We start from the raw sequence: 144179 nt of genomic DNA, 5'->3' as shown, positions 1-144179 counted from the left end.
CGGCCTCCTCCTTACTATCCTCTTCGTCTTGCAGAGCCATGTCTATCATCCAGGAAAAGTCCTCTTTGGGATAACGCTTCTTGAGCTCGGCCAAGAGATCCCCATGAGCCTTCACATAAGCACCGGCCTCCCTTGTCACTGCCTCTTCTTCTTTTGCATTGAGTTCGTCAGTGAGGCGAGCAACATCGGCGGCTCGGAGCACTCGAACCTCTTCAAGAACATGGGCTTGCTTGGTCAGCTTATCCTCGTAGAACTTCATCCGGCCCTCAATTTTAGCTATATAGTTTTGGGCGAATGAAAGTTAGGATCGGAGGGAAGCTGCTTCATGACCCACCTTCTCGATCTCTTGCCTCATACGGTGAGCCTTCTCCTGGACAATATGTTGGTTCACTAAACTCTCCACACTTAGGCTCATAGCCTGGGTCAGGATATCATCGAGATAGTTCGGGGTTAGCCTATCCCGATCCTCCCGAAGGCAGATGGAAGACCCCAAGACCTTAGCAAAGCCCGGATTCTCTCGAACCGTCCGGTTCTTCTCCAGCGAGTGGATCAGGATTTGAGCGCCGCGGGAAAGGGTCCTCACAGGTGGTTGGGAAGGACCCCCTTCCGCACTTGAAGCAATCGGAGGAGGTGGTGGCGGCTCTTCTTGACGAGGAGGGGACCAAACCACTTCGATTTCAGGGATCGGTGGTCCTGAAGGTTGGGACGAACCTCCCTGTACCTCACTCGGATCGTGCCTCGGTGTCTGAGAGGCCTTGGCATACTTCATTTCCCGCACTTTTCTGGAGATCTCTCTCTTGCGCTTTCGGCTTTCCTTGGAAGCCTCGTCGCTTGCCATACCTGCACAAAGAAAAGGTCAGTGAGATCGCTAAGGCCCAAAGATCAGAGATATAGAAAGTACTGAGGCCGAGGTCAGAGAGCTGAAGCCCGCATTCTTCCTTAGTAATCAACTCCATTGTCCAATGATGCAGTTCAGCCGTCACTGCATCTAAACAAGAGTACTTCTGTCCGGCTGCTTGATCTTTCAGTTCCATCACCATTAGGCCTTCTTTCCTATTCAGGGTGATGCGCTTCGGAATTAACAGGCCCTGATACAGCCAGCTACGCGGGAAACCCTCAAAGCCGTTGGGAATTTTGCTCCTCAGAATAAAGAAGCGATTTTTCCAATTCTTCAAGGAGGAGGGCAGATCGGTAAAAAGCCCACAATGAGGCTTTGCCTGAAAGAACCAATACTCGTCGTCCTTTCGACGAGTTAACCTATGTAGTTCGGTGAACACCTTAGCTGTAGGACTGAGTCCTTTGGCTCGACAAAGGCCTCTGAAGGCTACTAGGATCTGCCATGAGTTCGGGTGAACTTGGGCTATGCATACTTGGTGAAATTTTAGAACTTCCTTGAAGAAATCATCAAGAGGGAATCGTAGCCCGGCTTTTAATTGCTCTTCGTATACCATGATCATATCATTCTCTTCGAAGAAGTGATCGGCTCGAAGATCGCCGTGACACTTAATGAGTTCGTATGAATCGGGCTGAATGTTATACTCTTAGTTGAACGACTGCAGGTTGGTTTCCTGAAGGATTGATGGTAGCTTGTCCATGGGGAGGTTTTCTCTCCCTGAAGAATGCGTTCGTCTTGAGGGTCCCGCTTGACCGCGGGCTGGAATAGAGGATGTAGGAGGTTCAGAGTGCCCGCTCAGTCCGACCACCTCAACTTCATCTGACGACCACGAGACATGGACGGAAGGGGGGCTCGCCGCTCTCTGACCCTCGGCACCGCTCACTTTCAAAGAAAAGAGAGAATTTAAACTGAAAGAAAGATCAAAATACTTACCGGAGTGTGATCGGTGTCGGAAGAACTTGAAAAAACGAGAGGATTTTGGAATCGCTCGCGAGAGGCTGAAAATAACATAAGGGAGCAACTGGCGGACCCATGCCCTATTTATACACATCTGAGCATTTAATGCTCACGATGTCGCAAGCGGCGCATCGGTTAGCGGGATTCGCCAGCTTTTTCTGACATGTCTCACGAATGTTCTAGAATCTCCATAATTAAATAAGGGGAGATCGGCTTGTTAAAGATTGGTGAATTAAGGCAAATGTTTAGAATTGCGGATCGATTAAGGGTTGTTCAGCTAGGAATCGGATCGGATGAACACATCACAGATCGAAAAATAATCAATGCAATAATAACAAAATAATAATTTTCAAAATAAAATTTCATTTCCAAAAGGGCAGATTACATCATTTGGGTGATCTTTAGAGATCGGATTACATTAAAGGGGAGATTACATCATTTGGGCAATCTCTAGGGATCGGGTTACATTAAAGGAGAGATTACATCATTTGGGCAATCTCTAGAGATCAGCAGTACATCCTATCTAGCGAAGGCCTATGTCAAAGCCTAGTCTCGTGGCTGAATCAAAAGATGTGTTTGATCAGGAGACCGGCCATCGACATCGGATAAATGTACAGCTTAGATGGGGTGACTATGACTCTCATGAGGATAAGAGAGATCACCATCAATATTATCGCTCGGAACCGAGCCGTTGTCGGGACACCCAATGTGGTGAGAAGCCAAATGAACTTCGAAGGGCAGTCACCAAAGATCAGAGAGAAATTAGCAGTCTTCTCGCCTGAAATCGGTTCGCCGATTGCATCGGTCGATCGATTCAGGGTCAACGCTATCGATATTCTCGATCTGGATCGATGAATTGGTCTGGTTCTCTCACTGTCATCAAATATGGCTATAATGATTTTTTGATCACCGGGGTCGAAAATTGTCGGTCGGTGAACAAGGTGAATAGCCGGGAAAAGATCAAAAGCAGCTATCATGGCCGGGATTGTTACCGGAGTAGTTAGAACAGGAAAAGTGAGAAAGAGGAGAAAATGAAATGCGGGAGGATTTTCTGACGAGGGTATATATATAGAGAAGGCCTGAGCATTTATGGCTAGCAGAAAACGAAGCGGACGCCTCAGAAATTGAAAGAATAAATGCCTTGACTAAACTGACCCAGACAAAGGAGAAGACTATGGAATGAGAGAGATCGGGAGAGCGGCCCGTCATGAGAGTTCGGAAAAAGAGCATATGGGAAAGATCGGAAGGGAGGGGAGATCAGAATGCAAAGAGAATAAGTCAACTTCCCGTGACTGTCGTCATAATCAGAGCCGAGGTAGTTAAAGCGTTGCAGACGAGATCAAATCTCCTCCGCACACCTCATTTGCAGAATCGCCCACATTGCTGACAGGTGCCAGAGTATGTCATGACAGTCTTGTACATCTCAATCTCTACTGTTGATCTTACTTGTAAGGACAAGTCCGGAGCCCTTGGATCAAAGAAGAAGACGACAAGACCGGCGCCTTTTATTCCCAGCCCTTGGATCGCCCTTGATAAGAAAATTTTGGGCCGTTAGATTAGAAGAGAGAAAGGACAATTATTCTGAAAAGGATCTCAGCCGTTCATTTTGATTCTCTTTGATTCTCAAGCATCAGATCATGTCCTTTAAGATCCAAACCTTCCATCTCCTTCAAGGGGAATCCTGACCCTTCATTGGGAGCACACGTTCCCTATAAATACCTGCATGAAAACTGTTGATAGGGGGAGGATGAAGAAAAAGGGCGGTGATTATAGTGGAAAGGCTCTGAAAATTAATTCAGTTTTGCTACTCTGCTATTTTTAAGCTAGAAAGACTTTAGAAACCAGTTTTCTAAAGTATTTTCTTTGAAGAAGTATTGGACACTGGAACTCTTGATTTTCAGTTTGTTCATTGCTCTGTGATGCCCTTTCTTAAGTTTCAGTTCAGTTTTCATAACCTTTATATCCACTTTTATTTTCTGAGCTCAATCTCATTCATTATCATTCCGGTTCGATTACATGCTAACTAGGCATTCGTCATTTCAAGGCAAGCATTAGTCCCTGTCACACCTTACCCCTCTGTAAGGCATAACATGATCCCATAGAATACTTGATGAACTATCGAACTTCACCTACCAATAATTCATTAAGTACACTACAAGGGATTTTGAAACTATTTTCTTACATTTTGGAACTGGTGAGCATTTTGGTAAGAATTAAAAATCATTTATTCAAGATTTAAATACTAATAAAAATTTTGTCCATTTAAATTTTGCCGCAAATTTTATAAAAATTTTGACAGAGTTCCGTTTAAAATTGGAGAAAACAGTTCTTCAAATACCTAAAAAAACACTTCCAAAAGTTTTTAACAAATCCCAACCTTCAATAAATCTCAATCAACTCAATTCAACGCACTTTAAAATAATTTCACAATACAAATCAAGATTTATCATCTCAAAATATTTAATATCTCCAATCACAAAGCATAAAGTAAGAAATTCATAAGTACAAATATTAATTTACCGAAGGAAATCCAGAAAAAATAATATTATTACAATTTATTTACAACTGCTCAACTTACATTGATACATACAACATTTCTATATTTACATCAAAATTATCTATAAGGGTATGAAATAATACCCGTACAAAATGATCGATGTGGTCCACAATTCGATAGCAGCTCACTCTGCTGCTTTCTCCTTGCTTTTATCTGCGACAGCAAAATAAGCTATCGCTGAGTATAAAAATACTCAGTGGTACACAATAAAAATTTAAAACACAATAAATAAATCATTCATTGGTGAAACACAATTTAAATATTTCTCAAATTAACAAAGCTCATAATAACACAATTTAGTCAAACAATTTCATAAACACAGTGTTGCCAAAGTCATACACAACTTAAGCCATAAAACAAAATTTCCGATCAATGCCGTGTTGTACACCACGACAAGGCAATCTCAACCCCATTAATCGAAAATCAATGAGGGAGGTGGCTAGCTAGCTAATGAGTACTCATTCGATCTCAACCTCAACTGGCAAGCCAGAGAGGGAGGAAAATAAACGATCTCAACCCCATAAATGGAGGAGGAATAATGTGATACTGTCATGCTAAGTGTGAACATAAAATCAATTCAAAACAATTTATTCAAACAATTTATGAGAAATCTGATTAATTTCCAAAGTCACATTTACGATTATAAAATGGCAACATAGTACATAATTAATTAAAGAAGTCAAATTTTTGAGATTAAAATATTTAAATAATTATTATTGTGCAAAAACCTGACGTAAGTCGCCTTTAGGCCTTGACTCAGTCTCTTCGAGTTTCCAAGTCCTTTTTAGCTGAAACACACAATTTCACAGTGTTTCAGTGCCATAACTTAGCATAAATCCAAAAATAAATTTCACTTCATTTTTACCTAGCTTTAATGTACTAATTTCGACGTTCTCGAAGTTTTTGTGTTTCGAGTTACTATTCGCTACACTATTCAAGTCAAATTGTTGACTTTTTAAGGCTTAATAGGTATGGGAACAACTTCACCCACATACCACATTTTGGTCATTAAATTTGTTGGTTTTGGTCCTTTTCTCAAAGCTTAAATCCTTTTGGCCAAATTGTCAAATTTTCAGTTTTGGTGCTCCAAGTTGTACTGTTCCATTGGTTAATCTACTGTTGAAATTTGGCAAACCTTTCTTCATAGAAAATGTTCCTTATTGTCTTAAGTTTATTCTCATTTTTGGATCACCTCAATTGGAGTTTTTTAGCTCAAGTTATGGCCATTTGAACTAGGGCTGCCGGATTGGACACAACCCAGATTTTCTGGGCAATTCTGGTGCTGGCAGATTTGAATCACCAATTTGGGGTGGCCAAATGGCTTGGTTGCTGGCAGAATTTGGACTTGTGTTCTCCATGAAAATTTTAGGTCTATATCTCATCTAACCTCTGGTAAAATTTCAGGTCATTTTGACCTGCCTAGCTTGAGTTATGACCAAATGAACAAACACTGTTCATTTGGTCAGTTTATCTGATGTGACTGCTCTTATTCAACTTTGGTCAATTGGTTCACTAAGTTTTGGTCACTTTTTGGGCATGGTTCCTAAATGAAAATTGTGTAATTTTATGTCTATTTTCATCCCCAATTAGTACCATATCAATTGTACTTGTAAAATTTCAGTTTTGGTCCTTCAAAGTTAACTTGGTCATGTTGCCAGCAGTATGACCATTCAACCTCCGAATTCGGCTTCACTTCCAACAATTCAAACACAACTCATTTGGTCACAATTGACCATTTTTCACTTCACAATAGGTCAAACATGCCATTTACTCATTTCTTGCATTTTTGGTTCATAAACCCTAAGTCCCAAAACCCTAACTCACTTAATTGTTACAATTAATCACATTTATGCATTTTCATCTTACTACCATACTCATGTAAGTTTACTAACACCTTTAATTCATTCTAAACACATCAAACCATACAAAATCATACTCCCCTTCAACAGGCCAAAATTTCAGTTTGGTCCTCCCCCCCCCCCCCCCCCCATATTTGTTTTCATTTCATTAGTTCCAAGCTCATTTCAACAGCCAATTAGGCATTTAAAATGGAAAAATGACAAGTTAACATACTAACCTCAACTTAAACACCAAATCTTCAATTGTTCTCCTTCTTTCTTCTTTCTTTCTTGTTCTTAAGTTGAGATTGCAAGCTCTAGTGAAGTTTTTAGGGGATCTGTTAAGGTTGAGTGGAGGAATCAAAGCTTAAGTGCAAGCTTTAATGGAGGATTAACAATGGTGAAATGAAGGAGAGAGTGAGGCGGCACCAAGGAGAAGAAGAAGAGATTTTTCTATTTTTTTTTCTTTTGTTTTCTTTTATCAATTTTGCTTATGGAAGACCACAAAATCTAATTTAATAAATATTTAATTAATTTAGTTATGGCATCATGCATGAGATCATGCATGATGTTATCACCTTTTTACTTTTTGATTTTCTTCTTTTTTTTTCTATTAGTTCTTTAATTTAATTCTTGATCCCGAAATTTTCTTTTCTCCGATTTTATTTGATAGTTAGGTTAGGAGTCAGCTCTCGGGGTCAATTGACCAAATTGCCCCTCGCCGGTTCATCCCGGTTTACAAATAATTCCTTAATTCTTCTGGCTCCCTGACCTAATTATTTGGTAGCTTATGATTCTTTTCGTGATTTTCTCTTGTCCACTTTGTGTTCATAAGGGTCCTAAGGACATGACATCACATTTACGGTTCGAAATTAGAGTTTAAAACGTCTTGTGATCATTCCGAGGAGGTCACCCATCATTTGTGACTCTCGGCTCGTTTAACTTCTTATGTTACATTTTCTTATTTATACTTAACTAATTGAACATTACTAATTATTTGTGTTTATGGCTTCTCTAGTTGTCTTAAGTATGGTTCTAATCCCTTAATTGTCCGGGACCGACAGGTCAGGAGCGATGAAATATACCAGGCTATACAAATAGGGGTGTTACAATTCTCCCCCCCTTAAAATAAATTTCGTCTCAAAATTTTACCTGGTATCAATCTCTGAACAGCTGTGGGTGTTGTTTCCTCATGTCCTCCTCTCGTTCCCAAGTAGCTTCTTGGCCGGAATGATGGTTCCACAGCACTTTTACCAATGGTATCTGCTTGTTCTGTAGCTGTTTCACCTCATAAGCCAGAATCTCTATGGGTTCTTCTTCATATGTGAGGTCTGGATTCACTTTAATTTCCTCTACTGGTAGTACATGAGATGGGTCTGATCGATACCTCCTCAACATAGACACATGGAAGACGTTATGTATCTTCTCAAACTCTGGAGGTAGTGCCAAACGATAAGCCAAAGGACCCACTCTTTCCAATACCTCATATGGCCCGATAAAACGAGGACTTAGTTTTCCCTTCCTGCATTATCTCATAATCCTCTTCCAAGGAGAAACCTTGAGGAAAACTTTCTCACCCACTTCATACTCAATATCCCTTCTTTTCAAATCAATATAGGACTTCTGACGGTCTAATGCAGCTTTAAGTCGATCTTTGATCACCCTAATTTTCTCTTCAGTCTGTTGAACAATTTCGGGTCCAATCATTTTTCTTTTACCCATGTCATCCCAACACAACGGGGTTTTACATTTTCTACCATACAATACTTCATATGGAGGCATCCCAATGCTTGATTGGTAGCTGTTGTTGTAAGCAAACTCAATCAAAGGCAAGTGTGTATCCCAACTACTCTCAAACTCAATCACACAAGCCTGTAGCATGTCCTCCAAGATCTGAATTACCCTCTCGGGTGGCCATGCATGCGTGGGTGGAATGCAGTACTGAAGTTCAATCTAGTTCCTAGGGCTCTCTGAAGACTACCCCTGAATCTAGAAGTGAACCTAAGATCTCTGTCTGATACAATGGATACTGGCACTCCATGAAGTCTCACAATCTCATCAATGTACAATCTGGCCAATCTGTCTAGACTGTAGTCCATTCGGACTGGCAGAAAATGAGCAGACTTAGTTAGTCTGTCGACAATGACCCATACTGCATCATGACTCTTCTGTGTCCTCGAAAGTCCCATTACAAAATCCATAGTTATTCTTTCCCATTTTCATTCTGGCATTGATAGTGGATGTAATAACCCAGTTAGTACTTGATGCTCTGTCTTTACTTGCTGACAAGTTAGGCATTTGGATATAAACTCTGCCACATCCCTTTTTAAACCCATCCACCAGTAATGCTCCTTTAGCCCTCTATACATTTTTGTACCACCAGGGTGCATGGCAAAAGGAGACTCGTGTGCTTCCTTCAAAATGATCTGCCTCAAATCAACATCATTAGAAACACATATTCTACCCTGGTGTAGCAGTAGACCACCATTTCTGATTGAGAACTCTGGTTTCTTGCCCTACTGGACTTCTTCCAACAGCTTATGATTACCTTTCATCATTCTGAGCAGCCATTCTGATTTGATCAATCAACACTGGCTGTACATGCCATGCAACTGTTGTCTGCCCCTCATCATTAATCTCTAAACTGGCATGTAATGATCTCAACTCATGTACTAAAGATAAAGGAGTAACCTGTAGACTTGCCATAGTCTTGCGACTTAGGGCGTCAGCCACAACATTAGCTTTTCCTGGCTGATAGTCTATCAGACAATCATAGTCTTTTATCAATTCTAACCATCTCCTCTGTCTCAGATTCAACTCTTTCTGGGTGCCCAAATACTTCAAACTCTTATGATCTGTGTAGATATAGCACTTCTCCCCATACAAATAATGTCTCTAGATCTTAAGAGCAAACACAATAGCTGCAAGCTCCAAATTATGTGTTGGATAATTCCTCTCATGCGGTTTTAGTTGGCGTGATGCATAGGCAATAACATTTCGATCTTGCATCAACACACAACCTAACCCATTGCGAGAAGCATCGCTGTAAACTGTATATTCTTTACCCGGTGTAGGTAAAGTCAAGACTGGAGCCTCTGTCAAACATCTCTTCAATTCATCAAAACTTTGCTGGCATTTGTCCGTCCACTGAAATTTCACATCCTTTCTAAGTAGCTTGGTCAATGGAGATGCCAACATGGAGAATCCCTTCACAAATCGACGGTAGTATCCAGCTAACCCCAGGAAACTGCGAATCTCTGTGACATTTCTGGGTGGCTTCCAATTAAGGACAGCTTTAATCTTACTTGGATCTACCTTGATGCCCTCTTCTCATACTATATGCCCCAAAAAGGATATCTCCTTCAGCCAAAATTCACATTTCGATAATTTGGCGTATAGCTGTTTCTCTCTCAAAGTCTGCAGTACAATCTGCAGATGTCTATCATGCTCTTCTGCATTCCTCGAATAGACCAATATATCATCAATAAATACCACAACAAACTGGTCGAGGTATGGTCTGAAGATAGTGTTCATCAGATCCATAAAGCGTAGGAGCATTAGTTAACCCGAATGGCATGACCAAGAACTCATAATGGCCATAGCGGGTTCTGAAGGCAGTTTTAGGTATACTCTGCTCTTGTACTTTCAGCTGATAATAACCTGATCTCAGGTCAATTTTGGAGAACACAGCTGCACCCCTCAATTGATCAAATAGGTCATCAATGCGGGGCAATGGGTATCTGTTCTTTATTATCACCTTATTCAACTGCCGATAATCAATGCATAATTGGAGAGTGCCATCCTTCTTCTTTACAAACAACACTGGCGCTCCCCAAGGTGACACACTAGGGCGAATGAAACCCTTATCAAGCAGTTCTTGCAACTGCACTTTCAATTCTTTTAGTTCTGCTGGTGCCATTCTGTATGGTGTTATGGAGATTGGGTCCACACCAGGCATAACATCAATTTCAAACTGCACCTCTCTTTCTGGAGGTAATCCTGGCAATTCATCAGGAAATACATCCGGAAAGTCACATACAGTAGGAATGTCCTTCAGTGCTGGACTCCCCACTTAGGTGTCTATCACATGTGCCAAGTACGCCTCACACCCTTTTCTAATCATCTTCCTGGCCAGTGCAGCTAAAATGATGTTTGAAGGCAATAACTGCCTCTCCCCATGTATTACTACATCACCATACTGAGGAAGACCAAAAGTGACTGTCTTCAATCTACAGTCAATCATGGCGTGATGCCTGGATAACCAATCCATGCCCAAAATAATATCATAATATCTGAAGGGCATTTCAATTAAATCAGACAAAAAGGTGTGTCCTTGGATCACCAAAGGACAGTCCCTATATAGCCTATTTACCCTGACCTCCTGGCCTAATGGACTAGTTACTAGCACATCATAGTCCATTAGTACACACTGAATAGTAGTAGAACACATCACCCTAGCACTAACATACGAATGTGTGGAGCCAGGATCAAATAACACATACACATCTTGGTCAAGGATGGAGAAAATACCAGCTACTACGTCTGATGTTTCAGCTTCCTCCCTCTGACGCATAGTATACACTCGATCGTGCGCCACGGTCTTTGGCTGGTTAACGGTGCTCGACTTCGGGAGTACTACCAGGACCCCTACCTCTGCCTCTACCTCTAGCAGCTGACGGTGACCCTCTAGGTGCAGAGACTTGGGCTGATCCTTCCGATGTAGCAAAAGATCCAGACCGGCGCGGACTAGTACAATCTTTAGCGAAATGTCTGCTTCCTCCACGGTTAAAACATGTTCCGGTGGCCTTGAAGCATACCCCACTATGAGTTTTACCACAAGTTTCACACTGCCAGACTGATAGAACTCCTCGAGAAGCTTGTTGGGTCGGCTGACCAGATCGGGGTGGTCTTTGGCCAGAAAATCTGCCTCTGCCGGATATACGGGAGCTGGATCCCCCAAACTGTTTTCTCTTTCCAGAACCACTTTCAAATGCTTGTCTAGTAGTCTTTTCAGTCTTATCTTTCTCTTGTGAACCCTTCTTCACTGCCCCTTCAGATTCTATCATTTCTAGTTCCAAGGCCTGTGAGATCAATTCAGCAAAATTTTGATGTCGAAAACCCACGACTTGCATTCTCAAATTCGGCCTTAATCTGGACTCAAACCTCTTGCATCTATCTCTGGGGGTGGAGACTAAGCTTCCAGCATAGTGGCTTAGCCTTGAGAAGTCTCTCTCATACTCTGCTATGGTTCGGTCCCCTTATTTCAAACTCAGGAATTCTTGCAATTTCTTATCTACATATGCATCAGGAACTCATTTCTGCCTGCATTCCCTCAGGAAGTCTGTCCATGTCAGCACAGGTGGCTCAACCAGGCTATGGGGGATGGTCTTCCACCATTCATATGCATCCCCTTGTAACAAGGAAACAGAATACTCGAACTTCATCTCTTCCGTACACTGTAGTTTTCTGTAAACTCGTTCCATTCTTTCCAACCACTGTTCTGCCTCCAGTGGATCCACAGTGCCTTTAAACTCGGTGGCCCCAAATTTCATCAATTTTTCATATTGCCGAGCTGAAGGCTGTGGTTGTGCTACAAGTACTGGCATCTGAGCTTAGGGTGGCACATTACCCACCATTTGCTGGAAAAATGCAGCCATCTCTTTGTACAAATCGAGCAAGGCTGCGGTCTTTGGGCGAGGAGTGGAGTGGTGACCCACTCACGTTACGAGTCTTTGGGGCTTCCCCTTGAACCTCAGCCTCAATAGATTGTTCTTCAGAATGATCTCCTCCTTCCATTCTGTTTTCTCAAAATTTCTCCTTCCTGAGATTAAACACAAGGAGGTTGACCTCCGTTAGTGCATATTCATGATGTAAATACGTCATATGTATCAATTTAAAGACACTTGAGCAGTTGTACTTATCAAAGAAATATTCACATACATAGTCAAAATTTATTGCAAAACCATGCTCTGATACCACTAAAACATGTCACACCTTACCCCTCTATAAGGCATAACATGATCCCGTAGAATACTTGATGAACTACCGAACTTCACCTACTGATAATTCATTAAGTACACTACAAGGGATTTTGAAACCATTTTCTTACATTTTGGAAGTGGTGAGCATTTTGGTAAGAATTAAAAATCATTTATTCAAGATTTAAATACTAATAAAAATTTTGTCCATTTAAATTTTGCCGCAAATTTTATAAAAATTTTGACAGAGTTCCGTTTAAAATTGGAGAAAACAGTTCTTCAAAGACCTAAAAAAACACTTCCAAAAGTTTTTCACAAATCCCAACCTTCAATAAATCTCAATCAACTCAATTCAATGCACTTCAAAATAATTTCACAATACAAATCAAGATTTATCATCTCAAAATATTTAATATCTCCAATCACAAAGCATAAAGTAAGAAATTCATAAGTACAAATATTAATTTACCGAAGGAAATCCAGAAAAAATAATATTATTACAATTTATTTACAACTGCTCAACTTACATTGATACATACAACATTTCTATATTTACATCAAAATTATCTACAAGGGTATGAAATAATACCCGTACAAAATGATCGATGTGGTCCACAATTCGATAGCAGCTCATTCTGCTGCTTTCTCCTTGCTCTTATCTGCGATAGCAAAATAAGCTATCGCTGAGTATAAAAATACTCAGTGGTGCACAATAAAAATTTAAAATACAATAAATAAATCATTTATTGGTGAAACACAATTTAAATATTTCTCAAATTAACAAAGCTCATAATAACACAATTTAGTCAAACAATTTCATAAACACAGTGTTGCCAAAGTCATACACAACTTAAGCCATGACACAAAATTTCCGATCAATGCCGTGTTGTACACCACGACAAAGCAATCTCAACCCCATTAATCGAAAATCAATGAGGGAGATGGCTAGCTAGCTAATGAGTACTCATCCGATCTCAACCTCAACTGGCAAGCCGGAGAGGGAGGAAAATAAACGATCTCAACCCCATAAATGGAGGAGGAATAATGTGATACTGTCATGCTAAGTGTGAACATAAAATCAATTCAAAATAATTTATTCAAACAATTTATGAGAAATCTGATCAATTTCCAAAGTCACATTTACGATTATAAAATGGCAACATAGTACATAATTAATCAAAGAAGTCAAATTTTTGAGATTAAAATATTTAAACAATTATTATTGTGCAAAAACCTGACGTGAGTCGCCTTTAGACCTTGACTCAGTCTTTTCGAGTTTCCAAGTCCTTTTTAGCTGAAACACACAATTTCACAGTGTTTCAATACCATAACTTAGCATAAATCCAAAAATAAATTTCACTTCATTTTTACCTAGCTTTAATGTACTAATTTAGACGTTCTCGAAGTTTTTGTGTTTCGGGTTACTATTCACTACACTATTCAAGTCAAATTGTTGACTTTTTAAGGCTTAATAGGTATGGGAACTCCAACTTCACCCACATACCACATTTTGGTCATTAAATTTGTTGGTTTTGGTCCTTTTCTCAAAGCTTAAATCCTTTTGGCCAAATTGTCAAATTTTCAGTTTTGGTGCTCCAAGTTGTACCGTTCCATTGGTCAATCTACTATTGAAATTTGGCAAACCTTTTTTCATAGAAAATGTTCCTTATTGTCTTAAGTTTATTCTCATTTTTGGATCACCTCAATTGGAGTTTTTTAGCTCAAGTTATGGCCATTTGAACTAGGGCTGCCGGATTGGACACAACCTAGATTTTCTGGGCAATTCTTGTGCTGGCAGATTTGAGTCACCAACGTGGGGTGGCTAAATGGCTTGGTTGATGGCAGAATTTGGACTTGTGTTCTTCATGAAATTTTAGGTCTATATCTCATCTAACCTCTGGTAAAATTTCAGGTCATTTTGACCTGCCTAGCTCGAGTTATGACCAAATGAACAAACACTGTTCATTTGGTCGATTTATCTGATGTGATCGCTCTTATTCAACTTTGGTCAATTGGTTTACTAAAGTTTGGTCACTTTTTGGGCATGGTTCCTAAATGAAAATTGTGTCATTTTATATCTATTTTCATCCCCAATTAGTACCATATCAATTGTACTTGTAAAATTTCAGTTTTGGTCCTTCAAAGTTGACTTGGTCATGCTGCCAGCAGCATGACCATTCACCCTCCAAATTTGGCTTCACTTCCAACAATTCAAACACAACTCATTTGGTCACAATTGACCATTTTTCACTTCACAATAGGTCAAACATGCCATTTACTCATTTCTTGCATTTTTGGTTCACAAACCCTAAGTCCCAAAACCCTAAGTCCCAAAACCCTAACTCACTTAATTGTTACAATTAATCACATTTATGCATTTTCATCTTACTACCATACTCATGTAAGTTTACTTACACCTTTAATTCATTCTAAACACATCAAACCATACAAAATCTTACTCCCCTTCAACAGGCCAAAATTTCAGTTTGGTCCTCCCCATATTTGTTTTCATTTCATTAGTTCCAAGCTCATTTCAACAGCCAATTAGGCATTTAAAATGGAAAAATGACAAGTTAACATACTAACCTCAACTTAAACACCAAATTTTCAATTGTTCTCCTTCTTTCTTCTTTCTTTCTTGTTCTTAAGTTGAGATTGCAAGCTCTAGTGAAGTTTTTAGGGGATCTGTTAAGGTTGAGTGGAGGAATCAAAGCTTAAGTGCAAGCTTTAATGGAGGATTAGCAATGGTGAAATGAAGGAGAAAGTGAGGCGGCACCAAGGAGAAGAAGAAGAGATTTTTCTATTTTTTTTTTCTTTTGTTTTCTTTTATCAATTTTGCTTATGGAAGACCACAAAATCTAATTTAATGAATATTTAATTAATTTAGTTATGGCATCATGCATGAGATCATGCATGATGTCATCACCTTTTACTTTTTGATTTTCCTGCTTTTTTTTTTTCTATTAGTTCTTTAATTTAATTCTTGATCCCGAAATTTTCTTTTCTCCGATTTTATTTGATAGTTAGGTCAGGAGTCAGCTCTCAGGGTCAATTGACCAAATTGCCCCTCGCCGGTTCATCCCGGTTTACAAATAATTCCATATTTCTTCCGGCTCCCTGACCTAATTATTTGACTGGCTTAACAGTTCTTTTTCATGATTTTCTCTTGTCCACTGTGTTCATAAGGGTCCTAAGGACCGCAGCTTCACATTTTACGGTTCGAAATTTGAGTTTAAAACGACTTCGTAGTCATTCCCGAGGAGGTCACCCATCGCTGTGACTCTCAGCTCATTTAACTTCTTATGTTCTATTTTTCTTATTTATACTTAACTAATTGAACATTACTAATTATTTGTGTTTATGGCTTCTCTAGTTGTCTTAAGTATGGTTCTAATCCCCTTAATTGTCCGGACCGACACTGGTCACCGGAACAGTGAAATATACCAGGCTATATAAATAGGGGTGTTACAGTCCCCAGACTATTAGCCCGAAACTCTGCAACATTCGTGACTCCATAGTTAGTTCAATAGGTTCAACTTCCTGCAAGTGAGTGTTTGAACCGTTGCCTTATCCAGTATTCGTCTTTATTTTCTTTTTACATTCGTAATTTTCGTTAAAGTTTGTTTTATGTTAGAAGGTCCCACGTGGGTGGTTATTCTCGAGTTTATCTTTGATATCAGTTCATGTTATTTATTTGTTCTTGGTCTTTTATTATCTCCTAATGTAGGTGTTCTGTTTACGGGTAACGTATAGGTAGTTTGATAAAATGTTGGTAGCAGTGTCTTAAGATAAGAGTTTTTTTTTTTAAATAAACGTTCGGATAATAAATCAGAGAGTTATGAAGTCGAACCACTAGACTAGCTCGAGAAGATGACTGGGTAAAGGTAGGGGAGGTCGGAGTAAAATTAAATTTCAGAATAGCAAATGAAATAGAGCAAATGTTGCCTCCCGAAAGGTATTGGTAAGGCGATCACACAGGAGGTCGGTAAAATTTAGTCTGGTATCCCCTATCTAGTCACGAGGTACCAATGAGTTAAAAGAAACCTTATTCGCGTCCCCGGCATCTTTGAATGCCAGAACCCTTAGTCTTAGGCTCTTATGATGTGTAGCTGTAATCAGATTTCAAGAGGTCGGAAAAGTCCTTATCCGACTCCCATTCAAGTAAAAGAGATCAGAGGAGAGTCCTTATCCGATTCTCAACTAAAATTTTAATAAATATTTAAAAGAGATCGGAGGAGAGTTCTTATCCTATTCTCAATAAAAAACTCTAATAAGTATGTAAAAGAGATCGGAGGAGAGTTCTTATCTGATTCTCAATCAAAATTTTTATTGAATATCTAAAAGAGATCGGAGGAGAGTTCTTATCCGATTCTTAATCAAAAACTCTAATAAGTATCTAAAAGAGATCGGAGGAGAGTTCTTATCCGATTCTCAATCAAAATTTTTAATGAATATCTAAAAGAGATCGGAGGAGAGTTCTTATCCGATTCTCAATCAAAATTTCTGAGGAATATCTGAAAGAGATCGGAGGAGAGTTCTTATCCGATCTCCAATCAAAATTTCAATCTAAAAAGAGATCGGAGGAGAGTTCTTATCCGATTCTCAAATCGAATTTTAACAAGTATGCAAAATAACCCCCTAAACAAAACTGATACGCAACACCAACTCACTAAGGGTCGTCTCATTTATTTATGTATCTGGGTAACCTGAATTAGTGAAAAATCAAATATTCCCTTTTATCAAAAGGATTAACATCTCCATTCGAACCCCCTAACTATCGATTTTAATTTATAAAGAGCTTAAAGTTAAATCTGCTCACCCTTATTGAGGGACTAGGTGGGGTGCCTAACACCTTCCCCACCAGTTTACAGACCCCGAACCTAGAATCTCTGTTTTTGAAGTGGTTTCATCTTAATTTATTTTCACAAATGGTTTTCTTTAATTTCCCTCAAAATTAAAGTGGCGACTTCTCACTTTTCCCACTTCGGTGAGTGTTCGTCCAGGCGACCGCAAAATACCTTGCGACAGCTACCCTGTCCGTCTGTCTACCTGCGACAGCAATGAAAAGCTATCACTGAGACAATGCCTCAGTAGTGCACAACATTTACCAAATACAACTTTAAATCACAATTCATAAATCATATAAATAGTGGATACGTAAAACCATAGTTAGATTCAAGACAATAAATGTCATAAGGAATTTAAACTCTATTTTTCAATATCACAATAAATCTCAGAAATCAAAACATAGTTAAATTCAAAAGACAGTGAATGTCAATAAGAATTTAAACTCCATTTCACAATCTTATAATACATATCAATAAATCACACACAGCTTAATTATGTTCCAAAGTTCAATTCGTCCCAAAAGCCGATGGCTAATGAGGTATTCAATTCGTCCCAGAAGCCGATGGCTAATGAGGAATAACATAGCTAGCTAGCAAAAATATGAGTAGTCATTCTATTCATCCTCAACAGGCACGCACCTCAACACTTCAGCCAGAGAGGGAATTCAATTCATCCCACTAGACAAGCTAGCGAGGAATACAATCAATATACATGATAGCTGTGGTTTCAAATCATTTCCAATGCTTTTCAATCAATAAGTATCCATCAATATCATTCAAACAATTTTTCACAGTTTCAAACCATTTACAATGCTTTTCAAGCAATCAATATTCATTCAAACACATTTTCACAATTTAAAACAATAATGTACAAATAGTCATAATTCATTTCAATTGAAAAAATTCAAAAGAATTAGCTGTTGTGCACAAACCTCTGATAACTGTCTCCTGGCCTTGACTCAGTGTTTCCTTCCCTTTCCCTGAGTCTTTGCTAACTGAGAAACACAATTTGAAGTATTTCAATATTCATTTAAACTGTCTCTAACGATAATGCTCGATAATTAATTCACTAAATTCTATTATTTGCTTAGTCAACCTAATATGTTAACCCTAAATGCGTTCTAGGTAAATTAGGTTTTAATGTTACTAATTTGTCACATTCAATAGTCTTTTAGGGTTGGTACATGTTACCAAATTCATTTCCTTGTATATTACATTTTCTTACAATTTGCTGGATTCCGGGATATTAGCTTGACCTAGCCGGACGACCTAGTTCCCTCGGTTTTCGGGTTTCGGTCAAAACTACAAACTTGTAGATCTATGTCTTATTGCACGCGGGGCAAAATTTCAGGTCATTCTGAGTTATGTAGACCAAGTTATGGTCATTTTACTATTGCTGGTCAAAATGCATCAAAATTTGTCACTTTAGTTCGGCCAGTTTTTGGACCCGAACTTGTGCAAGCTGTTTGACTTTCTTATGGTCATTTATGGGTTTTGGTGTCTTCATAAGACTTGTAGATATGGGTCTTAACTATTCATGGTCAAAATTTCAGGTCAATTGGACCTGTTTTGAGGAGGTTATGGCCTAAATACTAACTGCTGCCCAAATGGTAAATTTTCAGGCCTTAATTGCACTAATCCGGATTTGGTCATTTTTTAAGTTACTTTACAAGCAGAATTTTGGCATGCTTCCTTCATGAAAGTTGGCACATTTTGTGCCTAGTTTCACCTCCAATTGGTTTCATACCAATTGGAGCCACACACTTAAGGTTCTATGCCCAAAACACAAACTGCCCTATTGCATTTTGTTTATACTCATCAAAAATCAACTTTAACACTCACCAAACTTCACCTTCATGCCAATTCTGGTTTGTACCCTAACCTAAACATATTTCACAACATATTATTGATCATTTTGGCAGCTTACAATCACTTTCAACATACACCATAAAGTGCAGAATTTGTCAAACTCAATTACCACAATTTAATCACTTAATCATGCTCATTTACATGTCCACTATCATAACATATATCTTCACTACTAATTTACATACATATTTGGCAAACTTTAGGACCACAATTCATTAAACAACTTCATGAATTCCAACATCCTTTAAAGTGTTAACAAGCTGCCATATTTGTCAAGCCTCCAAAATTGCCTTCAAACTCAATTTCCACTTGGTCCACCATTACATATGCATGAAGTTAACTTACCAACACTTTAAATCACATTAGTCAACATTAATTCTTCACAATACATGTAATAATATTTCATTTAGTGTACAATTTCATGGCTGTCCATTTAGGCACTCATGCATAGAATTTTAAATTCAACAAAATTTCCAACTCAAGTGCTCAACTTTAACATACACCAAGAATTAACCTACTAAAACTTTTATTCACTTTTATCAACATCAATACCCTTCAATTGCATGTGAAAATAATTCAAAATATTTAAGTACCATGGCTGCCTAACTAGTGCATAATAACAACTCACCAAAACCTCAAATTTTCTTCATCAATTTGTTCATCTCAAGCTTCCCATAAACTTTACTTAAGAAATAAATCAATTTAAACACTTACCCATTATTGGGGCTTGTTAAATCTTCACCAAACTCCCTTGAATTTAGTATCTACTTCTTCCTTGTGAGGTGGGGATCAAAATTAGTGAAGAAACTTTGGTGTTTAGAGGTGGAAATGATGGAGATAATGAAGCTTTAAGCAAAACGGCCATGGAGGATTTTCAAGCTTTTCATTTCGGCAATGGTGAGTGAATGAAGAAGATGAAGGTGTTAGTGGGGTTTACACCTGCCCACATATTGATTATTTTAACCCCATAGTGCTCCACTCACCAATATTTAATTACATTATAAGTTAAATGTGTTAATTACTCAATTTGAATCCCATTTTTGTTATTTACAATAGGTACCCCTAATTTAATTTTTCATTATATTTTCCAAGTATAATATTATTTATTTTTAATGGACATTTAGGTCAAAAGGCAACTAGGGGTGTCAAATGACCACAATGCCCCTGTTCGGGTTGCATTCTTGATTTTTCGGTAACACCGGGTTTTGTCCGTTTTTTGATTTCTCACTTTTCTTTGTACTAATTAATTAATTTTTTTTGATATTTTTAATGATATTTATACTTCAATTGATGTCTCTTTAAGTCCTAAAAATATTTTTCAGGGTTCCCCGCAGTCCAGGGCTAGTCAACGGTCCACGCCGTGACTTCCCAGTGCGGTCACCCATCGCTAGGGTTCTCGGCTCGCTTAACTTGGTTACATTTCTTTGCTATTATTTTTCCTTTGTTTTTCTTGTATTTTCTTTTCTTGTATTTCATTATTTTATGTCTCTTCACTCATATCGAAGTGTAGTTCTAGGCATTCTAGCTGTCCAGACAACACTGGTCATTGGAACAGTAGAATGCACTACCGAACATAGGGGTGTTACAATTCTCCCCCCCTTAAAATAAATTTTGTCTCGAAATTTTACCTGGCAACAGTCTCTGAATAGCCGTGGGTGTTGTCTCCTCATATCCTCTTCACGTTCCCAAGTAGCTTCCTGGCCTGAATGATGGTTCCACAGCACTTTAACCAGGTGTATCTGTTTGTTCCTCAGCTGCTTCACCTCATATGCCAGAATTTCTATGGGTTCTTCCTCATATGAGAGGTCTGGATTTACCTCAATCTCTTCAACTGATAGTACATGAGATGGGTCAGATCTGTACCTCCTTAACATGGACACATGGAAGACACTGTGTATCCTTGCTAGCTCTAGAGGTAATGCCAACCGATATGCCAAAGGACCCACTCTTTTTAGAACCTCATATAGTCCGATGAAACGAGGACTCAGTTTCCCCTTTCTGCCAAATCTCATAATCCTCTTCCAAGGAGAAACTTTGAGGAATACTTTATCATCCATTGCATATTCAATATCTCTTCTCTTCAGATTAACATAGGACTTCTAACGGTCTGATGCAGTCTTAAGTCTATCTCTAATCAATCTGATCTTTTCCTCTATCTGCTGAACAATTTCTGGCCCAATCATCTTCCTTTCACCTACTTCATCCTAACATAAGGGAGTTCTGCACTTTCTGCCATACAAAGCTTCATATGGAGGCATCCCAATGCTTGATTGGTAGCTGTTGTTATAAGCAAACTCAATTAAAGGCAAGTGTGTATCCCAACTACCTTCAAACTCAATCACACAAGCCCGTAGCATATCCTCCAATATCTGAATTACCCTTTGGTGGCCATGCATGCGTGGGTGGAATCTTTGTCTTTGAAGTTCAATCTAGTTCCTAGGGCTCTCTGAAGACTATCCCAGAATCTAGAAGTGAATCTAGGATTTCTGTCAGACACAATTGATACTGGCACTCCATGCAATTTTACAATCTCATATATGTACAATCTGGCCAATCTTTCCAGGCTATAATCCATCCAAACTGGCAAAAAGTGAGCAGACTTGGTCAATCTGTCAACTATAACCCATACTGCATCATGACTATTCTGTGTCCTTGGAAGTCCTGTAACAAAATCCATAGTTATTCGTTCCCATTTCCACTCTAGTATTGACAAAGGATGTAACAAACCAGCTGGAACTTGATGTTCTGCGTTTACTTGCTGACAAGTTAGGCATTTGGAAACAAACTCAGCTATATCCCTCTTCATACCCATCCACCAGTAATGCTCTTTCAGCCCTCTGTACATTTTAGTTCCACCGGGATGCATAGCAAAAGGAGACTCATGTGCTTCCTTCATAATGATTTGTCTCAATTCCACATCACTAGGAACGCACATTCTGCCCTGATGTAGTAATAACCCATCATCTCTCACAGAGAATTCAGGTTTCTTGCCTTGCTGGACTTCTTTCACTAGCTTCTGATATTTATCATCACTCTGAGCAGCCATTCTGATCTGATCAATCAACACTGGCTGTACATGCCATGCAACTCTTGTCATCCCTCATCATCGATCTCTAAAGCGGCATCTTTGTGCTTTTAATTCATATACCATGGACAAAGGAGAAACTCTGAGACTTGCCATAGTCTTGCGACTTAAGGCGTCAGCCACCACATTTGCTTTCCTTGGCTGATAGTCTATTAAGCAATCATAGTCTTTAATCAGATCTAACCATCTCCTCTGCCTCAAATTTAATTCCTTCTGGGTGCCCAAATACTTCAAGCTCTTGTGATCTGTGTAAATGTAACATTTCTCCCCATACAAATAGTGTCTCCAGATCTTCAGAGCAAAAACAATAGCTGCTAGCTCCAAATCATGTGTTGGTTAGTTCCTCTCATGCGGTTTTAGCTGGCGTGACACATAAGCAATGACATTCCGATCTTGCATCAATACACAGCCTAACCCATTGTGAGAAGCATCACTATAAATTGTGTATTCTTTACCCGGAGTAGGTAAAGTGAGGACTGGAGCTTCAGTCAAACACCTCTTTAACTCATCAAAACTCTGCTGACATTTATCTGTCCACTGAAATTTTACATCTTTCTGAAGCAGTTTGGTCAGTGGAGAAGATAACATAGAAAAACCCTTCACAAACTGACTGTAATATCCAGCTAAACCCAGAAAACTGCGAATTTCTGTGATGTTCCTGGGTGGCTTCCAATTAAGGTTAGCTTCTACCTTGCTGGAATCTACCTTGATCCCTTCAGCTGACACAACATGTCCCAAAAGGAGATTTCTTTCCGCCAAAATTCACACTTCGACAATTTGGCGTATAGTTGTTTCTCCCTTAAAGTCTGCAGTATAATCCGCATATGTCTGTCATGCTATCAAAATGTCATCAATAAACACCACCACAAATTGGTCGAGATATGGTTTGAAGATAGTGTTCATCAGATCCATAAAAGCAGCTAGAGCATTTGTTAACCCGAATGGCATTACTAGAAACTCATAGTGGCCATACTGAGTTCTGAAAGCAGTTTTTGGAATACTCTGCTCTTGCACCTTCAACTGATAATAACCAGATCGCAAATCAATTTTGGAGAATACAGCTGCACCCTTCAACTGATCAAACAGATCATCAATGCGAGGCAATGGATATCTGTTCTTTATTGTCACCTTATTCAACTGTCGGTAATCTATACATAAGCGGAGAGTACCATCCTTCTTCTTAACAAACAACACTGGTGCTCCCCAAGGTGACACACTAGGGCGGATGAAGCCCTTTTCAAGTAATTCTTGCAACTGTATCTTCAACTCCTTCAACTCTGTTGGTGCCATTCTATATGGTGTTATGGAGATTGGATCCACACCAGGCATAACATTAATTTCAAACTGCACTTCTCTTTCCGGAGGTAATCCTGGCAATTCATCAGGAAACACATCTGGAAAGTCATATACTGTAGGGATGTCCTTCAATGCTGGACTCCCCACTTGGGTGTCTACCACATGTGCCAAGTATGCTTCACACCCCTTTCTGATCATTTTTCTGGCTAGTGCAGCCGAAATGATGTTTGATGGCAATAACTGCCTCTCCCCATGTATTACCACATCAGCATCGAGGAGGCTAAAGTGGTATCTTGACCTCTGATCCAATCATGGCATGATGCCTGGCTAACCAATCCATGCCAAAGATAATGTCATAATCTCTGAAGGGCATTTCAATCAAATCAGACAGAAAAGTGTGTTCTTGGATCACCAAAGGACAATCCCTATACATTCTATTAACCCTGACCTCCTGTCCTAACAGACTTGTTACTAGCACCTTAAAGTCCATTTTTGTACATGGAATAGCAATGCAATCAATGATGCTAGCACTCACATAAGAATGGGTAGAACCCAGATCAAATAGCACAAACACATCTTGATTAAAAGTTGAAAAGGTACCAGCCACAACATCAGATGTCTCGGCCTCTTCTCTCTGTCTCATTGCATAGATTCTAACTGGAGCACTATCTTGCTCTGAATGTTTCACTGTGCCTTGGCTGCCTGCTGGGCTACCTCTACCCCTGCTTCTACCTCTGCTAGGTGGTTGTGAACTTCTGGTGACAGGGCTCTGAACTGACCCTTCTACAGTAGTAGAAGGTGGTCCAACTCTGCGACTACTGGTGTAGTCCTTGGCAAAGTGTCCTGTGCTTCCACAGTTATAACGGGCTCTAATAGCCTTATAGCATATCCCACCATGATTTCTTCCACAAGTTTCACATTGGCAGGGAGGGTAAGAACCTCTGGTACTCTGCTGACCAGATAGAGGAGGCTTCTGTCCTGAATATCTTCCCCTACCAGACTTCTTGCCACCTCTGCTGTGTCCCCCATGGTTCTTCCTCTTTCCAGTAGGACCACTGAAACTCTGTTCTATTGATTTTCCCTCTTTCTCTGTCTTTTCCAATTTCTTTTTCTCAGGAGTTGCTTCAGACTCAATTCTTTCCAACTCTAGGGCTTGAGAAACAAGTTCAGAGAAGTTAGTGTGTTTGAATCCGACCACTTGTGTCGATCTCGGGCTTCAAGCCGGTTTCAAACCTCTTGCATCTCTCCCTGCTGGTTGAAAGTAGACTTACTGCATAATGGCTTAGGTGGGAAAATTCTCTTTCATACTCAGCCACTGATCTGCTCCCCTGTTTCAGACTTAGGAACTCTTGCAACTTCTGGTCTACATAAGCATCAGGGACATATTTTTGTCTGAATTCTCTAAGAAAGTCATTCCATGTTAGCACTGCAGGTTCTACCATACTGTGGGGAATGGTTTTCCACCAGTCATAAGCATCCCCCTGTAGCAAAGATACTGAGTATTCAAATCTGAGTTCCTCTGTGCAATGCAGTTTCTTGAATACCCTATCCATCCTCTCTAACCATTGTTCAGCCTCGAGAGGATCTACTGTCCCCTTGAACTCTGTAGCCCCATATTTCATCAATTTGTCATACTGCCTAGCAAGAGACTGTGGTTGTATCACTGGTGTCTGTATTGGGACTTGAGTAGGCACATTACTAGCCATTTGTTGGAACATTGCAGCCATCTGCTGAGTGGTGAGCGAGAAAGCTGCGATGCTGCGGGGCTAGTCTTCTTGAACCACTGACATTGTGTAGGGCTGGGGCATCCCCTTACACCTCAGCCTCTATAGATTGATCGACTGAACGATCACCCTCTTCCATTGTCAATGCAAGGATCTTAGATCTCCTAAACAAATAACACAAGAAGATTTCCTCCCGTTAGTGCATATTTATAATGTAATGTACCGTATGTATCAAACAATGATATTGAGCAGTTGTACTATGAAGAAAGAATATTCAAGTAACAGGTGAAAACAGAATCTAAAAACTAGCTCTGATACCACTAAAACATGTCACACCCTACCTCTCTGTAAGGCATAACATGATCCCGTATTATACCTAATGAATTACCAACTTCGTCTACTGATAACCCATTAAATACACTACAAGGGATTTTAAAACTTTTCTTACTTCTTTTTTATAGTGGTGAGCACTATTTACAGGTGTTAAAAACTTTTTGAACTGAAGTGATAGAACTAACACATTTGAATTATTAGGAATTTCTGTAAAAATTTTGGCAGAGTGCCATCTGTATTTTGGATAAAACAGTTCTTCAGGAAACCTGTAAAAAAACACTTCAATATATTTCTCAATCTCAACTCCAACAGTTAAACAACACAATATTTTCCTCAACTCAATTCCACAATAATTTTTCAAAGACTGAGATTAAAGAGATACAGTACAAATTTTAAAAGTCAAAATAACTCATAATTTATTTTACAACTTCAAGGTACAATTTTATTTTACAACTGCTCAAACCAAGAACAAAATATACATACAGTGAATATACATTACAGTACAAAATGCAAAATGGAGTATACTCAATATACCCGATGCTCTCTCGCTGAATGCTCTAGCAGCCTAGTCTGCTGCCCTGTCCGTCTGTCTACCTGCGACAGCAATGAAAAGCTATCGCTGAGACAATGTCTCAGTGGTGTACAACATTTACCAAATACAACTTTAAATCACAATTCATAAATCATATAAATAGTGGATACGTAAAACCATAGTTAGATTCAAGACAATAAATGTCATAAGGAATTTAAACTCTATTTTTCAATATCACAATAAATCTCAGAAGTCAAAACATAGTTAAATTCAAAAGACAGTGAATGTCAATAAGAATTTAAACTCAATAAGAATTTAAACTCCATTTCACAATCTTACAATACATATCAATAAATCACGCATAGCTTAATCATGTTCCAAAGTTCAATTTGTCCCAAAAGCTGATGGCTAATGAGGTATTCAATTCGTCCCAGAAGTTGATGGCTAATGAGGAATAACATAGTTAGCTAGCAAAAATATGAGTACTCATTCTATTCATCCTCAACAGGCACACACCTCAACACTTCAGCCAGAGAGGGAATTCAATTCGTCCCACTAGACAAGCTAGCGAGGAATACAATCAATATACATGATAGCTGTGGTTTCAAATCATTTCCAATGCTTTTCAATCAATAAGTATCCATCAATATCATTCAAATAATTTTTCACAGTTTCAAACCATTTACAATGCTTTTCAAGCAATCAATATTCATTCAAACACATTTCCACAATTTAAAACAATAATGTACAAATAGTCATAATTCATTTCAATTGAAAAAATTCAAAAGAATTAACTGTTGTGCACAAACCTCTGATAACTGTCTCCTGGCCTTGACTCAATGTTTCCTTCCCTTTCCCTGAGTCTTTGCTAACTGAGAAACACAATTTGAAGTGTTTCAGTATTCATTTAAACTGTCTCTAACAATAATGCTCGATAATTAATTCACTGAATTCTATTATTTGCTTAGTCAACCTAATATGTTGACCCTAAATGCGTTCTAGGTAAATTAGGTTTTAATGTTACTAATTTGTCACATTCAATAGTCTTTTAGGGTTGGTACATGTTACCAAATTCATTTCCTTGTATATTGCATTTTCTTGTAATTTGCTGGATTTCGGGATATTAGTTTGACCTAGCCGGACGACCTAGTTCCCTCGATTTTCGGGTTTTGGTCAAAACTACAAACTTGTAGATTTATGTCTTATTGCACGCGAGGCAAAATTTCAGATCATTCTGAGTTATTTAGACCAAGTTATGGTCATTTTACTATTGCTGGTCAAAATGCATCAAAATTTGTCACTTTAGGTCATTTTAGGTCAATTTTGGTTCGGCCAGTTTTTGGACCCGAACTTGAGCAAGCTTTTTCACTTGCTTATGATCATTTCTGGGTTTTGGTGTCTTCATAAGACTTGTAGATATGGGTCTTAACTATTCATGGTCAAAATTTCAGGTCAATTGGACTTGTTTTGAGTGAGTTATGGCCTAAACACTAACTGCTGCCCAAATGGTAAATTTTCAGGCCTTAATTGCACTAATCCGGATTTGGTCATTTTTCAAGTTACTTTACAAGCAGAATTTTGGCATGCTTCCTTCATGAAAGTTGGCACATTTTGTGCCTAGTTTCACCTCCAATTGGTTTCATACCAATTGGAGCCACACACTTAAGGTTCTATGCCCAAAACACAAACTGCCCTATTGCATTTTGTTTATACTCGTCAAAAATCACCTTTAACACTTACCAAACTTCACCTTCATGCCAATTCTAGTTTGTACCCTAACCTAAACATATTTCACAACATGTTATTGATCATGTTGGTAGCTTACAATCACTTTCAACATACACCATAAAGTGCAGAATTTGTCAAACTCAATTACCATAATTTAATCACTTAATCATGCTCATTTACATGTCCACTATCATAACATATATCTTCACTACTAATTTACATACATATTTGGCAAACTTTAGGACCACAATTCATTAAACAACTTCATGAATTCCAGCATCCTTTAAAGAGTTAACAAGCTACCATATTTGTCAAGCTTCCATAATTGCCTTCAAACTCAATTTCCACTTGGTCCACCATTACATATGCATGAAGTTAACTTACCAACACTTTAAATCACATTAGTCAACATTAATCCTTCACAATACATTTAATAATATTTCATTTAGTGTACAATTTCATGGCTGTCCATTTAGGCACTCACGCATAGAATTTTAAATTCAACAAAATTTCCAACTCAAGTGCTCAACTTTAACATACACTAAGAATTAACCTACTAAAACTTTTATTCACTTTTATCAACATCAATACCCTTCAATTGCATGTGAAAATAATTCAAAATATTTAAGTACCATGGTTGCCTAACTAGTGCATAATAACAACTCACCAAAACCTCAAATTTTCTTCATCAATTTGTTCATCTCAAGCTTCCCATAAACTTTACTTAAGAAATAAATCAATTTAAACACTTACCCATTATTGGGGCTTGTTAAATCTTCACCAAACTCCCTTGAATTTAGTATCTACTTCTTCCTTGTGAGGTGAGGATCAAAATTAGTGAAGAAACTTTGGTGTTTGGAGGTGGAAATGATGGAGATTATGAAGCTTTAAGCAAAACGGCCATGGAGGATTTTCAAGCTTTTCATTTCGACAATGGTGAGTGAATGAAGAAGATGAAGGTGTTAGTGGGGTTTACACCTGCCCACATATTGATTATTTTAACCCCATAGTGCTCCACTCACCAATATTTAATTACATTATAAGTTAAATGTGTTAATTACTCAATTTGAATCCCATTTTTGTTATTTACATTAGGTACCCCTAATTTAATTTCTCATTATATTTTCCAAGTGTAATATTATTTATTTTTAATGGAAATTTAGGTCAAAAGGTAACTCGGGGTGTCAAATGACCACAATGCCCCTGTTCGGGTTGCATTCCCGATTTTTCGGTAACACCGGGTTTTGTCCGTTTTTTGATTTCTCACTTTTCTTTGTACTAATTAATTAATTTTTCTTTAATATTTCTAATGATATTTATACTTCAATTGATGTCTCTTTAAGTCCTAAAAATATTTTTCAGGATTTCCCGCAGTCCAGGGCTAGTCAACGGTCCACGCCGTGACTTCCCGGTGTGGTCATCCATCGCTAGGGTTCTCGGCTCGCTTAACTTGGTTACATTTCTTTGCTATTATTTTTCCTTTGCTTTTCTTGTATTTCATTATTTTATATCTCCTCACTCATATCGAAGTGTAGTTCTAGGCATTCGAGCTGTCCAGACAACACTGGTCATTGGAACAGTCGAACGCACTACTGAACATAGGGGTGTTACATACAAACTTAATTATTTATTTTATTATATATTTGTTACTTTATTAAATTTGTTTGTATTTTTTATTACAATTTATTTAATTTTTGAATTTACATGATAAATTAAAAATTACATTGCTTATAATTATTTTTTAGTAATTTTAGTTAAAATATTAATTAGTTAAAGTTTAAATATCACTTGTTTAATGTTAAATTTTATATTTTATCTATTGCTAAATTTATGCATGACTAAAATTAATTAATGTGTAAATTTTATATAAGATATTATTTTATAAAGATTAAAAGTATTAAATTGTGTCAAAACATATCAAATGAGTCATGTTGAATTGTGTTAAGCATTAAATGGATTGATTCATGTTAAACCATGTTAAATAAGTCATGTCGATTTTTTACATGATTTATTACTCATATCATGTTCATGTCGACTCTAATCATATTCATGTCGTGTTGTGTATACACAAATACAACTTGCTAACTTGAATTGCCACCTTTAGCTACGACACTAACATATGCATACAAGATGGACAAACACCACAAAAAAATGCCTATTATCAATGAGATTATTTGTACATAAAATGGCTAAATCCTTCTATAAACAAAATCAATAACGGAATGTCAACAGAATTTAGCATTAGCGAAGCAGTAATTTCCCCATTGATCTTTTTTTTTTTTTTTTTTATAGTAGGTAACTTAGTGATGACTTAGTCGTCAGTAAAGTTGTTGGCATGTTTACAAATGGCTATCCATCAGTAATGTACATAGGTAATTTGTATGTTCTTGTAATGTAAAACTCATAAGGTGTGTTTAGAAAGTCTAAAAATGAAACATGTCAATTCAATTGAATTTTTTTAGACTAATTCTCATTTTGAAAAGTTTAAAATTGTTGGAATTCAATTCTTTTAATTAAAAAAATAAGGGGAAAAATACACTTTACTTCCTTGTACTATCATACTTTTGTTGTAATAGCCTAAATCTAGGACCATTACTAGCACTAGAATTCAAGTCAATATAAGGCCTCCGAAACTGGTAGCAGGCTTAACTTGCATCAAGATCTCATTTAAAACCCACATAGTTCATATAAATATTTTATTAAATATAGAATATAATTATAATTCCTTTATATTAAAAAATACTATCACGACCCAGGGATGGGGTTGGGACATGCTTGTTCAACCAGCTACGCACTGGGGTGGATTCGTGTCCCACATTGGAAACGGGAAGGAAAGATTTGGGCCATATATGTGGGAGCCTTCCTCACCTGGTCAGTGAGCTTTGGGGAATGAAACCTCCCAAGGGACAAATCCGTGAGCCCCACGGGCCAAAGCGGACAATACTGACTGGAGATGGGTTGGGTTGTTACATTGTGGTATCAGAGCTTTGGTTTTTATACAAGTTTTGAAATTGCATGTTTGAAAAAAAATTTAATAAGTACAACTGCTCAACTGTCATTAATTGATACATATAGTGCATTACATCATAAATATGGACTAATAGAGGGAAATCTCCTTGTCTTGGTTGTCCAGGGAGTAGAATTCTTTGTGATTCAATATGGAAGAGGGGGATCACACAGTAGAGCAATAAGTTGCAGCTGAGGTACAGGGGGAAGCCCCAGCTCCTTAGAATGCCAGTAGATCGGCTGCACCCATCCCACCCATGCAGTTTTCTGCTCAGTTCGCTCAGCAGATGGCTGCACTATTTCAGCAAATGGCTGGCAATACACCAGTCCAAGCTCCTGTACAAGCACCTTTAGTGCAACCACCATCCCCAGCCAAACAATATGACAAGTTAATGAAGTATGGGGCAACAGAGTTCAAGGGTACAGTGGACCCATTGAAAGCTGAGCAATGGTTAGAACAGATAGAGAGGGTCTTCAAGAAATTGCACTGCACAGATGAGTTGAAGTTTGAATATTCAATTTCCCTGCTGCATGGAGATGCATATGAGTGGTGGAAGACCATTTCCCACAGTTTGGCTGAGTCGCTAGTGCTGACATGGGATGACTTTCTAAGGGAGTTTAGATAGAAGTATGTTCTTGATACCTATGTGGATATAAAGCTATAGGAGTTTCTCAATTTGAAGCAAGGGAACATGACTGTAGCCGAGTATGAGAGAGACTTTTCTCGCCTCAGCCACTATGCTAGAAGCCTACTCACTATCAGTAGAGACAAATACAAATGGATTGAGGCTGGTTTGAGGCCTAGTTTAAGATTGCAAGTGGTTGGGTTTCGACATGACAACTTCTCTGGGTTGATATCACAGGCCCTTGAATTGGAAAGGATAAAACTGGAAGGGGCATTTGGGAAGGTAACCACTGAAAAAGAGAAAAGCAGTAAGCCTATAGGTCAGAGTCCTAGTAACAATTCGGGTAAGAGAAAAAGCTTTGGGGGACCAAGTAACAGAGGATCTAGTAGGGGAAGATTCTCAGGGCAGAGGCCACCTAGATTCAGACAGCAGACATCTAGGGGTTCCTTTCCTACTCGTACCTGTGAAACCTGTGGCAGGAATCATGGAGTATGTTATAAGGCCATAGGAGCCTGTTACAACTGTGGTGCTCATTGATGATATTTTGGTGTACTCAAAGAATGCAGAGGAACACGATAAACAGTTGAGGCTAGTATTGCAGACTTTGAGGGAGAAGCAGTTGTATGCCAAACTGTCGAAATGTGAGTTTTGGCTAAAGGAGATTTCATTTTTGGGGCATATTGTATTTATAGAAGGTATCCAGGTGGATCCTAGCAAAGTAAAAGCCATTCTTAATTGGAAGCCACCTAGAAATGTCACGGAAGTTCGGAGTTTCCTTGGTTTAGCAGAGTATTACCGAAGGTTTGTGAAGGGATTCTCCATGCTAGCATCTCCACTGACCAAGCTACTTAGGAAGGATGTAAAATTTCAGTGGACTGATCGATGCTAGGAAAGTTTTGATGAGTTAAAGAGGCGTTTAATTGAAGCTCCAGTCTTAACCTTGCCCACTTTGGGTAAGGAGTATACCATATACAGTGATGCTTCTCATAACGGATTAGGCTGTGTGTTGGTGCAAGATAGAAATGTCATTGCCTATGCTTCATGCCAGCTTAAACTGCATGAGAGGAATTATCCTACACATGACTTGGAGCTAGCAACCATTGTTTTTGCCTTGAAGATCTGGAGACATTACTTGTATGGAGAGAGATATTATATATACACAGATCATAAAAGTTTGAAATACCTGGGCACACAGAAGGAGTTAAATTTGAGGCAGAGGAGATGGTTAGAGCTGATAAAATATTATGATTATTTAATAGACTATCAGCCTGGAAAAGCTAATATTGTAGCTGATGCTTTAAGTCGTAAGACTATGGCTGGTTTGAGGGTTTCTCCATTGTCCATGGTGCATGAGTTAAGGGCATTGCATGCTAATTTGGAGATTAATGAAGATGGTCAAATGGTAGTTACTTGGCAAGTGAAGCCAATGCTGGCAGAACAAATTAAAGCAGTTGCATAGAAGTATGATAAGTATGTGAAGTTGATGGAAGAGGATCGGGATGGCAAGAAACCAGAATTATCAGTAAATGATGAGAGCTTGTTGTTATATAAGGGCAGAATGTGCATTCCTGAGAATGTTGAACTGAGGCAGACCATTTTAAAGGAAGCACAATGTAACAGCCCAATCCATCTCCAATCAGTATTGTCCGCTTTGGCCCGTGGGCCTCACGAATTTGTCCCTTGGGAGGTTTCATTCCCAAAAGCATGCTGACCAGGTGAGGAAGGCTCCCACATATATGGCCTAAATCTTTCCTTCCTGTTTCCGATGTGGGACATGAATCCACCCTAGTGCGTAGTTGGTTGAACAAGCACGTCCCAACCCCATCCCTGGGTCGTGACAAGCCCACCAGCTTTCGCCTGGTGCATCCTCGCACCACACACCATACTAGAGGGAGTCCAGCTCTGATACCACAACAAACTGATCCAAATATGGCCTGAAGATAGTGTTCATCAGGCCCATAAAAGTAGCTGGAGCATTAGTCAACCCAAATGGCATTACTAAGAACTCATAGTGGCCATACCGAGTCCTAAAGGCAGTTTTAGGAATACTTTTCTCCTACACCCTCAACTGGTAGTAGCCCGATCTCAAGTTAATTTTGGAGAATACAGTTGCATCCTTCAACTGATCAAATAAATCATCGATCCATGGCAGAGGATATCTATTCTTTATGGTCACCTTATTCAATTGTCTGTAGTCTATGCATAGGCAGAGAGTACCATCCTTTTTCTTCACAAATAATACTGGTGCTCCCCAAGGTGACATGCTAGGGCGGATGAAACCCTTATCTAATAATTCCTACAATTGCACCTTTAACTCTTTCAACTCAGCAGGTGCCATCCTAAAAGGAGTGATGGACATTGGCTTCACACCAGGCATAGTCTCAATTTCAAACTGCACCTCTCTTTTCGGAGGTAATCCCGGCAATTCTTCCGGAAAGACATCCGAAAAATCCCATACCATAGGAATATCTTTAAGATCTGGACTCCCCACCTGCGTGTCTATCACATGAGCTAGATAAGCTTCACATCCCTTTCTAATCATCTTTCTAGCAAGTGCAGCTGAAATGATGTTGGATGGCAATAATTGCCTCTCCCCGTGTATCACTACGTTTGCATACTCAGGAAGACCAAAAGTGACTGTCTTCAGTCTACAGTCGATCATGACTTGATGCTTGGCTAACCAATCCATGCCCAAGATGATATCATAATCTCGGAAGGGCATGCCAATTAAGTTTGACAGGAATGTATGTCCTTGGATCACCAAAGGACAATCCTTATACAATTTGTTCACCCTAACCTCTTGTCCTAAAGGGCTAGTCACTAGCACATCATAATCCATTTTTAAGCAAGAAGTGGCAACAGAACATGCAATATTGGCACTAGTATAAGAATATGTAGAACCAGGGTCAAACAGTACATATACATCTCTACCAAAGATGGAGAAAGTACCAGCCACAACATCTGATGTCTCAGCTTCATCCCTCTGGAGCATGGTGTACACCCTGACTGGTGCACCACTCTGCTCTGGTTGGCTCACTATGCCCTGGCTGCCAGAAGTGTTACCTCTACCCCTGCCTCTGCCTCTACTAGTTGTCTATTGTCCTCTGGAAGCAGAACCTTAAACAGATCCCTCAATGGTGGTAGGCAGCCCAGACCTGTGAGAACTAGTGCAATCTCTAGCAAAATGCCCACTTCCACCACAGTTGTAACAGGCTCCTATGGCCTTATAACATACTCCTCCATGATTCCAGCCACAGGTTTCACAGGTACGAGTAGGAAAGGAACCCCTAGATGTCTGCTGTCCGAATCTAGGTGGCCTCTGCCCTAAGAATCTTCCCCTACTAGATCCTCTGTTACTTGGTCCCCCAAAGCTCTTTCTCTTACCCGAATTGTTATTGGGACTCTGACCTATAGGCTTACTGCTCTTCTCTTTTTCAATGGTTACCTTCTCAAATGCCCCTTCTAGTTCTATCCTTTCCAATTCAAGGGCCTGTGATATCAACCCAGAGAAGTTGTCATGTCGAAACCCAACCACTTGCAATCTCAAACTAGGCCTCAAACCGGCCTCAAACCGTTTGTATCTGTCTCTACTGGTAGTGAGTAGGCTTCCAGCATAGTGGCTGAGGCGAGAAAAGTCTCTCTCATACTCGGCTACAGTCTTGTTCCCTTGCTTCAAATTGAGAAACTCCTGTAGCTTCATATCCACATAGGTATCAGCAACATACTTTTGTCTAAACTCCCTTAGAAAGTCATCCCATGTCAGCACTGGCGGCTCAGCCAAATTGTGGGGAATGGTTTTCCACCACTCATATGCATCTCCATGCCACAGGGAAATTGAATATTCAAACTTCAACTTATCTGTGCAGTGCAATTTCTTGAAGACCCTCTCCATCCGTTTTAACCATTGCTCAGCTTCCAATGGGTCCACTGTACCCTTGAACTCTGTTGCCCCATACTTCATTAACTTGTCAGGTTGTCTGGCTGGGGATGGTGGTTGCACTGGAGGTGCTTGCACAGGAGCTTGGACTGGTATATTGCCAGCCATTTGCTGAAATAGTTCAGCCATCTACTGAGCGAACTGAGCAGGAAACTGCATTGGTGGGATGGGTGCAGCCGATCCACTGGCATTCTGAGGAGCTGGGGCTTCCCCTTGTACCTCAGCTGCTACTGATTTCTCTACTGTGTGATCCCCCTCTTCCATATTGAATCACAAAGAATTCTACTCCCTGGACAACCAAGACAAGGAGATTTCCCTCCATTAGTCCATATTTATGATGTAATACACTATATGTATCAATTAATGACAGTTGAGCAATTGCACTTATCAAAATTTTTTTCAAACATGCAATTTCAAAACTTGTATAAAAACCAAAGCTCTGATACCATTTAACAATCACATTTATAAACCAATAAACACATTTAAATTCATTATAATATCCATATAAAGGTGGTAACACTCAAATTTCTTAAATGCAAGAGAACAACCATATTTTCAATCAAAGTAAACTTGTTCAAAGCAACTCATTCAATTTAACACATTCCAAGCAATTTACAAGTTTAAAAATGAAGAAAAGGTTAGTTGTGCACAAACCTTCAATGCTATCCTTTCTCTTTACTCACTATTCCTTGTCCGTTTCAAATTATTTTTCTACTGAAAATACACAAATAAAATACCTCAATACCAATCTCAATTGCTGTCAAAAACTCATTACATGCATGTCTAATGCATCCTAAGTTAGCTTTGCAAATTTTAGAAAATTTTGGTTTTGGACAACTTGGTGCCCCAATTTTGAACCCAATTTTTACCTAGTTTCGATCATAATTTGATGAGGTGTTCTTCATGAAAATTGTTCATCTAGGTCTTAACTTTATTTTTCATTTTTTAATCACCTAATTCGGAGCTGTGTAACTCAAGTTATGCCCAAAACACGATTACTATTCACGTCACTGTTCATGCTGCAGATTTAGTTCTAGCAGATTTATCGATCCAACTTCGTTTAGCAATTTGATCAAGTTAAGTCCATAATTTGGTCTAATGTTCTTCATATGAAATGTTCTACTATGTCTTAGGTTTCCATCGGTTTAAGAATCGCCTAAATTGGAATTTTCTAGAGAGAGTTATGGCCATGCAAAGTTTACTGTTCGTATGGTAAATCTGTAATTCTGCAGATTCAGTGATTGAACTTTGCTCAGCAATTTGATTGGGTTAAGTCTATAATTTGGCCTCAAGTTCTTCATATGAAATGTTCTACTATATCTTGGGTTTCCATCGGTTCAAGATTTGCCTAAATTGGAGTTTTCTAGAGAGATTTATGGCCATGCAAAATTTACTGTTCATATAGTCAAATTCTGCAGGTTCCAGATTTCTGTCTCCAAGTTCAAGGCTCATTTCGGATAGTTTAAGGTCATTTTCAGGGCAGAGTATCTTCACGAAAATTATAGCCCTATGTCTTAAGTTTCATTTCCATTTAGTTTCACACCAATTGGAGTTGTGTAGCTCAAGTTATGGGCTTCCAAACACACTGAATTCAGTGTGTAAAATTCTGCCATAAGTTAAATTTTTCATTTCTTAAATTACTTCCACTAACCAACCTCAATTCACATTTAATTCACCCAAAATGACTATAATTTAGCATTGACACATCAATGGCACTTCCTAACACAAAACCTACAATTTTCAAACACCAAAGTTTGCAATTTCTCTAATCCTATCATTTCATTACCTCCATTCATCAACCCAATGTCAATTCAAACTAAATAAACCTCAGATGACCATAATTTAACACTACACACACTAATTTCACTCTTTAGTACTAAAACCCAATTTTCCCATGAACCCTAATCTTCCATAATTTAATTTATATAATCCCATGAAATCTTACTACTCCCAATCATGCATACTACCTCAATCTAACTTAGATTTATCATCAATTTAACTAAAATATATCAAAACTCTAATTTTCCCTAAGTTGGCCAAAACCCTAGTTTAGGTTCCATGCATGTTTCCTTTCAATTTCTCATAAAATTTCATCATAAGTTAACTTCATTCAAAGCTTATACAACTAATCTAATATGAAAAGAAACTTACCTCAAGTGACTACTTCTAATCTTCAATTTCTTCTAACTCTTTTGTTCTCTTAGCTTCTGATCTCTCAATGAAACATAAATTTGATGTTTTCTACCAATTAGATAGAAAACCCATGGAGAAAAAGTGGAGAAAATCAAGGGTTGAGAGAGGTTGTAAGTGGAAGAATGAAGAGAGAAGAAAGAAAATAGAGGGAGAGGAGGTATGTGGGAGGGCAACTAAATGAGGGAGGGAGGAAGATGACTTCCTTTTATACTTATCCCAATTTTTGATTTATTTATTTAATTTTAATTGAGTTTTCCAAAGCCCATTGGTCCTAAAATTTTAATTGGATCAAAATGGACTTAAAATTCTAGATTTTTGTTTCTTTTATTTTCCTTTCACTTTGTACTTGAATTCTTTTCCTAAAAAAAATTATTCCATAATTCAATTCATTAATTTCACTTAAATTAATTAACATTTTGGTCAAAAGTCAACTCTTGAGGTGAATTAACAAAAATGCCCCTCATCGGGTCATAATCCCTCTTTTTCAATATACCTGGTGAGTCCTTATATTTTTGGGTCATTTGAATTTTTATTGTGTCTATCTCTATTAATTTTCTATTTATTTTTGATCCTCAAGTTGTCTTTGAATAGTACTAGTCACATGCCAAAAATGGTACTATTCACAACTCGGAGGTTTGGGGTGTTACAAATACAAAGTGGCAAAACACAATAGTAAAATAGAAAAATTACATGTCATTTGAAAAGAAAAGTTCCACAAAATATATATATACCTTTAAGCAAAATAGAGGCAATAGCCTCTGAAACTCGCCTAAGGAAGCCTAATGATTGCATATTCTATGCTTGTATCTGAAGGGAAAGACAAAGAAGAGGGGTGAGCTGGGGGCTCAGTATGGAAAAGCCTATTTTAAGGAAATAAAACATAATATAAAATATTTAGTTTCAAGCACATGAATATGCAATAATCGCATGGGGTTCACAATACAAAAATTTACATCAAGATAATTCATGTCACCTAGGGATGTGAGTTGCTTATTCTGGTTCGATTCTTTGTAAGAATCGAAATCGAACTTCAGTTCTTGTATTTTTTAGAATCAGAATCAGAACCGGAATCGAAGTTTGGGTTTCAGTTCTAGTTCCAAGTGTTTTTTTATTCTGGTTCGATTCTAACTTTGGTTCCAATTTTATTTTAGTTCTGATTCTGGTTCTTGGTTCCTACACTTAAATTGCAAGATTATTTATTTCTAACGTCAAAATATGAACAAAAATAATAACACTAATATTAAAATAATAAAACCAATATCAAAATAAAATATCAATACAGTAACATCAAATCAAACTAATAATTCTCACATAACAATACAAGAAAACACCAAATATCCATAATAAGTTACATAATATTTCCATATTTCAAATTATAAAATAACAGCAAATCCATAAGTATAATAAAAGTAAAGGCTAGCATTTTAATCCAATGCTTCTAATTTTGGATAAATTGACCAAAATTTAAAATTTTGGTTGACATTTATTCAACTTTGAAATTGAAATTGGGGGAAATGTGCCCCTGTTGATGTGGCATGATGCTTGATATATTTTATTATTTATGGGTGGGTCCCACATGACACTTAAGAAATTAAATACTTAAATTAATAGAGGTAACCACATTTGTCTCTAATTAAGTTATTTTAGCTAACCATAGTTGATAAAGTAATTAAAATAATATTAATATTTCTTAAGTAGGTTAATTAACAAATCTTAATACTAAAGACCCTCACCACTCACCTATAGACCTTGCCTTCTCCATAACTCCTCTCATTAAAATTATTTTCAATTTTAATTTTTTTTTAAAAGAACAACTAAATTCAACACAAATCAAGATTCAAGAACAAGAAGAACATCATAAATGTAATGAGCCAAGATTCAATGCAACTACCCAAAATTCTTGAACTCATAAAAATTAGAATAAAGGAATAGTAAAGTCAAAGCCAACATCAATTTCAAAAAGTTAGAGACAACAATGAGTATTCGAGGTGCTCGCGGTTTCTTCGAAATTGACAAGATGGGTAATTTCATCCCAACGATTCGACATTGATGTTAATAGTGTGGTAGCAATCCTGTGACACCCCTTACCCGACTACAATGTAGCCGAGCAAGTTATGCCACTCAGTGTGCCGGAGCACTCTATTTTATCTGAATTCATTTTTATCATAGTTTTGAAAATAACTTGTGAAATATAATTCATTTATTGAAATTGTAATTTATTTGAGGTTCCGAAAATTTTAAAGAAAATCCGGCAGAATACCGGCTACAAATAGAGAAAACAGTTCTTCGGAACCTGTGAAAAATACTTCCTATGATCATATTCAATCATCTCATCACTCTCAAACTTCAATATCAAAATCTCAACATTTTTCACCATTCATTTAATCATTCATTCATCTCATGTAATAATCATGTACAAGTCACAGTTATGTATTCACTTTTCCTTTCACAAACACAAATTTGCATTATTTACATGAAAATCAAAATACATTACATAAGTTTCATTACATATGAGAAAATCAAAATTTATTACAGAATGCCAAAATGACACCTAGTGTCCTACCAATGCACTGCAGAAGTTGAGGTGACACGGACACTATGCAGAACTGTGAACGGCCTTACCCAACTGCGGGTCTACTGGGCCCTCTATCCAAATCTTGATGCACTCACGCGTTGCAAAAGCGACGCGCTAAGCATAAAGCTTAGTGGTGCCAATAATATAAGAAAATACAATATGCAAATAAAAATAATAATTTTCTTGCTATTGTGTTCATAAGAAATGAATAATTACTCACTTATTGTTTTAGTCGAGGGCTAATCATGTTTTATGATATTAACTTCTTCATGCATTTCGTTAATTATTTTCTTAATGATCTTGAGCTTCTTTGTATTTTTGTAATCATTCCTGATACTTAATTTTCGTATTTTCTTTAATAATCAGTTTAATCATAGTTATACTTTTCCATGCCCAAGTAACCTATACTGGACGACTGGACTGGATAACGGGTCGTTGGCACTGGACACCGCGGTGTCTCGGGCCGTCATACCATGGGACGCAGAACGTCTACCACGTATGCAGTCAGTATGGCTAAAAAGCCATGATATCACATAATCGGGCATAAAAGCCATGAATACGGCATAAAGCCTTTCGCAGTACTGCTAAAACAATACCCTATTGGCATGCCAACCTATCCAAACCAATCACATTAGGCCTACTAGGGCATTTTGCACTTTTAAGTTTCACAATTTTTGAATTTCAAGTTTTCATGTCACTATTCATTTCATTAGTCAACTAAAATGTTGACTTTTGCATATACAATAGGTACATTGGTTTTAGTACTCCCAACATACCACATTTTATATTCAAAACTTGTTGGTTTTGGTCACTTTCTCAAAGCTTAGGTCATTTTGGCAAAATTACCAATTTTTGGTTTTGGTGTCACTATTCACCTCATTGGTCAACAAAAATGTTGACTTTTGGATAGAAAATAGGTGTATTGGTTTTAACACCCCAAACATACCACATTTTGTATTTAAAACTTGTTGGTATTGGTTGCTAATACCATTTCTAAGCTTAATGCTAATTGAACGAAATTTTTAGATTTGGTGCTTCATCTTTTCTGTTCCATTTGTTATTTTTATAGTGGGAATTTGAGGAAACGGTAAACATGAAAGTTGTTCCTTATTCTGTCTAGTTGAATTTCCTTTTTTGAATCACTACATTTTGAGTTTTGTAGCTCATGTTATGGCCAAAATAAGTTTACTGTTCACGTGCACTGTTCATGCTGCACTTTTGGGTTTTGGCAGATTTTGGTCCAACTTTGGTCAGTAATTTGATCAAGTTAAGTTCATAATTTGGCCTAACTTTCTTCATATGAAATGTTCTACTATGCCTTAGGTTTTCATCGGTTCAAGAATCGCCTAAATCCGAGTTTTCTAGAGAGAGTTATAGTCCTCCGAACATTACTGCTCAAATGAAAATCTGCAGAGTTGTAGGTTTGATAACTCAACTTTGCCCAATAATTTGAATGGGTTAATGGCATAATTTGGGGTGATGTTCTTCATGAAAGTTGTTTGTCTATATCCTATCTTGTTTTTGTAAACATTTCAGGTCAATTGACCATATCTACAGTGAGTTATGGCCAAATGAACAGTTACTGTTCATTTGGTCATTCTGCAGGGGCTGTTTGCAGGGTATCCGGATTGGGGCCAACTTTTGGTCCACTTGCTTTGGTCTTTTGGGCTTGGTTTCTTCAGCAAAATTATGTCATTACATGTCTAGTTTCATGTCCAATTAGCCAAATACCAATTGAACCTACACAGCCAAAGTTATGGCAGTCCAATTGGACTGAATTCTTAGCCACCATGCTGCTGTCTTTAGGCAGCCTACCATTCCACTTTGCCATGCCATTTTTCAGTCCAATTTATGGTCAACATACCTCAAATGGTCACTGATTGACCCTTATAATATTCACTTACCACTTCATAAGCCAAAACCAAATTTCACTCTCCAAAACCCTAGTTCCCATTATGAGTTTTCACCCCAAACCTTAATTAACTACTAGTTCATTATCCTTATATTCACATACTTTAAACCTAATCTTTAGTTCACTTCAAGTCCATCAAAAACACTCAATCCTACTCCTTCCTTAAGGCAGCCGAAATCCATGGGCTACATACACTTAGCTTTTATTCATTTGGTTCACAAATTCATACTTATTTTAAGTCATTAACATAGAATAATAGAGATATAAGTGGAATTAGGCACTAACCTTTTTGAAACCAACCTTGAGCTTGTTATTCTTCAAGATTTCCCCTAGAATCATAATAATCATAATCAATTATAACTTCACTTTCCTAAATTAAATATCCAATAAAAATTCAACAGCATTTCTCCTTAAATTGGACTAAACTCCTATCATAAATCTTAAATCCACAACCACCCATTAATACCCAATCTGGCAGCTTGTGCATTCAAATTTATATATAATGATCTAACCGTTAGATAAATCCCAAATTTTAACCATATATTCAAGACATCCCTATACAATATCAGTAAAAATTTTAGCATCAAATAATCTCTATATCATGAGATATCAAAACATTCATTCAACCCTTCAAAATCTGAATTATTGCAGAAATCAGTCTTACTCAGACAGCTCATGCAAAACAATTTATATCTCATAAACCACAAGTCTAAAATTCACCAAATTTTAACCCAGCAGCCTCAACATCCCAAATATCATTTGTACCAAATTTCATAATTTTATAAGCATCCTAACTATTTATTTTTCTCAAATTTCAGTAGCCAAAATTCAGAATTCAACCTACAGACAGCCTGTGTTCAACAATATATTTCTCCAAATCCAACCGTTGAAAAATCACCAAATTTTAACCATAACTTCCACACATACATACCTCAAACATATCCAAAAATCAGCTATACATGTTGAGCCAAACTCACCTGGACGGAAGAGAAACATGCTGCCCTGCTGAACCCCTTTTCTGCTACTGTTCATCTCCTTCTCCTTCTTCCTTTCTTTCTTTCTTTTCCTTTTCTCTCTCTTTCTCTCTTATTCCAGCCCGTATGAAGAAGGAAACTGCTGGTTTCCTTTGTTTTTTTATCTCATTTTAAGTCATTTTTATCTCTTTTTATTGGTTTGTCAAATGGTGATTGGAGGGGGCTTTTAAATGATATCATCATATGTCATAATTAAGCATTTTCCTTCATTTTCTTTTCTTCTTTTCTCTACTCATTTTCAATTCAATTTTTAGCAATATTTATTCATATTTTAGATCATTATAATTATTTACTTAACTGGACAAGTCGGCCAAAAATCACCTCTGAAGGCGAAATGACCAAAATGCCCTCCGTTTGGCTTAACGGGTCAAAATTGTCTGTACCGATTGAAAAATTTTTCTAAATATTTTCTTGGCATTCTAATGCCATAGGAACCTCAATGACCCTTCTCTGGTGTCCCAAAAATTATTTTATGAATTTTTTCCCAGGTCTAGGGCTCCTCGTTGCGAGAACCGCAATTTACCTCTGGTTACCCATCGCTTGGGCACCGGCTCATTTGACTTAGTTGCATTTTATTTCTAAAATTTTTACTAAATTTTTCTTAGTAATATTTGAGTTAATTATGATTCCTGACTTTAGTTTAAATATTTTTCCGGACATTCTAGCTGTCCGGACCGACACTGGTCACCGGAACAGTAGAATGTACTGAGTTGCTACGGTGAGGGTGTTACAAATCCAACGAAACAGATTGTGTTGCTCACTTCGTGTGGTCATTGATGGTAAGATTATCCCCTCCTTGATCAACAAGCAGCAATAATCTTAGTGGAAGGACAAGGACTATGGCACACTCCAATGACTATGGTTAGAGGAAGAGTCATCACAGTATGAGAAAGCTCTTTGACTGAGAGATAGTAGTGCTACTAATTGGGGGTCTTCATCAATGTTGATGAGGGAAAGAGAGATTAAGATTGAGTTATGAAGGAGAGATTGAGATTGACTTATCAAATATGCTATGTTCTTTAACTTAGGGATTTGACAATAAGAGTCTACTATTCTACTGTTCTTTTGTCACACCCTACCCCTCTGTAAGGCATAACATGATCCCGTAGTATACCTAATGAATTACCAACTTCGTCTACTGATAACCCATTAAATACACTATAAGGGATTTTAAAACTTTTCTTACTTCTTTTTACAATGGTGAGCGCTATTTACAGGTGTTAAAATTTTTTTTTTCTTTTTTGAACTGAAGTGAAACAGCTAACACATTTGAATTATTAGTAATTTCTATAAAAATTTTGGCGGAGTGCCATCTGTATTTTGAATAAAACAGTTCTTCAAAAACCTATAAAAAACACTTCAAATATATTTCTCAATCTCAAACTCCAACATTTAGTCAACTCAAATCCACAATAATTTTTCAGTAATTTCAAAGGCTGAGATAAAAGAAATATATCACAATATTTATAAACTAAAATAATTTACAATTTATTTTATAACTTCAATGTATAATTTTAATTTACAACTGCTCAAAACCAAGAACACTATAAACATACAGTGAACATACATTACAATACAAAATGCAAACTATGATATACTTAATATATCCGATGATCTCTCAGTGTAGTACTAGCAGCCTAGTCTGCTGCCCTATCAGTCTGTCTACCTGCGACAGTAATGAAAAGCTATCGTTGAGTAAAATTTACTCAGTGGTGCACAATAACAATTTGAAATGCGATATATAAATCTTTTATTGACAATTTACAAATCAAATAATTTATAATTCCATTTCACAATTTACGAAGTTCATATAACACAAATTTGATCAAACAATTGAATAACACAATTTTGCCAATCAATAACACCATTTGATCAAATAACTGAATAATACAATTTTTTCAATCAATAACACCATTTGATCAAATAACTGAATAATACAGTTTTTCCAATCAATAATACAATTTGATCAAATAACTAAATAATACAGTTTTGTCAATCAGTAACACCATTGATCAAATAACTGAATAATACAGTTTTGCCAACCAATAACACAATTTGATCAAATAACTGAATAATACAGTTTTGCCAATCAATAACACCATTGATCAAATAACTGAATAATGTATTTTTTCCAATCAATAACACAATTTGATCAAATAACTGAATAATACAGTATTGCCAATCAATAATACAATTTAGGCCATGACACAATTTTTTCGCACATGCCGTGTTGTACACCACGAAAAGACACACTCACCCCAATAATCGAAATCAATGAGGGAGGAAGCTAGCTAAATAATGAGTACTCATCCACACTCACCTCAGACTGGCAAGTCAAAGAGGGAGGAACATAATCACACTCACCCTAGACTGATAAGTCAAAGAGGGAGGAATATAATAACAGTGTCATGCCAGGTGTGAATCAAAACAATTTCAAATCACAATATTTTATACAATTTCCAAATCATATTTTATCTCAAAATTTCCATTTGCAAAGTAGGCAACACAATAATTTCCAAATAAAATTCCCAAGTCAAAACAATAAAAAATTATTCATAACTCAATTCTCCAAATAAATTTTCTAGTAAAAGCAGTGAATATAAAAAGTATTATGCATAGACATAATTTAAAACTATAATGTTCAATTAAATTTTTAAGTAGAAAATGAGAAATTAAAATTATTGTGCACAAACACAATTTAAAATAATAACATACAAATAATCATAATTTATTTCAATTGAAAAATACAAAAGAAATAACTATTGTGTACAAACCTCTGATATATGCCTCTTGGCTCTGACTCAGTGTTTCCTTCCCCTTCCCTGAGTCTTTGCTAACTGAAACACACAATTTGAAGTGTTTCAGTACTCATTTAAACCGTCTCTAACAATAAGGCTTAATACTCAATTTATTGAATTCTATCATTTCCTTAGTCAACCTAAGATGTTGACCCTCGATGTAGTCTAGGTGAATTAGGTTTTAATGTTACCAATATGTCACATTTTATAGCATTTTAGTGTTGATACATGTTACCCAATTCATTTCCATGTATAGTGCATTTTATTGCAATTTGTCCGATTCCGGTATACTAATTTAACCTAACCGGATGACCTAGTTCCCTCGATTTTCGGGTTTCAGTCAAAACTACAAACTTGTAGGTCTATGTCTTATTGCACGCAGGACAAAATTTCAGGTCATTCTGAGTTTCCTAAACCAAGTTATGGTCATTTTACTATTGCTGGTCAGAATGTACCAAAATGGTCATTTTAGGTCATTTTTAGGTCACTTTTGGTTCAGCCAATTTTTGGACCTGAATTTGTGCAAGCTATTTGCTTAGTTCTTGCCATTTTTGGGCTTTGGTGTCTTCATAAGAATTGTAGATATATGTCTTAACTATTCATGGTAAAAATTTTAGGTCAATTGGACCTGTTTTGAGTGAGTTATGGCCAAAACACTAACTGCTGCCCAAATAGTCAATTTTCAGGTTTTCAAAGCACTAATCCGGATTTGGTCATTTTTCAAGTTGCCTTCTAAGCAGAATTTTGGTAAGCTTCCTTCATGAAAGTTGGCACATTTTGTCCCTAGTTTCACCTCCAATTGGTCTCATACCAATTGGAGTCAACACACTTAAGGTTCTAAGCCAAAACCTACACTGCCCTATTGCACATTATTCATCACTCATCAATTACACATTTAACACTTACCAAGTTACACATTCATGCCATTTCTATTTTGTACCATATCATAAACGCATTTCACAACACACTTTTGGCCATTTTGGCAGCTTATAATCACACTCAATATGCACATTATAGTCTAGAATTTTCCAAGTTCAAATTACAACAATTTAACCATATAACCTCGCTCATTTACATGTCCAAACTCAAACCTTTATACACATGTACAAGCTGCCATAACAAGCACCATAATTCAACCATATAATTCCATAAACCAAACCATAAAATAACATATTTTGGTTCACACTTCAAGTTGCTGATTCATACATCTCTCTCAATTAACTTCCAAGCTTCCAAAATCAAGTGTACATTCACATAAATTTAGTATACATCACCCAATTTATTCCTACACACATAAACACTTCATCAACACTTTAATCTACTATTTACATGCTAGGATAAACTGTTCTTATGGAGTTTCCATGGCTGCCAAAAATATACATCTCCCTTAAAACATCAAACTCCAAAAATCCTTCCATAATTCAACTATCCATAACACCCACACAAACTTTAATGAAGCAAGCATAAAAAATACCTACTTACCACTTTTGAAACTCTTCAAAACTTCACAAAAACTTGATCTTCTTGCTGCCTATCTACTGCCCAAGTGGTGTAGAGCAATTTTAGTGAAGGAAAGTGCAAGGAAATGGGCTTGGATCATGGGAGAATGAAGCTTCAAGGTGGGACGGCAATGGAGGTTTCTTCTTCACCATTTTCGGTCTGTTCTTTGGAAGTTTGAGGAAGATGAATTTCTACTGTCCAAATGAAGGTTTAGTGGTCCACTTTAGGTGTGAGTGGAGCACTAAGTGAGAAATAAATGTTTGTTTATTCTTAAGTTTCCTTATTCCCACATTAAGCTCCTATCTTTTACTATTTACATTAGGTACCACCAATTTAATTTTTCATGATATTTTCCAAGTGTAATATCATGTATTTTTAATGGACATTTAGGTCAAAAGACAACTCGGGGTATCAAATGACCACAGTGCCCCTGTTCGGGTTGCATTCCCGATTTTTCGGTAATACCGAGTTTTGTCGTTTTCTCGATTTCTCACTTTTCTTTGTACCAATTAATTAATTTTTTTTTGATATTTCTATTGGTATTTATATTTCAATAGGTCTTTAATTATGTCTTAAAAATATTTTTCAGGGTTCCCCTCAGTCTAGGGCTAGTCAACGGTCCATGCCGCAACTTCCCGGTGCGATCACCCATCGTTAGGGTTCTCAGCTCGTTTAACTTGGTTACATTTCATTGCTATTATTTTTCCTTTGTTTTTCTTGTATTTTCTTTTCTTGTATTTCGTTATTTTATGTCTCCTCACTCATATCTAAGTGTAGTTCTAGGCATTCTAGCTATCTGGACAACACTGGTCACCGGAATAGTTGAACGCACTACCGAACATAGGGGTGTTACATCTTTAACTATAACTAGGGTCAAGTTACAAATTTACTCTTTTATGTGTAAATTTTTTTTTAATTTCCTCTGTATCATGTGGGACCCACCCATAAATAATAAAATATACCAAGTGTCATGCCACATCAGCAGGGGGCACATTTCGCCCAATTCCAATTTCAGAATTGGATAAAATTTAACCAAAATTTCAAAATTCGGTCAATTGATCCAAAGTTAGAATCATTGAATCAAAATGCCAAAACTTGCATAGGTTTAGATTTTTGGTGTCATTTGGCAAAGTAAAGTTTCAATATCACATTTTGCCCCAAAAAAATATAAAAAAAAAAAAAAAAAAAAAAACACAATAACAATATTGCCACATTTTCCACAGAAAAACTCCAATAAACTTCCAAGTAAATCTTCCTCCAATATGATAGCACCTTCACTTTCACATAATAGATATGTTAATAAACGAATAATTTGAATTAACTAAAGGTAAAAAAAAATTATCAAGTCAATCCATAACTCACAACATCTAGCAATCCACTCTAATTCTTGGAATAATCACATCCATAACTTCAGGATCTTGAGTAATATCTAAAATTCATTACATGAAAACAAAGTAAGTTGAAAGAAAAAACTTCAAAACATTGTATAATTAAGATCATACAATATTTGTTGCAATAGTTATCCCTAACTCCCAACTTTCAAGCTCTTCAATGGATTCTTTAAGCTGGATAGGTTTACTTTCACTTCTCAACTAATCTTGGCAGCAGCAAATTAAGATTGTAGTTGTTAGAAGTAAAGAACTCCTAAATTGATCCAAAGTCCTCCCTCTAGTGCTAAATGCAGATTCAGAAGCCACAGTAAAAAAATGAATAGCCAAAACATCCTTGGCTACCTAGATAAAACTGATACCTCACTGAATTCATCTTTTACCACAATTATAGATCAAAATATGTAGTAAACTTCTCAGGAAGTTCTTCCAAATACCTATCCAACTTGGATTTGGAAGCCAACTTTTGCTTCTCTATTTGAACAAAGTAATCATCAATCTCTTCATCTTTCATTATTGCATCATTTCATTTTTTAATATTAGCATTTTGACTAGAATCACTCTTATCCATACATGCTTGATCATTATCTCTCATGACTCATATATTCATTTAGCATTTCCTATACAGCATTTACCACTTTATCAACCAAGAGTTTGGCCTCAATTTCAGAATAATAAATAATGTATTTGGCTTTGATATAATTCGACTTGTATCTAGGGTATAGGACAACTACTACAAATAGCATCACATTCATTTTGTTAATGGACCCCAATATTTGTCAAACTTGCCTTATTTACTTACCAAATTCAACTGTTCTTTCACTTTTACTATTTTCACAACTCAACAATTCCTTTAAAATTTGGGGAAGTAAATGGTAGATGTCGAATATAAACACCCATACAACTTTTAAGTGACATCATAGAATTTCTCAAGGAAATTGCAAAGAATCCTAGCATTATGCCAATCAAATTCACTAGGCAACTCATCCCAAAATTCAACTTGAAATCGATTGTCTATATCTGTTAACCTATCAAAGGATTTCTGATATGTCAATGTAGATTCCAACATTAAATATGTTAAATTCCAACTAATTGGACAATCTAATTGCATAGAGGATTTAGGCTTGAGTCATGCCAATTGACATCACTTTTTAAACATTTTAGAGCATTATGGACTGCTCCTTACATGTTTCACCACATCCCTAATCCTTCTAATAGAACCTTGCACAGCATCAAGTCTATCCATCACAACTAATTGAATGATATGAGCACAACACCTCATATGAAATGCATCCCCACCCACTACAAATGCATTTTTCTTAAGTATAAGTAGCCTTTTCTTCAATTGTGAAATAGCAGAGTCATTAGAAGATGCATTATCAATAATGATGCACATAACCTTGGATAAACCCCATTTCCTCCTTGCAAAAATCAATGGCATTCCCAACATTGACCCTTTTATGACTCTTAACAATAATTAAATTCAAGATGCATTTTTGCATTTTCCATTTAGAATTAATAAGACAAGTTTTAAACGCTAGTCCACCTGTTTATGGTTAGAGAAACCCTTTGACATTGAAATGCAATGAATGCAGACAACTTCTTCTTAGAAATAAACAACTGATAGCAATCTCTTGCTATTGTATATGTAGATGGAATTTTAAATTATGGCACAACAACTTGTAAGAACTCTGTAAACCTTTCCTTCTCAACAAACCTAAAAGGAAGTTCATCTTTGACTATTATCTTAACTAAAGCCTAGCTAAAAGCATCTTTATCAAATTGCCAATGAGTCAACTTAGCATCCTCACCCCTAAAACCCTTATGAAAAGACAAGGTTCTTTGAGACTTTTCTTTATTTAAATCTTTTCTATGTGGGAACTTTTTATAAGATTCCCTTAAATGCTTCCACATTACCAAAGTGTTACTTTCACTCTTACAATTTCGATCCTTTTTATACCATACACATTGAGCTCTATCAATCTCACCACCTTAAAAATTAATCAATTTCTCAAAGTGTGAACCTAAACCCCACTCTTAAATTTCAACTTAAGATGTGCAATAGATTATGCTATGTTATGTTCATCAATTTCATTAGTATCAGGTTTGCAGTATCTCCATCTAACAATGAACTTACAGCCCTTTTCAATTTTTTTTCAAAATTTTCCCCTTTATTTCCTTAGGAAAATATGAAAAATGGAAAATCCAAACTCTTTAAATTCAATGTTTAATAAACAATTAAACATAATACTAAATATTAAAAAAAAGTATTAATCTGCTCATTTATCATTACAATGCCTCCCTTATGATGCCTCCCTTATGCAAGTTTTCCCGCACTTAAAAACTATACTAGTATGCCTCATATATGACATAGTAAATTACAAAGATGGCATAATACTCTAAACCTAAGCTTTAAAATATAAAATAATAGATCAAAAGCATATGCTAAGTAAAATTCAAATCCCTTAACTTCAGTACAACCAAAGCTCATCCAATAACACTTTTCGTTAAATCCACAATTCAATGGAAGTAAAGTACATCTATATAAAATATTAATCACAGTATACACGGAGAAGCAGAAATCAATGGATTCATGATAAGTTCCTCACACCAAAATAAAATAAAAAAAAAGGTTAATGATATAATCAACCAATAAATTATGAATTAATTATTTATCCCATTAACAAGATTGTTCATATTTATGGTCTTAATGAAGTAATGGCAGGCGAATTAGTATAATTTGAAAAGGGTACAATAGGCATTGCTCTTTTCTACTCTATTAGTATTTTCTATTCTCATTCTATTAGTGTTTTCTATTCTATTAGTATTCGATTCAAAATAATCTCATTCTAAGTCATAAAATAGTCCTAAATTTGATGGGATTCTATAACCAACCATTACTTATGAGTCATAAAAGGGTAAGAAATAATGAGTCATATGATAGACACAAACATCTAAGATAAAAAAGATATGAGAGTTGAGTTTGAATACCTAATTATCGCAAGATAATAATACAATCAAGGAGTGGACTGATTTTGAGAGACTAGCAACAAAAGGAATATCGAACCATAAAAAAATTGGAATTTCAAGTGTAGAGTTGTAACATCCCCACTGTACATATTTTGTACGTTCTACTGCTCCAGTAGTCAAATAACAATCCAAGCAAGTCAGGATGTCTGGAACTACACTTCGGTGATAGTGAACAGACATATAATGATGAAATAAATAAAAAGAAAATACAAGAAAAATCAAAGAAAAATGAAAGAGAGAAAATGAAGCTAAGTTAAACGAGCCGACACCGCAGCGATGGGTGACCGCACTGGGAAGGCCGTTGCCGACCCCAGGACCGCGGGGAACCCTCAGAATGTAATTCTGGGATGTAAGTAAAGGTCTATTGAAATATAATTGACACTAGAATTATTAAAGAAAAATTAATAAATTAGTACAAAGAAAAATGAAAAATCGAGAAACAGACAAAAATCGGTGTTACCGAAAAATCGAGAATATAACTCGAAGTGGGGCATTTTGATCAATTGACACCTAGAGTTGACTTTTGACCTAAATTTCCATGAAAAATAAGTAGTATTAAATTTTGAAAATGTCATGAAAATAAGAAGTTTTATACATAATGTAATTAAAAGAAATTATGGGGACATAATTGAAATAACTATAAGTTTAATTATACTAATATTAACCTAAAGTGAGTGGCATATATTATATTCATAAATCTTAATTAGTGGAGCCTTATGGACGTGTAAAAGCACTAAGTGGACAGATTTTATGAGGAAAACCATTCATTTTCTTCAATTCCACTTCCATGGCCGAATATGGGTCTCCATTTTTCCTCCATGAGAACTCATCATGCAAGCTTCAATCCTCCCCCATTTTCAACTTAAAACTCAAGGTTCCCTTCATCAAACTTTGTCTCCACACCATGGGAAAGCTTTGGGCAGCAAGAAAAAGAAGAAATTTCAAGGTTTAGCAAGCTCTAAACAAAGGTTAGTGCTAGTTTTCCTTACCTTACTTAATTAAACTTTGTACTAAGGTTGAGATGAGTTGAATAATTGAAAAATTGGAAGGATTGGATGAATATTTAATGGTGATTGAATTTGGCAGCCATGGAACCTAAAGAGGTTTGAATTATCTTTACATGTAGTTGATGGGAAATGATATTGATTAAGGTAATTAGAGGTCCTAGCAAATTAACTTTATGTGTATGTTGAGCTTGAGTAATTGAATTAGGAGTTTGAAAGAATTGTTGAAGACCTTGGATAATTGTTGAATTGGGGCAGCCTTGAGAAGCATGAAAATGGTTAATTTATGCATATTATTGTTGATTAATGATGCTCAATTTATGTGATTATAAGTGGTAGAATTTAATTGTAAGAGTACATGTGAGGCTGACAATGTGAAAGTGGGTTTTGAACAACATTTTGAAGACTTGGACAATTGAGCTTGAAATTGGCAGCCTATAATGTTATGAAATTGTATGTGAATTTATGTAATATATTGATAAGATGTGATGGTATTAAATTGTGGGCAGCATGTGTAGTTACAATGGAAGTGCTTGTGTAACATAAGTGTTGATGTACATTGAATTTGGGTGGATGTAAATGTTGAAGTTTAATGGTGTATTGTGTGCCTTGTGCCCTTGAGTATTCTGCCCAGAATTCTTGCTGGAATTGTGTATAATATATATATAGAAGTGCCATAGATTGAATATTGAAGTAATGAGAAGGAGAAGGAATATCAAACTGGAAGTGTATATGCTTTGTGCAGGTTGTGTATTGAAGGCAGTACCTAAATTAGGCCATAAGTGCCAAACTATGAACCCAATTGGTATGAGGCCAATATGGGGTGAAACTAGACACCAAATAGGCCAACTTTCATGTAGAAATGTTGCCAAAATTCTGCCTCGAAACTGACCTTAAAAAGTGACCAAATCCGGATTAGTGCATTTAAGGCCTGAAAACTGACCATTTGGGCAGCAGTTAGTGTTTAGGCCATAACTCACTCAAAACAGGTCCAATTGACCTGAAATTTTGACCATGAATAGTTAAGACCTATATCTACAAGTCTTATGAAGACACCCAAGCCCAGAAATGACCATAAGCAAGTCAAAAAGCTTGCATATGTTCGGGTCCAAAAACTGGCCGAACCTAAAATGACCTAAAATGACCTAAAGTGACCAATTTTGATACATTTTGACCAGCAATAGTAAAATAACCATAACTTGGTCTATATAACTCAGAATGACCTGAAATTTTTCCCCGCGTTCCATAAGACATAGACCTACAAGTTTGTAGTTTGGACCGAAACCCGAAAACTGATGGAACTAGGTCGTCCGGCTAGGTCAAAATAGTACACCAAAATCCGGTAAATTGCAATACACTTGGAAATGAAATTGGTAGCATATACCAACACTAAAGGGTTATAAAATGTGACATATTGGTAACATTAGAATTGACTCACCTAGAGTGCATCAAGGGTCAACATTATAGGTTGACTAACGAAATGAACTGAAGGGAATAGTACCAAGAGAAATAGGACTTTAAGCTAGACAGATCTAGCACACAAAAATTGAGAAATTAACCCAATTTTGCACCAAAGTTGCAATCTGTCCAGCTTTAGTAAATTGACCATATCTTGGTCTATACAACTCGGAATGACTTGAAATTTTGCCCCACGTGCAATAAGACATAGAGCTACAATTTTTCTTCTTTGACCAGAAGCTAAAAACCAAGGGAAATAGGACTTTAAGCTAGACCAATCTAGCACACTAAAATTGAAAATTGGTAATTACATAAAATGATGCTTGAAGTGATTTGGCAATGAATGCCAACTTGTGAAAAGGGTAAATTGCATTATATTGACAACACATTGAATTGTAAATTGTGACATGTTGATGCTAGAATCAACCTATCCATGATGTATAAAAAGGTCAATAATTTTATTGACCAGTGAAAGGCATAAAGATGTATAAACCCTATGAATAAAGAATTAAATATGTAATATTGTAATATGCCCTAATTTGCCTAGTTGACTAGTTTGGATAGGTTGGCATGCCAATAGGATTCTAACAGCTATTCTGTAAATGACTTTACGTCATACTGTGTTTTATGGCTTATTATGCCATACTATGATTTTAATAGCCTATGGCTATACTGATTGTGTTATTATACTCGGCTTAATGCCTGATTGATTAAATGGCTTTTTAGCCACAGTATTTGCACACCGGGAGACACTTTGTGACCGATGGTGTGACGGCCCGAGGTACTAGGTACCCAGTGCTAGTATATCCGTTTATCCAGTCTGGTCAGTGTATAGGCTACACGGGCAGTCAATTAAAATATTATTCAATTCAAGCAATTAAGTTAAATTAAGTATAATGAAATTTCAGTATAATTAAGTTAAGTATTGAATGAATGAGTAAAAGAGATTAGCAAAAGAAACATAAACCGTAGAGACTTGAAATACAATACAGTTAGAATAATTTGTATACTGGGTAGTATTACTGAAAAGTTATAAACTAAGCACTTCCAAAGAGGAACAAACTAGTATATAAGATCGTTGAAACTAAAAATACCATACCAAATTAAATTGATTCTTGAGTATCCGAATTATGATTTATTTCTTTCTTTATTTGTATATATTATTTCTTGTTATACTATTGCACCACTAAGCAGAAATGCTTAGCGATATGGAATTGCTTCCTCGCGCAAGTACTGAAGGTAAAACCAGTAGACTGTCGACTGAGATTTTTGGAGTCTAGACCTGCAAAAGTGTCAGAAGAGTTCAAGATTGTCACCTCCTCAGCAATGCATGTAGATAGGGCTCATTTTATACATGTTATATATATTGTTCATTCCTAGCACATTGTAAATTATTTGTATATCTTGTACAAAATAAACTCATGTAATTAACCTATGAATTGTGGAAGCTATTCAAAGTAAGTATTTTAATATGTGAATTGAAATTGAGTTATAATGAGATTGTACTTGTGAATATTGAGATGTTGAAAATCTGATGAGATTTCTGAGAAATCTGGATACTGTATTGAGATACATTATGTTTGAAAATTTTTGAGACTATTAAGTTTGAGAAATTGAGTATATATTGCAATTGTTTTTGGCAGGTTCAGAAGAACTGCTAGTCCAAATTACAGCCGGCATGTTGTCGGATTATCGTTAAAATTTTTGAAATTTCCAAATTAATTAGATTTTGAAAAAAGTAAAAATAGCATAAACCTTAAATAAAGTTTTTGAATAAATAAATCAAGAACTGTAATGAAATCAGATAAGATCAGGTGCTCCGGCACCCCGTGTAGCACGCCTTGCTCGGCTACACTGTAGACGGGTGAGGGGTGTTACAAGAGTTTTCATGTTTTAGGTGAATAGGTCTTGTGATTCTCGAACAGATGAGATCAACACTTGTCAATCAAAACCAAATGGGACAAGATCAATAAGTAATAAAAAAAAAAAAAGAAATTCTCAGATCAAATGAAAAATAGTAACAACATTTTGTAAAATTCAAAAACCACAAACAAAATAAGGAAGGAGATCACCAAACCCTATACTAACAGTCACCAAAATTACCTAGAGAGAATCACAAAGGGATATGAAGGAGAAATCATAAAGAAGTGTGGGCGGCAGCTTGAAGGCTTTGTGGGTTCTATGAAACGTGAAAGGAGGGCGGCACCTAAAGCAAAAGATAGAGAGATAAAAGAATAAAAGAGATGGTTTTAGGTTTATTTGTGAAATTCTTCTCCAACAACGTAGTTTACAAGTAAAAATAGATAATTAGATATGAAAAGTTATTCTTATAATAATATGATTATTTCACAATAACATCATCAATCTGTCCATCCAATTTGGCATTTTTGTGACAAAATTATAATCCAAATTCTAATATTCAACTTATTATTATTATTATTATTATTATTATTATTATTATTATTATTATTATTATTAAGGTAAAACATATATCTTCCCAATTCTTAAAAGTCAAATTCCAACTTTAATTCAATAAATTAAAATTAAATAAATATGATATATAAAGAAAGGATTTAAATTAGTTTTTTCTTTTTTATTTTACTCTAATTAAGATTTAAACTCAAAGCCTTGTAATTTTAGAGATAACTCCAATATGATTAAGTTAAAGCTCATTAGTATGTATCAATTAAAAATTATTAAAAAAGATTATATTATTTTGATCTCTTAATCAATAAAAATATTATAATTTAACATAGCATTCATCTCTTTATAAGATAGCCATGAGATAAAAAGGGTTAATATAGTTATGACATAGTTTTGAAGGTAGTATATAGAAAAAAGAATAATAATGCATATAACATGGAATGAAATAGATATATAAGGAGGGGAAGAGAGAGGATACATATAGAAATTTCTATATAGAACTTTAAAGTTAAAATCATATAACTTAGTTGAAAAATATATAATTTTGACTAGTTCAAATTTTGACTTACAATTATAAAAGTATTAAAAAAATTTTAGTATTACTATAGTAGACATCTAAAAAGCTATAAACACGCATGCTAATTATGCTTGAGCGCTTTAGGTTATAATATAAAAAGTTTCTAAATTATTTTTTAGATTAATATGGTTTAATTTATCTTAATTATTTAAAAAATTGAATTCCAAATTATTTTTAATTAAACAACTTATTAACATAGATTATATTATTTTGTAGATTATAATTAAAATTTTTTAAAATAACAACTAAGATGGTTAATGTCATTTTAGATCATTTCATAACATATATCTTAATAACTATATTTTATTATTATTATTATTATTATTATTATTAGCTAAAAAGTGTACTATATGACTAAAATTAATTCAGTCATACAATTAATTACTATAAGGTAATTTAATATATTTACTATTAAAAATAATAAAAGTTAATATTAGATTACATACATACACTAACAAGTAATTACAGATTATATAGATATAAAATCTTAATTGCACATAGAATATATAATTTTATTGAAATTGTATAATATATCTAAAAAAATCCTAAAAACAATGTATAAAATCGATTTTTCGGTTCAGTACTGGTTTGATTCAGTTCCAGTATGTTTCCGATTTAGTGTTTCATGAAGAACTAGAACCAAACCAAAATAGTAAAATAAGTTTAGTTCAGTTCCTACAATAATGGTTCTTTTTCGGTTATGGTTTGGTTTGATACGGCTCTTTGATTTGGTTCCGAGCTTTCAAGAATCATGCACAGCCTAAAGTCACTAGTGGCTCCCTAGCCAATTCATAAACATAGCATAATTTCAATGTGCTCATTAAAGGAGCTCCTAAGGACTTCCTTTTAACATACACATAATGGATAACAAGAGCACATAATTTATATCTTACTTGGAGGCTGTTTTTGGTACCCTGGTATTTGAATATCAAAGACACATAATTGCCTTATCAGACATCCCCTTTATCATAAACATTTGAGCACATATCCATGCATGCCTTTCCTTTCCTTTTCCTTTACTTTTCCATTGGAAACCAGTGGGTTATCCATGAAATACCAACACAGCACAATTAATAATGCAGCATATTCGTGATATGCAGTTATTAATAATGCATAATAAATCATGCAATTTATAATTAAGAAATATAACATAACTACTATGATGCTTGAATATGCATGGAATATCATAAAGTAGTTAAATAAATCAATTAAAAACAGTTAAGTAGGTTCTATTTACAGACTAGGTGACCCTTTATTAATATTTGGATCTGCTAAGGCTAATAGCGCTATTGGTTGGATTGACCTATATAGATATACTAATATTTTATTAGTCATTGCTTATTAATTAACTTTAATTACATAATAAACTTAATTATCCTACCAGAAATTCGGCAAAGTCTCCCTTGTTACTAGATATATCCTTAATGCAAAGTAAATTCAACACAATGCCTCAAGCCTACAATAATATCACAATACCTATCCAAGGCCCACAAAAGCATAATTCTATATTCAATAGCTCAATTCTACTATTATGTTTCTTAACTCCTCTATAGTCCATTTATCTATGTTTTGTGTTCTGAAAATTACATAAATATTCCTGGGGGTCATTACAATGTTCTTAAGTTATTACAATTCATTTTATATCATTATTACATACTAAGAATATTTTAGGAATTAACACAATTAACCTAGTTTAAGTTATAGATGAAATTAGTTAATATAGAAATTCTTAGGCAGAGCCAGTTTGGCTATTTAACTTTAAAGTTTGGCTACCTAACTTGCCATGCACTATTTAGGTGATTATTCATACAAAGCTTGGCTACTAAACAAGTGCATATTTGGTTGCTAAGATATCCAAAATTCGTCCTACAACTCCCAAATTTGATCCTTAAGCTTTCCAACTCAAAACCGATCTTTTTTAAGCCTTTTTTAACCATATTTAACTACATCAAACACTAAATAAATAAGACAAACATTAGATAACTTAAATCCATCAATTAAATCCTAGATTCAATAATTTTTACAAAACCCTAACATCCTTAAATTCACTTAAACCCATAAATCTAAACTAACTATATGTTTACTTAGCTTAAACTCATCAAATCTAACGAAGGAAAGAGGAAGAACTTACTTGGGTCTTCAAAACCCAACCCTTAGGTAAGCCCTCCTAGCCTCTAACTTAGAAAGAGAGAGAGAGAGAGAGAGAGAGAGAGAGAGAGAGAGAGAGATTCTTAGCATTTCTAAAAGAAAGATCTTAAGGAACTACTAAGGGTCAGGGTGCTTGGTTGGTAAGAAAGGGAGAGGAAGTGAGGGAAAATGTAACATCCTCGCTGTAGCAATTCCGTATATTCTACTGTTCCGGTGGCCAGTGTTGGTCCAAACAGCTAGAACGTCAGAAAAAAAATATTTAGACTAGAGTGAGGAGTCATAAATAATTCAAATACTAATAAGAAAAATTAAGGATAAAAATAATTGAGATAAAATATGGTGTTCCGATACACTGTGTAGCATATCTTACTCCAGCTTAGCATACAGCTTCTTTTCTCTCAGGGTTTGCAGGACAATCCTCAAATCTCATCATGTTCTTCCCTAGTCTTGGAATACACCAAAATATCATCAATAAAGACCAGTGTGAACCAATCTAGATATGGATGGAAGATACGGTTTATAGGGTCCATGAATGCTGCTAGTGCATTTGTTAGGCCAAAGGGCATTCCCAGGAACTCATAATGCCCATACCGGGTCCTGAATGCAGTCTTTTGCACATCTGCATCCTTCACTCTCAACTGATGATACTCTGATCCGAGATCAATTTTAGAAAATACTCTTGCTCTCTTCAACTAATCAAACAGTTCATCAATTCCCTCAACTATTTGCATCAGGTAAATTTCGAGGACAAAATTTAAATTAGAGGGAAAGAGTTGTAACATCCTCCCTGTAGCAATTCTATACATTCTACTGTTTCGGTGACCGATGTTGGTTCGGACAGTTAGAACGTCTGGAAAAATATTTAGACTAGAGTGAGGAATTATAAATAATTCAAATACTAATAAGAAAAATTAAGGATAAAAATAATTGAGATAAAATATGGTGTTCTGGTACACTACGTGGCATATCTTACTCGGCTACACTGTAGACGGGTAAGGGGTGTCACAAAAAATGAGAGGGAAGAAGGGGAAAGCTCTAGAGAGCCAAATGAGAGGACTATTTATATTGGTTTACCTCGAGAAGTTTGGCAAGGAAGATTAGTATTTCAGCAATCGAAGTTGAATATTCTAGAAAATTTCAGAGAGGGGTATTACATTTGCACTTCAAGGTCTATAGAAATTTTTGTTGCAACTCAGGGATTCTACTACTATGATGTTTAGCACTTTGGAGAAAAAGTGGCTAACAGCATTAGTCTTATTAATGTGGCATGCTACGCCAATGCCATTATTGATGTGGCATGCTAATGTCAGCACCATTGTTGACGTGGCATGTTGATGTAAGCTTCATGTTAACAATTTTAATGGCTTTAAAGCTTTTTAAGCTATTTGACTTCACAAGTCACTAAGCCATGATGGACAAACACCATAAAAAAGGGTCTATTATCAATGGGATTTTTTGTAGGTAAAATGGCTAAATTTTTTAGTAAATAAAGTCATTGATGGATTATCAATAGAATTTCCCTTCAGCATAGTAATTTCCTCTTTGATAATAGTTATCAATCATTTTTCTTGTCATAGGTAAATTAGCGATGACATAGCCGTCAGTAAAGTGGTTGACATGCCTATGGATGGTTATCTGTCGATAATGTACATAGTTAATTTATTTTTCTTGTAGTGTAAAACTCATAGGGTGTGTTTGGAAAGTATTAAAATGAAATGAATCAATTCAATTGAAATCCTTTAGATTAATTCTCATTTTGAAAAGTTTAAAATTGCTAGAATTTAATTCTTTTTATTAAAAAAAAATAAAGGGCAAAGTATACTTTCATTCCTTGTACTTTCACGCTTTTGCACTTCAAGGTGTAAAGAAATTTTTGTTGCAACTAAGGGATTCTACTAGTACGTTAGCACTTTAGGGAAAAAAGTGGCTAACGGCATTAGTCTTGCTAACGTGGCATGCTAGCACCATTATTGACATGGCATGCTGATGTTAGTGCCATTATTGATGTGGCAAGCTGACATTAGCTCCATGTCAGTAATTTTAATGCATTTTCATTTTATGATCTAAGTACAAAAGGCTAAAAGTACATGTGACACCCCCTTACCCGTCTACAGTATAGTCGAGCAAGATATGCCACACAGTGTATCGAAACACCATATTTTTTTTTCAATTATTTTTATCCTTCCTTAATTTATTTCTTTATGGTTATGAAGTGAAATTTGTGATATTTGACTCATTTAAGTCATTTATTAAAATTATAAATTCATTTGAGGTTCCGAAAATTTTATAGAAAATCCGACAGAGTACCGGCAAAAAATGGATAAAACAGTTCTTTGGAACCTGTGAAAAACACTTCTAATACATTTCCATCATTCTCAAACTCTATTATGTCAACATAATCTTAATATTTCTCAACCATTTTTCAAAAATTCTTCTATTTGTCATTCATTCATTTTACATCTCAAAACATAAATAAATACTCAATTTTCATTTATAATTATAAATTTACAAATACTGATATTCATATAAAATTATATTATATGGGTTTCACATATACACGATAAAATAAAAGTTTAATTACATAGTACAAACAGTATAAAACACCAAAATAGAACCTAGTGTCCTACCAATGCACTGTAGCCTATGAGGTGACATGAACACTATGCAGATAAGTAAACAGGCCTCACCCAGTCTGTGGTCAGCTGGGCTCTCTGTCAGTCTCTCTAGAACCAACGCGTGACAAAAAGCAACGCACTAAGCAATACTGCTTAGTGGTGCCGATAATAAAATAAAAAGAGCTTAAAAGAAATAAACATGCAGTGTATATGTTAATTTCTCATACAGACAATTTTTTTTATAATTATTTGTAACATTATTTATTTGGTCAATAATTGATTAAAATTTTTCAATATTTATTTTTGGTTACTTGTCAGTTGACTGGACTGGATAACGGGTAAACTAGCACTGGGTACCAAGTACCTCGGGCCATCACACCATCGGTCACAAAGTGTCTCCCGGTGTGTAATAGAACAGCTAATAAGCTGTAATAATTATTAGGCACAATGCCAAGTATCATAACGATGTCAGAATGGCTAAAAGCCATAAAGTCACAGAATGGCCATTTAAGCCATGAATAATATAATGGCATGATGTCATGTGCAGTACTGCTAACAAAACCTTATTGGCATGCCAATCTATCCAAACCAATCACACTAGGCTTACTAAGGCAATTACACTTTTTAATTATGTAATTCTTTGAAATTGAAATTTTATGGCTACTATTCATTTCATTAGTCAACTTAAATGTTGACTTTTTTATAGACAATAGGTATATTGGTTCTAATATCACTAACATACCACATTTTACATTTTAAAATTATTGGCATGGGTTGCCAATTCCATTTCAAAGTGTAGGGTTGGTTATTTAAAATTTTCAGATTTCAAGTACTTGGTTTACTGTTCCATTGGTCAATTTTACAGTAAGAATTTGGTAATATTGTCTTCATGAAAGTTGTTCCTTTATGTGTCTTCTTTAATTCTCTTTTTGAATCACTCCATTTGGAGCTTTCTAGCTCAAGATATGCCACTTTGAGCAAGGCTGGCCGGATTGGTATCTACCCAAAAATTCTAGACAGAATACCATTCTGCCAGATTTGGTAGTTCAAGTTTGGCCAAAAATTTCATTTGGTTAAGTTAAGAATTAGAGTTTGTGGTCAACATAAAAGTTGTTCTAAATTATCTAAGCTTTTCATGAATATAAATTTCAAGTCAATTGGACCTTTCTACACTGAGTTATGACCAAATGAATAAACACTGTTCATTTGGTCATTTTGCCCAGGCAGAATGTGTGTTACCCGGATTTGGTCAATTTTTATGGCATCCTAAGTTTGTTTTCTAGACAGGGTTCCTTCATCAAAGTTGTACCATTATGTGTCTAATTTCATGTCCAATTGACCTTGCACCAATTGAATCTACACAACTCAACTTAAAGCTGTCAAACCTTGCTGGACTCACACCCAGCCCTGCAGGTCACTTAAGGTAGCACCTCTAACCTCAATTCCCATGGCACAATTCACTTCAATTCCTACTCAAACACAACCAAATGGTCACTAATTGACCATTAGAATTTCCTTTCACCAATACATGAGCAAAATCATAATTTTTTGCCCAAACCCTAGCCCTAAATTTTGCTAATTTCCAATTTCTTGCACCAAACTCATAAATTAATAATTGAAGTGATACATTCACATCAAGGGTAGCCTATACGCTCCTTTAAATCAAAGAAATTCATCACTACACTAAGATTACCATGGCTGCCAAAAATGTAGAGTGAGCATACCAATGAATTTCATTTCAATTCCTCATAAATCTCAACTCAATTCAATATCCTAAACATGAATTTAAAGAAAAAATAAAGAGATTGGACACTAACCTTGTTAGAGCTCCCACTTGAGCTTGTTAATCTTCAAGATTTCTCCCTCAAATTGCTGCCTCAAGACTATACTAGTTGCAAGGATCAAGTTTAGTGAAGGGGGTAAGTGGTTTTATGGTGGAAGTGGAGAGAGAAAGCTCTTGTTGAACAAAAATGATAGAGGGAGTGAGAGAGAGTTTCAGCTGGGTTCAAGGAGGAAGAAGAAGCAAATTTTTCTCTTAAATTTTAGCCCATTTAACTCTAATTTAAGTTGGTTTATAAAGGCTTGTCATCACATAAGCATGATGTAATAATTAACATTTCTTTCTTTTTCATTTTCTTGCTTTTCTACTCATTTTTAAATAAATTTTTGGTAATATTTATTCATATTTTATGTCATAATAATTATTTAATTAATTGGACAATTCGGTCAAAAATCATCTCTGAAGACGAAATGACCAAAATGCCCTTCATTTTGCTTAACAGACTAAAATTGTCTGTACCGATCTAAAAATTTTTCTAAGCATTTTCTTGGTATTCTAATGCTATCAAAACCTCAATGACTCTTCTCTGGAGTCCCAAAAATTATTTCATAAATTTTCTCCCAGGTTTAGGGCTCTTAGTTGCGAGGACCGCAACTTTCCACTGGGTTACCCATTGCTACGGCACTAGCTCATTTAACTTGGTTGTATTTTATTTCTAAAATTTTTCCTAAATTTTTTTCTTATTATTATTTGAGTTAATTATGGCTCCTCACTTTAGTCTAAATATTTTTTTAGACATTCTAGCTATCTGGACCGACACCGATCACCTGAACAGTAGAATGTACGGAATTGCTACAGTGAGGGCATTACAACTCTTCCCCTCTAATTTAAATTTCGTTCTCGAAATTTACCTGATGGAAACAGTTGAAGGAACTGTTGCCTTATCATCTCTTCACTTTCCCAAGTTGCCTCCTTGGTGTTGTGGTGCCTCTAAAGCACTTTCACCAATGGAATCTACTTGTTCCTCAACTCTTTCACTTCCCGAGCCAAGATCCGTATGGGTTCTTCTTCATATGTTAAGTCCGGTTGTACTTCAATTTCTTCCATGGAGATGACATGTGATGGATTTGAGCGGTATCTTCTTAGCATCGATATATGAAACACATTATGGATCTTGTCCAGCTCTGGTGGTAAAGCTAGCCTATAGGCCACTAGTCCCACACGTTCAATAATTTTATATGGACCAATGAACCTAGGGCTCAACTTACCCTTTATTCCAAACCTCAATACCTTTTTCCATGGTGAGACTTTGAGAAACACCTAATCTCCAACTTCATATTCTATCTCTTTTCTCTTCAAGTCGGCATAAGATTTCTGTTTGTCTGAGGCAACCTTTAGATTAGCTTTTATTAACTTTACTTTCTCCTCAGTCTGTTTCACCAGGTCTGGCCCTACTAGTTTGTCTTCGCCCAATTCAGTCCAACACATTGGGGTTCTACATTTCCTCCCATACAATGCTTCATACGGGGCCATTTGGATGCTAGCTTGGTAGCTATTATTGTATGCAAATACTGCCAGTGGGAGATGTCTATCCCAACTTCCCTCAAACTCGATGACACAACTCCTCAGCATATTACAAGGACCTAACATATATTTCATGTTATTATTATTATTTTAGTTCAATATTTGTATTAATTCAATTGGTTTTAATGTTTACCTAGATTACTCTTTCTGATTGCCCATCTGTCTGAGGATGAAAAGCTGTGCTAAAGTGGAGTTGTGTACCCAAGGATTCATGCAATTTCTTCCAAAATCTCGATGTAAACCTTGGGTCTCGATCAGATATGATGGAAAGTAAAATTTCATGCAGTCTAACTATCTTACCGATATACAATTCTGCTAACTTCTCCAGTGAGTAGTCAGTCCTAACTGGCAGAAAGTGTGCTAACTTCGTCAATCTATCCACTATCACCCATACTGCGTCATACTTCTTCTGGGTGAGAGGTAGACCACTTACAAAATCTATGGTGACCCGATCCCATTTCCATTCAGGTATACATATAGGCTATAGCAAACCTGATGGAACTTGATGTTCTGCCTTGACTTGCTGACATGTAAGGAATTTAGTCATATAGTCAGCTATATCCTTCTTCATACCAGGCCACCAACTGAAGTTTCAGGTCATGATACATTTTTGTACTTCCTGGGTGCATAGCATAAACACTGGTGTGTGCCTCTTTTAGAATACTGGCTTTCAATTCCCCATCATCTGGTACACACACTCTTCCTTTGTAGTATAGACACCCATCTGCTTTCACCCCATAGTCAGCTTCCTTCCCTTCTGAAATTTTACTCATAATAGCCATTAGCTTCTCATCTACCTTCTGCCCATCTAAAATCTATTGTAGCAAGTTTGGCCTCACTTGTAACTCAGCCAAAATAGCTCCATCTCGAGCCAAGGATAGACGGGCATTCAATGATCTCAAAGTTGTGATGGATTTTCTGCACAAAGCATCAGTAAATACATTTGCCTTCCCAGGATGGTAGTCAATCACACAATCATAGTCCTTCAGGAACTCAATCCATCGCCTCTGTCTAAGGTTGAGCTCCTTCTATGTTGGTAAATATTTTAGACTTTTATGGTCTGTGTAAATGTAGCACTTTTCACCATACAAGTAGTGCCTCCATATCTTCAATGCGAAGATAATTACTCTAAGTTCTAGATCATGGGTAGGGTAGTTTGTTCATGTGGCCTTAGCTACCTGGAAGCATAGGCAACCACCTTCCCCTCTTGCATCAATACACACCCTAACCCATTATGTGAGGCATCACTGTAGACCACGAAATCCTTTCCTGGCACTAGCTGTGTTAACACTGGTGCCTTTGTTAACATAGCCTTTAATTCTCAAAACTAGCCTGACACTTATCATTCCAGTCAAATCTGACATTCTTATGTAACAACTTGGTCATTGGAGCAGCTATTAAAGAAAATCACTTCACAAATCTTCTATAATACCCAACTAGCCCCTATAAATTTTTGACCTTAGTTGTATTTCTTGGTTACTCTCCCCTACTAGTATCCCTCTTTCTACGGGTAGGTTGATGCAGATGTATGAATGAGTGGATCCTGGATCCACCAATGCATGCACAGATGTGTTGTAGAGGGAGAACGTACCCCTGATAAAATCCGGGGCATCTTGCTCCTCCTGAGCTCTCATGGCATAAGCTCTGGCAGGTGCTCTAGCCTCTAGCCTCTCGGCTGGCTCAGATACAGGTCTCTGTGATGGGCCAATTGCCTCAGATTTACCAGACTTCCTAACCCTTTGAGGTGCAAGGGCAGGTCTATCTACTTGTGCTGGAGCAGCTGTGGCAGTTCTGCGTGGACAATTTCTTAACTGATGCTCTGCCGACCCACACCTTAGGCAGACACCCGTCACTCTCCAACACTCCCCCTTATGCCACTTCAAGCAGTGTGGACAAGCAAAAGATACTGGGGTTGGTCCCCTGAACACTGTCCCTAGAGAGCTGCCCACTGATAGTGTGGACTGACCTCTCCTAGGTGTGAACTCTGGCTTGGGCCCTTTGGGATTGACCCTGACCTTGAGGCTGACCTGAACTCTGAGCAGGTGGACTCTACAGCAGGTTCTCCCCTACCCTCAATTTCAGCTGCTGCAGGTGGAGCATGACTCTCCACTTCCTCCTCAACTGCCCATTGTGACGTGGGGTCCATATCCTAATCAAAATAAGAAAACCAAACAGATATGCATTAGTGTCACATCGACTCTTACAAATGCAATACATGGTATAGAGTCGATCTATACCCAGAAACTCCTAAACCGTGCTCTGATACCACTAAATGTGACAACTCTTACCCTTCTATAGTAAGATATGCCACATAGTGTACCGGAATACTATTTTTTTTTCAATTATTTTTATCCTTTCTTAATTTATTTCTTTATGGTTATGAAGTGCAATTTGTGAAATTTGACTCATTTAAGTCATTTATTGAAATTACAAATTCATTTGAGGTTTCGAAAATTTTATAGAAAATCCGACAGAATACCGATTAAAAATAGATAAAATAGTTCTTCTGTGAAAAACACTTCTAATGCATTTCCATCATTCTCAAACTCCATTATATCAACATAATCTTAATATTTCTCAACCATTTTTCAAAAATTCTTCTATTTGTCATTCATTCATTTTACATCTCAAAACATAAATAAATACTCAATTTTCATTTATAATTACAAATTTACATATGCTGACATTCATACAAAATTATATTACATGGGTTTCACATATACATGATAAAATAAAAGTTTAATTACATTAGGCACAAGGCCAAGTATCATAACGATGTCAAAATGGCTAGAAGCCATAAAGTCACAGAATGACCATTTAAGCCATGAATCATAGAATGGCATAATGCCATGTGCATTACTGCTAACAAAACCCTATTGGCATGCCAATCTATTCAAACCAATCACACTATACTTACTATTCTTTTTAATAATTGCATTCTGAATTTTTTTTTTAAAACAGTTGCACCTTAAATTATTGAAAACGATGCAATTGTACTCTACAGTTAACCACCATTAACAACAGGGCACAATTCCACTGGTATCAATAGTTTAGTGTATAATTACTATATATATATATATATATATATATATATATATATATATATATATATATGCAAGTGTACAAAGAGTAAAGTATGGGATTCTTTTAGCCATTTCCCCTTTTACAAGAAAAATAACTTTATTATCATTTTTATTTTTTTATTTTTTATCATTTTTATTTTTTTATTCTTTTAATCCAAATAAAAGTAAATTAAGAGAATAATAAAGGAATATTTCTCTTAGAAAAATCAAAGAAATAGAAATAGAAAAATAAATTAATAGAAAATTAAAGGAATATTTCTCTTAGAAAAATAAAAAGAAATAGAAATAAAGGAATATTTCTTGTAAGATTGAAAATAATGATAGGAAAGAAAGTTATAAAGAATTTAAAATTTTATCTTATATATTTTTTAAAAGAATTTAAATGAAAATGGTAAATTTGAAAATTTTCTTGTGAAAAGCATTTTTTTAAAATAATTTTTTATTTTCTCTTTAAATTAAAGAAAAAAAAAGAGAAAAATAACATTTTTTTCACTATTTACTTTTGCCTCTTTCTTAAATAAAAAAAAATAAAAAAAATAAAAAAAACATATCACTCTCTTTTTTTTTTTAAATTATTTTCCCTTATCTTATTTTTCACACGCAAGGTTGATGAAATGTAGGTCATGCAAAAAATAAATGCTTACATTTGCATTGAAAATGGCTATAGCCCTAAAATAATTAGAAGACTTTTTTATTTTAACTCAAATGTAAACTTTTACCAATGAAAAAAAAAGTTTTATCTTATTGCCATCTTCAAAATATTTATTATTAGTGAAATATAATAATTTTTCAATTTTAATTTAATTTTGTTAATAAATTTCGTTCTATAATTTCCTATTGAAAGAAACTATTTTTATATTATTTATTTACTCTTAATAAGTGTCAATTATCATTTAATATATTTTATATTAAATAAAAATTTCCAAAAATAAATCTTTCAAGCTTCAATTAATTATATCCTGAGCTTGTAGGAAATTGTATAACCGAAAATTTTTAATCGAAATCAATTATATTTAAAAAGTAAAAATGTACTATAAATTTTTACCTTCTTTCATTTAAATATACTAAAGAAATTGAAAATGGGCATAATTTAACCTATGTGAATGAAATATAAAATTGAAATTTTATTTATGGAGTACTCCAACTTTTATATTGATAAATTATTCTAAATAGTGTTTGAATTAAATAAATTTAAATTTTATATAGATGTAAATTTTAATGAATTTGAAATTATATTAAAATTTTATGATTTTTCACTTACAATATAAATTTAAATTTAAATACAACCATAAATCTATTCAAACAATTCGAATGTTTAACGGCAGGGTATAATTACACTATTTTAAATAGTTTAATGTACAATTATTAAAAAAATTTAAATAAAAAGAATTCAAAGCTCAAGATTTTACAGTACTTGAAATAAATTTAATATTATTAAATTAAAACTCATCGGTGTAGTCTATAATTATTTTAAAATAATTATATGTATGTATTATATATGTAATTATTAATATCATCAATAATTTCTATGTTTATCAAATAATTATAAGACAACTAAAAAAAAAAGGGATGACAAAAGGAATTTCAATAGGCAAATGGATGACAAGGCCAATTCCATCATTGTCATAAAAATTTATACATGAAAGCGACTAACATAATAGGGTTGCAAAATCCAAACGATGGGGACAACAAATTTACAAGTTCAAAATTAGCCAACAAATTTACATTCCTTTCGAGATTGAAATCAAAGGATTCGATTTTTAATAAAAAAGAAAAAAATGTAATTCAATTTCGATATAATTATATTATATGTTTAATTTTTATTTTCCTTAAAAAAATTACACTTATACTTCTATTTGGAAATTAAATATATATATATATATATATATATATATATATATATATTAAAAGAAATAGAAATTAAATATGATTACACGATAATTTAATTAAATTTTTTTATTATAAATTATTTATTTTAAATTAAACAATCTGCAAATATAAGAATTGATTAAAAAAAATAAATTGAATTAATTTAAAAAGTTAAAAAAAATGAAATAATCTTTTTTTTTTTTTTATCAATTCTTAGAAGTATCAGAATTGAATTCTTTTAATTAAAAAAATAAATTCATGCCAAAAGTGACATTGATTCCTTCTCATCTGAAACTAGTATAAGCAAAAAATCACTTTCGATATATTGCTTAAAAAGGATCAATTGTAATATGAATAAAAATGTACGTCTTAACAAATTTGAAAATTATTTGTCTTATGTTGAAGCCCAATTCATTTATGAAAAGAATAAATATATATTTAAATTTTTTAATTTTTTCTTTTAGAATAAAACTCCATAGGATTAATGGCAATACGTATGATGCTACCAAAATTTTGACTGTACATAAACTTTAAAATGGACATTTCTAAAATTTTAAGTTGCATAAAAACACGCCTAATGACCATCCCATCCTAAAAATCGAGAAATATTTATTTTGAAAAGACAATGTTCCATCAACAGTAAAACTAGGCACATCATGTTAAAGCAATAAACCTATCACGTCCAAATTCCTTTTACCGATCTTCACAACATTGATATTACCTTCACGCTTAGCATGTCAAATTCATTTCGCGGCCATTGCTTCTACAACTTGATACTTTCATTGTCTTGCATCTTTCTTCTAATCATTTCATACTCATTTACACCTCAATGATTCGACACTTATTCCCTATGTAAATGCAAAGAGTTAATGCTGAATCGAAATTGAATAATATATAGCGAAAAGGAAAATTACAATCACAATCTGAGATCAGTAGCATGGGGTTGGTATTATTTCCACTGGCAGCTACTTATTTTTATCTATTAGCTAGAAAAACATTGAAAGATAGGAAGGAAGAGGTTATTGATAACAAAATGACACTGCTTCCTGTAAATTTTTCATTTCTATCCATAGACAAATTTAATAATGCATATGAAGTACAAACTTCTCCAGAGCAAAAATGTTTTCTAAAACAAGGGTCATCAACACGGTTTGTATTAACAACACTCATCCCTGTTGACCGGGAGTATGCCCACGTCCAGTTCGTCCACCACGTGCACCACGTACAGCTCGACCACGTACTGCTCGTCCACGGCCTCTACTGCCTGGAGGAGAAAGCACTGCAGTTCCAGATTGTCTAAGCATAGCCCTTTCCTTCGCTCTCTCCGCTAAATTCACAACAGTTGAGGAATTACTTGCAGGCGATACTTGTTTAACCTCTTCAGTCTCTGTTACTTGTTTTGAGACATCAGCAGCTTCTGCATTCACAGTGGCTGTTGTACTCTCAACAGTTACTGAAGCAGTTTCAGGAATCTGATCACTCTCCCCTGCAATCTGATCATTACCATCATTTGACTTGTCAGAACCTTCAATAGTCTCCTCAACCACATCACCTTCATCATTCTTCTCCTCATTAAAAGCCTCAGGAGAATTCATCTCACCCAACTCAACTCCTCCAGCAACTACAGCTTCATCCTCAATCCTTGCTGGTGAAGCAACAGGAGTAGTGCCAACCTCAGGTACCTCCCCAATTTCTGGACTCCCCATTATGTTAGACGTATCAGCGCCTTCCTCACCTTCTGCATCATCAGGCACTAGTTCTCCCTCTTCCTTTTCACTCTCAAACTCCACAATAGATTGCTGGTTATCTTCCACAGCCTGATCCTTTGAATTGCCATCAAACTCTCCTCCAATTCCATTAGTTTTGTCGACACTCTCTTCTCCAACATTAATCTTCTCATTCTGTGGTTCAATGGGATCATCTATTTGCTCCGAGTCTTTTGGCAGCTCACTTTTCTCTCCACCAGTCTCAGCCTCGTCCTTCTCAGCAATAACTTCCTCATTTGAACCTTGAGTTACATCACCAACAGCATTTGATGCTTCCTCAACTGCTGATGGGATCACCATAGTTTCTGAAGGAGCAACAGATTGACCTTCAGTACCCTCATGTGAAGAATCAGAACCTTTGGGTTTCTTTACCACAGGTGCTCCTGCATCAGAATTGGTCTCCCCTTGATCAAGGGGCTGTTCACTCAACTCAGAAGCAGATGAAGCTAGGCGTTTGCGAGCTGATGGTTGTGACAATGAGGTAAGATTGCGCTGAGTTTCAGATTCATGAGACGAAGCAACCTTCCCCTGTGTGTTGGATCCATCCACATCTGACATCTCTACATCACCCTGAGGCTCATCAGGTTTAACAAGCCGGGGCCTTACCAATTTCCTACCTGTTTTTCGAGTTTCAATATTGGTTTTGGATACTGGAATTCGCCGCTCCTTGTCGTCTGCTGCCTTAGCGGCTATGGAACTTGTTATTGGGCCCACTGAAGAACTTATGGCAGAGTGAGAAGAAACAGACTGACCTGTAGAGTTGAGGGGAAAAATGTAGTAATAACATGTTGGCTCTAGCAAATATCAAATGACAGAACAATGAAGAAGATTACCTGCAAAAACTGCAACTGGTGCGTCAGGCATAGAAGCGTCTAAAGAAGCAGCACTAGCTCCAAGCTCAATAGAAACAGAAGTTGCAGTCCTCTGAAAATTTTCAACAGCCAATACATAAGCAGCACAAAGATCATCTAGGATTGTCCCAGAAAGAATCTGAACCACTGAGGTACCCTGAGATGAGTAGATAAAGAAAAGTCAAGACTGCAATACACAAAAAAAATAAGGAATTATTGTAGACAAATTTGGACTGAACTCAAATATTTGGATTAGCACTGAAGATCAACCCATCATTGTTAATTTCAGGGAAAAAAAAAAAAAGAATAATTACTATTAGTGCCCTATATTATTTCTCTATGAAGTATGAACACATGATCATAAATGTAGATGAGGAAAATTACACACAACTAAAAACATAAAAGCCTCAAAACGAAGGATGAATCTATTAAGGGGGGGAAAAAAGATTTTAGAATCTTTCAGAAAGAATAACTAGAGGGATGGAACATATTTTACCATGGGAACATATTTTACCATGCTAACAAAGCAAAACGCAAAATCCTATTCTATAGGATATATTTTCACGAAATCTTTTGTTATTACATGAAAAATAATTCTACTAATATAGAGAGAACTACTTTCTATGCCATAACTAAAGCAAACAAACCCAATCCTACACAACAATCCTTGATATTTCAGAGCAAAAAAACCCAATCCAGCTATCAAAAGAAAAAATATAAAAGAAGAAATTCAAGGAATACAAAAATAACAAAAGCTATCAAAGCAAAAACTTATTAACTAATTATGGGTGTCATTACAAATCCATCAGGAAGTGAAGAACGATCGAATGTGAGCACCAACAGAGCAAATATGAAGAACAATAGAAGCTGGGATGATGATACGCAGATGATGAGATGCCTTCAGTATGATGATCCCAGACAGACTGGGGAAGAGGAAGAAACAGAAGTGATGCGAGATAGGAAGGAAGAAACTTGTGTGGGTTTGTGGACAAAGAAGAGTGGTGGCCGGTGGATCTATGGATAAAGAGTGTGTGTGGCAAAGGAAGGAGATGAAAGAGAGGAACGAACCAGAAGAAGCTCCTTTTGGCTTCACCAAAGGTGAGAAGTCCAGATTTGAGAGTAGAGAAGGTAGGAGTGATGGAGAAAACAGGTTTATGGACTTAGGGCATCGTATTAGAATTTGGTTGGTTTGGTTTTTTCACTAAACTAACCGAATCGAACCAAAATTTTTTAAATTTACAATTGAAACTGAACTGAAAAACCAAATTAAACTGTTATGGAAAGTCAATCACTATATTATTTCTTTGTATATTTTGTATTTTGTATTCCTATTTAGAATTTCTTATTTAGGATTTCTTCCTAATTAGTAGAACATAATTATAGGAATTAATTGAATATATATACCCATGTACAGATTAATTGAAATTAAGGAGAATCATCTCTTTCTACATGGTATCAGAGCAGATCATCTATCTAGGGTGACTTTGTTCTCACCACCCAGCTCAGGAGAGACCTTGGCCGCTGACCGGCCGTTTCAACTCCGATCAACATCGCCGGCGTCACCTCAACCCCCTCATTTCACCACTGTGTGCTGTTGCCTGATCCAGTACACCATTAAAGGACTTCTGAGGTTTGGCTCTCAGATCCTATTTCGGTATTTGCTTGATTTATAATTTTAGTTTATTTTGCTGCTATAAGCACTTTGTATTAGCGTTTCGGTTAGTTTTCTTTGTTTCAACAAATGGCAGACAATAAGAATGTTATTTCTGCTGTGATTCCGGTGATAACTAAGATCACGGAACACAGACTTAATGGTTCGAATTACCAGGAGTGGAGTAAGACTGTTAGGGTCTATTTGCGTACAATTGATAAGGATGATCACCTTACTAAAGATCCACCTATTGATGATACGCGACAAACTTGGCTAAGGGAGAATGCTCGATTGTTTTTGCAGCTTCGGATCTCGATTCACAGTGAGGTAATGAGTTTAATTAATCACTGTGAATTTGTTAAGGAATTGATGAATTACTTAGATTTTCTGTATTCTGGTAAAGGGAATATCTCCCGTATTTATGATGTTTGTAAGGCATTCTACCGTGCTGAGAAAGAGGATAAGTCTCCCACGGCTTATTTTATGGATTTTAAACGGGTATATAAAGAACTTAATATATTGTTGCTTTTTAGTCCTGATGTGAAAGTTCAGCAGGCCCAACGGGAGCAACTGGCTGTTATGAGTTTTTTTGCCAGCCTTCCTTCAGAGTATGAAACTGGTAAATCTCAGATTTTCTCCAGTTCTGAGATTTTCTCTTTGCATGAAACGTTCACACGGGTCCTTCGTACAAAGAATATCCAATCTTCACAGCATGCCAGTAGTGCTCTTATTAAAGTAATCCAAATGGACAACAGGGTAATAGAAGAGAAAGTAGAGGAGGAATTACAGGCAACAGAAGTAATCAGCGTAATGGAGAGGCTAGTTCTAATTAAGACTCAAGAGGAGTCATTCATTATTATTTCCATGAGCCTGGCCATACAAAATATAATTGTCAGCAACTTCAGAGGGAAAATCAACGATCACAAATGGCAAATATGACAGCAGAGAATTCTACAGTATCTTCTTATGAGAAAACTGTTTTGGTATATCTGCAGAGGATTTTGCACAGTTTTCCCAGTATCAGGCATCTCTAAAGCCTACCAGTTCACCTGTCACTGCGATCGCTGATTCAGGTAAATTCACTACATGCCTTGTATCTTCCTCATCCAAATGGGTTATTGATTCTGGTGCGACAGATCATATGATAGGTAATTCTAGTCTTCTATCTGCTTTTTAGTTTAATCTCACTTCCTCTACTGTTACTTTAACTGATAGTTCTACTTCTTGTGTCATGGATTCTGGAACTGCGAACCCAACTTCGTCAATTTCTTTGTCATCTGTTTTGTGTCTACCAAAATTCTCTAACTTACTCGTACCTTAAATTGTTTTGTTTCCTTTTTTCCTGAACAATGTTTGTTTCAGGATCTTACGACGAAGCAGATTATTGGTAGAGGACGTGAGGCAGGTGGTCTCTACATTCTGAAAAATCATGTACAGCGGTCGCTTGTTTGCTCCAGTACCTTAACAACTCTTGAAGCTCATTATAGATTGGGCCATCCTTCTTTGTCTACCATGAAGAAGTTGTGCCCTCAGTTTCAGTCTTTATCAGAACTAGAATGTGAGTCGTGTCAGTTTGTAAAACATCATCATGTGCCTTCTGTGTCTAGAGTCAATAAACGGGCTTCATCTCCTTTTGAATCGGTTCATTCTAATGTTTAGGGTCCTTGTTCTGTTACTTCTAAAACTGGATTTCGTTATTTCGTTATTTTTGTTGATGATTACTCTCATGTTACCTGGTTATATTTAATGAAGAATTGTTCTGAATTGTTTTCTATCTTTTGTGCCTTTTGTAATGAAATCAAAACTCAATTTAATATTTATGTGCGCATATAAAGAAGTGACAATGCCAAAGAATACTTTTCAGCACAATTTCAGTCTTATATGACACAAAATGACATTCTTCATCAGTCTTCCTGTGCGGATACCCCAATTCAAAATGGCGTGCTGAAAGAAAAAATCAGCATCTTTTTTAGGTAACTCGTGCTCTTCTTTTTAAACACTTTTGGGTGGACGCAGTTTCTACGGCATATTTTTTGATCAATCGTATGTCGTCTTTTGTCCTTACTGGGGATATTCCTTATACTGCTTTGTTTCCTACAAAATCTTTGTTCCCTGTTGAACCCCGTATTTTTTGTTGTACCTATTTTATGCATGATGTTCATCCACAGGTTACTAAATTGGATCCAAAGTCTCTGAAATGTGTCTTCCTTGGGTACTCCTGGCTCCAAAAAGGGTACCGTTGTTTCTCTCCTACTCTTGATCGTTATCTTGTTTCTGCAGATGTCACATTTTTTTAGTCCACTCTATTTTTTTCTCAATCATCTGTGTATGAGAGTCAGGGGGAGGAGGATGAACTCTTAATATGTACTTTCCAACCAATGTCTAGTCCTCTCCCACAGCATGTTCCTTCTATCTCTAGACTTACACGACCTCTCGTTGTTCATGTTTATTCCAGGAGATTGGAGATTCCTAACTCAAATCCTCCACCAGCGACTTCGTTGGGAGATCCTGTACCTCATACTGATCATGATTTACCCATTGCTCTTCGTAAAGGTAAACGTTCATGTACTTACCCCATCTCTTCTTTTATTTCTTATAATAAATTGTCTTTTTGTTCTCGGTGTTTTGTTACTTCTTTAGACTCTGTTCCTATCCCTAATACTGTTGGTGAGGCACTGTATCATCTTGGCTGGTGTGCTGCTATGAAAGAGGAAATGGAGGCTTTAGATGCTAATGGTACATGAAAACTGTGGCCTTTGCCCACTGGTAAGAAAGCTATTGGTTGCAAATGGGTATATACAGTAAAGGTAAATCCTGATGGTTCTATGGTTAGGTTAAAAGCATGCCTTGTAGCAAAAAGATATGCTCAGACATATGGGGTTGATTACTCTGACACTTTTTCTCCTGTAGCTAAACTTACTTCTGTTCGCTTGTTTATCTCTTTAGCAGCTACATATGATTGGCCCCTGCACCAATTGGATATCAAGAATGCTTCCCTTCATGATGTTCTTCAAGAGGAGGTGTATATGGAGCAACCACCTGGGTTTGTTGCTCAGGGGGAGTTGAGTAAAGTTTGCAGGCTTCAGAAGTCTCTTTATGGCTTGAAACAAAGTCCCAGGGACTGGTTTGGGAGATTCAGTGAAGCAGTACAGGAATTTAGTATGCAAAAGAGTAAGTGTGATCACTCAGTATTTTATAGGTAATCTGAGGCTGGTCTAATTCTCCTGGTAGTCTATGTGGATGACATTGTTATCACTGGGAGTGACTCTGCAGGTATTTCATCTCTTAAAACCTTCCTCCAAACCCAGTTTCAGACCAAAAACTTGAGATTGTTAAAGTATTTCTTGGGTATTGAAGTTATGAGAAGTAAGAAGGGTATTTTCTTGTCTCAAAGAAAATGTCCTCGATCTATTGACAGAGACAGGAAAATTAGGTGCTAAGCCTTGTAGTGCACCAATGACTCCAAATTTACAACTATTAGCAGGGACTAGTGAGTTGTTTGAAGATCTAGAGAGATACAGAAGATTGGTAGGAAAATTGAACTACCTTACAGTCACTCGTCCTGACATTGCTTATGTCGTTAGTGTGGTAAATCAGTTTGTCTTCCCCAACTGTTGCTCATTTGGAAGCCTTAAGACAAATCTTGTGTTATCTGAAAGGTGCTCCAGGAAGAGATTTGTTACATGGTAATCATGGGCATTTGAATGTTGAATGTTTTTCAGATGCTGACTGGGCTGGATCTAAGGTTGACAGGATGTCAACTACTGGATATTGCGTTTTTATTGGAGAAAATTTGGTGTCTTGGAGAAGCAAGAAGCAGAGTGTAGTTTCTCGTTTTAGTGCTAAATCGGAATATAGAGCCATGGCACAATCATTATGTGAGGTAATGTGGATAATTCAATTACTAGATGAGACAGGTTTTAAGACCTCCCTGCCTGCGAAATTATGGTGTGATAATCAAGCTGCTCTCCATATTGCTTCTAATCCGATGTTTCATGAGCGGATCAAACATATTGAGATTGATTGTCACTTTGTTCGTGAAAAGATTCAACAACAGATCATCTCAACAGGTCACATCAAAACTGGAGAGCAGTTAGGAGATATTTTCACAAAAGCTCTGAATAGAGCTAGGATTAACTACATTTGTAACAAGTTGAGCATAATTAACATCTATGCGCCAACTTGAGGGGGAGTTATAGAAAGTCAATCACTATATTATTTCTCTATATATTCTGTATTCTGTATTCCTATTTAGGATTTCTCATTTAGGATTTCTTCCTAATTAGTAGAACATAATTATAGGAATCAATTGTATATATACACACCCATGTACAGATTAATTGAAATTAAGGAGAATCATCTCTTTCTACATAAACCTTCTAAGTTTTTGGTTAATACCAAATTCCACCCAACCCTAATAACGACCATTTAATCAGTGGGTTTGATGTCATATATGGCAAGTATGAGCCCAAAGCAGTTGAAGCATCCTCCATTAGTCTTATTTCAGTTTTCCATTCACTTCAACAATGCCTTTTCTCACCCATTATATAGTCTTCTCTTCTGTTTTTTTTTTTTTTTTGTGGGGCGGGGGGTGGGGGGTTGGGGGTGTTTGTTTACATTTTCCTCACAAAATTTTCATGTCTGATGGAGAATTATATGGTACCCCCACCCCATCCTCGTGGCAAGAATGATACTGATTTTATGAATGCTTATGTAATAAATGGCTAGTTATATCAGCAAAAAAATAAAAAGAAAAGAAAGTATGATAAAGGATTCACTGGAAAAAAATTTGAATAAAATTTGTAGTGGGTGTGGTGGATGTGGTGCGGATAACAACAGCTAATGCATAAAAACTCTTATGCAATAATTAAAATGGCTAGAATTTTTTAATGGGTAGTTCGGCACCCAGACCCAAGTCGATTCACAAATATAATTTTATTGTAGACTTTTATGATATTAACATTTTATATACCACCCATTTATGGCACATACCTACATAATATGGGTGAATTGTGGTGGAAATTACCCCCAAATTCTAGTCAATAGTTGGACACTTCTACCTATAACTTAAATGTCCCATTTGATTTAACAAATTAGTAAAACCTACTGAATGAAGATAGATAATAGGGAACATAATCAACGACTAAACTGCAAGGTTTTGAAAATGGAAGAATAAAAAAGCATAGGAACTGACTTAAATGATTATTTGTAATTTTCCTTTGAAAGAATGGTAATCTATGTAATACTGAAAATAGAATAACTAAGCTAACAAAGTATTTATTGAAAATGCAATAATAAAAAAGTTTTAGACCCTAACCTCAAGGAGGTTTTGTAATCACACATAAAATGTTATGGTAGTATATTACTTCTATCACATAACAAAGGATGCATGCAGGAATAGTAAGAAGTAAGAACAATACCGTCAACAAATTCAATAATTATCCAGGAAATAAAAAGGGTAGCCAAATTAACCAGTATAACCAATTCACCTCTGGAAGATTGGTTTCAGCATGCTTAAGCTTTTCTAGTTCTTCAGAAAGTCGCCTCAAAGCCTCCTTATGTCTCTCCAGTTTATTTGTGAACTCTGTCTTTTCCTGAGATTGGTATAAGAAAGGCAAGAAAACAAAAAATATAAATTAACAGAACTATGCTTCAGCCTCAAAATAGCAGAACATTTCATGATTAGTGTCAAATCAAAAAACACTATTAAATTATAAATCCAAACAGAATGTGGTGAAACCATATCATATTCTAAGACAAACTCTATTATGCATATCATGTTCATTAATAATTCAGTCAATTATCATGTCATGCACATCAATGCATGTCACAAGCAAGGCCACCTGTTCAACATTTTTAACTTTATCCATAATGGCCTTCTCTCTGGTCAGACGCTTTGCTTTTTCCATCCGATTATCCTCCTTCTCCTTTCTCAATTCCTCTCTCTGCCTCTCCACAGTTTTCTCCAGAATCTGTGTGACCATGATATAAAAAGTCAATTTGGCAAGAGGAAAATAGAGAAGAAACAACAAGAATTATTAACCTGTATTCTGTGTTCCTTCTCCTCCTTTTCCTTCATGACCTGCTCACCACTGACAATTCCCATGGATCTTTTACCTATCATATGCAATTGAAGATTATAATGAGGCACATGGTAGCAAGATAATGCTACTAAATTACTTTTTACATTAAGATAAGTACCTTGTTTCAGCTCCTCGATCTGTTTGGAAAGTGCTTGTTTTTCCTTGCTGAAGTCTTCCTTTTCCTTCAATGAATTTTCAAACTTTTTCTGCAGGAAAGAACATAATGGTAGGAACTGTTTTAATAATCACAAAATTTATAAAAAGCAAGCAATAACTCCTGACAACACATCTAATCTGTGCTCACAGAACAATCTTAAAAGTATTCATGACTTGTAAAATTTGAAGAAAAGCAAGCAATAACTCCTGACAACACATCTAATCTGTGCACACAGAACAATCTTAAAAGTGTTCATGACTTGTAAAATTTGAAGAAAAGCAAGCAATAACCCCTAACATCACATCTAATCTATGCACACAGAACAATGTTGATAGTATTCATGACTTGTAAAATTTGAACTTAAAACAGAATAATCTCTATCATCTCAATCATGCACAACCTTCCACTGAACTGCCAACTTCCTCTGCTTCTCCAACTCTGATTTCAGACTAGCCTGCAAGTGAATCCATATTAACGAAATATTGATTTGAAAATTATATGGAGAAAACGATTTGAGTGTCAAAAAGATTATGAGTGCACCTCGTTTAGCAAAACATCATTTATCTTTTGCTCCCTCTGACTCAGTTCTAATTCACTCTTTGCAAGGTCTTGCTCCAATTTCGATATAGTCTCCTGCTGTTTGGATAAAAGGTTATTGATTTCCTCAATCTCAGATTCTTTCTCTTTCACTTTTTCCTGGAAGAAATATATTTATGAAAATAAGAACACAAACAGTTTAGATTATAATTGAAGCAAAAAAGGAGAGAAATTATTTCCTAAAAAAATATATATGAAATGAACACATTTATTTCACTCAATAACTTTCTTTGAACACTTCATTTGCAAGATTTAACGGAGAAATTCATGAGAATTTGATTTGAGAAAACTAAGCCAAAATTCATATGGATATTCAGGGGCTTCATTGTAAATTTAAACTCTCACTTACAACAGGATTTTATTGTAATCATCCTTAGTAATAACAACTCAAAGTCACATTCCAATGACAATTGTCCATCTGCAGGCTGATTTGGCATCATTGTTGGAGTTGATGTTAAGGAGGGGGAAAAAAAGGAAGAAGAAGAAGAAAGAAAAGAAAAGAAAAGAAAAGAAAAATGAAGGAAAGAAAATACAATCCTGCTTATGTTGATTAGAAACAATTAAATATTGATTTTAATGTAAATTAACAAACAAGCTTTCAAACTAAATTTTGTAATAATTTTCAAAATCGAAGCAAAACAGACTAGTAGTAACTAGGGGTAAGCATTCATCAGTTTCAACCCAAACACTGATCCAATTTGCAGTTGTTCGGTTCAATTTCAGTTACAATTTTTTTAAAAAATTCGTTCTTCGGTTTTGTTATTTTAGTCAAAACCAGGAAAAAAAAAATAACAAACAAACTGAACCTAACAAAAAAATCATTATGCATCATAAGACCTTTCTTTCACTCTGACCAAATCATGAAACCATTCCCTGCTTCATATCACAGGTTATAGTTCAACCATCCCTTCATCCCTCATCGTTCCCTCTCTAATTGCTGCTGGCACTTCCTCTCTCTCTCTCTCTACCACTTATTCTATTCTTATACCCTCACCTATTGAGATCCATAGGAAAACCCCGATCTGGACATATGAGCTTGTGGTCTTTTTAGCAGTCGCAAGGAAGGAAGCTTTGCAACTCGCAAGAAAGGAGGCCTCATGACTGCAAGGAAGGAGTACTCCCTGATCTAGAGATTTCAGCAGTCAGCCTTGCCCCCAGCTTTCCTATCCGTTCAGTGGTGCTCACCTCCATCATATGAGCATTTGATGGGTGTTATAGAAGATGGATGAACCAGGACCATCCCACAAGCATTAGTTGCCCTGTAAAAGATGGGGTTTTGAGCCAACTTTCAAGTTTTTTGCTAATTTTTCTAGGAAGTGGATGCCTGCATTATTAATTGTTCATATTGTGCAATCTTTAATACAGTAATAGCATAAAAAATTTTATAAACTTGCTCATGCATTTGGGAATTGTGATTAACTGCACAACCTAGACTCGACCACGGGCCAGTTCTGGTCCAAAACCAAAGATTGAGCCGGCCCCACAATTCGGACTGGCTCAAGTTTGAAATAGCTTGTAACAGTCGGAATTTTTAAAAATTATGAAAATATTAATATTCAATACATTATTAGCACAAAAAAAAAATTATGCAAACGAATAATTCCACGATTCAAAACATATAATTAATAAGTAAGATACAATGACTCAAAATATAATTGGACTAACTATAAGTTTATAAGATATATTACACAATATAATTTATTCTATAGTTGTCAAAACTAAAATTCCTAGTTATATATACTTTTTAATAAAAAAAGCTATATAATTAAGGACTAACTATAAGTCTATAAGATATAGTAAATAATATACTTATAGCAAGGACTATACATACATGCATATGCATGTTCAATTGATTTCATCATAACTAATAAAACTATATAGGAACAAATTGTATAAGTTGCTATGACTATAACGAATTAAATGCTAGAAGTGATCTCTTTAAAATTAAACATATATATATATATATATATATATATATATATATATATATATATATATATATATATATATATATACACTTTTATACATGTGTTTGTGTATAAAAGTAATACAATTAAATTTTTCTTTCATTATAATTTACATATATATACTTTCATTATAATTTTATCATTTTTTTCAATACTCTATACTTCAGAATTTTTTTAATAATTCTGAGCTTTATTAATCAAATTAATTTTTATTATTTTTTGGAATCAAATAGAAAACAGACCAAAGTTTGATCTATAATAAATTTAGACAACATTTATTTAGTTTCTAATTTTATTAAAAAGAAATAAAAAATAAAACAATTTTTTGAATTGGGCCGATTTAGGTTCAGGGAGAGGGGACAGGAACAGCCCCCCTACATCCCTGTTCTGAGCTGATTCATGAATCGAAACCGTTGACCCGGTCCAGTTCATGTTTCCAACAAGCTCGTGGCCTAGTCAACCAATTGCACCGTCTAGTAGTAATACGAATGTATTGCTCTGCACTAGTGATATCAGCTAGTACAACAACAACAATAACAACCACAAAGCTTAATCCCAAACTATTTAATATCAGCTATATTCGCCATTCAATTCTATTAGATAACAGGAACAATATCTAAAACTTGTAAATCCTGTAATACAACTTCCCTCCACATCATCTTAGGCCTCTCCCTTCCCTTTATCAGTCCTCCCCCTACTAACTTATCACATTTCCATACTGAGGCATTTAATTTTCTATGTTGTACATAATCAAACCATCTTAAACAACCGTCTCTCACTTAATCTCTAATATGTGCTACATGCATTCTCTAACAGATATAATCGTTCCAAATCTTATCCATTATCGTATTACTAAACATTCATCTTAACATCTGCATTTCTATTACACTCATTGGGTATGTTGTTCCTTAGATGTCAACATTCACTTCCATATAATATAACTAGTTTAACCACAATCCTACAGAACTTACCTTTCACTTTATTAGGAATCTTCTAATCAAATAACACACCCATTGCACTCATCCATTTCATCCAATCTGTATAAATCCTAGGAGTTACATCCTCATTTAAAGCTCCATTCTTCTGTATTATAGAACCTAGATTTTGGCACCAAAATTCCATCCAAACGAACCTCCCTCTATTTGTTCTATGAGGGCTAAATCTACTTAGCTTAAAACCTTGCTCTCAAGAGTTCTCCGCAACTCTATTTTTTTGTCAACTCGTTCACTAGTTTCATTTACTAATACAATATAATCTGCAAATAATATGCATCAAGGGAAATCATCTTGAATATGACTAGTCAACTCATCCATAACTAAGGTAGAAAGATATAGACTCAAAGCCAAACCCTGTTGCAAACCCACTGTTATAGGAAACTCATTCGTATCCCCTCCCATTGTCCTTACATTTGTGATTGCCCCTTCATACATGTCCTTTGTAACATTTATATACTTAAGATCGACTTTCTTTCTTCTCCAACACACACCAAAAGACTTTCCTCGGTACCATATCATATGTCTTTTCTATGTCAAAGAACTAATTTAGACCTACCAAGCATAAAGATAAATTGATTCTCCGATAACTTAATAATGTCCCTTAAAATGCGATCAATTACTCTTTTCCATAGCTTAATCGCGTAGCTTATTAGTTTAATACTCAAATAGTGTGTACAACTTTGGAAGTCCCCTTTATGCTTAAATATAGAAACTAAAGTGCTCTTTCTCCACTCATTTGGCATACTTCCCAGATTAGTACGCCATTGAACAGTAGTGAAGCTACAGTTTAGCCAAGAGGGACGATTCCCCTCCTTGCTTTTCTTTAAGGAAAAAGAAATGTTAATTTTAAAATATTAAATTTGCAAAATTTTCCCCATAAAATTTAATTTGCTCCCTTTCACATTTGCTCCCTTAAATTTTGACACAAATAAAATGATAAAGAAATATTTTAGTTTTTATTGTCATCATACTCTCGACAATGACAATTTAAGTTGTTTTTTAATTTTCTTTTTGAATCACAACCCGTAGAAAAGAGAAATAAAGTTAGAGTTGAATATAGTTGAACAAAAAAGGTGAAGGACCAAAAAATAAAATTTAATCATGGGATTCGAGAGTAAGATCAGTAATTTTGTATTTATATTTAGTTCTTTTTCATTTTCTTGTAGTTTTATCTTTTGATTTCTCAAATAAAAAAATTATTATATTTTCATGTACTTTTTTATGAACACTTAAATCTATTTTATATTCTCTACTCTCAATTTTAATTTTTGTTATAAATATAATAACACATAAAAAATACTAATAATTTATATCATAATTTTAAAGTTTAATTTGTTTTAACGATTAGGTAACTTGTAATTACCATTCGTCCTAGAAATTATTAAATGTTACATTATTAAAATTATGTTATTATGATTCTTACATTTGGATTTTTCTCAAATTTTACTTTTATTGCAATTGAAATATCATTATTATTATATTTGGTTTCTAAAATTATTAAAAATCATGATATTACAATTTTTATAGGTTAGTATTACTGCTTTTAGTTAGATTTTGCCTAATTATGCTAACAAGAAATACTAGTTATAATTTCATTCTATACATGTTAATCAATTTCAATTTTGGAGTGGACAAAACTAATTTTTTGTTTGACAGTCCAACAATTTCACAAATATATTGTTGTCTTGTGCATTTGGTTTAACAGTTGAACAATTTAACAATAGACATTATTATTTTACTTTTTAGATAATTTTAGTAAGTAAAGGTAAATAAATTTTAAATATGAAATTATATCAAACATGAGTTATATGGAATTCAATTGAATTACATATTTTAATATTGATTTTGATTGTAGTTCGTGGCAAAGGGAATCAAGTATTAATTTTTTTTATTGAACTAAATTAAGAAAAATATTCATTAAAAATTTTATTTTGAAACATAAACCAAATGGGTCCTTATATAATTTTTTCTGTGAAAGTTTGCCCCCATTCATCTAAAAATCTGGCTTTGCCCTTGCCATTGAATAGCTTGGTTAGAGAAACTATTCTAACGCCTCCAAGGTACTACCATACTTCTATGGGGATGCCATATGGGCCGCAAGCTTTCCCAATCTTCATATTATTAAAGGCCTCTTTAACTTTGGTAAATCTGATTCTGTGACTTTTAGTTCAGATTCTTCTTTGTTGAAAGAGCATAAAGGTCTACAAAGTCATCCTCATAACTTGCATTGAAAAACTTATCAAAGTAGCATCTCCATTTTATATTAAAGAAGAAAAACATAGAAAACAAAGATTAAGAACTTTTCTCCACAGACAAACTGAGACAAAGTAATTAATACCTAGAAAATAAAGAAAATGGCAGCCCCAATCACATTGCACAACACTGAAAGACAAAATAAATCACACCTAGATTTTTTTCTCACCTGCATTTGCTGTAAGCCATCCTTCATTCGATCATAATCTTCCACATCAACATTTCTACACCTCTCAAGTACCTTCAAAAATAATGTGTGAGAATACTCTATTAAAGAAAATTATCCATGCAAAGCAAATGATATGCAATACCTCAGAAACTCTCTTTTCTAGGTGACCTTTCTGCATTCTTTCCAATTCAATTTCCTTCTTGCAAGCTTCTACCTCAATTTGTCTTTCCCTCAGCAGAGATTCTAGATTGTCAGAATGAGCCTTAGCCTTCTGAGCTACTTCACGCAATTTCTAACATATTATCAAACAAATGTTCGAAGTAGACGATCAGAAATTTGCATAATTAACATGACAGAGAGGGCGAAGAATAGTTTTGAAGTTCATTCCAAACAATACCAGGCATTCTTCAAAATTATGCTTGTTTTCCTCTCTCAGCTGCACGTTGCTTTCACGCAACAAATTCATTTCTCTAACCTGCAAACGAATTTGAAAGATATGAGTTACTAGGGGTAATAAAAACTCGAGAAAACAACATTTGAAAAAGAAGCAAAATTTTTTTTCTTAAAACGAGGTTGAAAGGAAATGAACAATAACCAAAAGATAAAGATGTTCTCAAAAACAAATTGAAAAAAAAAAAAAAAAAAAAAAACCTAAAAAATTTCATTTCCAAAGGAAAGTACAACATGAAAAGCATAACAACATTTTTTGTGAGAAATTTCTCTCTCCTTTTAATGACTCAAGAAGATATAAAGAATTACCTTAAGTTGAAGGGATTTAATCTCTTCTTCTGATAATAATAATGCCCTTGAATTTGCACGCTCAGCATGTAGTGAAGCCTGGGCATTTTCTGCTGCTTTTAAAGCATTCTCAAGCTGCACAGATTGGGAATTATTGCCCTTAGATGATCTTAGTTTGTTAAGGAGAAATAAAACAAAGTTAAAACCCAAGAGAAATGGTATAATGCATCAACATCAACAATACAATACTCAAATGTTGTGCTGTAGTATGTTTAGCGTGTTCCAGACCAAAATTTGCATGAATAGTTTGTACTACCATGGAACATAGATACTGCTCCCTCCATCCCATAAAGATAGGCTTACTTCTTTCTTCACATGGATTAAGAAAATGTAGTTAATTCAGTTCAAGCAATAAATTGCGTTTAGTCTTTTCCTAATATACCTTCCACTCATATTGCTCCATTTAAAATTAAATAATTTATGTTACTAAATTATTTTTGGAACTAATAGACTTTACTTTTTCAATGCATATTAAATAGGGGCATATTAGTAAACTACTTGATAAACTATTATTACAAAAAGGAAAGTGGCCTATAATTTGGGATAGATAAGAAAGGAAAGTAAGCCTATATTTGTAAGACGGAGGGGGAGTAATAAACAAAATAGCATATGGACTTCAGCAAACACAAAAACAAATCCCTTCATATGTTAACCAATTCAGAAGTCATGAAAACAAAAGATCCTCTCATCTCTAGCTCTCTGGGCATGGTCAATCTAATAAGAAAAACACATCTTAAAATGACATGACGAGAACCTAAGACACGAGAACATCATAACATGTGGTCTTAAAAAATGAAGCACAGCATATTTCGTGCAGGTAACAAGAAACTCAATAAATTTAGAATTACGGTCTAAGCTTAATAGTGCCTATTTGGGGCATCACATACCACTTTCTAGTCTTTAAAGAGTTCTGTCTACATTATTTCAGTAAATTAGCTTTGTTGTCCAGTACTTCACGACTTCGAGATTCAGGCATATTTTTGCGCTTTCCTGCTTTGCTGGAATAGCATAGCTAGATATTTTTAGGGTTTGTTTCTTAATCACATTTGAGTCCTTATTGCCCTAGGAAATTAATCCTTTTAGATTTAATCCTCCAAGGATTAGAAATAGTTCTGCAAGTCTAATCTTTTAAAGTTTAGAATCAGTAGAGTCTATAAGCAGCTACACTTTTCATGCTTATTAGTCGGTTTTTGCTGAATAAAATGCTAGCACGTTTCGATTGGGTGATGGAATTCAACCCTACATATGACCACTAAGGAATATGACGCTCAGTAACGTTCATATTTTTCCTTTATTTTTCACTACAACAGGATCTGAAAATCAGCACATATTTGTAAAATCTTGCCTCAGTTGTCTAGTTGAGTTTCCAACTCTTCACAGCTTTTTTATCGACTTAAACCAGTTCTAGAAGACAACTGTAAGCTGTTGTATGTCAAGATTCCAACAGTAAAGAATCAGATAAATATGATGCAACAGTACTCAAAATATCCCTGAAAACATAATTTAGATATAGTCATTAACATTATACAAAAGGCTTATCTTACTTGTGATTGCAATCGAAGCTTTTCCTGTTTTAACAAAGAAATCTCAGTTTCTGCCTGTTCAAGAAATTAAATTAGAGAATTCCACTCTTTCAAAGACAAGCGAATGTACTAGTAATGAGATAATACTTACTATTTCCTTTGATCTCCTAAGATAGTTAATCACACTTTGCATCCCACTATCACCATGGGAATCTAGAACAATGCTTCCAGAAGAAATACCCACATAATTGCGATCCTTCTCAGCCAACTGAATGTGCAAGGCCTCAAGTCGATTATGCAATATTTTGTTCTACAGAATGAAGGCAGGCATAGATTAGAGGCATGATGCATAAAACCACATGAACACATGAACAAATTCCTCATTTGAAAGAGTATTAAAAATTTAAACAATCCCAATAACTAGCCATATTTTAATCCGGATAAGAATGAATTATGGATGCAATAATAGCACAAGAGACTTCATATATTTCAACATACTCGGGTTTGTCCATATTCTTCAAAGGCTTTAGTTGATTTAAAAACTGAAGTGAAATTGGTACTAGAGCAGTGCTAAGGAGCTTCTAGAATTATGCAATTTTTTTTCTATTTTATGAATGGAAAAAAAAATGCATACCTCAAAAATAAAATTTTGTTCTTTAATCTACCTTAGGGATAAAGCCATATTCTTGACTTATTTCTGGGTTTATATTTCAAAGACATGCAAAGGAATGTCTTAGTATTATTCCCCAGGACGTGAGAGTGCTATGTTTTCAGTTTTGATTTTCTCATCTAACGGATAGTTGGATATTTATACTCGATGGTACAATAATTGGATATTTATACTCGATGGTACAATCTCTTTATACTCAAGATATATTTTCTACACAGCCTTGATCATCTATTATACATGACCGCAGAGAAAAATTATCATCTAAGTTACTAATTGGCACCAACAAGCATGTATTCTGAATGGAACCACATATTTATGATTAAAGGTGTCCTGTACTTTCAGAGATTCCTTTTCCTCCCTATCTTCGAAACATGTAATGAATCTAAGGACTAAAAAAATTCAGAATTATTATTCTGATTATGTCATAAATAAAACTTGGAAACCAAAGGGCAAAGTAAACGGACTCCCTGTAATATAGGAATCTGAATCAGCCAATAAGTGAAAAGATGGGATGATAAAGGTTCCATGTGGGAACCACGTTCATAGGCAGTTCAGATCCTTGCAGTAGTACAAGGGACAACAGCACATAGAATATTGTGAATATTAAGTAAAGACCTGTTCATTGAGTTCATTAGATTTTTCCTCAGCTTCTTTTTTTAATTCCTCCAGCAATGATTTCTCTACCTCCCTCCTAGCCTTCAGCTCATTCTGCAAATCATCAGAGCAGATTAGATGTCATATCAACTATATATGTTACCATATTTCAGAAAAAAGCAAAGGAACACCTTGTTGATAATGGCAGGTCTCGCAGACACAGATATTCCTCATAAGAGGCATGCATTTCAAAATTACTTCCAAATTGGACAATATTAACCAACATCACCTTTTTTTTTTTCGTCCTTTTGGAATTGCTATGATAGTATTATGCGTTAGTTTTTATGAATTTTACCATTGAAGCTGGGACTAGTGGATTCACAAGTAATAAAAATACTCCCTTTTTGTGTAGCTCAAGGCATAGAACCTTGATGTAAGTTGCAAACACTTACCAACTAAACTAGATCTTAGGATTGATATAAATCACATCATCTTTGACAATTCAAAAATAGATTGCAAAACACAAATATATATTATAACCAATTGCTTTTATTTATAAACATATATATTACACCCAATTATACCAAATGACTTCTTCCTCTCCAATCCTCCTTTTCCCTTAAACCTTCTGCATGCACACAATTCAACTCTGCCATTCAAAAAGGGACATCAGTTCTGACAGTTCCATTTCCATCAAACAGAACCAGGAGTTCTTAAAAAGCAAATGTATGTGTTATCTTTTAAGTTTGACTATATGATCCAGCAATTGCGTCCCTAACAGTTAGGAATTTTCCTAGCCCCATTGCCTCAGCATTTACCACCAATTTTCTGTCTATTAAAATTTAGAATCCAAATGAAATTCTATAAAAGAAAATAGTTTGAATTCAGACATCAACCACAATACCACCAATAACAAATTATGGGCCCTGCAAGATTTCTCATCCATCTGCACAAAGGCACAACCACCATGTTGCTAAACATGAAAACCAAGAAATAAAAGTTTAACATATAACAGAAGGAAGTTTAGAAATAGGAGGGAAGTAAATGCTTTGGAGGGAAAAGGAGTTAGGTGGTTATAAAATTGTTAGGGCTGTTGTAGAGTTGTTGATGTGGCTAGAGTCAATTATAGAACTGTAGAGAAGTCCACAGCTGTGGATAAATAGCTGACTCATGCTTGTAATTTCTCATTCTCAATCTAATAAAGAAATTGATCTTCTTCTTCTCTCTAAATCCTCTATTCTCTACTCTATCTCTTTCTCTTCCCCCTCTAATTCTCTATTTCCTCCTGTCAAGAGGTGGAAACCCCTCCATTACTGACAATTTGGTATCAGAGCTATTCCCTGGGGTCAGTGTTGATTCCAGAAGCTTGTGTGGGTGTGGCAAGATGCCTAGGAGCGTAGTGATCGGTCTAGAAGCTGTTAGGATGGATGAATTGGAGGAGAAATTTCAGATCTGGCAAGAAGTTACTGATAAGCAGATTGAGCAAAAAATTGACTAGAAGATGGATCAGAAAATGGATGAAATTAAGGAAGTATTATTGGATGAGATGCGAAATATAATGAGTGGATTTTTTTCTGATAAGGGAAAAGGAACTGTTAATAAGGAAGTTGAAGAGAATATGGTGCAAGATGGGCAAGGTAGTAAAGGGATCTTGCCGACTTTTAAGGCAGCAGCAAAGAGAAGTCCACAGCTGTGGACAAATAGCTGACTCATGCTTGTAGTTTCTCATTCTGAATCTAATAAAAAAATTGATCTTCTTCTCTCTAAATACTCTATCTCTTTCTCTTCCTCCCTAATTCTCTCTTTCTTCTTCTGTCGAGAGGTGGAAACCCCATCATTAGGGTTTCTACTGACAAAATGCTTGCTTGATCATATTCAATAAGTAGAACTATGCATAACCAGACATCAAATTACATGGCACAAAGACAACTGATATCATTACCAGGAAATTAAGTCATCCCACTAGCTGCCTATATGTCACAAAGCAAATTTGAAAAGCCTTTACAACAAAGAAAGTCAAGTACCATACAACATTCATCTTTATTGTATCAGGTAAGTAAATTAAGCCCAAGGGATCTGAGACCACAAATACAAATACATTGCCAAGATTGGTGTCAAAACTGCACGTTGAATAACTTAAAAAGTGAAATCAAAAGGACCAAATGCATATGCTTCAAACGGACTGCTTAAGAGATAGGTATAGGTAATTAACATTTGAAATAATTAGATAACAGAAATGAAATGGAATGGCTAATTAAGAAACTATTTATTTAGCTGAAATTAAATATAACACCAGAACCATGTTAAAATCAAGGGAAATGAAATTTAAGAAAATAGAAAAAAAAAATAGTCAAGTAAATTTACATTTTCACTTTTCTGAGCATCTGTCAATTTACGCAGATCAGAAGCTTCCTGTTGTACTGAGGCCAAAGCTTGTGATGCTTTTGTCAACTCATGAATTGTCTCAGATTGCAGGACCACCTAAGAAAATACAAGACCATTCAAATGCCCCAAAAAGAATGTTAACTTTCATCTGATGAATAAAGCATAACATATCAAATTTGAACATTACAACTATACACACATACACACAAATTCAGCTTCAAAAATTAAACAAAGCACACATTTTTATCCCCAGAAAAAAGGTAGAACAAAATCATAATTTCCCCATTGAATGTCATCATATTTAACTTTGACTTGAACAAACATGATGATGATATGTACTTATGATTGACCTTCCAAGTAACAAAAGTAAATGAGATTGATTAATGCGTGCTTGCAAATGCTTCAAAAACTAAATAAGTCGAATTAAAATTTAAAAAAAAAAAAATAGCAGCCAAAAATTACACTAGCCTTAGGATCCAAAAAAATAATGCTAAAAAGTGAAAACAGTACATTCTGTCATTCTTGCTTAGAATTTCAACAGTTACTATAGTGTCAATGATAATAACCTGTCTTTCATAATTGGCTTGAGCAGATCGCCATCGCTGATGTTCCTTCTCCAAATCTTCTTTTAAAGCAGAAACTTGAGTTTCCAGAGCCATAATTTGAGAGCTAATATCGAAAAGCCAAATATGAGAAACCAGAAGGAATATCAAAACTAAATAAGTAGCGTTTTCATCATTACTCACATTTTACTTGAGTTTTCTTCCTTCAGACAAGCAATTTCAGTCAATGCAGAAGTAAGAGCATCTTCTTTTCCAGAAGCTGCAGAGGCTACCTCTTCAGATTTTAACTTCAATTCATTGTCAAGCTCCGATATTCTCTCTCTAAGTGAACGAAGTTCAGCTTCTAATGAATCCTTCAACTTTTCTGACTGGTGAACATTTGAGAAGTAGCACATTCAGATGATATATGGTGTGCGCAAGTTCATATATAGAACTAGAAATTCAGCTCTTAAAAGTCGGAGAAAGTTTGTAAATACCTCATGCTTAAAGTTTTCATGAGCACCTTCCATCTGTTTTAGTGCAGCTTCATTTACCTGTGCTATACTCTTATACTGAAAAACAACTTATAACTTCTTAGGGTATTTTGTTTTGTTTCATTTTTTTTCATTTTTTGAGGACTATGCAATTAAATGACAAGGACATCATAACACAAGTAAGGCAGTAAGCACCTGTAGCATGTGCTCCTTATTGGCCTGTGCTTCCTCTTTCAACTTTTCAATCTCCTCCTTAGCCATTAACAAATCCGTAACAACCTTATGACATTCAACCAACACAAGGGAAGAAAAAACAAAGAAATTTCAGATTAAAATACTCCCAAACATACTCTCGGAAAAATGATTCCAATATCAAAATGTATAACTAAGTAGTGACTTGATATGCAATTTAACACAAATAAGTTTGTAAAGCATAATTTAATTGTCATCATGATGTGACAATGAACACATTTTGAAATAAACATAAATTATTGTCATGTTTGTAAACAGCAATAAAGTGAAATGAAGTGGCTTTCTAACAAACATTATTCTACTGCATTCTTCATCCCATTGCATTTTGCTACCCTTCATTATGGTAACACATAAGTTTATCCAGAAAGCATAACAGCATAGTACTATTCAATTGATCCTGTACCTCCATAATTTTCTACATCAGTTGGCTGTTCCAAGGGACACACCTTAATCACACTCACAACATACACGCGCAGAAAGAGAGTTATACATTCTACAGTGAAGCTATAATCAAATTTTACCAAAACAGTTCTCAATGAAATTTTAACCACAAAAGCTTGTCTTTAATGATACATCATCCAATAACCAACACATATCCCTAGATATTAGAAATTATTGACCAAAACAGTTCTCAATGAAATTTTAACCACAAAAGCTTGTCTTTAATGATACATCATCCAAGAACCAACACATATCCCTAGATATTAGAAATTATTGACCACAAATCTAGTATATGTACTGACACCAATTACCAGTCATCAAAACTACCATGTCAAATGAACAACCCTTACCTCAGTAGTTGAAATAGAAGAAGGTATGCTGCCATCATCCACGTTAGCAACCTGAATCAGTAGGTATGAAGTGGAGAAGAAAGAATGAATTGGATTTAAGTCACATGAAAACATAAATAACAATAACAATAATAAAAATGCAGGCTAACTCTATTCAACAATATTTTTCCAATGCCTGCTGTCTATCCGCATACCGGGGCATTTCAATTAGTACAGTTTCTGTGCTCTGAATCTTTTGCGAATTTTTAATACCATTGCTGATGGTTACTTTTTTCATCATTAGCAATTTATTCCTCTTTAATAGAATAGCCGATTACATTAAAAATGCACATTTCATCTACTCGACTAATTATTCCTTTTCATTATTCAACAAATTTTTATTTATATTTATTAAAAAATAACAGAAAAAAGCATGGTCACAATACCTAATACACTTAGATTTTTAAAAGGTCAAATTTGATTGGGTAGAGTCACTTCTAAATAATATATAATTTAATAATTTTAAAATACTTGAGCGGGGACAAGAGTGGCAGACCACTTCTGATTTATTTTCTTTTTTTTTTTCATTCATAGCATTAAAAAAAAAATTCAATATTTGGGGGAGGCAAAAGAAGTTCTCTGAATTCCATGATATTCACCAACAGCATTAGTGAAGTATAGATTATGACTAAAGGCTACCATTGCACTACTCAAATAGTCTAGCAACTTTGTTGGCAAAGTCCAGAATGTGCCCACTGAGCACAGAAAATTCCACCAATAATAATAGATATAGCACTTTTTCAAATGTGGTGCACAAATAATTGCCAAAGAAACAATGGAATAAATTTATGGTGTCTACTGTATCAAACTGTATTGGACTGTACTGCATGGTTCTACCATGAATTCTTGTTTTAAAATTCACAAAATGACTGAAATCAATATTAAAAAAGAAATTTAACCATAGTTATTAAAAGCTCAAGGCGCACTAAGGCGCCAAGGGACCCTGGAGCCTAGGTGCAAGGCGAAAGCGCATGCCTAAGCAAGATGAGGCGCAAAAAATAAATAAATAAATAAATATGAATATTCCATCAAACTTCAAATAACATAAAACTAAAAATAATAATAACAAATAAGCATTCAAGTACTAAATTATTAAAACTTTAATAGTCTTTTAATCTTTCATAACTAAAGTTAAGAAATTATAAAGTAACTATATCTTCTTCATCTTTTTCTACACCTTCATCCTCTTAATATTCATCTTCAAAATCAATATTTTCATCATTTCCCTCACCTTCAAGAACTAAAGGAGTATTAACTTTTTTTTAAAAAAAAGATAATGCGTGGTAGTGTTGAAAATGAAAATATGAGAGGTTTGTAATCCTGAATATGTTAGTTTGATGAGATTTTGGCAACTAGTTATCACCAACGGTACTAATGTTGAAAACTTCTAAATCAACAAATTTCGAGTTAGATGGTAGTACTTTTTGTCAATGGAAGTACTCGCCGAATGTAGAAATAAAAAAGGCGCGCCTTTTTACCCTTACGCCTGGAACAATGCGCACGCCTAGGCGCATAAGGAGAGGGCCTGGTGAATGTTGCCCGCCTTTCTCCTGTAGAGAGGCTAGGACTAGAGCCTAGAGCCTGAGGCACACCTGAGGCATGCCTTTAATAACTATGAATTTAACAAAATAGGCAATAAACTTATTGATCTAACAATAGTCATTTCAAACAAATAATAGCCTAACAGTGTCCTTTTTGTTGGAGAATGAAGAAAGTTACCTAAATATTCTGACCAACCTTAATAATTTTTAAGAGATGTTAGAACAGAAGATTAATATGTCTATTTGGAAGATATCAATTTGACTCAGAAGCAGCAATCAAGTTAGGGATTCTTGGCCAGACGCATGATATTAGAGAGGACTTTCACTTGATTGGGGGTCACTCTAGATGGCAAAATCTTAGGACTAAAGCTTTTTTAGGATCCAGTGTTTCAAAGACTTCAAGTGAAATTATTTAGTTAGCTAGGATCCAGTTTGTAAGCCAATATCAACACAAGATAGGAAGGGGGGAGTGCCGTTGTTTGGTCTTGGACTTGGTAACCCGATGTCTTAAAATATCATCATAGTAGGAAAATGGTTGTGTCAATCTTCACTAGACGTTGATGGAGACGATGGTCTTTTTGGATTTTACATGGATATGCTTCAAGAACTTTTATTAGGGCAGGCTTTAGAGTATTATCCATACGAAATGGGCCTAATTTTCTACTTTCTAAGAAGTTATTTTCCCAGACTTAAAATGTGCAAATTCATATATGAACTGCATGAGAAGTAGGACCTTTTTCATTAGCTTCATATCGTCTTTTCATCGGAAGTGATGCCACGAAAGACAATGCTAGTGATGTAGAACAAATAAAGAACAAGGACCAATCCTTGAGAAAGAGAACTAATTCTCAGAAATCATATTAATCTGAAATAAATATCATAACCAATCTAATCTAATAACAATTAGGTCTTATTTATAGAATTAGAAATCCAAATCACATTAGAATTTTAGAACCCTAATTCAATTCTAATTAGGAATACTAAATTAAACCAAACCAAACTAGAAAATAATAAAATTCCTAAATATTAGACATAATATTAGAATAAAATTCCGAAAGAATAGAACTCTTAGATTTTCTAATTTTACAATGTGAATAATTCCTAAATTCTATCTTCCCATACTGCATTAGCTAGTTTTCTGGAAGTTTTCTCAGAGACTTTTATGTTTAAAACTTTGAATGTGATATTTTCAAAATAGAGAACGGTAAAAAAAAAAATTTCAGTTTTAAAATTCCCAATTGACAGTTGGATAACAGGTTTAAGATGTTTTCCCTTGTTTTCTATTTAATAGTTGTTTTTCAAAGACTTGTGTAATTTTCCTTTGCTTTTAATCGTTTTTCGCCTTGTTAGACTTAGTTATCAGATTTGTTTTCCTTCTATTCATTCTTGTTATTCTTGTCAGTTACGAATTAATTGTTCATTCTACTTATTTTTTCACTTTCTCTTTTTTTTTTTTTTTCCTCATCATTTCATTGATAAATTAAATGATAAAAATTAGAAAAAATAAATAAGCAAGAAATTATTTTACATGCTTGATAAATTTTAAATTTTTCAGCTATAGAAAAACATACATGATATGATATGAACATGTTTTCTAGTTTTGCAAAATGAAAAAAAATATATATATGTTTTTGAAATTTTCCACAGAAAATGAATATGAAAATGAATGTCTTCAAATAAAATAAAAAATGGAAAACAAAAAGATTATTTAAAACAAGTATACAAGACTTGATATCCCTGCAGAAAATTAAACTAAAACAAACTGGGCTTTCAAATTATGTTTACATAGGCAAGATAATAGGGTACATTGAGGGGAGGAAAGAAGAAGAAATTAAGAGCTTTAGGATAACAGGGACAATATGCATTTTTGGGAGAAGCAATAATGGTAACTTGGGTAGAACAATCTAACAATATTTTCCGGTCATTGGTACTTAATTAATTTATTTTTTTCAAAAAGGGCAATCCTCAATCATACTCTGGCCTTTTGATATAAGGGAAAATTGGTCAATAAGCAACAAACTTGGTTCAGGAAGTTCAACTTAAGAGCTAACCCATGGAAAGTTACCTCCAACATGAACAGGAACCACTCTGCTTCCTAAGAACGCGGTCTGCCAAAACAAAACTACAGAACTTCTACTTCCCGATTCAACTTTTGCCATTCAGACAAGGCTACAATCATTCAAGATTGCAGAAGTTCACTAAGGACTTAGTTTGTTAGTCACTTAGTTGTTAGTTAATTCATAGTTTGTTAGTCACTCAGTTGTTAGTTAATTCATTTATAATGAGAGACTAAGAATAGAGCAGACCAGTAGCCAAGCTCAGTCGTTATTAACTGCAAGGGTTAGCCCTGTGGTGGCTCCTACAGAATCTCTAGTGTATCACTTAAAGGCAGATGTAATCAGGAAAGGTTTCAGTAGGTAGTTGTGTATTCGTCCTTTCAGTGTGCTCAACTTCAGCAACCCAAGATTGATCCGAATTAGGTCAACACAATTATGATTCTCAACAATTTGAGCCCGAAATAGATCAAAATACACACAAGGTAAAACTGCTTTTACAGCCACTAGTAGCGACATTAGCTCAAAACTGATGGCCAGAAAATTGTGATGTTTAGTAATTGATGTAAGCCTAAATAATTTGCATATGAACAAGCGGTTGCAGTTCTATGTGGCAACCAAAAGGTAAAACATTTTCAAATGCACCATGCAAACAAATGTTAAACCAAAGGATGCCTGTCTGTTTCACGCACTATATTTCTTCCAGTAAAATAAAAATTTACAATTTGTTGGAAGACATACCTTAACATTTGAAGTTTTGATCTTTTTCTCCACTTCAGAAAGTTTGGCCTGATAAACAAGCATCAAAGCAAAACAGCAATTAAATTCATGCTCCATCAGATAATTAAGAAGCCCTAATCTTCTTGAATATCAAATTATCAATAGCATGAAAAACAATAAACAAAACTTAAAGAATGACACATTTTTTAAAGATTAATGAAGACCTCAGCAACAGCAGCCCTAGTCTCAGCAGCCGAAACAGCATGCAAGGCATTTGCCAATTCCTTTCCCATTTCCTCAACTTGCCTCATAGCATTTTTCAAAGTTTCCTCACGATCAGATGTGAGAGCTCTGACATGGTTCCGCTCTAGTTCCAACTCTTTCTTGGCCTCAGCCCATTCCCTCTGCAGTACAACAACAATAAAACAACAATAACAATAATGATGATGATTTTCTGAAAATAGTGATCAGATATAGTTTATTCAATACCACCCTGTTTGGAACAATCATGCAATAGAATTCAGTTGACCCCATAAGAAACTGAATTCTCTCACTTGAAGAGATTTCCAAAAATGAGAATTGAACAAATTGGATTCATCCATCTGAAGGCTTCCAAATACAATTTAAGCAATACAGAATTTATATAGGAAATAACTACAGCTATATTAACTGATTTTGTAATTGAAATACAGAAATTTACATTGGAATAGCTACTGTTATATTAGAAGAATTCAGTTAAAATTGATTTTCTTTTTTAAATTAAGTTTTAATGAGTTATAATACACTTAAATTCAATTTTCAGAATACATCCAAAATCTCCTAAATATACTTTCTCATTTGACACCCGGTCATAACTCTCCTCAGGGGTAGCAGTTCTCCAAAAGTGTTTTTGGCGTTTGAAAATAATCCCACTATTTTCGCTGATAATAAAGAATTCTCAGAAAACTAGCGACTTTCATTAGATCTATAATTCTACAAAATTCAAACACAGGAACAGAACTATCTAAAGGATTCCAACACAAGTGGATCCAAATACAATTCAATAGAATTGAATTTCTCATTTCTAACAGTTCCCAAAGATATTATAATTGAAAACTACATCAGCATTAGCATTTGACAATTAATCAATGATCAGGAACCAAGTAGAGATCTTAAATTCACAAATCAACAATACTGATAAGCACTGCCATTTCTTAGTGAACTTTGAAAGGCAACGTAGCTTAAATGGAATAGCTTAAGCAGCGGAAAGAGCATCATTTTAACCTTTTACTTTCTAGCAAAATAGTAAGGGGAAAAAAATCTACCACTTGCCACGTAACACAAATACAAGATCAACAGCAAAATTAAACCCACCTCAACTTGTTTAATATACTCCTCTTGTTTTCTCCTCTCGGCAGCTCTTGCCTCCTACAGTACCCATGAAGGAAATATTATATTTGTACAATAAAAAAAAATTCTAAATAGGAAAGCCACATATAAATTATTTCATATAACACACCTCGCGAACCTCCTGTGCGCTATGAATAGTATCCAAACTAGCCTGCATAGAGGGGACCATGTTCAGAATATTTACAACATCTATCAGACTAGGAAACTGCAACTTTCATTTCAAACCTGTAGGCGATAGACTCTCTCTGACAAACTCCCAACTTCACCACAAGCCCTTTTCTCAGCATTTGACAACATCTCTTTTTCATGCTTAAGAACTGATACCTATTGAAACCATAAGTGAAGTTATTAACATTAAGAAATACCAAATTGATGGCACCACGTGATATAATCTTTTACCTCCATATTTAACTTCCGAGAAAGCTCCTCAGAGGCTTGCAATGCTTCTGAACGTTCAAATAATTTTCTTTGGAAGTCAACTATCAACTGTGTCAACTCAGCATTCCTTGCTTTGATGCTAATCATTTCATTTTCCTGTCATGCAACATAAATACCAGAAAAAATTTAAACAAATACTTGACCAGCATCTAACAAGACATCGTATATCAAAGAATAATCAGTTCAACTCTTCATTTTTTCACCAAGTGATGGCAATTTTTCACCTGATACAAACCCACCCAAAAAATAGTCAAAAGCAATGAGACATCCTAAATAGAAATGACCCAAAAAATTTTAGGTTGAGCCAAAATCAACATGTTTGTGTCAGCCACTTATATGAATTAAGATACAATTCCTCCAGTTCTTCATATTACTCATAAATAGTATCAAAGTACTTATGAAAGTTTAAATAACAAGTACATTACAAATTATAAATTTATAGATTATAACACAAGATTTAAAAGCCCAAAAATCTTGAAGTTAAATTGAGTTTTGGTACAACATCAAAAATTTGCATCATATTTGGTTTTTTTAAAAATATAAATAAAAACACCAAAAACAGTTCTTCACCCAATTTAGTCATGCTATAACCTTTTAGCGAAAGTTAAATTATTTACTTAGGAGAATAATTAATTTAATCATAAAAAAATTGTGTAAACTAGATAGGTATGGTTGTCTTTTCTTTAAGTGCCTGTTAGCTTGATCCGACACTTTTATTTTAAGCAACCATAATAGATGACCAGGGGCAGATCGGGGAAGAAAAATTATATGCCAAACCAATGTGTACCCAACTCTGCATTGTTCATATGTGGTACATATCCAAGAACTCCACACTGTGACTTTGATATTTACACAGTTTTGGTCATTACTCATTAGCCAATTTATTCTCAGCAATCAGCATCCATATATCTCTCTCTGACCCTTTTCTTTGTGGTATTCAAAACTTTACACACCTTAGTCTTTCATATAATCTCTGCCACTATATGAAAAATATGTTCAGCTCATTTCAATCACAACAAAGAAATAACACGTATTATGAGTAACATTATTCTAACCCTCATAAATTACACCAACTCAATACGCAGCTTTTTCATGAAAAAAGACCGTCAAGCTTTTGTATCACCTGATCTGACTCGACTAGAAAAAAAAATTCTACTAGTCAACCCAAAAGATGACCCAATTACACCCTAATCCCAAAGTAACCCAAACAACCCACAAAAAGATGGCATTCAAAATAACCCAAACCTGCCTAACTTGAACAAATTGTCACCTCTAATTTATGCAAACCATACATGTTTTCACCACACCTTGATACATGATGCTTTCTGCTTTTAGTTTTTAGATTTTTTTTTTTTTTTTTTTTACGTATTTTAGAATGCTAATAACTCTTAATTTCAAATTTCATATTTTTTTGGTATCATTTCCATTTCTTATAGAGAAATTTGAAAGCTCCACACAAAAATACATCATAATGATGAAACAAACAAAAGGTTATGCATGGCAGAACATGCTTTCAGCATTTTTTTTCTTTCCTTTTAGTTATTTTAGAGTAATAGTTACTCAAGTCTTAATTTAATGTTTTCCCATTTCATTTTATTTATTTACATTCCTTTGAGAATAGCTAAATGGCAAAAGATCTAATAATGTAGATGGCTATTAAAAATGACTGTTACTATAAATAATCATCTGCCTCTCTTTTTAAATTAGCTAAAAAAATTGAGAGAGAGAATGTGATTTTGGGGCCGGGGTTGGGCAACATGGTATTTATAAAACAAAGTTAGATCAGAAAGATCAAAAGAAATACCCAAGAAAACTAGCACTATAGAAAGACATTCACTGGCTTACCTTTTTGTTAGAGAAAAGGAAAATACTAATTTTAACACAGTAGATTAAACAGTGAGTGAACTATGTGTGGATTAATGCTACTTTTTCTATCATTGGTTACCTAAAATTTAGGTTCATACCTCACCATACAATAATTTTATATTGGATATCATAATTCTAACTAGTCAAATGATAGTATAACAAATGTTTGTTTAGCTGTTATTATTAATTTTTAAAAAAATTAGTAACTAATATGCAGGTCATGCATAGGATTACATCTATACAGCATTCAAACATTTGAAATTAGTGAGAAAATCCATTAAAAAAAATTGAAAAATTGATGAGCCCAATTAAAGTTGCATTAAGTTTAAATACTATACAACAATAAAGATCCATAGGAAGAATTCATGATATATTCCAGAAGTTCACCTGCTGCTCATGTTTTTTCAAATAACTGTCAAGTCTTTCTTTTGCGAATTTTGCATCGAGATCCATTTTGTCACGTTCTGATCGCAGTGATATGATTTCACTCCTAAATTCACAAAACAGTGTAAAAAAAAAAAAGTAAAATTAAGAAAACACAGCTAAATTCATGTCTAGGAAAGCAAACCCCTCTTAAGCCAAACCCAAGCAGAATCAGAATAAGACCCTGTTAAGTGGGTTTAGTAGCTATAGATAGAAGGGGGGAAAGAGAGCATGCAATTGTTGAAAAAGGAAATAAGTACACACAATATTGAAACTTATGTGGGGGAAAAAAATTGACAATGAAACAACTACAGCTACTACTACAATACCTTAATCCCAAACTAGTTGAGATTAGCTATATGGATCCTTTTTCACTATTTAGCTATGTTTGAAACCAATTCCACATCGATATCCAAAAATTATAAATCTTTTAATACTACTTCCTTCTATATCATTTTAACTCTCCCTCTTTCCCATATCACTTCCTCTGCTGCCAACTTATCACAACTCCGCACTGGTACATTTGATACTCCACATCGGACATGACCAAACTATATTAATCGCCCTCTTATTTTATCTCCAATGTATGCTATATGAACTCTACGGAAAATATAGTCATTCCTTATTTTATCCTTTATCGTGTTATCAGATATCCATCTCTAACATCCGCACTTATCCAATTCATCTTGTGGGTATGTTATACCTTGGATGTCCAACGTTCACTCCCATACAACATAGCTAGCTTAACCATAATTCTATAGAATTTAGCTCTCACTTTGTTAGGAATCAGATAGCACACCCGACGTACTCCTACATTTCATCTATCTTGTTTTGATCATATGCGTTATATCCATATCATTTTTCTAAATACTCTAAATACTTGAATTGGTTGAATTTTAGCACCAAAACTCCATCCAATCGAACCACCTTTCCATGCGTTCTCCGAGAGCAAAAATTGCAATGCATATATTATTTCTTATTTCTATTTAGCCCAAAATCCTAATCTCGAAAGTCCTCCACAACCCCAACTTTTGGTTATCTCCTTCACTAGTTTCATCTGCTAAGACATCTTGAATATAATTGATTAGTTCATACATAACTATATTAATAAGGCATAGACTCAAAGATGATCCCTAACATAAACCTAGTTATATGGAACACATTTATATTGCCTCCCACTATTCTTACACTTATGACCATCTCCCTACACATGTTCTTAATGAAATTTATACATTTAAGATGAACTCCTTTTTTCTCAAGCGCTCACGAAAGAACATTCATTGGCACTCAATCATATGCCTTTTCTAAGTCGATGAATACCATGTGGAGATCTTTGTTCCTCTTCCTATAAATTTTCATTAATCTTTTTATAAGAAAGATACTTTGTTGTAGATCTCCAAGTATAAAGTCAAATTGGCTCTATGATACCTTAATAGTGTATCTAAATCTACATTCAATTACCCTTTCTCAAAGTTTCATTGGGCAACTCATCAGTAGGGGTGTGCAAATGGTCGGTTCGGTTCCGAACCAAACCGAACCGATAAAACCAAAAACCGAAAATCAAAAATTTAAAAAACCGAACCAAACCGATTAATAAGAGAAAACCGAACCGAATATCGGTTCGGTTCAGTTTTAAACCGATCAAACCGAAATTTATAAATTGAGCATTTGATTTCCAATTGGGCTCAGTTCAGTTTTAAACTGATCAAACCTAAATCTTATGGTTCGGTTCGGTTTTCTTTAATTTCCTTTATATATATATATATATATAATTTCGGTTCGGTTTTTTTTATTTTTTATGAAAATAACCGAACCAAACCCATTTACCGAAATTATCAAAATTATAAACCGAACCGAACCGATTGAGTTTTAAAACCGAACCGATTAAACCGAATTGACTCGATTCGGTTCGATTCGATTTTTCGGTTTAAACCGAAAACTGCTCTCCCCTACTCATCAGTTTAATTCTATAGTAGCTTGTACAACTTTGTATGTCTCCATTATTCTTAAAGATATGAACCAAAGTGCTTTTCCTCCACTTATTTGGCATCTTCCTAGATTTTAGTATGCCATTAAAAAGCTTGGTTAGCCAAGCTACTCCAACCTCCTGAAAGCACTTCCATATTCTGTTTTCGCATCCTTACCTAGACCTACTTAAAGTGCATATGATAATAGTCTCATTTCTCAGTATTAATTTCAATGAGATAATCATATCACCGATTCTCTTCACTTCCACCACCTTTTCTTACGTCTCTTCTCAAGTATAAAGTACCACAATTATAACCTATGTTGCCAATCTCTTTCGCCTTTTGCCTGATCCACTTATTCTTGAAGACAAGCTATTTCAACCCTCCTCCTCTTCATAGTATCCACAAGCTCCTTTGGCTTTTAAGTCAATAATCCTATGATCCAAGCGAACCATACTCTCCTGAAATAGCTTCTTTATCTGCAATTGTCCATCAAGATAACGGAATCCTTGCCTATTTTGCACTACATTCAAGCGTAAATGTGGCGAGACTAACTTCATTACCAAGACCCATCCATGATGTAAGAACTCTTGCCTATAATTCGACAAACCCAAGAGCCAACATACCAAAACTCGTTGCTCATTTAACACTACATCCGAGTGCCAATGTAACATGTGCCTAGGCAGACACATCCCCATGTTTTAAAACAAAGAGATCCATACTCATGAGAATTGATCTAGTTTTACAAGCCATTAACCATCCATATGCCAACACCAGCCCAAATTAACAAGATATCCACAAACTTTGCTGCCTTAAATCCAACTTTCCATTTTATCCCAACACATCACAATGACACTTAAAACAAGAATGGACACTTTATGATCCTCCAAAAACAATGAAAAATTATAAAAATGTTGAACGTACAAGTTTCAAATATGGGTAAGCATCCAGCACTTGCACAAAAGGCTAATAAGCTATCACTCCAAAAGAATTATATAAGAATAAAAAATATGAGGAATATTAACCAACAAAAGAATGCAATTAGAAAACATCCAACACCCCAACATATGGGTATATTGTATACAATGTTCCACTTTTCTTTCATGGATGCTAAACATCAAAAAGGTGTAGATTAGTACAAAAAAAGCATAAGATGCACATCAAATTCACCAAATTTTGCATAAAACAAACGAGTGGACTAAAAGGACAAGGACATACCTTGATTTTGTCAATTCCCCTTCAAGAGATCTCAATCGTTCAGTAGCCTTTTCTTGGGCCACTTTGGCAGATTCCTAAATTGAATATGACATCAAATGAGTTTGAAAATACAAATACCACAATAACAATGATCATCTCAAAAATCTCCATTCATTACCACACCTGAGAGCCTTCAAGCAGAAGTAAGAGGTCTTTCCTTCCATCATCTGCCACTATTAAATTACACATGGGATAAATGTATGCAAAGAAAATTGGAAAACCAAAATAGTATTGTATGCTTCTACTTTATTTAACAAAGGATCAAATTTCAATCCATAAAATTCATAGGCTAAACATTTCTTTTATCCAACATACACAAGATTGGAAAACTACCTACACTAAACTGCAAGCATGACTTTTCTATTTAGTAATCTAAAAGATTGTTTAATTTTACTTTTAAATTACAACCATAAAATTTAAACTGTGCCTTTTTATTTAGCGCTCTGAAATGTTCATTTCGATCACAATCAAAATATTTAAATTGTTAGATTGCATTAAAAAAAAAATCCTAAATGGCATTATAGACCTCCAATAATTCGAGAAATATAGACATGACAAATTTTTCCTTTGTGTAAAGAGAAGTTAGATACCACACTTTAGGGCACAAAAGAATTTTATATGTTATTCCTCTAAACCTTATCTTTAATGGACAATCTAAACTAAGTTAAATTATAAGAATTTATCTGCCATTTTACAATTAAAATCCCCTTCCTACCTATCCAAAAAAAGAAAAAAATCTCCCTTCCCTTCCTCTCCTTCCTATAAAAAAACTCTCCTCTTCCATTGTCCCCTCATGGCCATTCATAGGGTAAAAAGTACAAAAATGACGGAACACCAAAACATCATCATCAAGGCTACAAGCAAAAGCACCAAAAAAAAAAAAAAATTTGCTGCATCAATGATTGGAATGAACAGCCTACTAACCAACATTTTATAAGCACAAAGTATAGAACCTCAAGAGTCATTAGAATCCACAAATGCCTATCATTCATATACATCTGACCTACGAAGGCAAAAGTTCTTCATTGGATACTCCATATAGAGGAAAAAAAATTCCCAGAGAGAGTGTATAATTGAAAAAAAAAATGAGAATTATTAAAATGGTAAGAGAAATGAAAGGGAGGGACAAAACCAAGGTGACATGGTGGAAAGTAGTGGAAACCTATTTGGAGTAAGTCTTCTCTTATCTTTTCTTTTTTGTATTTTTGCAGAATTTCTATTAAACCTTAAGCTTGAGATGCTCTAAAGGCTTTCCTTCAACAAACACGCCTTCCAATTTAAATATGAAATAAACATAACACTATCTGGATATGTGCATTTTAAGCACATCCAGCAGCACCCTTCACAATGCTGCCCAACTATTATTTCAATAAAAATAGCTACAGGTATCCATGATGGGATGTCAAGCATGCAAACTGTGTTGTAAGATAAGATGAACAACCTGGAGGAGCATCTGAAGAGCGGGAATAAGATGAATGAAGTTTATGTTCTTCTTCATATAGCCTTTTGTACATAGCAACCTGTTCATATGAAAAGGAAGCAAAGTAAGAATAGATATATCATACAATGATCAGCCTACATTCCTCTCCATAAAACTTCTAGAATGCATGTAAGCCTACACACACATTAGGGCAAAATCAAAACAAGACCAAGAGATGATGGTCTCACGAAGCTTACAGAAGTATGAAGAGATTCAATCATTTGCACTTGCTCTTCAGCCCTTTGCAACACCACAGCCACTTTGCAGGCAGCTTCATCAGTGTGTTTTTTGAGCTCCATTTCAAACTTTTCCTGCAATTTCAGAAACCACAACTGATTGTCAAAATGGCCTTTAAAACTAAAAGTTGCCCAGCAACTTAATAAGCAAAAAATATGTGGACAGATAAAGAACGTGTATTTATTATGAGGACCTTGAACTCCATCTCCTTATTTTCAATCTGGTCAGAAAGGTCGCGCACGAGGCTTCTAAGCTGAACATTCTGCTCAACTAATCCATTTATATCATTGAAGGTCAACTGTAACATTTTTTCAGCCAAACAGGACATCAATAATTTTGCCCAACACCCAAAATATTAATTAAATAAAATTCAAAATTCAAGCAGAAAAATCCAAGGATCTGAGCTTACAAGCCGTTCAGAAATTACTTTTTCAGCATCAGACTCCACATCCATCCCAACAGCAACAATTGTGTTACTGTCGTCAGCCTCATCATGCCCACTAGATCCACAACAAAGTTGTATATCACGACACTCCTTAAGAAGGACTGTCACCTACAATATCATTACAAACATGAAATGAATGGCACTTGCACAATGAACTATATCAATAAACCTTTTGAGGAACTTTTAAGAAATGATAAAGTGGTGCTCAAGGTTTCACTGTGAATCACATTTTCCAAAATAAGAAAGCACACAAATGCCTAGACACATGGAAAAACATGTAAGAACTTGCACTAATAATTTCCATATAACCAAAGGCAGGCAACATAAAATGCAAGCATGTCTACCATTTGACATACCTATTTAGATTTTGGATATGATGGCTTCAAGTTCCACATTCAAAATCAAGCAAAACAAAAAAGGGAAAGGTATTTTCCTAAATGTTTAGCTCAATGGGGAATCAACATTCAATTAAGGTTGTCCATAAAAATTTTCATGTTGCTTACAGAAAATATATAACATAAAATGGTTGACAAAAAAATTGCTATATCATCCAAAAATTTTTCTTTTATTTTATCAACTTTTTTCACATAATTATCTTCTAAAAAAATCATAATCAAGAGAAATGCATATCATTAACAACATAACTTCATATATTTTTCATATACTCTTCACAATTTTTATAAATTTAACTGCTTTAAATAATATAACTCCGCCTAAGTAGTTTGCGCTTAGCCGATCCCAAGCCCGGATAAAGGAGGAGGGTTGCGGTAGGTGACAACCAGCGTAAAAATTTCGTCACACCTTATGATATAGATTCAAATGATATAAACGTTAGGGCGTCCTCTACTAACGACGCGCTACATCAAAGCCCGGGTGTAGTAAGAAATATGCAAGGGCGTAGGTCGTTCACCGAAAGCGACGCGCCATGCCGGTGCCCGGGTGTGGTGTTAAGTGAGCAAGGGTTCCCACATCATAGACGAGTGTGGGTAAAAAAGTTAGTCCATAGGACACATAGTAGAACAGATAGTGGAACAGAACACAAGATAGACATAGAAAACAATAGAAGATACCATAGAAGGAGACCAATTAGGAAGGAGCAGGATAGGAGAAGGATCAGTGTTGGAAATTTGAATGTTGGATCACTTACTGGAGCTTGTGGATACCTTGGAAAGGAGAAGGGTGAATATTGCTTGCATTCAGAGGACTAAATGGGTGGGAGAGAAAAGTAAAGAAGTGGATAATTCATAGTACAAACTATGGTTTACCGAAAAGTAGAGAAACAAGAACGGAGTAGGCATAATCATAGACAGGACATTGAAAGACACAGTAATAGCTGTGAAAAGAGTAGGAGATAGAATTATACTAGTAAAGCTAGCACTAGAAGAAAAAACAATAAATATAGTTAGTGCTTATGCCCCACAAATAGGACTAGACAGTGAGAATAAACAAAGGTTTTGGGAAGATATGGATAATTTAATACAAAGCATACCGAATGAAGAGAATATTTTCATTGGTTGAGATTTGAATGGACATGTAGGAAGTGATAGACAAGGTTATGAGAATGTTCATGGAAGTTTTGGTTTTAACAGTCGAAATGAGGAGGGAAAAAGCATCCTGAATTTTGCTATGGCATACGACCTAATACTAGCAAATACCTACTTTATAAAAAGAGAGTCACATTTAGTGACTTTCAAAAGTGGGTAACATAAAAGCCAAATCGACTTCCTCTTAACCAGGAAGACAAATAGAGCTCTATGCAAGGATTGCAATGTCATTCCAGGAGAGGCTTTAACAAGTTAACATCGGTTGGTGGTCTTGGACATCAAGTTTAGGAACAATTCAAGTAAGGTCAGCAAAAATTAGTGTAGCTCGAACAAAGTGATGGGAGTTCAAAGGAGTAAAGCAAGTGAAGTTCAAAAATGAGCTTCTCGAGTCCGAAGTATGGAACCTGGATATGGAGGCCAATGATATATGGATACAGATGGCATCAAAGATTAGAGAAGTAGCTAGAAAAGTACTTGGAGAGTCTAAAGGGCATGAACCACCCTCAAAAGAGAGATGGTGGTGGAATGAGGAAGTACAAAAGGCAGTGAAGAGAAAAAGGGAATGGTATAAGAAATTACCTAAATGTGATAATAATGAGGCATATGAACAGTACAAGATAGCAAAGACAGAGGCAAAAAAGGCAGTTAGTCAAGCAAGAGCACAGACCTTTGAAAAGTTATATGAGAAACTTGAAACTAAAGAAGGGGAGAAAGATGTTTATAGATTAGCAAGGAGGAGAGAAAGGAAATGTCAAGATCTCAATCAAGTTAGGTGCATTAACGATAGAGAGGGAAAAGTGTTGGTGAAAGATGAGGACATTAAAGAAAGATTGAGAAATTATTTTAATAATCTCTTTAATAATAGTCAAAATGATAATAGCGTGAATATAGATTATAGAACAATAGAAAAAAAAAATGTGAATTATACTAGAAGGATTAGATCTTTAGAAGTAAAGGAAGCACTTAAGAGAATGAAAGTGGGTAAAGCCTGTGAACCTGATGAACTACCAATTGAAGTGTGGAAGTGTTTGGGAGATATGGGAGTGGCATGGTTAACTAAATTATTTAATAAGATTCTAAACTAAAAAAAAAATGCCTAATGAATGGAGGAGGAGTATTTTAGTACCTATTTTTAAAAATAAAGGAGACATATAGAGTTACTCAAACTATAGGGAAATTAAACTCATAAGCCATACTATGAAGTTGTGAGAGAGAATTGTGGAGCATCGACTACGTCATGATACTTCTATCTCTCTCAATCAATTTGGTTTCATGCCTGCTCGTTCAACTATGGAAGCAATCTTTCTCATTAGAAGCTTGATGGATAAATATAGAGATGTGAAGAAAGATCTACACATGGTTTTTATTGATTTGGAGAATGCTTATGATAGCGTTCCAAGAGATGTCTTATGGAACGTGTTAGAACAAAAAAGGTATCTATTAGGTACATACAAATGTTGAAAGATATGTATGAAAGAGCAACTACTATTGTGCGCACAGTGGGAGGGGACACAAGAGATTTTCTGATCTCAATTGGATTACATCAAGGATCAGTCATAAGCCCTTACCTTTTTTACATTAGTTTTAGATGAATGGACGAAACATATACAAGAGAGTATTCCTTGATGCATGATATTTGCGGATGATATTGTTCTGATAGATGAGACACGAGAAGGAGTCAACAGAAAGCTAAAACTTTGGAGAAGTACTCTAGAGTCAAAGGGTTTTAAGTTAAGTAGAACGAAGACAGAATACATACATTGCAAGTTCAGTGAAGGCCAAACTGGTGATAGGGAAGGAGTTAGTTTGAATGGAGTGGTACTGTCCCAAAGTAATCATTTTAAATATCTAGGCTCAATCCTTCAAGTAGATGGGAGATGTGAGGTGGATGTTAGTCATAGGATTAAAGCTGAATGGTTGAAGTGGAGACGTGCCACGGGAGTTTTATGTGATCGTAAGATTCCCAATAAGTTGAAAGGAAAATTTTACCGTACAGCCATACGACCGGCTATGTTATATGGTAGTGAGTGTTGGGCACTGAAAGAGTCATATGCGTCTAAGATAAGAGTTGCAGAGATGAGAATGTTAAGGTAGATGAGTGACCATACGAGATTAGATAAAGTCCGTAATGAGAGTATTAGAGAAAAGGTAGGAGTGGTGCCAATTGAAGATAAGTTGAGAGAAGGGAGATTGACATGGTTTGGTCATGTGAAGCATAGACATACGGAGGCTTCAGATAGACAAGTAGAGCACATTAGGTTAGAGGATAGAAAGAAAAAAAGGGGTAGATCTAAATTGACTTGGAGGAGAGTAGTACAACATGACCTAAAAGCATTATACATTTCTGAGGATTTAGTTCAAAATTGTTTAGAGTGGAGAAAGCGAATCCATATAGCCAACCCCAAATTTTTAGGATAAAGGCTTAGTTGAGTTGAGTTGAGTTGAGTTGCTTTAAATAATGTCACACATTTTCTAAATTAAATTTTATTATTACCTTTCAGTTTTAAACAATTTTATTTTTTAATTTTTAGTTTTATACTTTAAGTTTATTTGATGTGGCAAGCTTCTATTGGTCAAAACATATTTTAGTTAATTAAACTGAATTTCATTTCACAAATTTTTATTTTACTTTTAACTTCTAAATTTCAATAGTCTATCAACAGTCATTTTTTTTTAACTTTTCAAATCAATTTCTAATTTATTCTTATTGTTTTATTTTAAGTTTTAAATATTATAGACAAAATCGACCAGGCCTTAATTCCAAAAACTAGCTCAACGGAGGAGGAATGCGCAAGTCTTTATATTTAGCACTATTGCCTCGTACCCAGTTAATGTGGGACAGCTCAGCCCCCCTCACGCTCAAGAATGAACATCTGAAGTGTAAAGCTTATAGGACAAAATATTTGAGGGCGACCCAACATTGAGACAATGGGTGGCTCTAATACCAAATAGAGAAAATTGACCAGACCTAACTCAACCCCAAAAGCTAGCTCAACGGGGAAGGATTGCCCAAGCCAATATATTTGAACTCTTACCTTATCCCAGTCAATGTGGGACAACAAATGTCACATGGTAGACCTCATTTCCATGGGAATGAGAATATAGGTCTCGTTTAGTTCAACTATGTTCACTTCTAGAGAAATGATACTTCCCAGGCTATTATTTCTACATATCATTTGGTTTGCACGTTTTCATCCCAAGACTTCATGTTCGGATTGCCCACTTAACTCCTAGGTAGTATGATGTGAACTACAATAGTATCCATCAATTTATTAACATGTATTAATTTTAGCAAAGAATTTTGAAGTTAATTTAACAAATTTGTTCTTACTTCCCTACGGAAGTCGCACTTACTAAATACCACCCCCCCCCCCCTCCTTTTCCCCAAACCTTCCTTTTTCTCTTTTCAAGTTATCCTCGGGAGAAGGAGGAAATGGCTCATTACACCAACGCAAATCTAATTCCATATGTTGTATATCAATTGGCTAATTTAGTTGTATTATTTTGCAAGAAAAATTCACAATATAGAGGGGGAGAGAGAGAGAGAGAGAGAGAGAGAGAGAGGCCAAAGGTACCTAGCAAGAGATTCATTTAAAGAAGCAAGGTAAGGCAATAACTTTATAACTGATAACAATGTGTTATATGCATGTGTATGATTTATAAAAACTCTAAATTTGGATACGCTGTTGAACTTATTTGTTTCCTTTGCTACTAATAATTTGGTTGGCAAAACAGTCTTAAAAGACTATCTATACTAGAACTACACAACACAATAAAACCCATCCCTTGTTTTAATTAAAACCAAGCCCTATTAATCTAATAGAATAAAAGTACTAAAACAGAAGTAAATAATAAAAACAGAATTCTAATAGAAGGGTGGCATGCTTTTGCATCACCTAGATGCAACAATTTCCGAAGCCAACAATTCTACACTGCATGAAATTACTCCCATGCTGGGATCCAAACAATGCCAACAAATGGAATGCAAAGCAATCATAAGATGCTCTACGCAAAATTAATTTAAAGACGAGCAAAAGAGACTGATCTCATGCCTGTTTCTGAAGATCCACAATCTCCTTCTGGGCCAAGTAGTTCTCACGTTCATGCCTCCTCAAATCCACCTAGAAAACAAAACATGAGTTATCATCAACATAAATCGCTATAGAAATAATTATTTACATATGATGAACTATAATTATATAAACCTTTAGTTCTTGGATTGTTTTCTCTAGATTGGCCTGCTCAGAAATTGAATGCTGCAACTTTTGGTTGATGACTGAGTATGATTCTGCCATTCTATCATATTCAGCTACATATTGAACAAACGTCAATACTCAGTATGTATATGAACACCACAAAAAACCACATACATTCAATGTGATAGTTAATGCGATTATAAGATCTAGACAGCTGAAAATATTGAACACTATTTGCTAATATAAAATAAACGACGTAACAACTAAGCCTTCATTCCAAACTAGTTGGGGTTGGCTATATGAATCCTTTTTCGCCATTTGACTAAGTTGCACCAAGTCCACCTCAATATCCAAAACTTGCAACTACTATGATACTACTTCCCTCCACATCATTTTAGACCTCCCCCTTTCCCTTCTCACTCCTTCCCCTATTAACTTATCACACTTCCATACTAGGACATTTGATTATATGCATTGTACATCACCAAACCATCTTGAACGACCCTCTCTTATTTTGTCTCCAATACGTGCTACATGCATTATGCGGCAGATGTGGTCATTCTTAATCTTATCCATTATCACGTTACAAGACATCCATCTTAATATTCACAGTTCTACCACACTTGTCTTGTGGATAAATTGTACCTTATATGCCCAGCATTCACTCCCATACAACATAGCTAGCCTAAACACAGTCCTACAAAACTTACTTTTCACTTTGTCATGGATCTTCCAATCACATAATACATCTATCGCACTCCTCCATTTCATCCATCCTGAATTGATTTTGCAAGCTACATCCTCATCTAAAGCTCCATTCTTTTATACTATAGAACCTAGATACTTAAATTCAACGCATTTTAGCACCCACACTCCATCCAAACAAACCTCATTCCATTGTTTTTATGATAGCTAAACTCGCACTACATATATTCTATCGTACGTCTGCTTGCAAATAAAAATAATGATAATAATAATAATAATAATCTATATTCATAACAAAATTTCATATTTTTTGGCGAAATTGGCCAACAAAATCATAACTTCTGCACAAATTTCAATTTTAGACACTTTGCGCTCAACTTTTTCACATTTGTATTAGAACTTTTAGCAATTTCATTTCATTCAAATTAATCATACATGTATACACGTATGTGTATATAAATATATACACACATTTCTACATTACATAAATTTTTATGGTGAAAAAGACAATTTTATTGCTCCTATCTTCTTCCTCACCCCCTTCCCCTAATAAAATTTTAGCAATTTCATTTCATTGATCATATATGTATATAAATACACAAACACAAAAGCTGCATTAAACAAAAAAAGAATTAATGAAAAAGATGATTTTAGAGCTCCTCTCTTCTTCCTCACCCCCTTCCACCAATAAAATTTTAGCAATTTCATTTCATTTCATTCAAATTGACGATATATGTATATAAATACACAAACACATACATACACAGAGCTCAATTAAACAAAAAAAAAAAATAGTGAAGAAGATAATTTTAGAGCTCCTCTCTTCTTCCTCACCCTCTTCCCCTTTTCTCTTATCTCTTATAACATACACACGTATTGAGTTGCCAATTCTCAATGACATCATATCAGCAACCACCCACAAATTAAAACAATCTTAATCAAATACAGCTTGTGCTCTTCCTCAGATATCCTTGGAACCAACTTTAATGTGAATTTCACTATCAATTGCCCATGAATCTCCTTGAAAACCCTAGTCAATGACCATAAGTTATCACTGCCACTCCACAAAGCTATGATAGTTGCGGAAAAGCCTAATGCACTTGATTTCAAAAAGCTCTTCATTGCAAAGACTGTTTCTAATTAAAAGGAGGATTTGGTGGATTCTGAATGGAACTGTAGAGTCCTAAGTGTTGGAATATGCCTTGTGGGAACAAGTCCACATCGGCAATGTACAAGAAAATTAAAGAGCATATAAGTATTGGCAAACCAAACTAAAATGATTTAGACCATTTTGGCAATGGGGACCAATTGAGCTTGAACCCCTGCCAGTTTCTTGATTCACACTTCTGAGTCCTTAATTCTCAACCCTAAGAGAATGGCAAACCAGTTCTTGAATATAGTAATAAGAGATATGGGTTCTTTGGGAGAGAGTAGATGGTAATTGATCTGTTTTCAAGTGAAGGGATCAATTTGCACATGAAAACAAAGTCAAAAAGTGAGAGAGAAAGAGGGTCGGAAGAGAAAGGGAGGGGCAGAGAGAGAGTGAATAAGGGTTGAAAATGTCTTTTTCACCAAAAATCGTTTTATTTAATTTAACAAAAAATTTTTTTTGGTCAATTAGACTTAAAATTGCTAAATTGTTTTAAATGTAAAAGTTTGAGGTACAAATTGATAAAAGTAAAAGCACTGGTTAAAGTTAAAAATATGAACTAAAGATTGGAAATTTTCAGTCAAACAACCTTATTTCTTTTACAAAATAAGAACCAGAATACAAGGTAGCAAAAGCACAATAAAAGTTTGGCCATGGCCAGCATAGCAAAGAAAGGCTTTTCCTTCACCCTCAAAGTCCCTCTCATTCATTTCCCTCCATACCAACTAAGAACTACCAAAATGAAACTGAAGAACAATTTTCTTTTCCACAAAGACAAAAAAAACCCACAAAGGCAATAATGCCCCTCAATCAAACCAGCTATTACCCCAAAAAACACAAATAATTGAATAAAAAGTTTTCCTCAAACTCCTCAAACTACAACTCCAATCACCATGCATCAATTAATGGTTCACCATTTTTGCATCATCATGTCAAATAGGGAAGAAATGGAGGGAATAGACCTAGAAATAAAGTGTAATATATAGAGATAGAAGGAAGAAAAGTCAACAGAGTTGGAAGGAAAATTAGTTAGAAGCAGTTAGTTTTCCTCTCTAAATTTGTCTCTCTCTTCTTTTCTCTCTTCTCTATTCCTTCTTTCCTTTCTCTATTTTCCTCTATAATTTCTGTTTTTTTTGTGATTCAGAACCTAGTTACATGACACATCATTACATAATAATGAACATATTCACGAAGCTAATCCCATTCTTCTGAAATTGCCAATGGTCAAAAATCTCTCCTTATCAAGCAAAAGAGCAAGCTTAGGAAACTAATTGTTCAAACATGCTTCCAAGGAAAACTAGTTTACATTACCTCATCCTCTACAAAGACTACATGATAAAATGATTTGACTTTAAAACCTCACCACCTAAACCCTCTCCCCATCAATTTCCTCCCTCCACATAAGTCTTGGTTCCAGTACTAAAGATTCCTTACAAATGGCATGTCCCAAGCTACCCTAACCATGATGTGATATCCAAAAACAAGATTAACCATAGCATCAAATCAATGCCTTATCACCACAATGCATGATAACTTATTACCTCTCCTAATGATCAGTGATAGCTTTATACAATATTTTACAAAGAACCTCCAGCAACAATAGAACAAAAGTAGATTCCAGCAAGATTGCAAGATTATAAATTAAAAAAAAAAAAACAGAGCTCAGGTGGCTACAAAGATTGCAAAACTGATCCCAATGAATTCTAGCATTAATTAATAATTGGACGTTACTAAGGGTCATATAAGTAAGATCCAAAAGAAAATATTTCCACTGCCAATGCTAATACGTATTTTCATAAGTACCTTACCCAGCTTTTTACATGGTATTGAACATTAGACCTTCTAAAACTAGTTCGTCACCAATGCTTTTACTTACAACCTTCAAAAGGCTTGATCATTTACAAGCAAAAATTCAAGTTCCCATGTCATTCACTTCCAAATTTATAAATGGTGGACATTACAACCATAACTCACAAGGAATGAATCTTTCAAGCATCCAAAAATAAATTGGAAGACAATCAATCGATTGGAACACAAAAATAAATAAATAAAGGATTGAAGACCAATAGGCCCTTCAACCATTGGACTATATCCAAATAAGCCCCAAAATTAGCCCAAAGCCTTTAGTTTTTCGCCAAATTGACCCACTATTCAGCACGAAAGCTAAAATTTTTTTTTTTTTTTTACATAATTTTATATCCTTTGTAATAAAATTTTTGTAATGAATGGTCCAAGTTGACCTTTATTCAAAAAGAAAAGAAAGAAACTAATAACTTTCACTTTTAAAATGGCAGCATACCTCTTTCATCCAAAATTATTCCAGCCTTCTCCTCTAGCTCACATAGGACCTAAAAAAATGAACAACCTCATTATGATCTTGAAGCCAACAAGAATGGTTAGGAATTTATTAACTAAAAAGTAGTATGTCCATACACAACTAAAAGATGGTGTGACAAGGCATAGAGCATTGTCATTAAAATAGCAAGCTCAGTTGCAGAATTCACATGTTACAAAAATTTAAATAATTCAAAACATATAAAACTTAGAATCAAGTAAAATCATGTTAAAATTGTGCTTAACAATAAAATCAATATGATTTTATGATATTGCGTGGTACTAAATTATCTGTAGCATACCTCCACAATTTTACAAAATTATAAATAACTATTTTGTGATTTTAACCCCTTCTAATGTTTGAAATTTCCTCAATAACCTTTTCAAGGCAATAAGCCATTGATGCTTGTTCACATTCGCATAATTTTTTACTTAATTTTCTTCAACTTTTAATTAAAATTTTTATTAGATGCCACATGACAATACCTCTTATTCTATTTTATTTTTTGAACAAGACCTACAACTACTAGTTCAGTGCTGCAAAAAATTACTCTATACTTGCATGTAATTATCTGCATTGTACTCGCACGTATGATGACAAATCTATGGATAGAAACCTAGGGAGTTTTCCAACAACATGAAGGGGCATTATATTATGGAAAAACGGAAAGTTTCCTTGGCCATTAAGGCTTTCTTTTCTATTCAAAATCGTAAAAATTATCATGAAATTTTTATATTGAGGAATTCAAAGTCAAGGAGTGAGAAAGGGAAGGGGAGACCTAAGATGACACGGAGGAAAGTGACAAATTTTGGATATTGATGCGGACTTGGCATCTAATAAATCTGAATAGCAAAAAATGATCTACATAACTGGCCACAACTAGTTTGAATTACGGCTTAGTCGTTGTTATTGATTACTAATTCCAATAAGACAAGGAAAGTGCCTTTCATTGTAAATAATATTCCTTCCATCATATTTACTCATTATCATGAACATTCCTTTCTTAAGTAATAAAATTTGGAAGCAAACTAACGCCTAAGGTAAGAGCTTTGGTCTGCTTTTGTCTGATTTGCAGTTTTTCCTAACATATATAATAATGTCATGTTGCAAAAAAGAAGATTTAATATGGTTTTCTTATTTTATTGCTTTTTAATGCATTCCAAAAATACTAAGACTAATTCTTACAATGGTTTTAAATAACGTAAGACTCATTATTACCATGGTTTTAAATAAATGAACATTACATTACGTAACGAAGATTATTCATGGGTTCTTCAAGCGGCCGTTATCCTTTACCCCATTATTTAAAAGCATTTATTGGTAACGCCATTATTTACCATTAAGTAATGGTAAAGTGCATTACCTCAATAATTCAATTGAAAAAAAAATTAAAAAAAAAAACCTACATGTGGTGTTTTTCCCAATTTGAATTGTTTTTCAAAATTAATTTGACTAAAATATATTATTAATATCTAATTTGATGTATTTATACTTATTATATAATTTTGTACCTTAGTTTTACTTGTATCTACCAATATCTACTCATTTCATCAACTTTGCAAATTTTTTAAAAAAAAATTGCATAATGCCAAGCCGTTAAGGTTATGTTACAACCATTATAGGCCTGTTTCCGTTACACGTGACCGTGACCACAAACGCGATCGCGACCTCGATTTAAAACAATGATTCTTACCTTTTTCTTCGCATTCAATACCTAGGGGTATTTAGAGCAGTCCTTCTGATGAAATTTGGGTTATAAATAGAGACATTGGAACCTTTTGTCAGTTTAAACAGGATAAAGTTTGCTCATAGAAAGGGGCTTAAACTTCGTCAAAATTAGGCATTTCTAGTGTTATGGAAAGTCAATCACTATGTTATGGAAAGTCAATCACTATATTATTTTTCTGTATATTTTGTATTCTGTATTCCTATTTAGGATTTCTTATTTAGGATTTCTTCCTAATTAGTAGAACACAATTATAGGAATCAATTGTATATATATACCCATGTACAGATTAATTGAAATAAATAAGAATCATCTCTTTCTACATGGTATCAGAGCAGACCATCAATCTAGGGTGACTATTTGTTCTCACTACCCAGCTCAGGAGAGACCTTGGTCGCCGACCGGCCGTTTCAACCCCGATCAACATTGCCGGCGTCATCTAACCATTAAAGGACTTCTGAGGTTTGGCTCTCAGATCCTATTTCGGTATTTGCTTGATTTGTGATTTTGGGTTATTTTGCTGCTATAAGCACTTTGGATTAGCGTTTCGGTTAGTTTTCTTTATCTCAACAAATGGCAGACAATAAGAATATTATTTCTGATGTGATTCCAGTGATGACTAAGATCACGGAACACAAACTTAATGGTTCGAATTACCTGGAGTGGAGTAAAACTGTTAGGGTCTATTTGCGTAGCATTGATAAGGATGATCACCTTACTAAAGATCCACCCACTGATGATACACGACAAACTTGGCTAAGGGAGGATGCTCGATTGTTTTTGCAGCTTCGGAACTCGATTCATAGTGAGGTAATTAGTTTAATTAATCACTGTGAATTTGTTAAGGAATTGATGGATTACTTAGATTTTCTGTATTCTGGTAAAGGAAATATCTACCGTATTTATGATGTTTGTAAGGCATTCTACCGTGCTGAGAAAGAGGATAAGTCTCTCACGGCTTATTTTATGGATTTTAAACGGGTATATGAGGAACTTAATGTATTGTTGCCTTTTAATCCTGATGTGAAAGTTCAAAGGCCCAACGGAGCAAGCGGTATTATGAGTTTTCTTGCGTGCCTTCCTTGAGTATGAGGCGCTAAATCTCGAGATTCTCTCCAAGATCGAGATTTCCTCTTTGCATGAAACGTTCACACGGGTCCTTCGCAGAGAGTACTCAATCTTCACAACACGTCAAGAGTGCTCTTATTAGCCGTAATCCAAATGGACAACAGGTTAATAGAAGAGGAAGTAGAGGAGGAATTACAGGCAACAGAAGTAATCAGCGTAATGGAGAGGCTAGTTCTAATCAGGACTCAAGAGGAGTCATTTGTTATTATTGCCATGAGCCTGGCCATACAAAATATAATTGTCCGCAACTTCAGAGAAAAAATCAGCGATCACAGATGGCAAATATGGCAGCAGAGAATTCTACAATATCTTCTTCTGAGAAAACTATTTTGGTATCTGCAGAGGATTTTGCACAATTTTCCCAGTATCAGGCATCTCTAAAGCCTACCAGTTCCCCTGTCACTGCGATCGCTGAGTCAGGTAAATCTACTACATGCCTTGTGTCTTCTTCATCCAAATGGGTTATTGATTCTAGTGCGATAGATCACATGACAGGTAATTCTAGTCTTCTATCTGCTTTTCAGTCTAATCTCACTTCCTCTACTGTTACTTTAGCTGATGGTTCTACTTCTTGTGTCATGGGTTCTGGAACTGCGAACCCGACTTCGTCAATTTCTTTGTCTTCTGTTTTGTGTCTACCAAAATTCTCTTTTAATCTACTTTCTGTTAGTAAACTTACTCGTACCTTAAATTGTTCTGTTTCCTTTTTTCCTGACCAGTGTTTGTTTCAGGATCTTACGACGAAGCAGATTATTGGTAGAGGACGCGAGTCAGGTGGTCTCTACATTCTGGAAAATCATGTACCGCGGTCGCTTGTTTGCTCCAGTACCTTAACACCTCTTGAAGCTCATTGTAGATTGGGTCATCCTTCTTTGTCTACCATGAAGAAGCTGTGTCCTCAATTTCAGTCTTTATCAGTACTAGAATGTGAGTCGTGTCAGTTTGCAAAACATCATCGTTTGCCTTCTGTGTCTAGAGTCAATAAACGGGCTTCATCTCCTTTTGAGGTAGTTCATTCTGATGTTTGGGGTCCTTGTTCTGTTACATCTAAAACTGGATTTCGTTATTTTGTTACTTTTGTTGATGATTACTCTCGTGTTACCTGGTTATATTTAATGAAAAATCGTTCTGAGTTGTTTTCTATCTTTTGTGCCTTTTGTAATGAAATCAAAACTCAATTTAATATTTCTGTGCGCATATTAAGAAGTGACAATGCCAAAGAATACTTTTCAGCACAATTTCAGCCTTATATGACACAAAATGGCATTCTTCATCAGTCTTCCTGTGTGGATACCCCATCCCCAAATGGCGTGGCCGAAAGAAAAAATCGTCATCTTCTTGAGGTAACTCGTGCTCTTCTTTTTCAGATGAAAGTACCTAAACACTTTTGGGGGAATGCAGTTTCCACGGCATATTTTTTTATCAATCGTATGCCGTCTTCTGTCCTTAATGGGGATATTCCTTATACTACTTTGTTTCCTACAAAATCTTTGTTCTCTATTGAACCCCGTATTTTTTGTTGTACCTGTTTTATGCGTGATGTTCTTCCACAGGTTACTAAATTGGATCCAAAATCTCTCAAATGTGTCTTCCTTGGGTACTCCCGGCTCCAAAAAGGGTACCGTTGTTTCTCTCCTACTCTTAATCGTTATCTTGTTTCTGCAGATGTCACATTTTTTTAGTCCACTCCATTTTTTCCTCCATCATCTGTGTATGAGAGTCAGGGGGAGGAGTATGATCTCTTAATATATACTGTCCAACCAATGTCTAGTACTCTCCCACAGCCTGTTCCTTCTGTCTCTAGACCTACTCGACCTCCCGTTGTTCATGTTTATTCCAGGAGATTGGAGATTCCTGACTCAGATCCTCCACCAGCTACTTCGTTGGGAGATCCTGCACTCATGCGATCATGATTACGATCTAGACTTACCCATTGCTCTTCGTAAAGGTAAACGTTCATGTACTTACCCTATCTCTTCTTTTGTTTCTTATAATCAATTGTCTTCTTGTTCTTGGTATTTTGTTACTTCTTTAGACTCTACATTATCCCTAATATCATTAATGAGGCAATTGTCTCATCCCGGGCTGGTGTGATGCTATGAAAGAGGAAATGGAGGCTTTAGATGCTAATGGTACATGGGAACTATTGCCTTTACCCACTGGTAAGAAAGCTATTAGTTGTAAATGGGTATATACAGTAAAGGTAAATCCTGATGGTTCTATGGCTAGGTTAAAAGCACGCCTTGTAGCAAAAGGATATGCTCAGACATATGGGGTTGATTACTCTGATACTTTTTCTCCTGTAGCTAAACTTACTTCTATTCGCTTGTTTATCTCTTTAGCAGCTACATATGATTGGCCCCTGCATCAATTGGATATCAAGAATACTTTCCCAGGAGGAGGTGTATATGGAGCAACCACCTGGGTTTGTTGCTCAGGGGGAGTTGGGTAAAGTTTGTAGGCTTCGAAAGTCTCTTTATGGCTTGAAACAAAGTCCTAGGGCATGGTTTGGGAGATTCAGTGAAGCAGTACAGGAATTTGGTATGCAAAATTGTAAGTGTGATCACTCAGTATTTTATAGGCAATCTGAGGCTGGTCTAATTCTCTTGGTAGTCTATGTGGATGACATTGTCACATCGGGAGTGACTCCAGTATTTCATCTCTTAAAACCTTCCTCCAAACTCAGTTTCAGACCAAAGACTTGGGATTGTTAAAGTATTTCTTGGGTATCGAAGTTATGAGAAGTAAGAAGGGTATTTTCTTGTCTCAAAGAAAATATGTCCTCGATCTATTGACAGAGACAGGAAAATTAGGTGCTAAGCCTTGTACCGCATCAATGACTCCAACTTTACAAGCATAGTTGGGGATAGTGAGTTGTTTGAAAATCCAGAGATACAGGAGATTGGTAGGAAAATTGAACTACCTTACGGTCACTCGTCCCGACATTGCTTATGCCGTTAGTGTGGTAAGTCGGTTTATGTCTTCCCAACCGTTGCTCATTGGGAAGCCTTGGAACAAATCTTGTGTTATCCAAGGACGCCCAGAAGAGGTTTGCTATATGGTAATCATGAGCATTTGAATGTTGAATGTTTTTCGATGCCGACTGGTTGGATCTAAGGTTGACAGGAGGTCAACCATCGGATATTGCGTTTTATTGGAGGAAATTTGGTGTCTTGGAAAAGCAAGAAGCAGAGTGTAGTTTCTCGATCTAGTGCTGAATCCGAATACAGAGCCATGGCACAATCAGTATGTGAGGTAATGTGGATACTTCAATTACTAGATGAGACAGGTTTTAAGATCTCCCTGCCTGTGAAATTGTGGTGTGATAATCAAGCTGCTCTTCATATTGCTTCTAATCCGGTGTTTCATGAGCGAACCAAACATGTTGAGATTGATCGTCACTTTATTCGTGAAAAGATTCAACAACAGATCATCTCAACAGGACACATCAAAACTGGAGAGCAGTTAGGAGATATTTTCACAAAAGCTCTGGATGGAGCTAGGATTGACTACATTTGTAACAAGTTGGGCATGATTAACATCTATGCTCCAACTTGAGGGGGAGTGTTATGGAAAGTCAATCACTATGTTATGGAATCACTATATTATTTTTCTGTATATTTTGTATTCTGTATTCCTATTTAGGATTTCTTATTTAGGATTTCTTCCTAATTAGTAAAACACAATTATAGGAATCAATTGTATATATATACCCATGTACAGATTAATTGAAATAAATAAGAATCATCTCTTTCTACATCTAGCAATATCATGGAATATTTGGATTGAAAGTAAAATTCACATTTTAAAAAAAAAAAAATCAGTTTGTCGTTTAATGTGCAGTGGGTTAAGGTGGTTCTTAGGGATTCAGCTTCCTAATCTTTCTAAAGGGTGTCCTTGAGGGTTTATTCAGCCAGATTTGAGGGCAATACCTTTTTTTTTTTTTGTTCCATTCTTGTCTTTTTTTTTTTTCATTTATGAGGAGATTTTATCCTACATGTTCTATTCTCTTTTTTTTTCCCTTCAAAAATGTTTTATTTTCCTCCTCAAGCTCAATTTTCAGATAACAATAAAGTTGCTCAAACTAATCAATGAATTCAACTAGAATCACATTAAGAAGAAACTATTCCAAAGAAAGTTAGTTTTCACCGAAAACTTTTTGAGATGTGCTTGATAATCAATGTCCAACTTTGGCAAGTATTAATTTGACACAAGGAGAGATTTTGAGTTGCCTTCATTTGCTGGTTGTGAGGCTAGAGTGGTCGTTGACTTGCTTAGAAGCCCCCTTCAAGTGGTAACCCTAGGTCGATTACTTTTAGGACCCAAAGTTTCAAAGATAACAAAGAGGTTAGACACTTGAAAAATGCTTTATTTTCTTTAGGGTCTACTTGGATGAGAGTTAGGGAGGGGTAAATAAAGGTAAGAAGGGATAAGTAATTATTTTACCTCTATTTGGAAAGAGGTGAGTTAATGGAGGTAAAGACAAGTAAGGATAAGCCTTACTCTCCCTTAATCCTCAAATTCCAATTTTTCTTATATCCCAATCTGGGCTATGAGGAGAGGTAAAGAGGGAGAAATTGAGAATTATAAATATTTTTATTTATACACCGTTTAAATTTACCCCTCCTTCACCTCTTCCAAAACATAAAGAATATACATTACCTTACCTTACCTTTTCATCAATTCACCCCTCTCCAAACATGAGATTTTTTTTATTATAACCCTCCTTATCCTTCTCTTTCCTTACCCTTTCTTATCCTTTCATTACTTACACTTCCCTCAGCCCATCCAAACAGACCTTTAAGGGCATAAAAAGTTTGAAATGTCACCAGCAAATTTCATGCACTAATGGGAATACAACTGCAAGTGGACTAACTATGCCCAACCTTGCTTGAATCCATTTTACAGATGGAATGTTGAAGGTGTATAGCTTCTTGTTAAAGGGTGAAAAGGATGCGTCAATGGTTAACCCCCTACCCCCAAAGTTAAAGGGAAGGAAAGAAGAGAGGGGTCGAAAAAAATATTTATTTAATTCTATCAGCATTTATTTATCACAACTAAATAATAAATATTAAAACAATAAAATAAATAAATAATTACAAAATTCACCTTGTACCAAACATAACTGTTATTACTTTCTATACTCCCATATATGTTATACCCTGTAACATTACCCTTGTAACTATTAACCACCAATTCTCTAACATCAAAACAAACACAGCCTTCAAGTTAAAGTAAGTTCAAGCAAAAGGAATGCAATCTTCCAGATGATTTCTCCCATCTTAGCATTTGCTTTTGAATTTTATTGTTAATAATAAGACCATTTCATGACTTTAAAACGTACAACTATATTTCATGAAGACTATTTTACATAGTTTGTAAAATCTTATCAATTTCATAATAGGCTTTACATTCCAAGTTTATGCACCCACCATTGACTCTAGGTAAAAAGACAGTATGACAACCTTAGCATGGAGCCCCAAAATGGCATTAATACTAAAATGGTAGCAAAATAACATCAACACAACAATGGCATGTGATCACTGAACCAGATTAAAGCCCAAGAATTGATATAAATGACGGTATTATGCAGACAATACCCGCTGTAGGATTGCTTCAGACTCCTTCCTCCCCAATTGCTCATGACGAAGAGCATCAACTGCTTCTTGGTATTTTGCGTACATCTTAGCCAGCTAGCATATATTTAAAAAATATATATAATAATTAAAAAAAAATTGCACAAATAAAAATCTGAAACCATTGAGATATATTTTATACTCACACTCCAACCATCACGAAGCAGAGAAGCTGCTAATGCAGTTCCTGAAACACCAACTGGAATCCTAGGCACAAGGGTGTTGTTATCATCAACAGTGTCACTACAATTATATGGATCCTTCCATCTGCAACAAAAGAATCAACTGAAATCACAAAAAATGAACAATAGCAACACAAAAATGTACCTAGATATCATAAGTGATTAATAGAGAACAATAACATAAAAAATAGAAGACATCAAACAAATATGTTCAACTGTACAACCATAAATCATAATCAAATTAAATTGCATGATCTCAAATATTTCTACAATGTACGAATCATAGACACTTAGATAAACCAAAAAATAGGGCTTTAGAAAGCAACTTAAGAAGTCTACATCGCAAGCACACTTCAACTTGGAAGACACCAACACCCATTGCTTGGGTTCAGTTATCTGTCTCATAATCCTGGAGACTAGATTAGATTCAAAACTAATTGCACACTCACAACAAAGAAAAAGGGGGAACAATCATGGATTTCAACAAAGGTTTTTTTTTTTTTGTGGGGGGCGCATTGCCATTACATCCCATTTGAGACAGTTTTTCTTCTATTTTTAGTAGCACAATACAATAACTGTGACAGCTGTTGCCAATAAAGTAAAATGATATTACCCACTTGAAAGCACATTTTTTTCTGCCAAAGAACATAACTTTTTTCAGCAATTTTAGCCACTTCTAACCTCCATTTTGAGCTTTTCTTCAACTCAAAACTCCCAATGCCACCACTTCAAATCAATGTTTGATTTTATTTTAGCAATAAGCCATCAAGCGAAGACAAGTAATCTTACGTTATCACTTCACTTAATTGTTAATAATGAAAAAAAAAAATCAAATTTCAAGTCTTTATTTGATGTTTCTATTATCATCAGTTATTTTCTTATTTAAAAGAAATAGTTAACTCTATTAACATTTAGGGTCTATTTGCTATTGCTATTGAAACTTTTGTTGAAAAAAACATCTTTAAAATATACAAGTTAAAAGGTATTAAAAATTGATTAAAATTAAATTTAATATGTTTCAGTCATGAGAACCTTTTTCAACAATATCAAAAAAATGCTTTTCTTAAAAGCACTTTTTGGACCCAGAACCTCAATACGTGTGGCAACAGTCCATTATTGATATGTTAAGGCTGATTCAGCCCCATTCCCACTATATGCGACCATAATCATTATCACAGCCACAACCCTCATTAATTTCAACTCTCCGTTTACATTTTTCAAGTCCTTCCATTCCCATAAAGATATCAAAAGAACTTCTTCCCAACACTTTGGATCAAGGAGAAAAGCAACATAGATCACCATAAACTGTTATGATCACTTGCCCAAGATCTAGTCACAGGCCTATTAATAGTGAAATCTGATTCAAAAGCTAAGACTTTTGCTTTACCTCAATTCTTTCTTCAACCTATTATTGCTAGGGCTGAGCATTCGGTCAGTTTCATTCAAAACCAAACCGAACCGAAAATCGAATTTCTTAAAAATGTAAAAACTGGACCAAACCATGTAAACAACTGAACCAAATCAAACCGAAATAAATTAGTTTGGTTCGTTTCAAAATTTGATTTTTCATATCTCCATTCTTCTTCTATTCCCATATCACAGAGACTCACAAAAATCATAAAATCACAAGAAGCCACAAAAAATCATAATTCATAATAACAACAAAAAATTTTCATTAATACAAAATTGATAAACAAAACTTACATTGAACTCCAACATCACAAAATTACAAAATGCAACAATGAAATAAAAATTAGAGGAAAAAGAGAGAGGTGTTGCTTTGTTGGGCTACAGCTACAATATTGGCATGTTGGTGTGTTGCTAAGCCCTAAACACAAATTGTGACTACCGTGTGGACTTGTTGCAACTATCGACAGGCACTAAGGAAGAAAATGCAAAGATGAGGGATGGCCAAATGAATGAGGTAGGGCGACAGTGGGCAGTGGAGAAGAAGAGATGGGAGATTCGGGGGCAAGGCAGCAGCAGCAACATATGAGAAGAAGAAGAAGAAGAGGAGGAGGAGGAGACGAGGATATGAGAGGTAGAGCGACAGTAGAGATGAAGAGGAGATAAAGAGAAAATATAAGGTTTAGAAAGTTTGTGTGTGTGTGTGTGTGTGTGTGTAGGAATAAATGGCTGAGATAATTTCTTCAAAATGGATGGCTAGGATCTAATGTCAAAAAAAAGGAAAAGAAAAAAAAAGTACAAGAGTATATGAGTCGAACTCAAGACATGTAAACACTTTGAAGATTAACTAACCACTAGGCTAGGGAAAACAAATGTACATGGTTGTCTTTAATATTAATTTATATCAGTTCGTTTCTGTATTTCAAAATTTTTGTCACTGAAACCGAACCAAACTTCATAAATCAAAAATTTAAAAAAAAAAACGACCCCAAATTTTTGAGATAAAGACTTAGTTGAATTGAGTTGAGAAAGCAGTTTGGTTCGATTTATTCGATTCACTCCGAATAATGCTCACCTAATTGTTGCTAAAAACGTGAGCTCGTTAAAAAGGAGCTCCAACCTTAGACTTATTGCAAAAGAAAGAGTACAGATCTCAATTTAATTGAAAATAATTCCGCTTAATTTTATTAATTCAAGTGACCCCTTTTATAAAAGAGGTTTACAAAAGATTTATTAGAATTCTACTAGAATTAAAAGTCCTAATAATAATAGCAATCAGATATGAATCTGTCTAACTCCACCTTAAAAGCTAGCTCACAAGGGAAGATTTGCAAACCCATATATATATAACACCCAAGACCTCTCTGCAGAACCGATGTGGGACGTATTATACCCAACCCCTTTAGATTAAACGTCCTCGTGAAGCAACCTGGGTCATGACTCGTTCACCCCGACCTCTTCAGAAAAACATCAGGGAACCTCTTTAAATAGCCCACCAATCCATACAGAGTGAGACTCTGATACCAAATAATATGAACCTGCCTAACTCCACCTTAAAAGGTAGCTCATAAATGGAGGTTTGCAAACTCATATATATAACACCTAAGACCTCCTTACAGAGTCGATGTAGGACGCATCACAATCTCCATATAAGAGGGATTACAATTTTAAAAAGAAAATAACTCTTACTTAAAACAAGAATCAATATCTAATAATAATAGGAAGTAAATCCCAAAAATTCAACCAGCTTTGCCAAAGAGTCCCACAATGCGTCCATAACATAAACACAATGCATTGTAGCATATGACCAACACTTTGGATCAAGGCACAAGCAACATTGATCACCATAAACAGAGTGCATCGTAGCACATGGCATTTTGCATCAACCTTTCAATATTTTGCTATTTCAAGAAACAGAGGAGACAAACCAATGTCTTGCAGCCTACTTCTAGAAGAAGAATAAGGAGCAAGCATAGGCTGCATAGCCCATCATATAGCAAATTACAAATCTTCAACACATAATTTAAAATTGATGAAAGGGCACAAGAGATGAAGCACCAACATAAAAAAAAAAAAAAAATTTTAAAAAAAAAAAAAATCTCACCAGAATTCTTATCTAAACATAATACTATAAATAGATGTATCTGAAGTGATAGAAATTCTCACTTCATTATCTGAACAACCAGAAAATATCTTACTTCTCATTTTCTTTCCACCATGAATATATTGCTCTAATTCTAAGGAATTTGTGCTCAAGCTGACATTGATGGCAGCAGATGTAAAGACTCCAAAATGTTAGCATCTCAAAAGAAAATTGAAATAAGTAACCCAAAAAAAGTGCACATCTCAAGCTGACTATTTTGAGTTCAACTTTCAAGAACTTTTGAAAATCAATTATCTACCTCAAAACAAGAAGTTCAAGGAATAAAAACCAATACAAATTCTAGCAGATATTTTTTCCCACTTTTTCACTAGGTATCTTAAACAAACTAGATAAAAACCAATAGGAATTAGTATGATGGAGGAAACAAAAAAAACTATTCATTTGATCATAGACATACCTTTCAGTGGTCAAACTACTAAGTGGAAGAATATTCAGCTCATTAGCTTTCCTGCTACTTTCAACCTCAGCCTCACACTTTTCAAGTTTATTCTTCAAATCTGTTGCCTCCTACAACGAACAAAACTTAAACCACATCACAAACATAAAAAGCAAAAGAAGAAAAATTTGAATTTTCTCCTAAGCAAAGGGAATTGAAGGGAAAACAAAATCTGTGAACGGATAAAAACTTATAAAATAGCAATTATTAAGAAACAAAATAGAGTTGAAGCATGCAAAAATAAAATGATTCTCTCAACCCAGTTTGCTGAAAATTCAAAAAGAAAAAAAAAATTGACTTTTTTCCTAAGCAAAGGGAAGGGAAGGCATAACAAAATCTGTGAACGGATATACACTTATAAAATAGCAATTATTAAGAAACCAAATAGAGTTGAAGCATGCAAAAATAAAAATGATTCTCAACCCAGTTTGCTGAAAATTCAAATTTCATCCAAGTTGCAACCAGTTACATGGTTCAAACCATGCTTAAAGATCCATCACTTTAAGCAATATTTTTTTAAAATAGTGAAGAAATAAAGAAAACAAAAGTATCTAAAGTTTCTTGGTTCTTTCAGAGCAACCATAAGAACTTTTTACAATGAAATCAGAACATTATAACAGCTACCACCAAAAAACTGAACCATGCAACACAAAAAGCGAAGTAAAAGATACCAATACCTTCTCTAACTGATTTCTTTCAGACACTGCCTTTTCAAGTCTCTCTTTGTAATCATTTTCAACTTGACTTAAATGAGTCTGTTTGCAATAGCAACAAAAATTAGCAAACTTGAAAAAGCAAATACATATTTATGAAGTCCACATGCTGCAGTTCACAAAATTTATGGGAAAGAAAGAGGTGCGAAGACAAATGGAGACAAAACTCACTTCCAGAGCTTTGATCACACCCTCAAGTTCTCCTGCCTTCTGGGACCATTCCTCAGAGCTTTCTTTATATAACTCAACAAGCTTATTTATCTATAATTTGAAGACAAAATGAAAATGATAAATCATCACCATTTGCAAGACACATGATCATAATTTTCAGAGAAGCAAAATGATAATAGCAGCTAGAAAGTCAAAGCAGCATGAAATAGCTTAAATGATACTTTTGAAGAATAAAATACAGCGAACAACAGCAACTCTACTGGTCATCATTGATAATTGGGAATCATGGTCAGCTGCAAGAACTTTCACCAATAGAAACCTGGACCTACCATACTCTCTTTTTTTTTTTTCCAGTAAACACAGTAGGAAAAAAAAGGAAAAAGAAAAACAGAGATAGCATCCAAAAGATAGTACAAAACGGAGAAGCTCCCTTAACAAACAGAAGCTAAAAATGCAAAGAAGGAAACTAAACAATAGAAAGAGAAGATATTTTGTGAAAAGTACACAAATGTGGAACTTCCTTCTGAATTGCAAACCCACCCACCAAACCAAAACAAAAAAAAAAAAAAAAAAAAAGAGGAGAGAAAAAAAAAGGATTAAAAAAAAAAGAAAGGAATGCAAATACTTATAAAACATACTGTTGAGATTTCAGCAGAAAATCGCTCCTCATTGGCAGCAGCAGCATCTTTGCATGAGCATAATTCCTTCACGATGAACCAAAAAATATTCATAAAGTAACCACCGCCAAAGGAATAGCATAAAACACAAAACTAATATAGAAATGGCCAACCTCTTGCAGGGATGTTAACTTCAATTCCAACTCTTTCACCCTTTCTTTATGCCACTTTAAAGAGCTAGAGCATTCATTGAGTTGTCTCTCTGACTGAAAAAGATGAAAATAATCATTATAATCATTTCCCAAGAGTGGATTAATAATAATTCCTGAGAAGAAAAAAACCAGGACCCTAAAAAAATAACATACTTACATCTGCAAGCTTAGCAGACATTTCTTCATTAAGATCAGCATGTGTTCTGCGCAGCTTGATGAGACTGTCAACTTTGGCAGTCAACTCCTCATTTAACCAAGTATTATGCCTCTCAATAAGTTCTTTCTCCTGCTCAGGTCCAGATATGATTTATTAAACACTAACACCCCTCCAAACGCATAGTCACATACAACGTAAAAACATCTTAATACATGAACGAAAAGCCAGAAACATTTGAAGTAAATGTGAAGGTATTAATGTTAACATGAATCAAACCACAGGAAGGGCTGAAAAGCTTTTGAGGAAGCAATACCAATATATTCCCCTTTTTATTCCTTTCTTTCAATCAGAAAATACATTTTATTAAAGGAGGGAAAAAGATAAGTACAAAAAAGAGTATGATAAGTCTTCCTACAACTAAAGATAACAATTGAAAGACTCATGGAAAAGGGCTTTTTCAAACCCTCCACATGTCTATTAAAGAAATTTCAAAAGGCATAAATAAATAGATATTATCGTTGAGGAAAAATGCTGGACTTGCGCTATACTGATGAAGAGATCCTTTGGGTTTAAAATTAAATGTCCAAAATAAGTTCTAATCATTTTACTTTCAGTTGTAAACTTTTGCACTTGTAACAGAGTCTGAGATACTGCCATAATCATTGTTCAGACTAATTTAGCAACTGTGGTTCACACTTCTGCAGCAGGATGCAATTCATACTGTGAATAGCAAGGTACCATTCCTCAAGGGAGCCATATTAATAGCTTCATACAATATCAACAATTCAAAAGGCATACACAAATATGATAGTAAACATATTTGGAATTTTAAAGCAAGCTTGCTTGACTTAAAATGCAGATTCCATATTTTTATATAGTCCTTGTCAGTGAAGAAACTCTTGGAGCATTGCAAAAACTTCACTTGTAAGGAAGATGGCTGAAAGAACAAAGTGGTTTATAGTGTATGTTAGCAACACAGCCCACATGAACAAGGAGCGTTAGTATGATTGAATGTCAAACAGTTACAACCATGCAGTATTTTAAGAATTGTATAAGAATCAATAATCACTTCTTCAAATTATGTATGAGAAGCTATAGCATCACATAATTATGCTACATCAACAATATAATCTTCCCAACAGTAATAAGTCTTTACCATCTCCTATTCTATATCCTGCTACTATAAGCAGCAAGCTGACCAAACATCTTATTACATACACATGTTAACTGTTTCAACCACACCTGAATAGTTTTGCACCTAGACAACCAAGGAAGGAGAGGGAAAAGGGGAGGGGGGTCCTTCAAAAAGTAATGAGCACCATAAGACTATAAAGCTCAAAATAATTAGAGATGGATCCATAGATAGAGATAGATAGAGCAGGCTATCTAATATTTTGTGGAATTTCCACACGAACACCACTTGAAAATATAATTTGCTTTTCCTTATTATAGATATATATAAAAAAAAAAAAAGCATAATAGAACAAAACAAACCTGTGAAAGACGAGCACAGTTGGCCACAGAACGTGCCAACTCTGCCTCAACTTCACTTACTCGAGCCTCCTTCTCTGCCATATTGTCAGTCAAGTTGACCTTCGCAATCATGAAACAGAAGCATTTAGCCTCAAAGTTTGGCTGACAAACCAAGTTAACTCGATCAAAGAAATAAATATAACAACAACCAGCAAGCAACTTACTATTCTATCAAGGTAGCTACTGATGGTGGCATTCTTCTCGCTAATTTCGGAATCCTTCAGCTCCATCAACTCAATCAACTGCCTCTTCGACTTATGCAGCTCTGAGACCTCCATTGTCATCCTCTCTATCTCACCATCCTTTCCAATCTATAAAGCAACCACAGCCAGAAAACAAGAATCATCTAAAAGCAGGAAAATTTTAAAATATATATATAAGAGCGCGTAAGAAGAAATCAGTTCTCACTAATATAAGAGCTTCTTTGTTTCAAGAAAACATTTTTCTTCCCCAATTTTCACATCTATTTCTCTAATTTATTTGTCTCAAACAATAAAAAGGAAGGATCACACATGTTAACCACCAAACATAGAAAACGCTTTACAAGAAGTACAAAAACTGGAGAACATATTTTTTTCCAATTTTCAGTTCAAACAAAGCAAACACGACTAATTTGTCTCAGTTTTACAAATCGTAAAGAACATTTCTTTTCCAAAATACTACATATATCACAGACTGCAAATGAAATTATTAAATGGAAATAGTGCTTTTTCACAATGTAATAGCAAGAACAACAACATGAAAATTACGAAAATTTATAAATAACCCACAAACAAACAGAAACAAAGGAAAATGATAGTACAGATTGCAAATGTAGCTGATGCTTCTGAGCCTGGACTTCAGCGAGCTCTGATAGACGATCATCCAGCGACGACTGAAGTTGTGCGTTTTGAGATTCGAGCTTCGAGAATTCACTCGACAAAGACAGGAATTTCTGCTCGAGTAGCGAGCAAGTCTGCTCCGCCGTGATTGCGGCTGCATCCGCCGCAGCCTTCACGGTCTCCAGCTCTGCTTGTAAACCTCTGATGAAATCATCAGCCTTAGCCGCAACGTACGAAACGTCGTTGGAGTGACGTGCGAGCTCATCGTCGGAGATAAAGAGGGGCATGTTGGTGCCCTAACTGGCCGGGACCGATCAGGGTTGTGAGTGCAAAGGGATAGCAAATAAAGGGGTTGAACGAGAGAGAGAGAGAGAGAGAGAGAGAGAGGAGGGAACAGATGGGCTAAGCAGAGCGAGTTTCAAGGGGTAATTAATTTGGAAGCCCTATTGTCTCAGCGCTAGGCGGTTGTGTTTCGTGTGTGATCGGATGCTTTAAATATTGGCTCAGGAGGTTGCGTTTAGGGCGTAATGGCCTGGGGTTAATTTTTACAGCTCAATTTTACCCGTATTTTTCCTTTTTTTTCCTTAATTTTAATTTTTTTTAAGAAATTTTTAAATTTTAATTTTATTTTACAAAAATTTCTTTAATCAAAAATCCCTATGATTAAAGGGATATAAATAAAATACGAGCAAAATTATCCATCATTGGATCAGGCATGAGCTTTAAATATTGAGTTGCTTTCTTATATCTTATTTGGCATTGAAATTTTGGGCTAACAATTCTTTTTTCAAAAAAAAAAAACCATTTTGATATTACTAAAAAAAGAAAAACTTTTTTCTTTCCAAAAAAGAAAAGAAAAAATTTTTTTATTATTTTGTAGTTTTTATAATTATAAAATATCAAATTTTTATTCTTCAAATAGCTTCATACTTGGTCCGGCTACTAGTTTTATTGAATGGTTAGATTTCATGTTTTCTCATCATGCTATTAGTGATTGTGGTATGCTTTTTATTATTTATTGGGCCATATGGAGTAAATCGTAGCTCAGTAGTTTGGAGGAAAGTTTATAGTAGTCCAAAATAAATATTATTTGATGCTACCGATGGTCCATAGACCCTGGTTTAAATTTCATGTAAGCCTGCATTAAAAGAAAATGTGAGGTGTATAGCTTTTTGGCAGGCCACTTCGATGTTCAAGTAAGAGATATAGTCTAAGAGAGTATTCAAAGAGTATTTAGATAAAGAGAATTGTAGAAATGAGTACGTGTACTTGTCTCTGGTCATTTAATTGATATTTATAGGCTTTTTAAGAAATAGTCATTACTTCATTTACGGTAGTGATTTTGGTTAAATTTTCAAGATTATCTCCGGATTACATGCGTGATTATTGCTCAGTCCGTAAGATTCGACTCTGTTTGATAATCACCATGATCGCTGCTCAGTATTGCTTCTGTTCGCCTTTTTGAGTGAACGAAAGCTTTGTTCGGCCTTATTTTGCTATACTCATTAGTTCTTTTAATTTGCATTTTGTTCGCCTTTCTTAACTGCCATGTTGGAAGCATTTCTGACTTTAACTTTCCACACTAGACATAATTTTGACTATTTGACTTTAGTTTTTTGGGCGAGTAGTATCATTAGTCTCCCCCTTCCGATCTTGCATACATTTATGTTCGCTTTGTTTATTCACCCGATTGTAATGTGACATGAATGTTCGCATGACTCCTTTTCAGCTATCGTGTTATACTTTTAGGGACAGCTGTTTGGCATTCCTTGTGCGGTCTTTTTGATGTGAGGTGTTGTTATTTAAAATTTCCTTGGTAAGTGAGAAGGCGGTAGGTGACAGTTCATTCTTCGAAGTTATTAATTTCCTTCCCTTTAAAAACCCATCTTTCTTTTCCTTTTAGTTATCCTTTTATCTTTCTTTTTCTTTGTAATTTTCGACGGTGCTTTTTCCTAGTCTCCAGTCTTCTTTATCTACTTTGTTGAAGGTATTTTTGCACTTTTTCTTGATACTTTCCGTTTTCTTCTCTATTTTTCGTCAGAAAAATGAGTGATTTAAATGATATCGGTGACTCGAGTGCCACTCCCCAATCACTTGTCATTGTCTACAACCAAGATTCAAGTACTCGCGAACTGTTTTTTGATAAAAATTAGGTAAAAGTGGTATAATCACTAGAGTTTGTGGATGCGACTGCTATTGGTTTGGTTCCAGATGTAGAAGTAGGTTCTTTTCAGTAGGATTGTGCTAAGGGGGGTTTTTGAGACAGTGTCTTCTAGATTTTTCTGGGTGGGATCTTCTAGATTTTTCTAAGTCCTATGGGATAGCTACCGAACAATATCTGTTTTTGTTCATTGGAGCAAACAGATGAGCCGATAGTACATTCCTTCACCCTATGCGGGTAGCAATATACAAAGAATAGTTGAAGTCTGGTTTGTGCTTGTTGCTTAACCACTTAGATGTAGAAGTCTTGAAGTATTACTAGTTGTCTATATCTCAAATGCACCTTAATTCTTAGAGGCTTCTTTCTGGATTCTGAGCTTTATGCTAGAGGAGGCAGTTGCATGCCTCTGCTCGTATCTTCTCCACTTTTTTCCAGCTTAACGTTTGGGAGAACGAGGAATACTGGCACTTCCATGCTTGAAAAGGGATGGGTTTATTTGCTGGGCTTCCCTCTTCATTGAAAAATTAGAAAGATAAATTCTTTTTTGTAGAAGATACAATCGACAAGCATTAGGGTGGGATCCAAACGTCTTGGAATTGTATAGCAAATAAAAGGTCCGACAAACTGAGATTGGACACCGACGAAAAGGCAATAGTTAGGGAAATAAAAGCCCTTATTCGGGAAGATAAGATATCAATAATGGTTCTATTGGATGCCAAAGCCAGATGGTGGGAGTCGACCTATGTGACCAAAGATCCTGTAGCGGTCGAGCATTATAATAACTTGCCTAAATACTTTTGCTTTTTCTCTTAGTTTATTTTTACTTACTGAAATTCTTTTCTTTTTGCAGATATGGGAAGCTGGGCAAAGAATATTGAGCAACTGATTTGTAAGAAGAAAAAAGCTACTTGTCCAGTGGAGGATGCCTCCCCATTGGATTTAAAAAGAGTGAGGGTTGACCTGCCTTTAAGTGTCCCTGCTCTGGAGACCCAGACTTCCTAATCGGAGATTGAAAGAACTAAAGCTGCTCCTCCACCACATAAATAATCTGTCGAGCAAGCTTTGGCCAGTAAATCTATGGTAGATAATTTTAAACTAGCCAACTGGTTTGCCAAATAGTATACGCTTTCGCTCAACCAGGCTCCGTTGGAGGGGGAGCACGATAACCACCTGGCCCTTCGCTAGGTGTCCTTCTAGATGGAACAATTGGCTTGTACTCAAGTTTTGTGGGAGAAGAACTGGGCGTTGCATTGCCAAGTCGGTTCTTAGGAGACGGAGCTAAAATTACTTGTTAATGATGCGGCTTCCGATAAGAAAGCCAAAGACTTGGAGGGCGAGCTTCAACAAATGAAGGAACAATTTGCCATTCTTCAGGATGAATTGGCTACTGCTTGGGAGACTCACTCATCCATCCAAGCTAAACTAATCAAGAAAATCAATGTACTAGAGGGAGAGCTAGCTGGACTGATGACCTGATCACTGAAATCTATGTAAAGTTGTAGAATAACATGGTCATTGAGTTGCAAAAGCAATACCCTGAAGATGATTTCTCTTGGGTAGAAGAATTTAGAGAGGGGGGGGGGGAGAAGAGAAAAAAAAAGAGGGAGGGCAAGGGGAAAAGGTGGTAATATAAGCCCCTCTACCTAAAAAACTTTGTAAAAACTTAATATAAATGAAGCTCTTTTTGTTCATTCTTTCGTAGTTTATATTTGATTGTTAGGATCCACCGGCCAAGCGAATTTTACTGATTATTTAAAAAAGCAAAGTAATAGTTAATCGGCCTTATGGTAACCATATTTTCAATTGCTCGGTATTATAAACAAATGAAAAATAAATTCCTGTTACCTTTCTTATTTTCCTTTTTGCTCAGTGTGAAAACATCATTCTTGTAACACCCCTATTTGTATAGCCTGGTATATTTCACTGTTCCGGTGACCGGTGTCGGTCCGGACAATTAATGGGAATAGGGCCACACTTAAGACAACTTGAGAAGCCATAAACACAAATAATTAATAATATTTAATTAGTTAACTATAAATAAGAAAAACAGAACATAAGAGGTTAAACGAGCCGAGAGTCACAGCGATGAGTGACCTTCTCGGGAATTACTGCGAAGTCGTTTTAAACTCAAATTTTGAACCTAAAAAGTGACGCCGCAATCCTTAGGACCCTTATGAACACAGTGGAAAAGAGAAAATCACGAAAAAGAACTGTTAAGCCAGTCAAATAATTAGGTCAGGGAGCCAGAAGAAATATGGAATTATTTACAAACCGGGTTGAACTGGCGAGGGGCAATTTGGTCAATTGACCCCGAGAGCTGACTCTTGACCTAACTGTCAAATAAAATCGGAGAAAAGAAAATTTCGGAATAGAGAATTAAATTAAAGAACTAATAGAAAAAAAATAAATAGAAAAAAAAAGAAGATGAAAAAGTCAAAGGTGATGACATCATGCATGATGTCATAAAGGATTAATTAATTTATTTTATTAAATTGAGATTTTTGGTCTTCTAAAAGGGGATAATTACTAACAATTAAAAACAAAAAAATCACTTTCTTTCTCCCCATGTCACCCATCCCTCTCTCTCACCATTTCTCTCAAAAATCCTCCATTGATGAATATTTGAAGCTCATAAAACCCTAAATTTTCTTCATAATTCCCATAATTCCCAACACCAAATCTTGATATTAGACCTTAGTTAAGAACTTAGAAGCAAAGAAAGGAAGAAAAAGTTAAGAGATTGAAGTTGGGAAAAGCTTCAACAAAGGTAAGTCTCCCTCTCCTAACTTAAATTAATTTATACTTATGAAAATGATGTTGAGCAAGTGAAAATTTAATGAAAAAAGGAAAGAAATATTGTGTTGAGGGAAAAAGGGAAATTCAGCCAACTTGATGGGGGTTAGGGTTTGATGGAATTGATAGAATTGAACATGTAATTGAGGTTTGATGCATTAGAATGAGTTTAAAAGCTTTAATTAGTTGAATAGTTAAGTTGAAATTCTTAAATGTGATTAATTGCAACAAAGTAGTGAGATTAGGGTTTTGAGGCAAATTTTGGAGAAATACATAAATTATGACTTTGGTCTATTGTGAGATGAAAAATGGTCAATAATGACCAAAAGAGATGTGTGGAAATTGTGAGAATGGAAGTTAAATTCGTAGGTCAAATGGTCATGTCTTTGGCAAAGATGATCAAACCAACTTTGAAGGACCAAAACGGAAATTTTACAAGTCCAATTGATATGCCACTAATTGGAGATGAAAATAGACATAAAATAGCACAATTTTCATTAAGGAACCATGGCCAAAAACTGACTAAAACTTGGTGAACCAATTGACCAAAGTGAAATGAGAGCAGGCTGCCACTACACCAAACTGACCAAATGAATAGTAATTGTTCATTTGGTCATAATTTGAGCTAGACAGGTCAAATTGACCTAAAATTTTACCAGCAATTAGATAAGATATAGATCTAAAACTTTCATGGAGAACACCAACCCAAATTATGCCATTAACCCATTCAAATTATTGAGCAAAATTGAGTTACTGTACCTGCAAAACTGCAGGATTGCCATTTGAGCAGTAATGTTTGAATGGCTATAACTCTCTCTAGAAAACTCTGATTTAGGTGATTCTTAAACCGATGGAAACCTAAGACATAGTAGAACATTTTCTATGAAGAAAGTTAGACCAAATTATGAACTTAACTTGATCAAATTACTAAATAAAGTTGGATCAAAAACCTGCCAGAACCATAGTTGCAGTATGAACAGTGCACATGAACAGTAACTGTATTTTGGCTATAACTTGAGCTACAAAACTCCGATTGGAGTGATCCAAAAATGAGAATACACTTAAGACAATAAGGAACATTTTCTATGAAGGAAGTTTTGCCAAATTCCAACAGTAGATTGATCAATGGAACAGTGCAACTTCGGAGCACCAAAACCAAAAATTGGCAATTTTGCCAAAATGACCTAAGCTTTGAGAAAATGATCAAAACCAACAAGTTTAGTGACCAAAATGTGGGATGTGGGTGAACTTGGAATTCCCATACCTATTAAGCCTTAGAAAGTCAACTATTTGACTTGAATAGTGCAGTGAATAGTAACCCGAAACACAAAATTTAAAGAACGTCGAATTTAGCACGTTAGAGCTTGTTAATTGTGAAGCTAAATTTATTTTGGATTTATGTTAAGTTCTAGTACTGAAACATTGTAAAATTGTGTGTTTCAGTTAAAAAGAATATCGGGAAGGAACCCGAGGAACCGAGTCGAGGCTAAGGGACGACTCGCTTGAGGTTTGTGCACAATAAACCCTATTTAAGCATTTTATCATTGAAAAATTGATTTAGTACGCATTATGAATTTATGAACTTTTGTGTTGCCACCTTGTGACCAAATTGTAACTTTGGAAATTGATTTGATTTTTGTATGCAATATTTGAATGAAATGTTTGAAATGGATTTTTGATTCACACTTAGCATGACAGTTACTTATTATTCCTCCTGCATTTATGGGGTTGAGATCGTTTATTTTCCTCCCTCTCTGGCTTGTCAGTTGAGGTTGTAGATCGAATGAGTACTCATTAGCTAGCTAGCCACCTCCCTCATTGATTTTCATTAATGGGGTTGAGATTGCTTTGTCGTGGTGTATAACGCGGCATTGATCGGAAATTTTGTGTCATAGCTTAAGTTGTGTATGACTTTGGCAATACTGTGTTTATGAAATTGTTTGACTAAACTGTGTTTAATAGATTATTTGACAAAATGGTGTTATTAGGAACTTTGATAATTGTTGAAATGTGTTTGAGAAACATTTGAATTGTATTTGGCAATGAATGATTTAATTATTGCATTTTAAATTTTTATTGTGTACCACTGAGTATTTTTATACTTGGCGATAACTTATTTTGTTGTCGCATATAAGAGCAAGGGGAAAGCAGCAGAGTGAGCTGCTGTTGAATCGAGGACTACTCTGACCATTTTGTACGGGTATTATTTTATACCCTTGTAGATAATCTTGATGTAAATATAGAAATGTTATTTGTATCAATGTAAGTTGAGCAGTTGTAAATAAATTGTAACAATATTATTTTGGATTCTTCTGTAAATTTAATATTTGTTCATATGAATTTTCTGCTTTATGCTTTGTGAATGGAAATATTAAATATTTTGAGATGATTGAGTCATTGAAGGTTGAGAGTTGTGAAATATTTTTGGAAGTGTTTGTTACAGGTTTTTGAAGAACTGGTTTCTCAAAATACAGAGGGAACTCTGTCAAAATTTTTATAAAATTTGCAGCAAAATTAAAATGGACAAAATTTTTTATTAGTATTTAAACTTGAATAAATGATTTTAAATTCTTATCAAAATGCTCACCACTTCCAAAATGTAAGAAAATTGTTTTAAAATCCCTTGTAGGGTACTTAATGAGTTATCGATAGGTGAAGTTCGGTAGTTTATTAAGTATTCTACGGGATCATGTTATGCCTTACAGAGGGGTAATGTGTGACATGTTTTAGTGGTATCAGAGCATGTTTTTTTTATTATAAATTTTGACTATGTGTATGAACATTTTATTGATAAGTACAACTGCTCAAGTGTCCTTAATTGATACATATGACATATTTATATCATGAATATGCATTAACGGAGGTCAACCTCCTTGTGTTTGATCTCAGGAAGTAGAAATTTGGGAAAACGGAATGGAAGGAGGAGATCATTCCGAAGAAAAATCTGTTGAGGCTGAGGTTCAAGAGGAAGCCCCAGCACTCCAAAACGTGAGTGGGTCAGCCACTCTAGCTCCTGCTCCAGCACCGCAGTTTCCTGCTCAATTTGTACAGCAGATGGCTGCGTTCTTTCAGCAAATGGCGGGTAATGTGCCACCCCAAGTTCAAATGCCAATACCTGTAGCACAACCACAGCCCTCAGCTCGACAATATGAAAAACTGATGAAATTTGGGACCACCGAGTATAAAGGCACTGTGAATCCACTGGAGGCAGAACAGTGGTTAGAAAGAATGAAACGAGTTTATAGAAAACTGCAGTGCACGGAAGAGATGAAGTTCGAGTATTCTGTTTCCTTGTTACAAGGGGATGCATATGAATGGTGGAAGACCATCCCCCACAGCCTGGTTGAGCCGTCTGTGCTGACATGGACAGACTTTTTGAGGGAGTTCCGACAGAAATGGGTTCCTGATGCATATGTGGACATGAAGTTGCAAGAATTCTTGAGTTTGAAACAAGGGAACCGAAATTTAGCAGAATATGAGAGAGATTTCTCAAGGCTAAGCCACTATGCTGGAAGCTTAGTCTCCACCCCCAGAGACAGATGCAAAAGGTTTGAGTCTGGGCTAAGGCAGAATTTGAGAATGCAAGTAGTGGGTTTCAGACATTAGAATTTTGCTGAATTGATCTCACAGGCCCTGGAATTGGAAAGGATAGAATCAGAAGGGGCAGTGAAGAAGAAAGTGCAGAAGAAAAGCGAAAAGACTCTGGATAAGCATCCGAGAGTGGTTACGGAAAGAAAGCAGTTTGGGGATCCGGCTCCGTAGATCCGGCAGAGGCGATTTTACGGCCAAAGACCACCCGGTGCAGTCGTGAGACCAAT

General features: G+C 35.2%; 1 protein-coding gene across 2 annotated transcripts; it reads right to left on the bottom strand.

The window, feature by feature from the left end:
* Nucleotides 1–71046: 71046 nt before the first annotated feature.
* On the bottom strand, nucleotides 71047–135865 carry LOC110631565 (nuclear-pore anchor). 2 transcript variants are annotated; one of them, XM_021779432.2, is made up of 48 exons: nucleotides 135389–135865; nucleotides 134751–134897; nucleotides 134548–134646; nucleotides 133054–133182; nucleotides 132858–132950; nucleotides 132706–132771; nucleotides 132068–132157; nucleotides 131861–131938; nucleotides 131145–131254; nucleotides 127141–127261; nucleotides 126959–127051; nucleotides 118469–118517; nucleotides 114324–114427; nucleotides 114171–114239; nucleotides 108539–108682; nucleotides 108323–108427; nucleotides 108090–108203; nucleotides 107854–107932; nucleotides 106536–106585; nucleotides 106374–106447; nucleotides 103153–103255; nucleotides 100861–100995; nucleotides 100687–100785; nucleotides 100571–100612; nucleotides 100426–100479; nucleotides 99297–99476; nucleotides 99094–99141; nucleotides 94719–94769; nucleotides 93871–93954; nucleotides 93679–93753; nucleotides 93386–93570; nucleotides 93206–93308; nucleotides 92619–92735; nucleotides 90276–90368; nucleotides 89142–89300; nucleotides 89012–89065; nucleotides 87429–87542; nucleotides 87067–87144; nucleotides 86812–86961; nucleotides 86670–86741; nucleotides 81229–81384; nucleotides 81089–81142; nucleotides 80650–80737; nucleotides 80492–80565; nucleotides 80292–80420; nucleotides 79938–80042; nucleotides 72780–72954; nucleotides 71047–72698 (listed from the first exon to the last, which is right to left on the bottom strand). In XM_021779432.2, exons 1-48 carry the CDS (start codon nucleotides 135692–135694, stop codon nucleotides 71347–71349), a joined length of 6249 nt encoding a protein of 2082 aa, XP_021635124.2. In that variant the 5' UTR covers nucleotides 135695–135865; the 3' UTR covers nucleotides 71047–71346. The 2 variants fall into 2 exon arrangements, with proteins under 2 accessions (XP_021635124.2, XP_021635125.2); XM_021779433.2 differs by having other exon boundaries at nucleotides 106536–106579; nucleotides 135389–135852.
* Between the last annotated feature and the right edge of the window lie 8314 nt (nucleotides 135866–144179).

The sequence above is a fragment of the Hevea brasiliensis genome, chromosome 11, assembly GCF_030052815.1.
Source record: "Hevea brasiliensis isolate MT/VB/25A 57/8 chromosome 11, ASM3005281v1, whole genome shotgun sequence".
NCBI lineage: Eukaryota > Viridiplantae > Streptophyta > Magnoliopsida > Malpighiales > Euphorbiaceae > Hevea > Hevea brasiliensis.
The sequence above is the reverse complement of the archived record's forward strand: the minus strand, read 5'-3'. Positions and strand labels throughout refer to the sequence as shown.

Coding starts and splice junctions, on each gene's coding strand:
- LOC110631565 (XM_021779432.2), bottom strand. CDS start 135,694: ATGCCCCTCTTTATCTCCGACGATGAGCTCGCACGTCACTCCAACGAC. Junction 132,158..132,705: donor TTTCTGCTGAAATCTCAACA/GTATGTTTTATA, acceptor TTCAAATTATAG/ATAAATAAGCTTGTTGAGTT. Junction 87,543..89,011: donor AGCTTCGATTGCAATCACAA/GTAAGATAAGCC, acceptor CAATCTGTGCAG/CTTGAGAATGCTTTAAAAGC.